Source organism: Diadema setosum, chromosome 10, assembly GCF_964275005.1.
Source record: "Diadema setosum chromosome 10, eeDiaSeto1, whole genome shotgun sequence".
Lineage (NCBI taxonomy): Eukaryota > Metazoa > Echinodermata > Echinoidea > Diadematoida > Diadematidae > Diadema > Diadema setosum.
In genome coordinates, this window is record NC_092694.1 from 18,666,758 (window position 1) to 18,810,936 (window position 144,179).

General features: G+C 38.0%; 5 protein-coding genes across 8 annotated transcripts in view; 3 read left to right on the forward strand and 2 right to left on the reverse strand.

Annotated features, from left to right (window-relative positions):
* The first annotated feature begins 11,475 nt into the window (after positions 1-11,475).
* On the forward strand, positions 11,476-49,604 carry LOC140233622 (uncharacterized). The gene is made up of 5 exons (XM_072313723.1): positions 11,476-11,683; positions 46,527-46,648; positions 47,720-47,854; positions 48,089-48,387; positions 49,262-49,604. Exons 1-5 carry the CDS (start codon positions 11,476-11,478, stop codon positions 49,602-49,604), a joined length of 1,107 nt encoding a protein of 368 aa, XP_072169824.1.
* A 3,116-nt stretch (positions 49,605-52,720) lies between these two features.
* LOC140234064 (cilia- and flagella-associated protein 95-like) lies at positions 52,721-58,770 on the reverse strand. Of its 2 annotated transcripts, XR_011901570.1 has the most exons (6): positions 58,216-58,770; positions 56,782-56,896; positions 55,350-55,474; positions 54,598-54,727; positions 54,078-54,349; positions 52,721-53,199 (listed from the first exon to the last, which is right to left on the reverse strand). XR_011901570.1 is itself a non-coding variant. In XM_072314143.1 (5 exons), exons 1-5 carry the CDS (start codon positions 58,317-58,319, stop codon positions 54,161-54,163), a joined length of 663 nt encoding a protein of 220 aa, XP_072170244.1. In that variant the 5' UTR covers positions 58,320-58,770; the 3' UTR covers positions 53,237-54,160. The 2 variants fall into 2 exon arrangements, 1 of the variants encoding a protein (XP_072170244.1); XM_072314143.1 differs by lacking the exon at positions 52,721-53,199 and having other exon boundaries at positions 53,237-54,349.
* Positions 58,771-58,914: 144 nt separating this feature from the next.
* On the forward strand, positions 58,915-83,946 carry LOC140234223 (syntaxin-12-like). Of its 2 annotated transcripts, none has more exons than XM_072314283.1 (11): positions 58,915-58,986; positions 63,073-63,168; positions 63,741-63,806; positions 64,494-64,563; positions 65,489-65,579; positions 68,554-68,628; positions 72,106-72,162; positions 73,518-73,688; positions 74,374-74,446; positions 75,813-75,895; positions 82,908-83,946. In XM_072314283.1, exons 2-11 carry the CDS (start codon positions 63,099-63,101, stop codon positions 82,998-83,000), a joined length of 849 nt encoding a protein of 282 aa, XP_072170384.1. In that variant the 5' UTR covers positions 58,915-58,986; positions 63,073-63,098; the 3' UTR covers positions 83,001-83,946. The 2 variants fall into 2 exon arrangements, with proteins under 2 accessions (XP_072170384.1, XP_072170385.1); XM_072314284.1 differs by lacking the exon at positions 82,908-83,946 and adding an exon at positions 80,158-80,314.
* A 5,420-nt stretch (positions 83,947-89,366) lies between these two features.
* Positions 89,367-107,403, reverse strand: LOC140233636 (guanine nucleotide-exchange factor SEC12-like). Of its 2 annotated transcripts, XM_072313738.1 has the most exons (10): positions 107,284-107,403; positions 103,786-103,895; positions 103,524-103,675; positions 102,502-102,722; positions 101,859-101,942; positions 100,009-100,130; positions 95,489-95,662; positions 95,002-95,074; positions 94,165-94,324; positions 89,367-92,835 (listed from the first exon to the last, which is right to left on the reverse strand). In XM_072313738.1, the coding sequence occupies exons 1-10, from the start codon at positions 107,401-107,403 to the stop codon at positions 92,744-92,746; spliced, it is 1,308 nt and encodes a 435-aa protein (XP_072169839.1). In that variant the 3' UTR covers positions 89,367-92,743. The 2 variants fall into 2 exon arrangements, with proteins under 2 accessions (XP_072169839.1, XP_072169840.1); XM_072313739.1 differs by lacking the exon at positions 103,786-103,895 and having other exon boundaries at positions 107,284-107,343.
* A 32,492-nt stretch (positions 107,404-139,895) lies between these two features.
* The window catches only part of LOC140233831 (uncharacterized), a 5,739-nt gene continuing 1,455 nt past the window's right edge, over positions 139,896-144,179 (forward strand). Inside the window, exons 1-2 of the mRNA XM_072313924.1 lie at positions 139,896-140,580; positions 141,349-142,411. Of these exons, the coding sequence (XP_072170025.1) occupies positions 139,896-140,580; positions 141,349-142,411 (1,748 nt within the window). The remainder of the gene's footprint in view (positions 140,581-141,348; positions 142,412-144,179) is intronic.

The following is a 144,179-nucleotide window of genomic DNA, read 5'->3' on the forward strand; positions in this document are numbered from 1 at the left end:
GTGGCACTCATCACTCACGAGAATATCGACCACTTACTGAGCACTGGCCAATTTTAGGACTCTGTGTACTCATTATACCACTCACTGGACCCCTTTCTACTTACTCAATAGGCTGCTGACTAATTAGGATACTGACCATCTACTTCGAGGTGACGAATAACAAAGCCAGACTAATCACTAAGTTATTAACCACGCCCTAAGCAAATGATTTCTTACTTATGCAATAAGTGGAAAAGCAGCAATATTATATTTGATGGTTTGTATAGGCCACATTGGTGCTTGGTTAATTCAAATCACATTTTTATCGCAGATTTAGCGTACCTCTTTGATGTTTAGACCTTCAAAATCCCCCAGATTCAAAATGCATGCCCGTAACTATAGGGTTTTTATGGGGGCCAAAACTGGAAATCGCTGACCGTGGCCTTCTTAGTGGAGTGAAGAGATCTAGAGGGATAGGGTCTGGGAGGGGCGTGGCCATGCTCAGGGACTTTTTGGAAAAGCGAGGGAGCCTAGCGACCAAGCAGCACCGGCCGACATCAGCCTAGAAGAGGAAGGGTTTAGGAGAGGACATTTCAATGTTTAGAATTGAAATTCAACGATCTGGTGCTCATCTTTAGTGAAAAAAAAAATAATAATGAATAAATAAAATACAAAAATAATAATAATGAATAAATAAAATAAAAAATTGGTAAATCTTTAATTAAAATAGTATAAGACGATACTTTTCGTACTTATGATATAATCATAAATTCAATTCACTTCAGTTCTATTCAGTTAGCATTTAGTAGCTAAGTAAGTGAACTAGTTAGTATTCAATGTCTTACATTGAAAAAAAAAACAAGAAAAATGAATTCTTATAGTTGTTGCATGATCAGATCTTTCTTCTTTTTTTTCATTCACTAAACACATTATTTAAAAATCTAACGTCTACAAGCATGAGAGGATGTGGGAGGGGATAAGTCTCCTCGGATACGATGAAGCTTTTGCATCTTTAGAACTGAAATGCAAACAGAAAAGAAGACGTACTATTTCAAATTGCCAAAAAAAAAAAAAATAGCTTATTTCATTTTGGCGTGATTAAAAGAAAGTGTATCAATTTTGTGTAAACCTGAATTTGCTCTCCAGGAGAGTTCACACCCCCACCCCTAGTTACGAGCCTGATTTGGTCTCATACAAATGTATGCCTAGAGTTCACTTTATTTTATCCCTCGTGCCTCATGTGGTACTTCATCTATGTGTGTACTTGTGTCATCTATTTCATCCCCCTCGGGTAAATGTGCGAAAAGAGGAAAGGTATCCATTACACCCCGATTGGCATACATGATTGCTTTTATTCTTGGAGTGAATGTGCAGCGCTTGTGGCGTGAGTTCTCGGGTTCGACGGTTCGAGGGTTCCAATCATAGAAGCATTGTAGATGCTACCATTGTAAAAAGCCTCTCACCATGAGGTGAAGCGTCTATAGGCACAGAAGGGGCGGCGCCCCCTCCCCTTCCTTATCGCCCTCGTAAACCATACTCTTTTCTTTTCATGTTTCATCATTTCTGTCATTTTCCTTATTTGCATTTTTAAAGAATATATAAGAAACTCAGAAAGTCCCAGTCACATGATCAATTCCCGGAGGACCTTGCTGGATGAGGGACCAAGGATTAGGGACCTCTGGTAGTAGGCCTACTAAGACTGGGCCATGTACGTCCGTCATTTCATATCTGTATTATATTTGTAGTATATACGCACATCCTTGCCGTTGTGGCACTCTCCTGGAAAGCCTCGAAATGTTGTAAAGCTTTCCTGCCGTCTTCTACAGTTTGACCCCTTCCATGAAAATTGCATTGACGCTGCCGTACCCCAATCCTTTGCTACCCTGGTGCTTCCATGAGATTGCCCGTGATATTTATACAGGACGTCAGTGAAAAAAAAAAAAGATTTGGACTTAAGTGGATGTACGAGAGAGAGAGTTATACGACAATCGTTACAATAAAACCCTCGTTAGACCGTGATATTATTCCTGGGTTTTTTTAACGGCAAAAGTTATTTCTGCTCAGATTGTGAGGGAAGCGTTGGGAATGCTAGATAGAAACAATCAGACAATAGAGCGCAAGTTGACTAGCCTGAAGCAGCTATATTATGGATCCATCTTATCTCCGTTGAAACAGTGATTGAGAGCTTATAATCAAGTACAGCTACTGTATACGGAAACCATCCAAACTGTGGTTTATTCACGTTTATTATGGAAAGAAGAGTATCGCTTATATTTTACGAATTTTGACAGAAAGTGAAAATGAGAGATCAATTTTATTTGTCACGCACGTTCAACGATCATCAGTTCAGTCAACGTTAGCTAGAATCAAATATTTTGCGACAAACATTATAAGGTCAGCAGTAAGTATGCTCAATTCTGAACTGACAAAGATGCTAATGATATATTGGCTACTTCATGATTACATTCTTCCCATAAATACGACGCTGTCAGAAAAACAAAAAGTGTAGGCCTACTTTGTAACATTCAAACCCGATGACTGCATACAGCTGCTATTGAATGCATGTTCGTCACCCGAGTTTTTACGTCGGCAGTATAACTTCTGTAATGCTTATATGTACGACATAAGACACCATGGTACGACCCTACACACTGTACATGGGGTAGTGTCGTAATAGTTCCGATTCTGGGAGACTTAACAATTAACGCAGGGCTGTTCAACGTTTTGATGTACTTGTGCCGGCGCTTCACGAAACCATGCCTTTATCATGTTTATCACGTTACTTTATAGTAACGTGACCAGAGTAGAGTTCACCATTGAGACTCGGGCATAGAAGGGCGTGGTTATGGATCCAGTAGGACTTACTGCTTGACTGTCCGGCCATCCGGAATTACTTAATAATCTATTTTCAATTTGGGTGTTATCGATAGTGACAATATATCAGATATAGGTAGATTTATGTAATTTACTGTAAACAATATACATATTACAATGTCATTCTCGCACAGAGCACAGCCGTCAAGTGAAATGTGCTTTCCTGTTATTCTGCAGTTTACATGATTACTTATCTATGCATTCTGTATTTATTGCAAATCAATTATTAATGCATTTCAAGTCTGCTATTTCGTATATCAACCGTCTTATATGCTCTAACGGAGCAAACTATTTTGTTTTTCATGTTCATTTCTTATTTGCTATCCAATGATCTAATGTGTGTGAAATGCGACATCTCGAATAGTGTATGTGTGTGCATCATGTTAACAAAGAGAATTTCCCAAACGTTTGCAATGTAACAAGAATCTGAATCCACTCTTATTACACACACAAAAAAAATCATAATAAAAAAAGACAAGTTTGAAAATTGAATTATTTGGAAAATTTCAAATAATAGATATCCAGATAGATTTTTTTTTAACGGGTACAAAAAAAGGTATAGTAAAAGTGGATCAGATAATTGAAACTGGATTATGGCTAGGTTTTGAAAAGATAAATGGTGTGATGTTGACGAATTGTTTGTGTAGTGTAGTTCAGTGTGTAAAGATAAAAATAGCTTTTCCAAGGTCTTGGTTTGATATGTTGAATAGCAATCGGTTGCAAAAAAGTGATAATCAAATAATACAACGTAATAGATTAATTCAGATAACAAATCGTGATTTTATTGATATAGCAATATCAAAAACAAAACAGTTTCATACTTATTTGGTTGACTATATCCCGTTCGACAGTGTTTTATATAATATCATATATATATATTTTTTTTTTTTTGAGATACGCGAAATCTTTCGGATGAAGTATATGACTGGAGTAGAGTGTTTGAATCTACATTTGGAAAATTATTTAACAATATGTTTTGTATGTAACATATAAGATTTCAAGTAAGTTTTTACTTATAGGATTTTTTTAAAGAAAAGTTAGTACGAAGGAAGATCGCACCAGATAGGGTTGGTAATCATTGTAAGGATGTTGAAGCAGCTGTTCATATTTTGTCGCGAACTCATTCTGGCGAAAATTAAGTCATTTCATTCTGTAATCATTTCAATGTAAACATCAAAAGTTGATGATGAATATTACAAATTTGCTATGATATCGAAAATGAAGATATGATTCTTCATATTATGACCCATACTTATTATTTGTGTCATACTTATGATTTACTGATGGCCTCCTATTGATCCATTTTTTTTTTTTTTTTTTTTTTTTGCGATTTGAGCGCCTAGGAGTTATCACCACTTCCTATCCAAAGAGCCCTTATCACCGAATTGATTGTTCATACCTGTACACCACAGATGAGTGTATGCAGACTGCCGGGGAGCAGTGTGTCTGTACATCACAAATCCCGGTCACAGTTCATGAGTGTTTACAAATCACAGACAGACAAAGGCTATGACTGTACTCCACAGATCATGAGTGTTTACAGACTACAAATAGGGGCAATACGTCTGTACGTCACAGCTCATAAGTAAGCCTATGTACAGATTACCAAGGGGCAACATATCCGAAGTGCACGTCACGAGCTCGACACCCTGAGTCATACAGCCCACGAGTCATGCTACCCATGAATTATATACTAACGTGAAAAAGGCCCAAGTGCTCGACACCAAGTAAAATAGGTCAATGAGCTATACGGTCCACGAGCTGGACACTAGGCAAATAAAGCCCACGAGTGTGTGAGTATACTCTCAGGGGGCTCTGCACAGTACAGGAAGAAAAAGAAGAAGAAGAGTTCGACACGAGGCAAAGAAAGGCTCTAGAGCTCGACATTACATCGCGGGACTTAATTTGCGTAATGTCGAACTCGTTGACTTTTTTGCCTTGTGTCGAGCTCGTGGGCCTAATTTGCCTAGTTCCTAGTTCATGGGCCTTATTTGTCTAGTGTCTAGCTCCTGGACCTGTCTTAATTAGTGTCTATGATTCGTGAGCCTGTTTTATTTTGTGTCTAGCTAGAGGGTTGTTTGACTAGTGGGTGTATGACTCATGGACCTTTTTTTAATTTTTTTTTTCAAAATGTAGCTCATGGGCTGTGTGACTCTTGGGTGTCTAGGTCTTGGGATGCCTCCATATATCTGTACACAACCAATCATGAGAATACATAGACTGTAACAGCGGGGCAATATTTGGTACACTACAGATCATGACGGCAGGAAGTATGAATACACCACAGATCATGAGTGTTTACAGACTACTGAGGGTAATACGTAATACGTCTGTACACCTCAGATCATGAGTGTTTACAGACTACTGAGGGTAATATGTCTGTACACCACAGATCATGAGTGTTTATAGACTACTGAGGGTAATATGTCTATACACCACAGATCATGAGTGTTTACAGACTACTGAGGGTAATATGTCTGTACACCACAGATCATGAGTGTTTACAGACTACTGAGGGTAATATGTCTGTACACCACAGATCATGAGTATTTACAGACTACTGAGGGTAATATGTCTGTACACCAGAGATCATGAGTGTTTATAGACTACTGAGGGTAATATGTCTGTACACCACAGATCATGAGTGTTTACAGACTACTGAGGGTAATATGTCTGTACACCACAGATCATGAGGATCATGAGTGTTTATAGACTACTGAGGGTAATATATCTGTACACCACAGATCATGAGTGATTACAGACTACTGAGGGTAATATGTCTGTACACCACAGATCATGAGTGTTTACAGACTACTGAGGGTAATATGTCTGTACACCACAGATTTTACAGACAGACAGTGTTTACAGACTCCTGAGGGTAATATGTCTGTACACCACAGATCATGAGTGTTTATAGACTACTGAGGGTAATATGTCTGTACACCACAGATCATGAGTGTTTACAGACTACTGAGGGTAATATGTCTGTACACCACAGATTTTACAGACAGACAGTATTTACAGACTACTGAGGGTAATATGTCTGTACACCAGAGATCATGAGTGTTTATAGACTACTGAGGGTAATATGTCTGTACACCACAGATCATGAGTGTTTACAGACTACTGAGGGTAATATGTCTGTACACCACAGATCATGAGTGTTTACAGACTACTGAGGGTAATATGTCTGTACACCACAGATCATGAGGATCATGAGTGTTTATAGACTACTGAGGGTAATATATCTGTACACCACAGATCATGAGTGATTACAGACTACTGAGGGTAATATGTCTGCACACCACAGATCATGAGTGTTTATAGACTCCTGAGGGTAATATGTCTGTACACCACAGATCATGAGTGTTTACAGACTACTGAGGTTAAATGTCTGTACACCACAAATCATAAGTGTTTACAGACTACTGAGGGTAATATGTCTGTACACCACAGATCACGAGTGTTTACAGACTCCTGAGGGTAATATGTCTGTACACCACAGATCATGAGTGTTTACAGACTACTGAGGTTAAATGTCTGTACACCACAAATCATAAGTGTTTACAGACTACTGAGGGTAATATGTCTGTACACCACAGATCATGAGTGTTTATAGACTCCTGAGGGTAATATGTCTGTACACCACAGATCATGATGAGTAAAACTGTATTACATGCAAATGACAGAGGAAAACGCAGCGGTTCTTGATTTTATTTTTTTTTTGGGGGGGGAAGTCTGGTTTATCATCATTGTGATAATTTACATCATAAATTTTATTTCTGAAAGTGTATATTCCACCTTCAATCATGACGTTGTTGCCTTTTGCTGTTGATTACCATCATTATGATTATTGTGACAAGATAATGGCAAAAAGTTATGGTCGCATTGTATTACCGTCAGCATTACCATTATCACCATTGCTTAGTAGCATGAATAAGCCAGTTAGGAGTTAGCTCTTGTGCACATGGGTACAAACGATCTTTCTTTCTTTCTCTCTCTCTCTCTCTCATTTGGCTGGGCACTTCACTTGTTTTCAAAGTGACAAAATGCATTAAGCTTGCCCGAGTAACAATTATAGAATACACCTGTCATGTTCAAACAACGGATGAACTTCCGTGGACCAGTCGATCAGAATGATCTGTCACATGGAGAAAGCATCCATTTTATAATTTGGCATTGAATGTATTAACTGTCTTTTTCTATTGATATTCAATTTTATTGCTAAATACAACTTTTCCTGCCTGGTGGATGTGCTGGTAAGCAGTTACTACTATTTCTAAGTATTCATTTAACAAGAAGTTAGCCTTCAGTTTTATAATACTGCGTCCATATAACTTTAGATAAAAAGCAAGAAAATAATTTTAAAAAAATTCTCCGTACCCTATGGAGGGAGCGCGATATTAGCCGAGTTGAACCGAGACTAGGCACAAATCAAAGAAATGTCAAACAAAGAATTTGTCTGCTTATATATTATAATAAAGGAATGAATGAAGCTTAAAATATTATTTTCTAGAATGCGATGCTTTGGATAAAATTAACCTTCATGTTAAGCCATGAACTCATCTGTAATCTGTTGAAGATATATTGACGTTTATATCCTCGTGTAAAATCAAGCTGACTAATTCGTTCCGGAGTTGAATACTCAGTAGTGTTTGTGTCTTTAGTGTATAGTGTAATGTAGGTCGACTCGTGCATCCTAGTGTAGCCTGGTGTAGGATTCTGTCGACCTATATGCATCCCACTGTTACTTTGTGTAGAATTATGTATAGATCCATTCATTCCAGTGTAGCCTTGTGTAGAATCATGTCGACCCATTGTGTCCTAGCGTAGATTAGTTTAGAAAATGTCGACGCAAGCATTCCAATGTGTCTCGGTTTATCACACTTTCCACTCATACCTCACGATGTAATATCGATTATTGTCATGTCGACCTATGCAGCTAGGTGTAATCCTGATGTAGAATTGTGTTGCCTGTGGATTCCATGGTAGATTGGTGCAGAAAAATGTGGGCGACAGAAATGTTTCATACAAGGATTTCTCCCTCGAGTGAAAATGGTGCACAACATAAGGCAAGTCAGGTAGACGGGAGTGAGTTGGTTTTGTTGTTGTTGACAGATGAAAGCGGCATCATCGTTATCACAGACAACATCAATTCCTTCCTTCCTCTTATCTTCATGGAATGTCAATACAAAGTGTTAGGACTCTGTATTTATGAGGGGTACCTAGCTTTCTTCTCTTGACTTTTCTTCATTTTTAATTATATTTTAATTGTGGTGGGATCAATCAACAGCAGTGTTTTAATGTAAAGTTACTCGATGTCATGAATCGTCCTGGTGTCTCAACCTTCTTGTCTTGCTTGTTTATACTCTCTTAGACATGACTTACTTGCTGTGTCATTATGCAAAAAATCAATTGACTTGAAATCATCAATTGAACGTGGGTTTTAAGACGAATTATCCCCACACAGATTTGTTTCACATTTTTTTAAAGTATAACTCCCTCAATTTCTAACAGACATATGCTAAGGGTAGTGTTATTTCTCCTGCCGTCTTAAAGAGGCAACAAAGATGCGTTTTCATTTATACCGGAAAAATCAGCCTGTGCGGAATCTTTTTCTATTTTCTTTTTTTCCATTTCTGTGACATCACGAACTGTAATGACCTTCTTTTCTAGTGATGACCGCACATAAATCAACCCATCCCCCCCCCCCCGAAAAAAAAAGGGAACGAATTTTACTTAACCCTCTAATGTGTTCTGCTATTGTGTGTGAACTTTTCCGAAAGCGTATATATTCAGGTAAATTCCAATTCATTTTGCTCATGGCTGATAGGGTGCCCATTTTTGACAATGTGATTCACCACAGGAAAACAAAAGTGATTGTGCACATTGCATGGGACATCAAAAAATATTACACAACAACCAAGTATTTAACTAATAGGTTGTTTTGATGGAATTGCGTCGTATCTATAAATGTTGTGCAATTCAAAGCATATCAATATTTGATAAATCACTGCAAAGAGAAAAGTTATTGTGATTGATACAACGGGGCATTAACCATATGTCTGTTAATGGATAAAATTCATGATTGTAACGGCAACGATACTATGATATGAATAAAACAGGACAAAACTGCGGTAAATAATTACGCAAACTTGCCCATTTTTGACAATGTGATTCACCACAGGAAAACAAAAGTGATTGTGCACATTGCATGGGACATCAAAAAATATTACACAACAACCAAGTATTTAACTAATAGGTTGTTTTGATGGAATTGCGTCGTATCTATAAATGTTGTGCAATTCAAAGCATATCAATATTTGATAAATCACTGCAAAAAAAGTTATTGTGATTGATACAACGGGGCATTAACCATATGTCTGTTAATGGATAAAATTCATGATTGTAAAGGCAACGATACTATGATATGAATAAAACAGGACAAAACTGCGGTAAATAATCACGCAAACTTGACAAATAATTTTCCCCTTCATTTGCCACTATCGTCATTCAAGGGTGTCCTAACAAAACGACAATAATCATTCAGTGGTGGGTTTATTTTCCACATTCGTGAACATCACTGGGTGATAAAAAGAAAAAAAAAGAGTTGGGTCAAAATAGGCGACGCTCCTAAATGACAAGATGTCGTCATCTATTGGAAATTGTTTTCGTCACATTTGGAGGCGCGTCGTGGCGCTACTGTCGATTGGAAGGTACCATCAATTATTCATGACTTTTAAGCTGATGAGAGTATGGTGTCCTTAATACGCCTAAAATGTTTCGCAGCACTAGATCGACATGCGGAGATTTCAATTGGGCCGGTCGTCTCGGGCAACCTCACAAGACCTCCGAATCACGAATAAATGAACTTGGCTGAAGTTTGCTATTCAGAAAGTATGAAAGAAAAGATATCGGCATCCTCTCATTGGGTTCTGTGAGAGTTTTACCACAGTATCATTGAAGTGATCGGGGAGCAACATACGCCGCGTTAACTCCCTCGGGGTCAAATTGTAGGAGCATAATTTGAAACAGTAATTCTGCTTAATTTGAGTTTTAATCCCTTAAATCGCATACGGCGAGTCATAAAAGAATAAAAGATGGATGCAATAATTTGCGGTTGTTTTATAGAGTGTGCTGGTGGCAGCTTGTTCCAATCACTGTGGAAAGGCGGGAATTGATGGGTAGGTACGAGCGGGCGATTGGTAGCGTGCCATTCTGCCTCTCGCTGCGTAAAGGGGAACATGTAACCGTATCAATTTAAGGCAGTTCAATTGATTAAACTGAGTACAAACTGGAAAATGACTGTTGAATGCTGGTAGATTGTATCGTATGTTTTCAAAATCAGTTTCACGCTACAAAGTGTGAAGAAGATTAAGCGCAACAACAAGGAGCGCATGCGTAATTACCACCTGTTTAGGTATCGCGAGAATCCCAGCGCGAAGTTCGTAGCATCGAGACGCGCCCGAGAGAGGCAGGGGTAACCAGTAGGAAGGCGTCGTATGGAGAGTGTTTTTTGACTGGTTCTCGACATATGGTGTGCAATCAGCCTACACTGGCCACGTGCCGCTTAATGTAATGAATTGGCGGCGTGAAACTGGAGATTTAACAAGCCTTTGAGAGGTCCCAGACTCGTCGGGACGGGTCGAGAGAGGAGCGAGCTGTCGCGCCGCTTGGCTACGATCGAGGTGGTGTCGAACGCCGCCACCAGCCAATCAGAGCACGGCCATACCAATCACACACCAGTCACTACCCTAGCTCAATTTACAAAAGCAATTTATCTCTCGATATCCCTCAAAAATAATTGATGGTTGAGAAAACTATTTCAATTTGTTGTTACCAACTTTTTTTCTTCCACATTTCGCATTCATGAGCTGCCCAGTTTTTTATAGCGTCAACTTCAAGTTGAGGAGCATCTCGAGAACCCGCCGTATATACACCACAGCTGTGCAGATTTTTACGAGTTCCATGACGCAGGAGACGGGGCAGCATACTGTATGGGTTTGTTAATCCAGCATCTGCCGTGATTCGTGAAAAACAGGTATATAAGTTGATGGACGTCTGAGCCGGCCACTCACAGAGCGCACAATGCATTAACCCGTTCACTTATGCCAGCATTACACCAGTTGCCGGTGTGTTGACGACAGGGTGCCGAAAAAAGGACGGCCTTCTTGACTCGCTCCGATCTTTCCCCCATCTCTACTCTCACTTAATTCTCGGTGATATATCACTTCCTCGCACCAAGCCAGGTGTCTGAAAACTAGAATTAAAAGCCGCCACTGCTTTTTTTTATAAGTCGGGGATGATTTGATCGGTGAAAACAAATCAATTACGAAATCTCTGTTCTCGGAGTCGGCCACACGCAACTTACGTTTCGTCACCCTGCTCGACTACTTCTAAAGACAAAAGACTCTGATCATTTTTAACTACCACCACATCCCCTCTTCCTCATACTTAAAGAAGACAAAAAGCTAGCATCCCATTCTCGCCTCCATATCTCCCTGGAAACGCTTCATGCGCCACCGCATCCTTCTCTTCCTCCTCGTTCTCATTCACTTTCTCTCGTCCCGCACTCGATAGAGCGAGTGCCGAAGATTTTCCTCCGGCGTCTTTCGAGCAGCCATGGCCTTAAAGCTCGGCAGCCTTTCCGACTCTCCTCATACATTGACAACCTGTAGCTCGTCCGTGCCGCCAGTTAGCATGAAGAGTCACATCGCAACTCCCACACCTGTATCGGCTAGAGCTTCCCAGAGACCGGCTTCGGCACCCATTATTCAATTCTTCCCCAACGCGGCCAAGACTCTTCCCATCTCTATGGTGAACCCGAGCGGTAAGTCAGACAAATCAAAATTACATTTCATAGCCATTCATTTTCCTTGACTAAATATCTTTGGAACGTTTTGCTTCTTTTTATCCTAAAATATTGATATTTTCCCAAATATCTGTTTCATCTACATTGTGTTTATGTTAAAAAAAAAAATCACTTCACATTACAGCAAGCATGAGAAATAGTCAAGAATTTCTAAAACGCGCAATGAATACGTTATGTACTATTTTCAATTCAAGGGGGGTTGCCGATTATTGAGTGTGTAATTTGGATTTACTTTCCATGCGTCGCTGATATGCATATATTGACAGAAAGCGTTACATATTAATTTGTTGCAATTGATGCGCTCAATGATTTCTTGGACTATGACAGCTTTTGATTTGTGTTTGTGATGAATTACAAAATTACAAAATGTAATTACTTTTTAAGCTTATACTGTTCTGTGAGCCTATGTTACTTGCGACCTGTTACTTTCGACAACCTATGGCAAAACATCCTCAAACAATGACTGAAAGGTCAGATATCGGGATACTTAATCTCTCGTCCGTTGTTTCATTCATACGTGTACACAGCACTTGTAAATTTCGTCGGCTACTTGAAAGTTATTGCGCAGAAGTCAATTGGTCGTTTCTGGACGCCATTGTTCTGCTCGCAAAAAGAGTGTCGGGGAAAATGCGATACACAGCACAACAATCGACAGACGTATTTCATAATAGGTCACACTTCTCCCCTTATCGAAATAGGGTAATATCCGCACTTCATGGGTGACTTTTGCCCTCTTTTCCCTGCGGCTTCAATGGCAAATGGACAGCGTAAAAAGGGACAATTTTAGGGACCCGGGTTATGGCGAGAGAGGGAAAAAGAACAGTCAACTTTGCAAATTGCTATAAGTTTGAGAAGTCAAATGGCAGCATTTGTGCTGTGATTCGGCGAGCCTTGAACTAAGCTGTTTGCCTTGCCTCCGTTCGCCGCGGTTCGAATATTGATACAGCGTTCCGATCAGTCGCAAAATCCAAACTGGGCCTCGTGCGATTTGTTTGCAAAAACTCTCTAAATAGCTTTCCTCATTTTAGTCAGCTCCCGATACCCTGTCAATCTCTCTCTCGCATCGAAGAGTAGCTGTCCGGGTCTCGTGCCTTCTATTTCTATTCCTAGTCGCGCAAAGTCCTTACAATGTATTCATCCATTTCCCATTACTCCTTGTTACTTTCTACTTTAATTTATAAAGTCTATATTCTTCAGTTGTTTTCAGAGACTCATGATATTGTTTCCAATAATGTATCCACCAAACAAAGTGCTTTCATGTAAGATGTACATAGTTTCACCATTGCTGATGATACACTTTATAGCAGTGCCCTTGGTAACATTACTCTAAACTGACAGCGGGAGATAAGGGTATAATTTCAAAGAAACCAATGCCTAGTTTCATTCTAAAGAGTCATTGAAATCATAATTAAAGACAGTGGCGTAGGGTCTTAATACACAAACTGTTTTCTTTCATACTGAATTAAGCAACTAGTTGATGAGATCCCGGTAAGAATCAATTCATCTGATAAACATGTTTTAAGTCTGTGAAGACAAGTGACATGTTAATTTTATTTTCGTCAAATTTCTTAGCTATCTTCTTACGATCCTCTCTTTCTCTCTCTCTCTCTCTCTCTCTCTGTCTGTCTGTCTTTTTTTTATTATTATCCACTGTAGAATCATTTTAGAGGACTTTTTCCTTTTTTGTTATTTTCTCCCTTAATACACTCTTTTCGCAATCGTGCTGTATTTCCATTTCATCAATCACAGCATTGTTAGAACACCATAAGTGTTGAATGTCGATCATTCATTTGATACTCTAGTAGGTATTGAAATGTTAAACTAATAGATGGTTGGTTAACGTGGAAACGATGGAATAGGTATAAATGACTGGTTTCCAATATTATAAACATTATAATCATATTCTCTTGATCCACTTTCTTTGGTGGCTATCTTTGCTCCCTGAAATGTCTTGACTTATTTCTAATTTTGGCAACAGTGGAAAATCTTCCGGCCGTCTTCATGACTCGCGATGAAACCATAAAGTCGATAAATTAGATTATTGGATTAACTATGACCAACAACTCTCACCTTTACTTTCCACATAGCAGCAAGTAGCGTTTGATATATGAAAGATGTGGGCCACCCGGCACAAATGTGGAACTGCACTGGACCCCACTGCACTGATCGTCATTTCCCCTTCTATGGTGATTTAAGAGCTGCCATCGTATAACTCTCTTTTATTCATGTCGAAAAGCAGAAACATCTTTGAATTCTTCCGCAGGCTGTTATATTGTTATACTGTGATGACAGACAAACTAATATTTCATTGTGAGTGTGGTGTGCATACTTTGTGCATAATGTGTCACCGAGCGGGTTTTCCATAGCTACACAATTTTATTGCTTTAGATGCATCACGAGCTACATGGCTCGTGTGCGTTTATGCCTTTTTCGTGCTCTTCGTGCCAAAAATTATCGAACATTTTAATAGCGAGTTAAACGGATGTATAAAACCGCACTTTACCGACTCGCTGTCTTGAGAGCCGCTGTTTGTCACTGTCACTCTGGATGATTCTCTCCATGTTTGAATTTGATTTGTGTCTGAAGCTGAACAGAAGACAACAGGTGGCAATGGGGTGCCGCTCCGGTCCCCACACCGTCGGCCACCCCGTATCCAACTCAATTTGAGCAGAGAGAGAACCTCATAATGTGCCTTTTATATTTCTTCTCGTTTTTTAGAACATGAGAAAACGAGTGGGTTAACAATTCTCAACCTTCTCCAGAGTTGCATTGTTAACATCAAGAAATCTAAAATTATCATTTATTTTCATATATGGATAAATAATTATTTTTTCACAGATATCGCTTTCTGTCCCACTGTCATCACAATTGATAAAACGATTTGAGAGGAAAGTTATCAAACCTACACTCTTTGTGGTCATCATAAGCACATTTTCGTAGTGAATAGGCATACATCATTCATGTCATGGAAAGCATTAAGAGTAAATTAAAGACATCGCCACCGACGAAATTAAAAAAAAAATGTAAACAACCAACTTCTCGGTAGATTGTTCACAGTGAATCTAAGGTTTGCTCCAGGTTTATATTGTTGTAGTAAAACACTATAATGCATTAGAATCCCAAGCGTTTATGGATGTGCTCTTTCAATTGTTCCAAACCCTTATCCAACAGCTATTGGTGGATTGTTATCAAAGTCTGAAATAATTGACAGGTACTTAGGTGATGATAGTTTAAAAGTCCCTTGCAATTTTTATATCTTAGTTATTTTCTATATGACAAAGATGACTTGTTTCATTCTCTCCTTATCAGTTTATTATGGCAGTTGGGAATCAGAATTGCACCGAAATAAAGTCAGAAGTAAAGAATAAAAAGTACGATATCGTTATTATTTACAAAGTAAGATATTCGTGTTGCGCATGGTGGCATTCCATGAAAGGCTTTGGAGTCTCAGTGCCACGTTCGACATCATCCAGTTAAAGCCTATAATATGGCTATAATATACTGTCAGAGTAAAATGCACATAGAACGGCTTCAAGGTTTAATAGAATGACGGTGGAGATGAGTTTCCATATTTCTGTCTGGAAACAAACTTCAAATGTTATATCATGTCAGTCACATGCGTCTATCAGCCGTTTTTGATGAAGTAATTGTTTAGTTCATACTCTACATGCTCTATGATACCAATTTATGATAAACTGATGTTTGGGAAACGACACTATACAATCATTCCCATTCAGCTACACGACTTGTTATGTCAACGTTTTCATGGTTGCCTGATATGATGGTCATTTGATGGTTCGTATTTTTTTTTCTGACTGACCGATTGCTTGTGGAGTTCATGGAGTCACATGTCAAACTGATGTCCGATATTATTATTCATTCATTGAAGGAAGGAATAAAGATGCGATAAAGACCAATAATAAACTCAAATATTTTCTCTGCAAAAGACTTCATAGGTTCCGTCAGCTTTTCAATCAGCTAATTTGAATGTTAATTAGTGCAACAGAAAATTGGACAGCAATACCTACTGAGGACAGAAGACTTTAAAGGGATGGTATAGTATTGGTGGAGTTGAGGATTGAGGATTGAGATACCAAGAAACCACTTATGAAATAGTACAGAGCATGCCATTTTAATAGGAATTCAAAGTTTATATGGTGAAAATCGGTTTTTGAATGGCTGAGACATCCAAAAAAAAAGTTAAACAAAGCCATCGTAATAAAAGGTGGATCCCACCGTTTAATATGATTGCTCTGCACATTTCATGAGAGGTTTCTCATTATCTCAACAAAAACCTGAAGTTAGGTCTCAGCCAAAACTATACATTCCCTTTAAATATCCAGTGAATATCTCAATGTCCTGATTATAATACCTTAGATTATCGCAATCTCTCATCTGATGACCAGTTAATGGGATTTTAGTAGAACTTTGACATTCATGAAGATTATTGTTTGTAATGCTGGTACTAATATCATATCCTGTAATGCTAACATGGTGTGATAACGAATGATGATTTTATCGTACTACTACTTCTACTACTATACTACAGCTACTACAGTTCATTGGTTATTGCTAGAGTGTGCAGTCATTAAATTGATACACACACATGTGCGTATTTATGTATATACAACGATAAGTAAGTTTCTCGCTATATCGTCACTTAGGCTGTGTGATTGCATGAAATTCGATCAAGTCCAGTGCGAAGATCACTGGGCCGTCCACAAGAAGTGTGTTGGATATGGTTCCATAATTGAAAGTAGTAAGCCTAATAAAGCACTTTCTCACTACTAAACCCACGCAGTGAATATTTGAGTTTAACTCTCACACTTAATTACCTTCCCAAAAGGGGGAAATTTTAATCTTTAGTCGGCTGTTGACACGTGTGCACTTGACGACTACATGTGATAGAAACGTAAGGAGTATTCAGATTTCATTACGTATCAATTCATATCCGTAAATTAAAGTTTAACTAAATCTTTGCTACATGAGGGTTGAGCAGAGAGCGATAGACGGTAAACACGGTGAGTGAGAAAGAGAGAGGGGGAGAGAGGGAAAGAGGGAGTGGATGAGGAGAAAAGGGAGCGAAGAGGGGATGAACGAGACGTCTGTGTGTAAGGTGTATGTGTGTTTGTTCGTGAGTGTACATGCATTTGTATGTGTGTCTGTCTGTGTATGTCAACGCAAAAGGGGTGCGGATCTCATGGTAGTGATATGGTCTTTGTCCATGGCCCTATAATGCCATTTCCAGACGTGATACAAGTTAAAATCTTCCTAAGAGCTTCTCGAAAATTCACTGAAAGTAAGTGAGAAAATTAATCTTCCACAGGTAACAATATAAGAAGACGAGATTAAGAATTAAACTGAAGAATTTACATACAATTGCAATCTGTGTTTTCAAAACTAATATGAACACGATCAGATTTTACCTTAAAAAAAGTGTTATTATGAGCTTTGGTTGATTACTCATCAATATGGAGAAGTGTTGCATTATCTTGTCTTCGAAACCACGTACACAAAGGACACTGACTATTTAAAGTTCCAATTTTAGAAAATTATTAAACATGTATGCTTCTGTCAAAAATGTTTAATATATACTAGTGAGACAAATAGCAAACAGACTCTGAACCTTGCCAAAGAAAACTGAGCTCATTATGGACAGATTCTAAAATAATTGCATGTCTGTTTGCAGAAATTAAACGCCTTTGAAAAATCAGTGCCATCTGTACTATGCATATGTATATAACTAAAAAAAATAAAATGTTTTCTTCTTTTTGTTACTCATTATCACATGTATTTGGTTGTTGATTTACGTTTTTGCAATTATACAAATAATTATACAAATATGTTCTGCTTATATATAGTATATGATTTTCTCTGTTTATTTAATGGAAATGAAAATAAATTTGAACTTTGAACTTTGAACTATTCTGACACGCAAGCCCTGTTGAGATACATTTCTGACAGTAGACTCAATCACTCCCCTGGGTGTGAAGATGGTGCACATTGGTGAGACCACGTAACTTTACCTTTGGTATGAAGATACTAATTTAGTCCGAAGAAATGTAAAAAAAAAAAAAAAGTAGTGCTGTTAAACAAACATAACTATACACAATAATTTTGAAAAGAGAGAGTATAGAAATGGCGGATGAAATTCGCATTTTATGACACCGAGAATTTTGACATCACTACTAAAATGAAAATGATGATAAAAATATGTATCTTAATAGTCTAATTTCCATTAGTAACGTGATAGATTAGGATATACCAAAAAAAAAAACACACACACACACGCACACCCCAAATCCTATCTAGATTGTGTATTTTTTAAAACATGCTCATTAAAGTGACCAATTAGCTCACGTATAATTCCACTGCAAAGGAATTGTCGGAGCAACTGTTAGCAACAGAATAAACTCATGTAAATTGTAACTGTATAATACCTTGATTTCAGGAGGGTATTTTTTGTTTTTATCACAAAGATTAACCTTTGCAAGTGGAAAAAAATCAGCCGTAATGAGTTTTGTCATTTCATTTTATGACTACTGTGTACAACACTCATTGCATGGACAAGGGGAATAAATGTACTACAATGAAGAGTTCTTGACTCATAACTATAATCAGAATCTCACTTGTCGCGGACAAATACTTATCCATATTTTGTTATAATACTCTGCAAGGTTAAGCGAGATTAACCACGTGGCGCACGACCGGGTCTGATTTCTTAGTCAAACACCGGGGGTGGTGAAGTCGTAACGCTCTTTGTTGAGCTACTTCCGAGGGCAAAGGTCACCGTCTGGAATGGTGGTGCCTTGTGTAATGACAGAGAAATCACTCGTTTGAAGCTGACATGACGGAGGCTAGGGAGATTGGGACACTCAAATGAGACCGTTCTGGTTTTCATCAACATCAGCCTATTGTAAACAATAAAGGTCATTCTCACTGCTATGGGCCATAACATAAAGTGGGCACATTTCACCGTTAGATTGTTTTGATAAAAATCAGGCAGTTTCAAGAAACAACAGTAATAATCGTGTTTATGTGTTGTGTGTTTGTGCATTTCTTCTAGTAATGCGTTTGTATCACTCAGTTTTCAAATTACAGATGTTTAATTTTAGCAACTACGCAGCCCGTAATTTGCTCACTATTAGATTCTGCCATTCTAATTGACGTTTGCATTGGTAATATAGTAACTATATCATTATTGTTGCTAGGCCATGGAGAGCCCACAAGAAGTATGAAACGACTGTTCTGTTTACCAATGAGATGAAGCCTATTACTACTGAGTTTTGAAGGACTTTCGTGGGATCTCGTATTGCAAAATCCCCAGTTCATGAACTTACCTCTGCAAGCAAGGGCATTCAGAGAGTACATCTGTGTAACCATGCACTTTGTGGAACAACCCGGACCAGTCTGCCTGTGACAGAAAGCAAACACCAAAATAGTCTCCATGATAGTCTCCTTGTTATTTAAGAGTTCCACATGATAGGCCAGCGAGTGTGAAACATAGAGAGGGTCTCAGACAGGACCAAAGACATAATATATCTAAAAGAGTTCGAGTCCACGATGTGGCCAGTACCAGTGAATGTTAGCCATCTTTGGAAGCCCACAATTTTTCTTCAAAGTTGCTTCCAACATTGATTTGGTAGATGGAAAGTAAATGTGTGGTACATCCTTTTTTCCCCTTCAAATCGTGGGGGTCACATAGAACCTGCGGTGACAACACTTAGGTGGTCTACCAGTGGTCTCACTCAAAAGATCCCTCCATGTGATATATACGTATATAATTATTATGCATGTATTATTGAAAAAAAAATGCAAGACAAGAAACCATCTAGTTTCATATGCCAAACAATAGACTCACCAATGCGTAATAAATTTCAATCCACACATTGGCAAAGGAGTAAATACTGTTAAGACTTATAATTTGTGTAATGGTATTCCCTCCTTCTTGGCAGCCAGCACGAACAATGCAGAAGTTTGAACAGGTGGAGAACAGGTTTTCGTGTGGAATAGGTATCCAACCGAATGAATGAGTAGATGTACATGACCGTCAAATGGACAGGTGCTTAACATATCTGATTACAATATTCTCATTCATCTCAATCTTATTCAGTTGTGGGTTTTATTTCTTTTCACTTCTGCTCTATTGTTTTCATAATCACCGTTACTCCTACCAAGGCTTAAGTCTTTCATTTATCATATTACAACCACTTTCTCAGAGTACCGATATAATTCATGAACGATTATCATATTCGTGTGATATCATACTATGTGGAGAATTCACTTAAAGCATAACATATGAGTAGCAAGTGGAACTAACTTACCCAGAAAGAACTTTTAGTATCCTACACGCTTTACTTTAGAGGCGCTACCGCTGGAGCGCGGGTAACTTTCGGCCTCCACTCGGGTCTTCTTTGAACTCGCAGGCTGAGAGCAGCACGAGCCGTGGCGAATCCTGCTCTCTAACAAGCGTGCGGGTCGCGTGCCTATGCCGCTCATTCGCGTGCCGCTGGTTCGGCGGGCATCTAACACTTTTCTACATTCGCGTGGTAATGCCCCAGCAACTCCACCTACCTGCACCTCGGCCTCTCTCTCTTTCTTTCGGTGCATTCTAACCAACCGGGGTTCGCTGAGGTCCTGGCGGGAAGATCCCGCTTAAAAGTGAACCAAGGTCTTCCCAAATTATGTGAATTCTGCTATCCGAAAGTGGCGTTGAGTGTTCAACCATTTACTTGGGAACTGTACACACTGCAAATAACAGTAACCGCGCCCGAATATTTACAAATTATGCTGCATTTATATTTGAAACTTATTTCATTTACTAAGATACTTGATCTCACTTTCCTTTTATCGTACTCCGAAAAGAATTATATTATCGGGTCTCCTGTACTGACGATTCATGATCAATGTGTAGGATCAATCAAAGTGTTCGACTGATTGAGATCAAACTATAAGACACTATAGTACAAGTCACGAGTCGACCCACATAAATGAGGGTTTATCTTTTTTTAAACTATCTTCCTACCGAACCAGAATTGGACTCAAGAGCTCAACACATTTCATTTCAGTGTCATGAGTTCACGTGTACATTGATGATCAGGTGAGAGGGAGGGACATGCCCCAGGGCGTGAATTCAAGATCCTGAATTTTACCCTTTACTGCTGGACTTTGCAAGAGACCTGCAAATAAACAATGAGTTAGATATAACTTTATTTTGACTTTCAGTCACCAAAAACAAAAATTACAGTCTCAACAAAAAAAGGAGAGAGAGAGAGAGAGCGAGATTGTCAAGGTCTCTTGATATACAGATGTAATTCATTGTAAGTCTAAAAAAGTGCACTATTTTTTTTTCAGCTGTCAACCGTATCATACACTCGCTAGACCTCTTGAAGTTTTGAGTGAGTTCATTTTGAAAAACACATCTATACACACTTTTTCGTGGTTGGGTGAAGAGCGAACTCTGGACGTCGTCAAATGATGTGCTGAGAAGTTCGACAGGGCGGTAGTTCAAAGGGGAACCAATCCTCACCCATCTTTCAGCTCACTGACAACAGCTAGGGTGAGAAAAGTGCTTGGCAGACTTCTACTAGTCTCTCAATTTGAAGCATACTTTAATTCTTTCTGACTGTGGGGGAGATGACATCGGCGCTTTTGACCTCTGGTCCTGACAGCCGTAATAGTGTTTATTTGAATTTTATAGCAACGTTTCAGCTGTTTGAAGTGAGACTCAGAGAAAAAAATACAGGGGAAAAGCAAAGACGGAGAGAGAGCAACAGAGGTACATAGATTGGTGGATAGATATGAAAAATAAAGATGGATGGACAGATCGACAATTTAATGGATAGCTAGATTGAAAGAGATGGAGAAATAGATAGTTTTTCACTGGGAAAGTGAGAGCTATTGACACATCTCCGATCTTAAAGTATGACATCTTATCGTTCATTAGCATTATTATTTTTACGTCGGAATAAAGATAAAAAGAGGGAGAGAGGGGTAATGAATAGCATGTATAAGAGTGTGTGTGAAGTTTTGTGTAAGTACATACAAATAAGCAAGCTAAACACGTAAATATACATGATATACCATTGATATTGAAACAAAAATCGTGTAAAGTTTGCACCTAAAAAACCCCAAACACGTTTGATTATTACAAAATCAGAAAAACAGGTTATCTCACAAACTCCTTCCTACGATGATTCGGGATTCTTCCAGTCATGATAATATAAAGAGACTTTTTGTTTGCCGACATATCACCGAATACCAACTGAGGATTCCCTGCGTAACCGGTCATTATTTCACATCTACCTTTGACTGGAAGAGTCATGATCATTTATATTCACATTTGATTGTTCTGGCTAAGATATAAGCTGCCAGCTCCTTTGTTTCATCATCAATACTATAATCAGAGTAATGTGAATAAGTTACCACTGCACATCGAAAATATGCAAATTACAATAAGATCATATAAGAAAATTAAGTGACATGCATCACTATTAGGGAAGCAGTGGTTTTCACCACATCAAAGACATTCCATGCCGAAGGGGAAAATTTTAAAAATGTAACAAGGGCATAGTCATCAAGGAAGTTGTATCCAAATTCTAAAAAAAAAAAAAAAAAAAAAAGTCTTGAAGGAGGTAAATGTGTTTGAATTCATTTGTGGTTTCTATTTTACTCACTTGAACGGATTTGTGAAGTTTTCCAGAGCAGTTGACGGACGAGTACAATAAAACTTTAATATCTCGTTAGGGACCACCAACCACAGTAAGTTCGACAGTTGTCGCAAGGATGTGTGCTGCTCTGAAGTCACCTAGCAATGCCTAGAGTTCGATCATCGTAAGGCTTTAGTGAGCAGAATAGCAGAGAGCCGAGATATAGCCGAGTCACGAAATATTTCTTTTATAATAGTTTATAAAGGACATGATAGTAACAACCTGTCTGAAATTAAAATGGATACGGGGAGATTGTTCATCATGTTCATTGCATGCAGTTGCCTCATCACTGGAACATTTTGATGCGTTTATAAGGCATTATCAACAAAGACTGCATACACTGAAAAAGAGTAAACACAAATGCAGGAAAAGTTTTCTTTCCGCCTAGTTCATCGCAAGTTTTGGTTAACATCTGAAATTATAATATAATATTAGGTCAGAGCTGATTCTAAACAGACTGTAGTGTTGGTACTTTGACTTCACATCCAGCGTTCTCCTCCTATCTGCACTTCTGACCAGATTTGTCCCTTACGCCTCCCTCAAGCCCTCCTGGTTTTTAATCAACGCATCCTGGGTCATTCGACACGGAAATAATCCAAATAAATATCAATGTGATCTGCCCGTCTATCCCCGGGTGTTGATTCTGCAAAAGGTCAGTTGTCATCAAATAACAGATATGTGATTTATTACCTTATCCTGAAGAACATTACTCCTCCTATTAGATGGAGAATCAACACGATAGAATACCCCACGTCAGCTGAAGAAGAAAATTTCTCCTGCTTGCCTCGGCTTTTCCCCCCGTCTCTCTCTCTCCTGCCTTAGGTCTTCTCTCCCTCCCTTCCCCCCCCCCCCCTCTCTCTCTCTCTCTCTCTCTCTCTCTCTCCATCTCTCTCACCTTTACTTCCTCTCTTTCCCTTCTCATGCATATTCGCCATGAAGGAACAGGGGCAAGTTTGAAAACTGAATGTGAAATTCTGGGTAAGGAGATTAACAATTTACATAAACTTAGAGGTAACAATGTTTGACGTTTTTTCTGACACAAAATTCTAAGGCAGTTTTAATGAAATTGTCTGTGTAGGATTGAATTTTATTTAGATGTAAGGAAGAAATAAGAAAAGTGCTTCATATGCCTAATTGTATAAGGATTTTGCGGATGATAGTTTTATAACGTACCAACAGCATAGAGATAATAGTAAAAAGCTACCATCTGACCGATTGCCGTGAGGTACTAATTTGGTTCACTGTCAGAACGGGCGTCTATGAGATTTTTATCTTGCATCCCGGCACTGGGCATTAGGCGGCATGAAGCGCCATCTTTCGGCCGAATAGCTCCATGTATATTAGTCTCGCACAACATATTCATTTTATCATTCGCTGCAAGTGTTAAAACCCAAGTAAAACCCATATCGCAAATACCCTACACTGCAGAACAAAGTGCACAGATGTCTCCTTTTACTACATAAAGATTCAAGGAAAATTTATTCTTTTGACAATAAAGTCTTAAAATTTTCAGGAACTTTTTTTTTGGTTATTCTTTCTTTTTTTTATATTGTTTTGTCTTTTTTTTTTTGGGGGGGGGAGGGGAACCTAAATTCCACATGTTGCATTATGTCCCGGGAAAAAGGAATATATTACCGAATATGTAACCAAGTATAATACCCTAGTTTGATTTGCCTTGGCAGACGACGGGATGAGCTCTGCAGGAATAGAAAATTTGTACAACACGAATAATGTCCTCAAAAGGACCTTCATGCACGCCCTGTCCACAGTCCGTGTTTTAGGCCTACGGGATAACATCACAGAATATAAGAGTTCTGTGGATAACATCCTGAACACTGGCCTCAGTCAGAACACTTTGAGGCTCAAACTAGAGAACCAATCATACGGGCTCAGTGAGAAAATTTGTGAACTGTCTGTAATCAAACTTTTTACATTAGTGTTAGTGCTATACGCTGCGTTCTGAAATAATTAACAGGACAAGGCGGGGAGATTATCTTGTGTGCAAAACGGCAACAAAACACTCTGAAGCACTTCTATCTCTGTGAGCATCTACTCGACTTAATTTACTACATAGTCCTTTCCTGCATTGCTATCTTAAAGTCATAAATAAAAGTCCTACATGCATGGTTTACGAGGGTCTGTCTATAGCGGTTTTGTTAGCACCTTTTTATCGGTAATCACTGTAGTCACTTAGCCGCCCTTCTTGTTTATGGAGCATAAGCAGCAAAACGTCGATGGGCGACTTGATTAGTTTTTAAAGATTTATTTCAAGGAGAGTTCGCCCCCTTTTACCCTCATTTGCCTCGGCATTCCCTTCTCTCCCTCCCCCCCCCCTCTCTCTCTCTCTCTCTGTCTTTTTCTTGATAGATTATATACCGTGTGCAGGAAGCTCACACTGAATTGGGAATCAAACTGAACTTTCTTTAGCATTTTTTTTTCTTTACGCGACTGGGCATCTGTCGCAAACGTGCAAAATTTTAAATTTTATTCATAACGGAAACATCACTCAGTCATTACGATATCAAGCAGGGTTAGCTGCCGTTGTTTCATGTTTATTGTTAGCCTTGATGTTGCTGCTATGATTATGATGATGATGTTATATCGAGATGAGTAGAAGCATGTCATCATTAGCGCACGAGCTAGGTGGTTAAACGTACCAATAAACTTGTTTACAATGTATGTCTGTAAGGTAGACTATTTTCATTATAATTTCATTATACAGTTGAGGGGGAGAAGGATTAATTTTGTTGAGAAGGCATCTGAAAACGTTTGCAAAAAAAAAAAAAAATCACGAAATCCTAGAACCATTTTTATTATAGTGCTAAAGGCCTCCTGCGAAGCAAACCTCTGAACAACAGTAAATTATTATAGCTAAAACTATGAAACTCATAAACAAATCAGAGAAAGTGTGACGTCATGACACTGTGAAAATCCTATAGTCCTGCAGTGACGTCACAAACTGTCATAGTCTTCTCATCCAGCGATGGCGGCACTAAAACCTTAAAAATGCATAACTTTTAAACGGATTGTCCGATTTTCCTCAAACTTTCACTGAAGTGTTCTACTCATTGCTACAGTCACTGAATCTATATACATAATATATTTGAGTGAACTTATTTTTTTTTTGAAAACGATTCCCTTAACAGACGAAATATCCCACTCACATTCTTTTTGTCTGCATATAAAATTACAACTGTGACAGCAAGCAATATGGATTTTTTTTGTGTGTGTGTGTGTGTTTGTTTGTTTTTCTTTTTTCGCTGTGTTTTGTTTTGTTTCTGTCAAGTGCCCACTGAACCCAATAATAGACGACTTTACATCTATGCGTTAAAACCTTATCTCACTATGTAGTAGAGCAGATAAGCCCTCAAAATCACGTGAATTGTGCAAAATTTGACTAAAGCATGAAACTTTCACCAGTGTTAGTACATACCATAAGATTTATTTTAAGATCGGGAGGTAAGTCTGATTTGACCTCTGATGACCTCCAGAGGTCAATGTACTTTAGATATCAGAAAATCGATGTTTTTAGACATTTGCAAATGATATATGTGGTTATGTTGCACTAAACATGCATTTATACCACAGAGAAATCATTTCCAGATTCAACAGAGCACTGACAGGTTTTTACCTTTGACCTCTGATGACCTCCAGAGGTCAATGAACTTTAAATATCAAAATATCGATGTTTTTAGACATTTGTGAATGATATATGTGGTTATGATTCACTAAACAGGCATCTATACTTCAAGGAAACCATTTTCTGATTCCACAGAGCATTGACAGGTTTTAACCTTTGACCTCTGATGACCTTTGGAGGTCAATGACCTCAAAATATTATACTGATCTGTGATGTCATTGGTTAATGGTAACCATTGTTAAGATGTACAAAACAAGCATATCTGTCTTACAATGAAATTGTCTTCATATTCTAAAGAGCAGACAGGTTTCTACCTTTGACCTCTGATGACCTTGAGAGGTCAATGACCTCAGAATATCAGAATATTGAAGTATGACATCATTGGTGAAAGGTCAAACATGGTAAAGATGTACAAAACAAGCATATCTGTGTACAGTGACATCGTCTTCATATTCCAAGGCACACAGACGAGTTTCTGCCTTTGACCTCTGATGATCTCGAGAGGTCAATGACCTCAAAGTATCAGAATAGTTTGGCATCATCAATGGTAAACATGATGATGTTTTAGAGAGCACTCGTAGGCCCTGTTTATTAACGAGCCATTACCGTTCACCTATGAAAATCACACAAGGTCAAATACCTCGAATGAAATGTGAGGATGTTAATATTGATATTGCGATAGTTAATAGTTAATAATTGTTTATAATGTAGGGCTTACAAACCATGCATTTCTGTTACCAAAAAAGTGGCTACTCATTCCGCAGAACTTTTCAGGTAATTATCTAAGTCGGGTATGTGCACAGAGCAAGGGGTATCGATCTGTTTTCACGTGGGGGGGGGGAACTTGGAAAATATGTAAAAGCATAAGTTCATGGTGCAAAGGAATGACGCGGAGGGGGAGGGGGAGGATGTGGGTGGGGGATTGGATTTTTGCAGGTTTAGACCTGAAATCAATGATTCAGTGTAGCTCTTGTTTAATGTGTGCGTCATCACTTATACGGAAGTTGATGGGGTGTGGGCGCATCTCACCTACCCTCCTCCCAAAGACGAAGTTTTTTTTTTTTTTTTTTTTTTAAGAATCTGATGCATACGTTTTGGGGAATATTTGGAAAATTATGGATCACCAAGGTGTACCAAGTCTATATGGATGGGAACCCAGCAAGCGCAGCGTTGGCGAGGGTAGGGTATTCCACTCCCATTCGACAGAGCTCTTGTATTTTGAGAAATGAGATTTAACGACCTGGCACACAGGCACTTTTGAAGGAATACCTCGAAATTGTATCAAAAAGGTGTAGTAAGTCAGCCATCTATGGAGGAAGACCAATCGACAGAAGGATGTGGGTGGAGGTATCCCCTCCTACATTATGGAGCTTTTGCATTCTTTTGTTTGCAATTCAATGATCTCGTGCCACTCTTGGTTGAACTACCATTTTGAAGAAAAAAAAAGTCCATACCCAAATGTGTAGCCATAATCAATGCATGGAGGAGAGGTTGATACAGCGAGAGGAGGGTATGAAAGGGGCTGTCCCCCAATCCTTCCCATGCGAGGGAGCCTTTGCAGTAAGAATAAAAATGTAAAAAAAAAAATCTAGTATACACATTTATGATGGAATATTTGGGAAATTATCAGTCAAAGGAGTGTACCAAATCTAAGGGTAGAAACCGAGGAGGGGTTGTTAATTGAAAGATACACTACCCCCTCCAACAAGAGGGATTTTCTTTAATAAGTCGGAACTGAAATTAAAGATCTAGTACATACTTTGTGATGATATAGAACAAAAAAATGGGACAAAAGCACTGAGCGTATATGGAAGGGGACATAACGAAAGATAGTGTGGGGGAGGGGGTATGCAAAGGAGATTCTGCCTTTTAATCTGGTGCATACTATAGCTGAAATGTTCAGTGACAATTCATTTTCTGTCAAAAAAGTGAAGAAAAAAAAATCTCAATCTCAGGAAATACTTGGAGGCAAAGTTTTATGTCCCCACCATTCCCCCTCCCATATTTTCTCGGGAGGCGGGGCAAATGCCTCTTGCCCTCCAAAATGAACAATCGTGCATATATAGGAAAGCCTTTTCATCTTTGGAATTCAAATAAAAATCTCTCTTAAAAACATTTTTCATAGAATAAGGGAAATTATCATTCTCCAAAGTATGTTATATCTGTGGAAGGAACCAAGCAGGGGGAAGGAGTCTATCGAAAGGAGATATCCCCTCTCACAGAAGGGAGATTTTGCATTTCAGAATTAAATTTTAACAATCCGATGCACACTTAAAGTGAAAAACTTGGGCAGTTTTCTGTCTAAAAAGCAAAAAGCAAAAAACAACAAAAACTAACAACAACAAAACATAGTCCACATCTCAGAATTTAATGGGATGGGGGTCAACTATCCCTGCCACCACCCCACCCCTCCTCCAAACTGATGCCCCGGTATGTGCATGTGTTTTATTCCACTTGTTGAAAAGAAGAGAGAGTTTTAAGAAACAATATTGTTCAGTGGTCGCTATCCCAGTCAAGTTAATTGTTTATCAATAAGGTGATTTCCTTCACCTGTATACCTTAAGATGATGTAGGCCTGGTATTTGCCTTGCACGTTATTACATCTATTTCTTTTTTAGTATTCTCATTTATATTTTGATGTGAAAGTTGTTTACTTTGCCACGATTTTGGGTACATAGAAAAAATAATCCAAGACTGAAAATGAAACTGATACAATATTTAATGATTGACATGATGCACATATTGTGTATTTCTATAGCAATAAAAGTGAGCAATTCAAAAGGCGTGTACTCATTTCACATGAACATTAGCGATGATCCTCTGACCCCTGGAGGATATTGAAAGATATGCATCAAAATGTAAGAATATTGATGTCTGGTCTCATTGGTTTGTAATGGCCAGCTGCTTATGAAATGATAATCATATTTTTAAAAAATGCATTTTGTGTGTGTGTGTGTGTGTGTGTGTGTGTCCAAAATTGTATGCAGAGTATTCCACACACAGTTCAATTTTGACTTCCATCTAGGACAATGAGCGGTTACTTTTTTCTCAACTACACTGTAATATCAAAATCTATTGAAAAAACACGGTGGCGGCTGGGTCTAACACATTATCATTCCTTTTCGTTAGAGATCCATGCGGGATGGTCAAAACAAACATAAAAAATAGATATCTCAGACCTAATTGTTATAACAAAGCATCATATCCTCATATACCCAACCCAACCCTCTATGCCCAGACAATGTAAACCACCCCATGGACTTACTTGGAGCTTTAGAATATCCTTTGTCAACAGAGAGAGACATCCAAACCTTTGCAGTGCCGACTAAGATCTGCCATGGAACTGATTGGTATTGGCTCTGCATCATTGACAGCAGATCTCGTTTCCTATTCTCCTTCTTCTTCTTCTTCTTCTTCTTCTTCTTTTTCTTCTTCTTCTTAATTATACTGTGTAATCTTGTAATATTCTGCCATGGAGCCTTTTCTTAATTGGTTAAAGAAGGTATCCAAAGAGCTATATGAAGCAAAAAACAACAAACAAATGCAAAAACAAAAAGAGAGACATATGTATCTTTAATAACAGAGCTGAATATTGAGTATCTCTCTCCTGAAGTGTTTCAAAGAAAAAACAAGAGACAGTGGCCGAGAGTAGCCGCCACCTTTTTTTGGGAGTAGGCCTACTTTGTGTTCTTGCAAATGATGCCTGACATTTTTGGTCATTTGCCCTTTTTGAAGAATGCAGCAATAGAGCCACAACTTCCTGCGGAGTGAATATTGTGGGGTTCTTGATGTAGAACATCATCGCTGAATTTGCCTGAGCTGTACTTTCTTACAGGGATTGCCATTGTAGTTTTGTTTTGTTTTGCTTTGTTTTGTTTTTCAAGTGTGGCTGTAACACTGCTTGTTTTGCATAATGATGGTCATTGCAGCTAAAGAGTGCATATCTTCTCTGGATCATTCCAAACTTCATGATGTTTCACCTGGGTGAATGGATCCCAGATGATGCATGCATATTCCAGGCCAGTCCTGAGCGGCATGGAGTAGCAAAACACCTGAACTTTATGATACTCGTATCTTCGTCTGGAGAGGGTCTTTGGTTGAAGTATAACCTTTTTAAGCTGCTGTGGCGATTTGATTCCAGCTGAGCCTCCTATTGGAACTCCAAAATATTTTGCACAATCCGCTTTCTCCATGGTTTGCCATGAATGCTTATCTATTCCCTGGGTAGGTCTCGGATGGCAATAGCTAATTGCAATACACAGGATTGCTTCATGTAGAATGCATGTTGGGCCTCACAGTATGTCGAAGTTTTCAAGATGGTCCATGATGTCGCAGCTGTGGACTGTATACTCCAGGACCATGAGTCATTCATCGCAGTCATACTGTAACAACCCACCAGCTTTACACTGGCCAATACAGGCCCACCAGCTGGAAACTATGCAAATATTGCCCATGAGCTTGACACTTAGGCAAACAAGTCCCATAATGAGTCCGACAAATGGGGGAAAAGATCTATGAGACTTACACTGAATAGATTAAACACTCTGTATATCAGTCTCGTGGGCCTTGTTTTCCTCGAGTGTCGAGATAATGGCCATATTTGCCTATATTTGCTAGTCTACATAACTAACCCAAACATAACAGTTGTATTTGAGGTCACTGCCATCACTCAAGAAACTTAAGCTTATTTCTGAAGTAATTGACTTCTCACATTTCAGAGACCTGTTACTATAAACCAATGCTCTGTGGAATATGCATACATACTTTGATCAAAACATCAGTGCATGATTTGTACATGATTAAGCATTTACGATTAAACCAATGAAGCCAAACATCAATACAGGTAAGCCTACACATGTGACCTCAGTGACCTCTCATTGTCCTGAGAGGTCAAAGTTGGATATAATGCACAGGCTAATGACCAATGTTCCATGGAATGACAAGATTCTTCTATTATAGCATAAATGATTGTACATCGGGTATTACAAAGTTGACCATTGACTATACATAGAATATCAATATTCTGATATTTTGAGGTCATTGACCTGTCACCTTCCTCAGAGGTCAAAGGTAGAGACACGTAATTTCTCTTGCTCTGTGGAATAGGAAAACAATTCAATTGTAATACAAATGAATATAACATCTAAATCATGTTTGTCATCAACCAATTGCACCAAATATCAATGTTCTGACATTTTGAGGTCATTGGCCTCATCATAGGTCATCTTAGGTCATCAGAGGTCAAAGGTAGAAATCTGACTCGAAAGGCTCAGTGGAACATTGAGGCAATTCCTCTTACAAAAATTAGTTTTTAGTACATAATTATCGTGTTTCAGTTATGAGTGATGCATTAAAATATCAATTTTCTGACATTTTGATGTCATTGACCTCTGAAGGTCATCAGAGGTCAAAGATAGAAACCTGTCAGGGCTCTGTGGAATATAAAGACAATTTCACTGTGACAAAAATTAAGTTTTAGTACATCATTACTGTGTTTTATCATTAACCAATGATGCAAAATATCAATTTTCTGACATTTTGAGGTCATTGACCTCTGGAGGTCATCAGAGGTCAAAGGTAGAAACCTGTCAGGGCTCTGTGGCACATAAAGACAATTTCACTGTGACAAATATTAAGTTTTAGTACATCATTACTGTGTTTATCATTAACCAATGACGCAAAATATCAATTTTCTTAGATTTTGAGGTCATTGACCTCTAGAGGTCATCAGAGGTCAATTCAGACTTACCTCCCGATCTTAAAATTAATCTTATAGCATGTACTAACAATGGTGAAAGTTTCATGCTTTAGTCAAATTTTGCACAATTCTTCGGCTTATCTGCTCTACTAATGTTCGGTTCAAACTGTCACTGATATTTTTCGTCCAGTTTGTATATCCCTCCTTTGTGTATTCTCAAAAAGGAAATTTTACCATGAGACCACGACATTCTATTCGGTGCCCACTTTCAGCCGCCATTGTGGTGCTGTCACTAAAAAGATTCTCTATTGGAGACAAAAATGCGAAACCTACTTTGTCTCAAAATCGCTTTATAAAGGGGATGGCTAGTAAATGATCAGTGGGAATCAGTGGGAATGCTGGGGGATGATTGTTCCAATCCTTGTGGGATACATTTAAGAGACATTGTGTATCTATTGTAAGTAATTGCAAGTAATGTGCAATTTAATCGCCCGGTCACTGTACAGACGTGCTAACCTGGAAACATTAAATTGCACATGACTTGAATATGAGACCATTCTGAAGCAAATAATTTTCACACAACAATAGATATATAATGTACTCTTAAATGAATCCCACAAGGATTGGAACAATCATCCCCCAACATTCCCACTGATTCCCACTGATCAGTTACTAGCCATCCCCATTAATTCAACTTCCTTGCTGTTGGACGACTACATCATAGATGAGAGTCATCATGAGGTGACAATGTGCTTCAACATCAGGATGTGGCAGTGATGGCAGTTGAAGGAGTAAAAAATGAGGTGTTCTGGACGATTTTATACGATTGTGACATAAATCCGTTGCAGCAAATTAGACGTTCCAAACATGGGATGTGTTAGTAGACTTGCGGAATTTCAGTTCATGATCACAACCTTTCACGTTTTAATTGTCTCAGGTTGTTACTCTTTGTTTTGGCCATATTTTCGTATCGATGCCTTTTTGATACGAAATTCTCTTTTGGAGACATATTTGTTTTTGTTCCTTTCAAAGTTGTTTACCCCAAATTAAGAGAATATTATGGATATCATCTTAGGCCGTTTACGTGATACCATATTCCCGGCGGCCACGGCAGCAGCGTTTGCCCGAAACGTAGTGAACCCTGCGTACAGGTGGGGATATTATTCCCTTTTCTCCTTTTGCAATGTTCGTTCCAGTCCCCGCTCCAGGGAACATGAAGCTATCAAACCTCGTTCTCATTGCATTTGGGCAGGCTGGACTCCCGGGCTAGACTACGAATATTTCCCGTCGCGTCACACTACAGACCGTGCTCAAGTTTTGTTACGGCCTATTACGTGATGCCACGTTTCGTTGCGTTCATCCCGTTTTATTGCGGCCTTCTGAGTTTGTCATCAGCACCGGACTGCCATGACAAATTTTTTTTTTTGACAGTTTAACAATCGAACACCCCATCCATGGCCCGTCACGTTTGCCCATCCCGTCCCACCGCGTTGTCTCACGTCCATCACGTTTGGTCCACGGTGGCCTGAAACGTGATTGCCGTGGCCGACATGACGTATACAAATAGCACTAACATTTTACCCCATATCCCTCTTTATCCCCTCCCCAACCCCACCCCCAACCATGTTCCTGCATTTCAAAATCATCATACCATGCTTGCTCACTAGGGCAAACGACGATGACACTTCGAACTAGAACGAATTCGGCCCCATTCTTTGTTTTTGTTCACTCTTTCACCTGTTCAACTCCTTCTCTCGATCACCCTCTCCCTCTTTCTTCGTCTTTCCCCCTCCCCCTCCCCCTCCCCCCCCCCTACCCTGCTCTCACTCTTCCCCACGCTCACAACAATAGTAGTAAAGCGAGGAAAGCGGAATGGGGTGTTTTTGCTGGAAAGGCGGTCATGATTTTTGTCTCCTTTGTCGAAAAGGAACACTAAAACTCACGTGCCTGACCCATTTTCTCAGGTCGACATAGTCCATTTACTGCTCTCCGACTAGCGTTTTATAATACACTCTGTCTCATTTTGCTAACAGTCTTGTTTAAAAGATATCATTTTATTTTGAATAAATGCATGATCACTTCATTTTTTTTTTTACTGCATTAATCAGAAGAGCCCCAGGAATCATAGTAATCTTGCATGCATGTTACTAGATGTGCCGTCAGGCAGGGCATTAACAAGACTGTCTTGCACCGTGCACTGATAAACATGATAAATATTCAATGGGTACTCTTAGAGCGACAATATCTTCACACGTGTTCAGACAAACAAAGAAATAAGAGAATTATAGAATGAAGAGAGTTGCAGAAATTTGACGATACTCATTTTATAGGACCTTCTAATGTCACAGTACCTAACGCAACACAAATGAAAACTTATTCTTTTAGGTTTTAAACTATAAAAATTATATGAAGTGATATTTGCAGGGTATATGATTTCTCAATTTCTAAATCCTACGATATGGGTCAAATATAAACCGATCAAATTAAACTTAACTGACTCAGTAGGCCTACTATAATGAACTCATGGCCAAACGACATTAACCTTTGGAGGTTTCTACTAAATGTCAGATGATAACACCTTGAAGTTATATTAAACCCTGTTGTCCTTTTCTTTTTTTCCAATCATAAAATTGTTCCTTACATTTTCCCAGTTCCTCCAGCTAGAACAAAGACTTTCAAGAAACAAAGAAAAACTGTAGTACAGTTTGCCTCTCCCATCTTTCAACAGCCATCTAGATTCACATGTATCAAATTAATGCGTCCAAATCGGGGGAATAATGTTATTTTTATCCGCGAGCTTAATTTGTTACAGGATCCCTCTTCAAGCAACATGCCGAAGTTGCCGCGACAAAGGATCATGGGAAATCGGAACAACCCGTACCAAATTGCCCGCCGAGTCAAACTCAATTTCAACAACCATAAGGGGCTGGATTTTACGACGGCTCCCACAAATTTTTATTATCCATTTGTTTCGGGTTTTTTTTTTTTTTTTCATTTCTCTAGCAACAGTAACTTGTCAAAATGAATAGGGATCTGAAATCTATCAAAAGCAAAAACGAAAACAAAAACTGAAAGAACAAAATGTCCCACTAAGTAGAGAAACACTTTCTTTCGAACAATGATATCGAGAACTGCGTATTTCACAAGAAACAAAAAGTGGTTCATTTTCATTTTATGTGCCACATTTGCCTCAAAGAGAATTTCAAAGAGATTGTTGTCATATCTGTTTAAGTAAATAAAAAATCTTTACTATAGACGTAAGGTACGGAGCTATGGTAATGATAGCATATCAGTTTCAAATACGTTTCACAATTATAGTAATCATGTTTCCAGGTAAACATTAGTCCTAAAGCTATTCAAAAAGTCAAAGGGAACGTCACTCGAAGACATACAAGTTTCCTTTCCTATCTTTTTCTATCACGCCATACAGCATTATTTATCTTATAGGTACATGTTAACACATTTCATCATTTTACTACTTTCGCATTGAAAGCATATGAATAAGTCAAATCTGTATTCATGGCAGAAATTACACGTTTTTTTTTTTTTTTTTGGTTTGGTTGTGTGTGTGTTTGTTTGTTTGTTTGTTTGTTTGTTTGTTTGTTTGTTTGTTTGTTTGTTTGTTTGTTTGTTTGTTTGTTTTAATCATCAGTGTCATGCGTTCCTATATAGACTCCTTAAAGTGAACTTCCAGCTTGAGCACCAGATGAAAACCAGTTGTTTCCATGGTATAGACACTTCACGTGTTGCTCCCTTGTTTGACTATAGAAAGAAAATACTTCAGTTAAGTAGTGAATGTAAATCTCACTTCTGCTGACCTCTGTATTATTGGTCATCGAATCTCTCATTGCTGAAACGTCTAGTATGAGTCATGTGTGCTTTGTTCTCTTTGAATCAAAAACACGTTTCATGATTGATCAAAGAATTAACAGTAATATACATACCCTGCATGGTCTTTATCTATAATATCCTTAACGTTTACTATAATGTACTTGAACGCCAAATAAAGACAACTGGCGCTCAGTGTCAGAAACGACACTAAACTGAGATAAAACTCAGCCTGTCATTTTGTAAACATGACGTAAACACGGGAAAAGCTGAAAACTCAAGGTAAATTCTTCGAAGTGAAATGTAGTTAGTCGACTTTTAGTTTGCGTCAACTATATGTCACTGTCTGAACAGTAAAGGGAAACATCAGTCACACTTCAATCAGGTACGTATCTGGTGAATCAATCATATTTATGGATAATGGACAAAAAATCTCTGATGAAAATTCTTCAGCTGGTAAGGAAATCATGCAATTGTGCACACAATGTAGGGATAAGTGGGGCACATTGGCCAATTCAATCAGTGCTTGTTTTACACCCAGATACATCTTCTGTAAGACTCGAACCGTCGGGAGTTCATTTTCTACAGTTAATCATTTGAAATTGGAGGCAAATTGTTTGTAATGCATTCAATGTTCTTACCAGATAAGATCAGTAAAAGAAGATAGTTAGGTTTACTGTACTTTCTTCTCTCTGTGTGTCTCTCTCGCTATCTTTCTCTTTAATCAGCAGCCAAATTTTTAAAGAGTAATAGGGAAGAAAGTATATAAGGTTCACTCGGGCCTCTCTGAAAGCAGTGCGTCGTATTCATGAAATCCCTTTTTATGTATGAAAACTGCTTTTTACCTATGGAAAATTGCGAATATTCTGCTTTATCATTGCAAATTCCTTCTCATCTATCAAGATTCATTTCTATTTGTGAAAATTCCCTCTTGATATATCTGAAAATATGTCACCTATGAAAAATCATTTCATCCAGTGAGAGATTGGAAACTTGCTGCAGTTTTGTTTGAATTCAGAGCATCATGAGGCAGAGAAAATAATTAAAAACTCAACAAAATTGAACCTGTGGTGAGACCACCTTGAATAATGATCATGCTTATCACGGTTTGATGCTGTTGTCGTCGTCGTTGTCGTCGTTTGTTTCTCTGTTTGTTTGTTCGTTCGTTCGTTTGTTTGTTTGTTTGTTTGTTTGTTTGTTTGTTTGTTTGTGTTGTTGTTTTTTCGTTCTGGCCAATGTTAACACTCTGTTATCCTTATCTTATCCTAATCAATGATTTTATTTTAGAACTCTTTAATAAGTTGTCACTAAAATTGTTCCTACTTTACTGTTGATCATTTCTCCTAATAATGTCAACATTGCATAGAATGCAATGCTTTGTTTCACTGGTTCGTGACTGATGATTGTATCTTTCTGGGCCTCGTTTTATCAAAAGATGTAATCGATTATGCATTTCCTTACCACACAGGCTGTCATAGACTTACACTAGAAATCAACCATATAATCAATTATATACTCTTCATAAAACGGCCCATGTCAAGCTTGGGGGTGGCATTGAGATAAACTGCTTTATATAATAAGATGTCGTTTCCCATTCTCCACGAAAGAGATCCTGCTCTGAGTCACTCGGATGATTTGGGCCAACATAAAGTTTACCAAGTTTACTAAAAACATCACGAATTGCCGTCTTATCTCTCTCTTGCTGTCCGTCCTACCGCAGATCATTTTGGCATCGTTCTTCAAACTTCATTGCCATATTGCTGTCACCTTGAGACGGTTGGTTGTATGGTGCTTTGCGCCAATTTACAGGCAGAATGGACTGATTGGAATTGATAAGTGTGGATTGACCTTGAATGGAGGTCAAGAAACTCATTTTCTTTCTTGTTGGAAATTGTTTTCATATATATATATATATATATATATATATTTTTTTTTTTTTTTTTTTTTGTAAAGAGGGAAAGGGAAACTTTACCGTGAAATGCGGTGTACTTTTCTGCTGCATGTTATTCTTGTGTACCACAAACCTTAAGGCCACAAACTTGACAAAGTAAGTCTCCAGAAAGAAAGCTTTATGTTGGAAATCACGACAGAGATCTTCAAACTGTTAGATCCGCGTTTTCAATGATGGTTAGACAGAAGAAAAGACTGTAATTTATTCAAATCGTCAATCAAATAAGAACAAGGAAAACTGCCTGGAGTAGATTTTTTTTTTTTTGAGGGGGAGGGTTGCTTTTTTTTTTAGACATTTTAAAGTCATCGTTTACTCTTTTATAAGACTAGGATGTGTCACTATTGCGTCTACGATATTTGGCTCATACATAGGCGATACCTCTTGAATATCATGAGTACGGCAAAGAGAAATAGGGTAATTCATCACGAGTCAGATTGGAATTTATCTCCCCCGATCTCTGAAACAACAGAATCGTCACTTTTTAATGATTTAGCCACCGGCTTCAATATTCTGAGAGCTTCTTTTAATTCCCACAAATCTTTTAAACACGGTGTCATTACCAACCAATGCGTAAACATCGTTCATCAGGGCTTGGGCGGTGCACTAACGATTACTCACTAATGACTGGCGTAACGAGCTAAGCGATTGGTTCAATCTCTCACCCAAGACGCTTTTTCTAAGGCTTTTTAACCAATTACAAGGGGCGTCGCATCAGAGCTCGCGCGATTAGCGCACGGTATGACACGCGCTAAGCGATTGGCAGAATCCGTAACGCTGAAACAGGCGCACTCTGCACACTGCCAGTGACCGTGGCCAATTGGGAAATGTGTCTTGCTTTCCGAACGTGTTTCTTTGGAGAAAATCCCCGACGAGAAACGAGATCAGGTGGCGATGACATCTCGGTGTGGATCATGAAATGTCATCAATTCCTTGAAAGCAGATCAGTTTTCTTTGCATCTGAGAGCAGCGTCCTGGGGATCTCTCTCCCCCTCTCTCTTGCTTCATTTTCCCCTCTCTTTTCAAGAACCATAATTCATCTCGATGATTACGTTGCATGGAAGAAAGTACTTTTCGGTTATGTCCATAAGAATTAAGATGAAATATTAGATCGCTGGAGTGATCTAAAGCTGGAATGATCTAAAGGAACCAGTCCGAGCATTTTTCTTTCTTGTCCCCCCCCCCCCTCCCCTATATGACGGAGTGTCGCGCGTGTGTGTGTGTGTGCGTGTTCACCCCCTTTCGAAAAAGAAAAAAGCAAAATAACTCAGACACTCTTGAATAGCAGCCATGGTCTCATCAATCCCTCCCTCCCTCTCTCCCTCTCTATCTTTCTCTTCCTTTCTCCTCCTATTGATGTCATATAATGACATAGATGTCTTTGCCTATACGTGATTATATACATAGAATATGACAAAGTATAATGTATGTATATTTCTCCCTGAAATGAATAGATGACATACATTTCAGTTTCTCTTCTATTCATTCATTCATCCATGCATACCTCCATTTCCAGCAGAAATATAATAATATTTTACAGAAATTGAATGCATAAACTACATCACAATGTATAAAAAAAAAATGTATAAGTTTGCAGAATATTGAAAGTATACAGAAATTCAATGAGATTTAGGAGACCATTAAAATAGCTCCACTCATACAATTTTGTTTTGGAACTACTAGTATATTAAGTAGACAGATGTCCACTTGGCAGTAAGTGCTTCGCCTAAAATACTAACCTAGTCTATTTCTTCTTAACTTTTCTTTCTTTATCTTTTCTCTGATTTACGTACAATAAAGGCAGTTTTAACTCAAATCTGCGTTAAAACAAGATAAAGGATTTCGACACGAAGGATGGCAATTTTAGAGTGTTTCATTGTATTGTGTAATCTTTATCACAATCCTTCCTTTAATGATCTCTTCTTTTCTTTTACTTTTTGACATAAATCGCAAGTTGAAATGAAATGTTTGGTTTATTTTATGGTACTATTTTTCTACTTCTCCGTGTTACCTCCTTTTAGCTCTGGTTGACTTGAAAATTTGTTGTTGTTGTTGTTGTTGTTGTTGTTGTTGTTGTTGTTGTTGTTGCTTTTGTTTTGTTTTGTTTTTTGTTTTTGTTTTTTGTTTTTGGTAGGTTTTTTTGGGGGGGTTGTTTTTTTGTTTTGTTTTTTTTTTTTGTTTTTGTTTTTTTGCTTACGCTCCAGAAGAGGTAGTTATGACGGGGAACTGAGAGTACACATTATACAAAACTGTAATACAATACTATAACACAATATACTCAATACATAAACTATTGTACGCTACATAATACAAAACTATAAAAAAAGAATATACCGGTACATAAACGTATTTTACAAAAGCTGCTCAACAACAATGTTAAAGCGACTAAAGATTTAACGTTGCACCCTGTGACTGATCAGAGTAAGATGTACATGTCCTCCTAAAGACACAAGCCTCAGTGGAACTTCTTCTCGCAGTTCGTATAGAGCTTTACCGAGACGAGTCTCCGCTTCTCCAGCAGTAATTCCCGCAAGTTCGACTCACTTTCAGCCGATGATTGAAAGCGGAAAGCTGAAATCACCGCATTACCCCTAATATCCTCGCTATCTTCATTTTCTTTTGCAAATGAGTATCCATATCCGTCCGTCATTACACACAAAATATGTATCTCTTTGTTTGTCTTTGCTCTTTATTCGAGAAGGTTTCGTATAATTCCCATTCATTGGCAAGGCTTTTGTTTCATTCATAAATTGCAAGTAGTCATTTCCTTCATCTGTTATTCATTTGCAACACGTTACGGTCTAAACAGGTGGTGAAATGAGGAAATAACAATAGCCAGATTTCTCTTTACGTTTGCTTGCTATTTGCTTGCATTTATTTGCTATCAGGGAACAATGATTCGTTAGATATTTGTGCATCTCGGTTTTATGCATTCTGAAAGTAGTGTTCAAGGTTCAAAAGCGATTTCTAACTTTTGAATTTTGGAATTTTTAGAAGCAGAAATCTCTCGAGTTATCAATTTGCATCCGATTACTGAAACAAACAACAGCTAGATAGAATTTCATTTTCATTTTCATTTAGATTAGTTATAAACTAACACGGTTGTATAGCTAAAGTATGTGCAAAAACGACGGTAAATAAGCCATAAAGAGGGGAAAGGTAATTCTATTTCAATCAGCTGATTTATGTTGGCAGAAGAGACAGCATGGAATAATTCTACTTGAAGTTATGTCTTCCGATGAGTGATGAGTCATAGCAGTGTCGATACTGCATTTTGTTTTGAGATTGCTCATCGAACTACAAGACAGGTTAACTTACTTACTAGCAAGAAAAGCAATATTGTGGGACATAAACAAACATGCACACACACATACACACAAACGCACACACATATATTACAATAATATCCTTGTGTTTGTATTATGATAACAATAAACGTGTTTTTTGTTTTCATAGTGTATAAATAGTTATATGAAAAGAAGTTGAGACATGGAAAAATAGATATAATGGTCAGCAATAAGAAGTAGCGTGTAAACCTGAACTGTCAATGGATCTCTGAAGGCGAAGTGTTGTTGAGCGTTGTAAGAAAGTCTGGCGAAGTGAGCGGGAGCAAGATCGCATTGGCATTTTCCTTCAAACTCCCCAAATTGGCTCGTGATCATGATAAAACAATAACTCTGCGAAGCAATCAGGATGATTATTTTCCCCCGATTGGTTTTCCCTGCCAAATAGGATATGCCCGTGGCCTGTTAATCTGGCGGAATGATTGTCAAACTGTTTATATTTGATTGATATTCTCCTGGCGTGACATAAACAGTGGCCACGAGAATTCCTGCCTTTTTTTAATATCCATAAAGGTGATGGCGTAGCACGCATGCGCTGATTATCACGCAATAGGAGAAAATTACAAGACTACCAACCTTCTAAAAGCAGAATAGGGGAACTACACAGCATGCGGATGGGCAAGCAACATAATGTGTTACGGAAGAAGGTATAAGGAATTTGACTTGAAATCAAATTCACAATGAATTGCATCATAAACATGAATCTCACTTTGAGGTGCAAGAAAAATTTGTCGTTATGTACAACAGTTTTGTAATAAGTCTGTATAAATCAGCCTGTCCAGCCTCAGAACACAATCTTGCCAGAGTTAGACGATCGTCATATTTAGGCGACATTTATTCCAAAAACTTACAAGAGCCTTCGGCAACCAACCGCCTAATTAATGGCTTCTATGGCTACCTAATTTTCACTTATGTATTTACGTTCTCACCATGTTGAATATTTTCCTTCCTCTTTCATTTCCGTCCTGGGGCATCGAAAACTCAGAGAACCCTATGAGAAAATGACCGGGACGGCAAGGATATAACAAAACAACAACAACAAAGAATCAGAAAACAAGGCAGTAGAATATCAAACCCTGTTTGTTCCTCCGTGTCTGCGATGTAAGCCCATCCAATCTTCTTGAAAAGAAATTTTCAATCTCTCTCTGTTTCTCTCTTTTCCTTTTCCTCATTCTCTCGCTCCCTCTCTCTCCTTCTCTCTGTGCAATCTGAAGATTCGAGAGAAGATGGAAAAGGGCAGGAAAACGGAGGATAAGTTTCAATTATTTTCCGACTTTATTACGAAATAGATAGAGACGGGTTGAGATGTGCTTCGAGCAACACTTTGGGCACCGACGGGAAATATGCAACAGACGAAATAGATGGACAGGGAAGAAGGACGGAGAGAGAGAGGGAGAGAAAGAGAGAGAGACGGAAGAAGTGGAAGAATGCCATCGACAACGAAGTTCAATTTGCCTAATAAGTCTCTCAGATAAAATATCAATTACTTTGGCGAAACTATATATATTTATACTCTTCGCGGGTTTTGCGTTTCATTCTCTGCTCGTTTGAGGAGCGATTTATTCCCCGGCCAGCCCCGCTGTCTGTTTAAACAATTCGAGATGATCTGACCAAATGAGCATAAATAACGGGGTTGATTAAAATACTAAAAACACACACTTGAATCTTCTCCTTCTCGCTCTTCTTTTCTCTCCCTCTCTCCCTCCTCTCGTTCTTTTCCAAAACGTAAATAGAGTAGGCTGATCACTTTTCTAATTGCACCTCATCCCATTTCTGTAATTTAGAGGGAAAGAGAAATATAACTTTTTTGTTGTTTTTCTCTTCCCTATTTTCTAACGGCCCCTTCTCATGTAACTCTGACTCCTCCAAATCCGTTGTAATGCGCTAGCCAACTGTTTTGATTAACAACGAAATAAATGGTAATTCATTCTCCGTGCATCAGTCCGGTATTTTACAATTCATTTTTCCCGCCAGTGTGGTATCGTTCTCCGGCGTTTCATCAGCGCTAATTGATTTCAAAGTAGCGTGTAGGAAGGGACACTTTTCCAGAGGGCCGGATGAATGAAGAGAAAAGGAAAAGCATGCAGGCACATACGTAGGCAGACAGACAGACAGTTAAACAGACAAACAGACAGGGAAAAGACAAAAAACAAGTCCGCATGTCAAGAATATCAGACATTAACAAGGGTGAAAAAGGTAATTCTTGCCTTTTCTATCATCTTTTCACTGTTTAAGATACTTAAAGTATTACTTTTGCCTCCCACTTTATCTAAGCCTTATAGATGAACCATTCTTGTTATCATCATTTATCATTATCAACAACTCTTCCTCATCTTCCTCCTTCCTCTTCTCATTCATCTTTGTTCTTCTTTCTATTTCTTTCTTCTTCCTATTCCCATTTCCCTTCGGTTTTTTCTTGCCTTTTCTCCTTTTTCATCCTTTTTGTCCGTTTTTTAATATAAAAAAGCTTCATTGTCACCAGATTTTTTTTTTTGGAAAGATTGTTCATTTCACTCACTCCCAACCATGAAAACTTTTGCTCCTTCGACAGCTGATGTCGAAGATAAGCACTTTTTGGTACTGAAATGCTAAATGGAGAATTAATCCAATGAATTTCGTCATTCGTGCTTTTTTATTTAAAGGTCACATTCAAGTTCGGTGTTCCATAAACCATTAACCATACCAACCCACCCCCCCCCCCCAAACAAAAAAAGGACAAACTGTTATTCTTAGGGGGTATTTTTTTTCTCTCTCTCTCTTTAGACAAGCTTCAAAAGACGGTATAAATGGAATAGAAATAATAACAAAGCTTCCAAGAGGAGGATCAAAATATCCGTTCTGTCACGATATCGATACGTTTCTTGCGTAAAGTCCACATTTTTTTCCCTCTCAAAAACAAATCAGTTTTTCACTTGTGACTGAAGATAAGCTTTTTTTGTTTGAGGACTGTTTAACCACAGCGCACCACGTATAAGGATCTAAACGGATACCTTCCATGGTGTTTGGGTGTAGCAGTTAGCTCTCGCTTTCTCCCGAACAAGGGATGATATTCGTCGCTGGTGTGCGTGTGTGTGTGTGTTTGTTATTTGGTGCGCGTTATTCCATGTCTTTGAATACTCTTTCCAAAACCTTCGCTGATCTTCATCTTACTGTCTCTATTTCATATTGTCGGTCTCGTTTATCAGGGTCTGCCCTGTTACACCATGAGTGATATTTCTTTCTAAGACATAATGATCCTTAGTGCTAGGGGCGACACTACCACTAACGACACGAAGACACCACGACGAGCCGAGGAGCATGCAAGCTCTCCATTTTGAATTAGATATCATTATCAAGGCGGGTAATGTTATATCCTCAGGATATTTAGTTGACAAATATAGCTACGTGACATCAAATTACGACAGCCCTTCTGAAAAAGAGAGGGATGATTAGTCCTGTATAAGGAACATTTCAGAACATTGGACATGACCAAAGGAAAAAAAATCAATAACAATAATGCTTGCCACTATCCGATTCTTAAAGAATAATTTGTTCACCCAATTTACCTTTCTATATTTTGTTGATGTCAATATTATTCATTGAAACTAGGTCGTGATTTACAGTGAAATGGTCTTCTAAAGACTATGACTCTAGAGATTATACTTCACCTTAACGAAATGTAAGTGAGAAGTTATTTTCAAAATATCTAAGGATTGTGCATGTATTAACTATCAAAGTAGAACAAATAGAAAAAAAAAAAACTTTATAGATAATGTGAGACTGACACGAAAGGTACCCGAACGACATTCATGATTGTCGAAATATTTATGTCTTCCATTCATGGCTATCATGACATACAGCGCAATCTGGAATGACTTCAAATTGTGGACACGATGACTCATTACTTCTCAGAAACTGAATCAAGCAAATTTGTATTAAGGTGTCCATCGATACGTTGCTACACTAGTGATGTTTATAAAATCTGTTTTCACTTTTCGCCTCCTTAAGTCTTCACTGAGCACACACATTCCAATCCGGCACCCGTTATTGACCGATACTCGTTTCCCAAGACGGAGATGTTGCTCTCTCCTCCATCTCCCTACTCAGACCAAGGAGGTACTAGGCGAGCTCGCCTAGTACCTCCTTGGTACCTCCTTGCTCAGACTGTCTTGCTGCCCATTCAGCCCTGCATGGACCTACTAGGCATAGTGTCAGTTTGCAAGCGCAGGACTCTTGAACAGTGGACCTCCGGACAAGGAATTATTAGGATGAGATTCCCGACCACAAGCTGCTTGTGTATTTCGTCTCGCTTCCCTGATCCACAGCTGTCCCACGTAATGAGTGATCTAAAGGGCTTTTCTCTCATCAGACAGTGCTCGAATTTTCCAGTACTGTATAGCGCAAAATTTCATATGCCAGTGCCAATCAAAGGCCACTCAGTTTTGTCAAGATGATCATAGTTTAACTTTTAAATAAGATTTGCTTGCCTTTGTTCCAGAATATAGTCGTTTTTGTTCATTCTTGACTTTCTTTCCGTACTCCGAGTTGACATGTTTTCCTCAACAGGCAGCACCCATGTGCGCTTTATAAGCAGCAAGAGACTTAGAAGCGCGTTAAAAGGAGAGAAAAACACGAATAAAACTCCAGTCGTCCTACCTGAACAAACATACGTGTAATCCTCGCCGACACAAGTGGCTATTTAGGCTCGTGAAGGCAAAAGGATCGAGTTAGGACGGAAAGAAAGAAAGAGAAAAGAAAAAAAGTCAAATGAAGGAGAGTGGGCAGAGGAGGAGAGAAAGGGGGAGAAAGAGAAAGGGAGTGGGATGGAGGAAGAGAATCCCATCCAAACCAAACAACGAAATAAGTTTAGAATTGGAGCCGAGATTTAGACGGTGTTAAAAGAAAACTAATTATTTCACAAAAGAAAATGCTCTAGGCCTCAACTTCATCATTTGCCAAACTGTCATCAGACTAGCAAAGGCGAGCAGCCGTTGGTTGGCCGGATAGTCCTCATTTGGTTGGTTTTGTTTTTCGTTTCTTCCATCTGCTTCTCTCCTCATTCATTTTGTGGTGTGTTCTCCTGATTTGCTTGCTTGACAAGTGAGTCACTCAGAATACAGGCCAGCATATCAAGAAATTACTAAAACGTTCTATTTTCTTGCCATAAAATTCAGCTGCCAGTTCCATAGTTTCTACATGATTTAGGTTATAACCTTTTAGAAACTATTGAACTGGACGGATTCGCAAGTCTGAAAATTTAGCATCTACCTGTGTAGGAAACTGACCCATTTGGGGGAAAAAAAAATCTGTTTAATGACGCTGCATTCTCTTCCGTAACATGCTAATCCCTCATAGTCCAGTAATGAATATCTTCAGGGTTTTAGATCAGTCGTATTTAGTTTTACGGGTTGGTTAGTAGATTTTCAACAGCATTCCGCGCAACTTTGTTTGTTTGTTTGTTTTTTTTTTAGTAGTAGTCAAATTCGTTTTTAAATTGCCAAAGTTCTACTGTCCACTATAACTTCTAACGCATTTTTCAAGAAAGCTATATGAGCTATTACATTTAGCTCCCAATGTAAGGTAAATGTCCGTTATCAGTCATTTTGTTTCATTCACTTTTTCTTGTATATATCTGTGATATTTCCATATTTCCAGTCTCTGGAGCCATTGGTCACCCGTTGGTTGCACCAGCATGTCCGCAGCCTAGTCTCTCGTCAAGTCTCAGCGAGGAGTTGTTTATGGACGAGCTTGCTTACAACCGCAGACGCCAGGTTTGTGTAAGCACCAAAATTTTCATGTCATATTTTCGGGGAATTGTTCAGACAGCACCATTATTATGATTGATATGATATTATTTCGCTATTACACATTACTTCGCAGATCTCTCTCGTCCCTCCTGTTATAATCGTTCACCCTTCCTGCGTTCTGTGACTTCATAACACATATTAACGTATCAGGGGCCGCGGAAGGTTGTTCATGGGGGGGGGGGGGGTGGGGTTAGAGGTCGACAAAGTAAATGGTACCCCCTCCCCCCCCCCCCCCCCCCCCCCGCTTAAAATAATCTAAGGATGGAACCTTCGGAAAGTCAAGGGTGTTTTGTGGGGGTCCATTTTTTTTTCTTTTTTCTCATTTTTTTTTTCAGACCAAAAAACATTGGGAGAGGAGGGTTCTGCAGTTCCTAAACCCTATGGTTCCGTGGCCCCTGCAGTATTAGAACTATGCTGTAGATCATTCATAATGTGGACAGAATCAAAGCCCATCACACAAACCACAAAAAGGGACATTTGGTACATCCAAATTGACGATACTCATAAATTATCAAGCACAAGCCCATAGTTTTCATAAAACCAAGATCTGACACTATGCACCAACTCTGACAATGAGCACAATAATTTGTGTGTGTGTGTGTGTGTGTGTGTGTGTGTGTTCTACACTTAAGAAAAGATGTTCAACTTCGCACCTTTACCAGTCAAGCAATGGGAGCACCCTTACGGGTGCAACCTTGTACCGTTCAGACCAGAAAGGTTGCAAAGTTGCAAATTTAAAGGTGCTCTTATTGTGACACTGGTCTGAACATGTTGCTGAAAGATGTAAAGTTACACTCGTAACGGTGCTCCCAGTGTGACACACGATTAAGGTGTAAAGTTGAACTTATTCTTAGGTTCTAATGATGTTAAAAACATGAATGTTCAGCTTTGATGTAGTTAATTTGCTGTATACCACAAAGTCTACTGAGTCTTGAGATCAAAGAGGAATGGAGTCAGAATGTACCATAATATATATCATCGTTTCCTTTTTATGTTTTGTTTTTTTTTTGTTTTTTTGTTTTGTTTTTTGCCTACTGACAGCGTCGGAATCGGACTACATTTACTCCACAGCAGCTGAGTGAGCTTGAGACACTCTTCGCCAAAACACATTACCCTGATGTATTCCTTCGCGAGGATCTCGCAATGCGCATAAATCTCACTGAAGCCAGAGTTCAGGTAAAACATTCATATATCAAGATTTCTTTTTCTTTGTCGTATCACATCAAAATTCCATGTCGACACTGAAAATCAAATGTCATAAATGTCAAGCAATAATGATGTGAAGTGTATCACATTATTGCGTTTTTGTTTAATATTATTAGGCCCTAATGTTTAATCCCTTTCTTCATCATTCTTGCCAAAACAAAAAGACCAACATTGCCCAACCATCTAATTTCTTTTCATCTCAAGGTCTGGTTCCAAAATCGCCGAGCCAAGTGGCGGAAAATGGCCCGACAGCGACTGGGTGTCGATCCGTGGCGTACTCGGCAGATAAACGCATACCCGAATCACATTGGTTTTCACGGCAATGCCTGGCTGTCGGCCGCAGCAGCAGGAAACTTCGCCGCTGCGACCAGGGGAGTTCGCTCCAGCTCGGCGGCTGCGGCGGCAGCGGCTGCAACAGCGCTGGCTACTCCGAACAGTCTGGCGCCAGGCCTGCTGTATAATGAGGCTGTGGCGAGATTAGCTCAGCGGTCCCTGGCGGGAAGGTGGGTGCTCCATATCACATTTCATTCCGAGCTTCATTTTCTGATCATGAAAATACACTGCGGGCTTGACTAAAAAGTGATATGAGACGATTCCCGTCATTTTCTTCATGTTTTGCAATTGGAAGCTACGATCAGGTCTTTGGTCAAGATTATAGTCTGATATTTCCGTAGGGCTTACCTCTGATAATAGTTATGGTGGTATCAACCATGTAAGAATTGTGATTCCAGCAAATAGAGAGTTAATGTGGATCGGAAAAAAAGAAGAATGTGAGGACGAGAAAGGGGAAGGGAGGTGAAGGAAGGAAAACGAAAGGGCGAAGATAGACAAGCAGAGTAAAACAAAGAAAAGGAAAAGAATACAGAGAAAACATAATAGTTCACATTCTGTGGACAGATTTTAATTCCTTATTCTAAGCGATGAAACACACACACACACACACACATACGGCTGAAGCAAACCTTCGGTACATTTTGTTTATGTCATCATCAAAACGAGATTTGTTTGCAATCCGTTGTACGCTAGACATTATAGCCGCCGAAGATAGTACAATCTACATCTTGTACAGAGTTGGCTTGTTCTCCACCTACTTAGTTCCTATGAACTTCACTGGGGATTCGACAAGGGGTGCCTCGGGATCAATGGTGAACAAATGAAGGTCCATAAGCCCGACTATCAATTTTTAACTAAATAAAATTTTAAGTTGGCAATGATTGTGTCAACTCACCTCACTCTATACATGCCCGAGACATAATTGTTCAATTTCCATCAACTTGCAGTGCATAATCCAAAACAGAATACTTCGATCATACAAAAATCAAACCGAGGACTCTGATTTTAAACGATTTTGTTTTCTTTTAACGGGTCTTGGTTTAGCGTCATCAGCGGCTCCAGCCTCGGGGATCACTTGCATTTCCCCCAGCCAGCAAGTACGGCAGGTTGTGGCTGCATCTCACACTCCGCCGCCACCACAACCACGTGCAACAGCATGAAGCTTTCTAAGCACCACGTGCACACCCCCGACTCGCCGAGAAGTCCCCCGGACTCCCCGAAGCCCGGATCGCCTGCCTCTCACTGTCTGGACGAGGAGGAGAAACGATGCGGTTTTGGTGTGGCTTCTCTGCGCATGCGTGTTGCAGACCATGTCTCCGACTTGGCAGTGTCTGAGAGGTCTGCCGACTCCCCACCAAGTCAAGATGAATTCGTCAGCGTCAATTAGAGAAGTCGACAGGTTGCATTTTATCTAGGGATGTTTGCAATGATTCTCGCATCAGCAAGACGAGCCTTTACAGATCACAGGAGCACAATGTTCCACCTGACAACCAGAGCGAAGCCATCACTAATTCTAGCTGTGTTCATACCAGTAGACCCCTACTGTTTGTCACGTATGACGTAACAACTCACAACGAATCAAAGGAGCATATTTACAGACTGATTACGCTTTCCAGCGACACAATCTCATCTGTTCAGTTTAATTATCCCTATACAGTCGCTATTTGAGACTGAAGAAAAAATTATGAGAAATTGAAGTACAAATACCACGAGACTAAGATATTGTGGTGACATGATCCCAATTGAGGGCGAGAAATATCTGTAGCCTGTTTAATTCTCTTTCATCGTTTCATCTTCTTGGTCCACAATACTTCAAGAGGTTTAACAAAATCTGAAATTTGTCTGTTGATGCAGGATGACCTAAATAAATGGCTTTAACCACGAAAAAGAAAAAAGTTGCGAAATTCTTTAAGTTATATGTTTGCACGCACAGTAATGATTGATGTATAAGACACTGTTCTGCTTTTGTCATTAATCGCCGTCACTCCATGTCTTCTGTATATAAAACATTGTACAAAAATGTCAATTTTTAGCTATCTATATCATCTTGTTTCTAATGTGTTTGTGATCAATTCGACGCCTTGAGATATGAATGTAAATAACCAAATACACTTGTGTGCAATATAGATATCTATAATCCCTATAACCGTCACAGCCGACGGCCATGCTATTTAGATTGCTTGCTTTGAACTGCAGGACATAATTAATATTGTGTATCTCGGTTATCGTACATGAATACTGAAATACGCTGGTGAGCCTCGGTAAAGTTTTTCAATTATTTTATGGTTCTTTACCATATTGTCTCCTTGTATTTGTATTGTGGGAGCTAAGCGCCTTTCAATGTTTCTACATTAATTGATGGCGCCATGTAAATGCCGTTTCATCATCTTCATCATCATCATCAGCAGCATCATCAGCATTATCATCATCCTTTATACCAATTTGCAATCAGAGAAAACTAACCCGTGCAATAAATGCCGTTTTGGGATTGTGTGATGTCGGTAAGATTCCATGCCAATATACTGTACGACCGATAATGTCTACATACGTCAAAATAACGTTCAGTAGAGTTTGAAACAAGTATCAGTCTGTTCAGCTTTTTGTAGTGTGGAATCAGTCAGTGAAGGAGAAAGACACTGGCGGCAATAGGGGGTTACAAAGTATCGTCATTTTTTTTTTCACCATGTTTTTCGTAATAGTTTCCAGTCGTTCGATTTTATTCCGTTCCTCCAATTTCTAATAACTGAAATACAACAACACTGAAATAATGTCAAGGTTATATTTTAATGTTTTATGCATAAACATTCTGTTCTTAAGAAATTTACGGGTTTAGCAGGGAAAAAAATAGAAAATTCCTGGGATTTCCAGCAAATACTTGAGCCGTTTTAACGCACAACACACACACGCGCATGAAATGTAAATGTAAGTTAATGCTAAGTAACAATATTATTGGTCAAGTACCACAGTCTCATTTCACACATCAGTAAGTGACCAATACCACTAGTCAATTTCAGTTACATACTAGCCTCGCTGATTTTTGCACATAAGTTTCGTTTGCGTTAATAGTAGTGGAAATACTATTTGCCAAGTACGGCGTTCCACTTTTTGTTGAAGTGGCGAACAAAACCCATATATCCAAAAAAGAGAAAATGCGTTATACGTAGCAAGCTGTTATCATTGAGGTGTGACATTCCTGACCTACCGAGTTTCAAACATTCCTTATATCACTGTAGTACACATCCTACCTTTAAGGAGATGATTTTGTGTCATTTCATAGTTGTCATGAGATATACCTATAACCTGAATTGAATGCTTAGAATGTCTGAAAATAGCCATTGTTCATCTATTCTTGACTGTGTATTCGATATGAGTGCAATGATCATTAAAAAATGCATTTCAAATGTGAGAAACAATGTTAATCTCAATTCTTTCTTCTTCTTTTTTTCAAATCTAAGTTTCCATTCGTGTTTTCTGCATTGCATGTATAACAGAAATTGCATTTGCAATTACAAAAACATTACAGGTTGTTCTTTTTGCTGTTACTCTCCGTGAATGAGATCGTGATAACTAAGCTCGATCTGAATCATAATGAACATCATGTAAAAAAGAAGGAACATTTGCTGTTGTTATTCATGATAATACAGATCGAGCATTGGATCTTATTCATGGAAAGTAAAAAGAAAAACACAGACTCTGTAAATAAAATCTATCGGAAAAACAAATTCCCTTCTTTCGAACAGAATTTATGTACAATTTCCCGTGTGCATATCATGTCAAAAATATGTAAAAGAAAGTGATAAACAACCAGTTTGCACAGGTCGTATGAACTCAACGTGGTTTCATAGAATGTACATTATACAATGTATTTAGAATCTTGACAAAGGCTTGAACGGAATATTTACAAGATTGAATATTGCCGGAAGCAAATCAGTTGCATGAAGAGTTGATTCCTGCTTCTTTCAAAACGTACCCAAGCTTTGTCAAATGAAGACACGCTGTATATGTTGTATATGTACAGGCAATTCTATTAATAACAGTGGCCAGTGCTCATCATACGGGTTAGCTCTGCAGCACGATATCTATTTAAAAGTGAAATTCGTCAGAAGCAAAACTCGTAATGGAAACTTAACATAAATTCAATCTTGTATATCAATTTATGATTTTATAAACTGACAAATATTAGTCAAAAGAACAGTAATTTCTATTTTGATTTTGAACATGACAGTTTTGATAAGGAAAATAATGCATTTTTCATTCAAAAAGACATTTCAGCTTACATATACGTGATACATATTATAATACATTCATAGATACATACAATTTGCTTGCGTGCCTACGCACACAAACACATATATGTATGTATATATGTATGCATGTATATATGCATATACATATGCATATAGGTATCCTCTATAAATGTATATATATATATATATATATATATATATATATATATATATACATATATATGAACATCAATATTAAGTAATTCATAGTCCATGTGTTGGTCAAATAATATCAATTGCGGGAGAACAGAACTCCAGAAACTTATCATGCAATTTATTCATCATGAAGCTTGGAATAAGTTTATTTATAAATTCATTCATAAATTTTTGTATTAATTTCAAATAGACGTAAATTTACTTACTTCTCATGCAATGCATTTGTCAAGTGATAAATTCATCTTTTATCACCAAATTTATCCGTTATCACTTGACAAATGGCAGAGTGGCCAAAGATCTGTGTGCTTTGTAAATAAGCAGTATTGACAGCATGATAAATTTCTGGAGTTCTGTTCTCCTACTATTGATGATATTATATCAACATATATACAGTGGAAACTAGATACAAAGAGATTTCAACTAACAAAATACCTGATAAATATACCTAATTTCTCCGGTCCTAATGAATTTATTTTATTTGATTTCTATCTTTTTATTACTGATGTAACAAAATATCTGATATAAAGAACTATATTTCTTGGTCCCAAGGACCTTGTTATACTTAGTTTCCACTGCACATACAAAATATGATTCAAAGCTATCACTAGGCAATTGAATATTTGAATATATTTGGTTCCATACAAGACATTGGACAGAGAATTTGATACACATCCTAACTGTGCTTTCTGAATGTTAAACCTTCAATCATTTTATTGTATAATTATCACTTTCATTCAATGAACAAATCATGCATAAACTACTATAAACTGAAGAACACTGTACAAAGTCTCCTCATTTCTTATGCACTTTCATTTTACAATTCTTGCACAAGGTTATTTACACATAATGTATCTGTGTGTGTATATATGCATATATATATAATGATATACATCAATATATTTACATACATATATACATTCTGATGTTCTTCACTAAATGTTAAATGTGATGCAAACATCTGAAATATTGCCACATAGAGCACAAAAAAAAAGATCACTAGGAACCCTACAGTGTCAATTTTAAGAGCTTTCATTCACATCTTTGCTGTGTTCAACATACAGTTCTGTGCTCAGGACAATGTTGACAACATTGTCCATATAACAAGGAGCGAGCAGAACAAGGCAGCCAAGCAAGGATTACCAGCAAAGGTTGGCACTGTTCACCCATACATCTCTATACAAACACTAAAATCTTCCTTCGGTGTCATAAAACATATGACGCTCTCCAACAATGTTCTTTTTTTTTTTTGGGGGGGGGGGGTAGGGAGGGTAAGGTAAAGTCCTGTCTCTATAAATACAAACATGAATACAAAAATATACTGGTGTGAAAGCTCTGAGAGAAACTGTGACAATGTTTTCTCCACTGGAACCATCTTCTTAGTGGTCTCAATTCTTTTGACACAGACATGCTATGGCTAATTGAGTGTACAAGTTCATCTCTGGATATCAAGATGACCAGTAATAGATATCGTCTACAATAGTCCATCAACTTCTAGGTCATGTTATTCTAAAACTTTGGGTATTGTGTTGGTTTGAAGATAGGTGTCTCTCTTCAGCTGTGTGTTGGCGTAAATTCCGCTTTCATCCTGGAAGGTGTTTCGACCAAAGCGCCGGTAGTCTGCTGTGTCAGTGAACTGGCTGTGACATTTTCTGTAGGCGTTCGAGTTGTCTGGGAAGTCAGGTGGCTGTTCCTAGGAATGAACAACAATGCAAGATTGTAATGTGACGGTTTAAATTGTTGTTGGTCTTCAGATGACATAATCCTCTGAATTATTCATACTACAGTTATTCCCAACTAATGTTGTACACAAGAAAAGTAAACTTAAAATGTTTTTTATTCTAGAGGGTAATAAGGCATCACAAATACATGTAATGGATGAAAACACTGTCCTGGTTTTAATCCTAAGTTAAAGAGTAAACAATAAAGTCTTTGACTTACTGGCACAGGGGTATACGGATATGGAGGTTTGTAGTCTGCACGGTTTGTTGTCTCTAGATGGCGCTTGTCATGTTCTGGGTTATGTCTCGGGAGCACAGATCCAAATCCAGTCTTGGGTTTGCCAGTATCCCTTAGATAACAAAAAAAAAAAAAAAAAAAAAAAAAAAAAAAAAAATTAAAAAAAGAAATAGCAACCTTTGCCAATCAAGTACACAGTATGTTGACCACTGAGTTCTATACAATAGCTACTGTCAGAGCCCATGGGGCAACCTGTACAAATCATATCTTGAGGTCATGCCACAATACAGGAATGAGTATCAAAACATTTACATGATCCAACAACATGTACAGTGTGATGCATAGAGAAGTACAAAGTGAGAAAACCAACAAAAAAGCAAATTACCAAAACTGCACCAACTTATAATGCACATTATTCTACGCAGAAATTAAGTGCAATTAATTAAGTGACAAGTATTGATGCAGTCACAGTTTTCCATATTTTGATAACACTAAAATGAATGTATCATTAAGATATTCTCTATATCTATTTGAAAAACAAAAACAAAAACTTCTCTGCAGTTATATCGGCCACCATATTTATCCATGGAACAGTATTACTGCCACAATCAAAAATATAATGCAATGAAATTCAAGTTGTAAGATATGGAATTAAAGGGTTGCCGCATGTTAATCCTCCAGAAAGTAGACAAAATTAAATACAATGGCACTACACAAATATTAAGTATGATTACCTTTCAAGATTGATATGTGAGATTGTTGCTACATCAACCATGGGTTTCCTGGGCTCCTGCTCCTCAAAGTCTTTCTTCAGATTTGCTTGCTCCAGGTGATATTGGGTGGTTGTCTGGGGAAAGGACTACACATGTGGTAGGGGAAAATAAAAAACAAACATTACACAGTTTGTGTTTTCACCATATTGGTCTAATATTTAGAGCAGGATTTTGAGCTCAATACATTCTTATGACAAAGTAACAAAGAAAGGCATGTTTTAAACCCATGTTTCTCAACCCTTTTAACCCAAGGCCCACTTTGGCTCCTACAGTTTTTTTTTTTTAGGACCATTTAGATCAACTTTTTTTTTTCTTTTCATTTTGGGAAGACATCACAGCCCACCTGTGAGAGCTTCATGCCCCACTGGTTGAAAAGCACAATTTTAGACCTACTATATGTGTTTTAGACACTGAACCAACAATCTCACTTTGTTTGGGATACCTATTGTATATTGAAGGAACAAATTTATAAATCCAATGAAATTACAATGGCTTGGCGAAATATGTAATATGTATGTTTACAAGTGCAATTCCACACCATCTTTAAGTTAAATGATAAATAGAGTAAAATAAAACAAAATGGTTTACAAATCATTGATAATAGGTATTGAATTGAAATGAGAAATTATGGAAGACAGATGAAACAGTAATAATAGTAGTAACTGGACATGAATTAAATGAGGAAACAATGCTACACTGTATGGCCTCATGTCTCTTGGTGACCTACAATGTACAATGTACATTTTCATGAAAACTATCATTCTTTTTTGACATGAAATCAACCAGAGTAACCTGCATCTGTACCTTTTGCATGAAATCTTTGCTGTCTGCAACAACTACATAGCAACATCAGTTTTTAGGAGAATAGGGATGCAGCTGCTAAGTGATCAACCAAAAATGTGATTTTTATGATAATTTGTGTCTAAACCTATGGGAGATACGTGAGTTGATAACACAATTACTCAAGCTTATTTGCAGGGGGTTACAACTAGTATTCCATTTTGGGGGAAAAAGTGATAATCTATTATTCCATGAGTATACTCAAGTCAAATCTTTATGACATTTATGACAAAATTCACAAATCTCCTTAAAATCATCCTGTGTAATTGTTTAAATAAGAAAGTGGAAAACTGCTAACTTTTCTCTGGAAGGGGGACAATACATTTTGTACATTTGTACTTCTTTCCTATTCCATCAATAGGGTTCTCAATCACAGCAACCAACCACTCATGAAATTACCCAACACGCCCCAATTCGCGAAATGTACAGCATAATATACAGTATTTGCATCACTTTCGTGATTAAGATTAAGTAGTCACTGATCAAAATGAGAAAAAAAGTACAATAGACTGAACTTTGGTTAACAAAAGATTTACAAGTACACTGTACTTACCCCATCTGTGACATTTCCTATCCTTTTGTATGTTGTGTGATGAAGCTTCCTGTCCAAAGGTGAATCAAACTTATTGATGTCATAGTCCTTGGGCTCAGCTTCTCTGGCTTGATGCCTTTAATATTGAAAAAGAAAACAATTTTACAACTTCTGGGTTAATATTCTACAGAAATAGTATGATAAACACACAAATTGTGACTTTGTATCACAGAACCCACAATAGCAATGTTGATTTTCCAACTGAGTTTTGTGATGAGGGTGAAAATGATACTGCATTTTTGTTTAAGTGTGTTTAAAGTTTCGAATACCAAGTCATTCATGATGAAATGTTTTGAGGCTAGAAACTATTTTTGTTGCTTGTTGGTTCAATTTTTTCCTACTTTTAGTCAAAACTTTGTTCTTGTGACCTCGAGTTCAATGTATAGGCTATTTCCTCTTAATCAGAGAGCTGTGTGGTGCAACAAAATCCGTCAAGAAAAAAAAAATGTTTCATCGCAGACAATCCAGCACTCAGAAAGGTTTCTACATGTACAGTACTGTACAGTGTATTCTACACTCTAGAGACCTAGAACTAGGGGGTTCTATGTCTACTAGTGTAGACTAGGACTTAGTAGTATGGCAGCTCTACCGTTGAGGATGTGTGGGAAAGCGCGAAAATTCACTGTTCATTAATGGTCTTAATCAAGGACAAAATATCAAATGAATATTTAAACCAAATTGTAATGTAATGTTAATGCATTTTCTAAAAAGCTTCGTACAACACCGTGTTCAATACAACTCGGTTTGTGTGCATTGTCAATGCAAAAACAGCGGTCGATCTAAAAAAGGAGCGGCACCGCGGGATCACTGAAAAGAGGCCACTCAATACTCAAGTTCAACGGCGATATTTTTGCACTGAAACTTCGAATTGAATAGGGAACAGCATTTGATAGTGCTGGATTTTCTCAATCACGTAGGTCAAGTTTTTACGTGAATTTCAGTCTTAAATATTCTTATCAATCAAATAAAAATTAGGCAGTCGATGAGAAGTAGGTCCAACCATACTACTCACTACGTACTAACGCTAGGCTTCTCTAGACAAGACCTAGTAGTAGTCCATCACATCGGGGGGGGGGGGGGAGGGGGTAGAACGTTCATGAAGCGTTTTGGTTGCTTATTTTTCTGACAAACTGTTACAAGTTTACACGTCTACAATCCTTGTAACAAGTTAGACGTCTATCTGATTGGCTGATTGGCTAAAGATCAGTTTGTATCTTGTCATAGGGCAAGGGGATATGTTCCAGGCATGGAGAAGGAATCCATGGATAGGACCTCTCGAGCCATCAAAAGTTTGTTTGTTTGTTTTTAATTATTAAAAAAAAAAACTCTTCCGGACAAACAAATTGTTCTGTCTAGTACACGTTTGTAGGCAACTGTCTAGGGTAGTCCACTCACCAGTTCGAATTCAACGTAGGTCGGCTGTAATTCATATGATCTGACCGCAAGAAAAGTGATCCCTTCCTCTCAACATAATCAGGCGAGTTTAGTACGCTACTCATCTTGTATCTTGGCACGATAATGTAACACAAACAGCAAGGACTTCTATGACTCGAGTGTGGTAAATTGAAAGTAGTTCAAGTGTCACCCCAGTAGAGTGGTCTAACGTTAGAAGTCTAACGTTAGTTGTCTTGGTTGGTTGAGCTCCGTATCACCGATGTCCCATGCAATGAAGTGTTGACAATGCAATGCAGTGGCAGTGCTCGTTTACAAATGTTAGCCTCCAGCTCGCGGACTCAACTCACACAACAATGCACATCACAACACAGTTCACACGGTTCGACAGATCTAAGTGTACCATCTACCACGTTTCGCAATTAGACGTAAATATTTCACTCGGTGGCAAGAATGCTCTATCATTCCTGGTGTCAATTTCTTCAAAGAAAAAGCGAGGAATTACAGCGAGAATAAAATAAAAAACATCGACATCGTCGCACCTGCACCGGTGGCGTTCAGAGAGGTATCTCCGTTGTCATAGAGATGACATAGAAAGGTCATCTGTGCGAAAGTCACATGACGGGGAGTGTGTGAGTCATGTGATTATACGGGAGTGATTCCGAAAATAGAAGTGAAGCTATAGAAGCAGGCCTGATTATCAGTGTGGCCTAACTACGTACTTAATTTAATTTCATGTACCACACAGACAAGCAGTACATCATCATTTAAAAGGTGAGTATATGTTGAAGTTTGTTTTCTGATATAACGATGGTGATTTAGTGAGAAATTTAACGATAGATCGATCGTAGACGTGTGCATGGGTTCAATTCAACATGTCGTACTATGGCGTATGCAGTACCGGTAAACTTTACGTGTAGTTACTCGTCCACTTACTGCGACCAGCAGCCCCGCGCCACATCATACGCATAGCGTATGGGGCTGCTGGTCGCAGTTACTCGTCCACTAACTCCGGCGTACGGGTTGGGGTCGCTGGTGCGGTTACTCGTCCACCACCACTAGAGTCCCGGGCACGGCCGGGTAGCGATTTCATGATGGCATCCACACATGAACAAATTTACACAAAATCAAATCGACAAATGGGTGGAACTTCATGTTACTTCCAGTTCTCTTCCCACTCTCCAAGCAGCAAGGTCGATTCTACATTATACATGTATGATGTAGGCCTCCCGTAAATTTATTTCTGGTCGTGCTAAGTGGATGTGGCCTTTGCCCTTGAATATAACCTTGATCAATGCTGTAGGTCACTACCTTTTGGTATTCTGTTTGAATTTACCTACTGTAGGCCATGCATTGACTTGACATTGGCAAACAGGCATGTCCTGGCTGATGGAGTTTAAATTGTTTGGCATACCAATGGCAATGTATATCGTTGATATAGCAATAGGACAGGCCTGAGAATTAACCGCAGTGGGATCACTTGCACTGATGAAGGATGGTCTTGTTCTCATTCACTGCCACTGCTTGGCATCACTCATGGAGGAAACTAGAGAGTAGAGTAGAGAGTTGACCGAAAGATCGGTCTGTAGGTCGTCGGGGATATGTTCTGCGGAGACTGCGTCTGGCTTCACGGATCCCCTCTGGAGGAGAGCGATAACGTCAGAAAAATAAAAGACTCCTCCGGACAGACGGATCTTTCTGTCTAAGTAGAGAGCTATCCATGGTAGGGTTGGGGGTACCACGTATCGTCACCCTAAGGATCTGTAGCTTGTTTATTCTAAAAATATAATACAAATCCGCCTAATTCTTACCTCAAATATGTCATAAATACTGCAGTTTTGAATGTCGTGACCGTCTCGTTGATTATGAATCTCCGTTTTAAAATAGCGCAATTTTAGTGCGTGCGTTCCGTTTTCTTCGCGCAGCTAAAAAGGGAACCTTGCGATCGGCACCCCCTCTCCTCCATAGGTATACACGTGAATTTCACAGCATAGGTAATACACGTGAATTTCACAGGCCATAGGTATACACGTGAATTTCACAGCCATGCGTCGTTACTGATCGGATGTGTAATTTTTAGCTTGGTTTGTTTGAGTTTGATTTTCGTTTCTTCGTTTTTATTGTTTTTATAGCTAATGACACTTAATCCCGCGCGTACTTTTTCGTTCTATACGCAAACAGCCATGATACGCAGGGTGTCGATGGGAAGGTGCCCTGTCGATAGGTGGTGCCCCAACCATACAAAGTACTAGAATGGAACTTCTGATACTGTAGCAGTGGAACTAGTTTAGATATGGATCAGCAAGCTACAATGTATGTTTTACCCAATCAAAGGCCTTGGCAAAGTCCATGATTATGATGTCTGTCTGTTTGTCTTATTTCAAGCAATGAATCATTTCTTTTGTAAATTCATGCAGTTGTGTGTCACAGGACCACTGTTTTCAGAAGCCATGTATTGTCAGTTATCTGTAGATTAACTCTTTTGATTGAATGAAATGTGCCTAATATTACTACAATGATGACAATGTAGGCCTACTTCGTGATCTTGATAATTACAACTTGTACTGTGCATGAGAGGAATTAGAGGCCTTGCTTCTTGTACCATTGACAAATGATGTGCACACCTCTGTTTTCTTGAATCTGAACCGTTTTTATGGCAGATACCCATGCTGCAACCCAACTATTAAACCTGTGTCAAAGTTCACTGAAATTGTTCAACCTGTCAGTACTCATACTGTTAGTGATATTTCAGTCATGCCCCCCAAAATTGTATTGATCCCCGCAAATACATTTCATTTCTCACACTTGTATTTCTCACATTCTGATAGGCAAATTACTGAAGTTGAAATATGATAATAGAAATAAAGAAATAAGTATGAAAATGAATTTGCATGGCACACTTAATAGTATGCTTGTACAATCTCATCTGACCTTGTTTCATACAACTAGATTTTCTGTGCGTCGACATTACATTACATGTACCATTGATTTTTCTGTGAATATTACTGCATGCTAAATTCATGTATTTACACAAGAAGTTAATTCTTTCAACAATCTTGACACACACTGACACAGGTTTCAGTATTCTATCCACACACACACACACACACACACAAATCCAATAATCTACCAGCCAGTATCATAATGCTGGTCTTGCATGCAATGTATTCATTTTCAAGCAGAATTTACAGTCTGTACTGTAACATCAGTCTGTGTAGTTGTGTGCAGTACAGATTAGACACTACTTGTACACAAGTACACTGTACATGCTGTACATGTATATAACCCTGCATCTCAAAACCAGCACAAAGTCACCTCATTTTTTTTTTTTTTTTTTTTTAAATAGTGAAGGGCAGATTCTGAGTATGACATAACTTGATACAGATGGACTTTCCTAACCCATTTAAATATAGTAAAGACACCCTCAGGAAAAGTGTTAAATCAATACTGAGAAAAGAGGCTCTGAACTGTAGAGTCTATTCAACTTTCAAGGGCTTAATCTCACCATGGTCTCATCCAGCAGTGTTCTGTACACTGGATGGGACAAAGAACAGGATATAAAACTCAATATCAGTCACTATAAAGGGATTATCAAATAAAGCCAAAATTTTGCACACACATTGAGTACATTCTATTCAATTCTGTGCAGTACGGTTAGCAACATCCTTTCAAGTGTTATATTATAAGAGTTAAAGGGACTGTACAGTACTGGTTGAGGTGGGATTCATGTTTTGAACATTCCCAAGTGAGACAATGAGAAACCTCTTATGAAATATGAAAGAGCATGTAATTTCAAGAATGATTCAATGTTTATTTGATGAAAATTGGTTTTCAAATGGCTGAGATATCCAAAAAAGTGATAATGATAAAAGGCGACAGGCCACGCCTTTTCCCTTAGGATCTCTTTGTTTCACCTTGTTTTTGGATTTTATCTCAGCCATTTCAAAACCGATTTCCATCAAATAAACTTTTGATACCCCTTAGAATTGCATGCTCTTTGACATCTCATAGTGGTTTCTGAATATCTGGCAAAACATTAAAAGCTAAATCCTCACCTCAACCAGAACTGTACACACCCTTTAAAGTGGGAGTGTATCCAATATTAAAAGGTTTCTTGTGCTTTTAGCTGTAAAATGAAACTGAGGAAGCTTACATCAAAACAAAAACAGGAAAGAAAGAGAAAAAGGTGTTGTAGAAATACAATTTTCCATTTGTTTTATGATCCAAAACTTAAGATTTACTGTATTTAGAAGAAGAATTGCTCTTTCAGAAAATGTACCAAACTAAAAGTTGACTGGTTCATGCAGGTTTATCCATTTCACCTATTTTGAGTCCTCTCAAAATTGGGTTGTGCTACTTTTTGTTGGTTTTGTGATACATGGTTATGTACTGTGACAGTCACTGCAAAGTCTGATAGATCTGTGATATTCTTGCAGGAAAACTGCATTTATAAGAATTGATGTACTGCACTTTGCATGTGCTGTCAGTTCCAGTACAATATCATGATTACGGGTATTGGTCTACATGTAGCTATCGTCTGTCATATTGGCTGGTAGTGGACTCTGCTCGTGCTAAATATTAAAACCGCAACCCATATTTTTCTGGATCAAATTGGGGCATGGAATTAAGTTCCACCATGATACCACAATAGTAGAGCATGGAAAATGCTGGAAAATTAATTTTGCTTGGTATCATTGGTTTCCTGTGCATGACTCCAGTGTAAACTCCAGCTTGTAGGGATAATTGTCATGATTATACTTAAATGCATTTTATTGAAAATCTTCATGATTTCTTAATATGTGAGAATAAAATCCTACTAAATTTCTCTTTGTCACTCTTCTTAAATCTGTTGGCATCTAGATTACGCAGCTCTGCTAAAATTGAGAATGCAGGGGAAAGGTGATTTTGGTTATGGCGCCATCGGTAGCGCCAATGATACAGGAGGGCAGATGTCAGGTGAGTTGGGAAGTGATTTTTTTTGTCTGACATGCTGTCATTATTTTGAAGCCTTGATTTTCTGACCTTGATTTGGGTCAGTGAAACTGCTTCAGTGAGATGTGTTTCCTGAGTCTTCATTGAATAGTGCAGTTATATAAAACAAGAGAGATTGAATTAGTGTCCTAGTACCATATGTTTTGCCATCGCATGTACCAATTTCAGATTGAGACCAATAAATTCTCACATTTCATGTTACGGTGTCATCCTTATTATTCTTGATATTATGGAATTGTTTCTTCTTCTTTTCTTTTGTACTTTCTCACTGAAATTTAGAATGTGTATAAGACCTGTTCTCAAATACTTAATGGCATAACACCCTTGCATACTCCATATTTATTTTAATGTATAATTCATTTCATTTTTTTTTTGTCTTTTGTAAAGGAAAAACAGAAATGTAGAAGGGAGGTACATAATTATTTGGATAGACGTTTTTGCAATTTCTAAATGGTGTTATTCAAAGATCTTTGCTGTAACTTATCCATTTAAACTAAAGGAGTTATTGCATGCATGATTTTCTTATTTCCATACAGGTCAAAATGATTTCACAACAATGCTCAAACAGTGCAGTTCAAGTATTTTCAGGATCAACAACAGTAGTGAGTAACTGCTCATACTTGAAGACCTTTTACTTCCTTGTACATTATTTTTCTTTGTATGAGGAAAAACTATATATATATTAGCGTCATATCAATTATCACAACAACTTTCAATAGTGAATTTACTATTACGCTCCGCTATTCACTCTAGAAATTCATTTGGTACGTAGGGATCTACGGCCATTTTAGCTTGTAAGATTGACACTAGAAAATATGCCTCGTTGTGCTGAACAGAAGGCATCACACCAGGCTGAGAATATGTATGTACAAACAGGTTTCTTCTTCTGCAGGATGCTGTTTATTTGGGATTTTCACAATCAGTTCTTTGCTATCCTGAGGGAAGAGAATGGATAAACATAAAATGGAAAGCATATTTGTGGCAAAAACGTATTTATTAACTTTGTATATTTTTTGAAATTATAGAAAATCTTTGTGCCTGACTTTATCTTTTCTTTCTTTTTTTAAACTCTGATTCAATGTTTTCCTTGATTTGGGCAATCTATATGTACTGTAACTATGCAAAATCTTCAAACAAAATCAGACAATGGCTTTTCAGATTGACCTGCAAATCATAATCAACAATGTTTGTTCCATCATAACGTCTGATAAAAGCAGGATTAATAGAAAAAAAAAGTCAGATACAGCATGTTGACATACAGTGATGTGTTATTGTGATTCCTCTTTCAGTTGCTGCATTGGAAAAGGCCATTCGACAAATAGGAACTACAAATGATAGTAATATATTGAGAAGTAAAATGTGAGTTACTATGCTCTTTTCATTGTCTATATTCCATTTCAATACTCGCTTTTAATTCTTTTACTTAGAACTGTTTATTTACTTTAATAGCCATAAAACTTTGCCCCATCTTATCTTTAATGTAATTAAAATCATGATATCATGACTGTAATATATCTTTATGTATGCAATACAAATTGTATTGTGATTCTACAATGTCACATGCTCTCAGCAAGAAGAAAAACACATCTTGTATCTAACTTGTGAGTGCAGTTACTGTTCTCCAGAGTGAATTAAATGAGGGTTGGATGATATTGGAAATGAGCACCATGAAAGAAAGGCAGATTTTTTTTAAAAGTGATTTATTCCTAATGTGATAAAAGATATTCTGTCGTGAGAGCAGTAGTATCATCTAAAGTCCTCTGATGGTTTCTACATTTTTTTTTTTTTAAATGAGCTTCTGATATCAGAATGTAATGTCAAAGTTTAACTTTAAAGTGACAAGAGAATTAAAATAATGACAAATTTTTGTTAATGTGAGATGTACCTGTCACTTCAAAAAGTAAAACAAACAACACAAAACAAACTGATTTAAAATGTCAAAGTACAGTGAAGCTACATGATATATATTACCTTTAGAGTGAGTCATTATTTTTTGCAATTAAAGCATCCTGTAGCAAGGCAGAGATAATTTATTAAAAAGAAAAAAAAAAACGTTCCCCGCCCATGTACAGTGTATTTTCTCCTCTGGTAATGTTTTAACAAGAATATATCTACATTATTTGTTGATGTAATGTTAATTTTTAGTCAATTAGTTAAAATTCATTTGCATGATTTAGTTTGTCTTGTTTATATTAAACTTGTTGCTAATTATTTGTTATGTATTGTAAGTGGGGTTTTTTTATGTTGGAATAAAGTATTTGTGTATTATGTCTTATTATTTCAGACAACAAATGCTACAACAGAGTAACACTTCAATCAAAGACACCAAACTGTGTATGGAAGTTTTAGGTCAGAAAGCTAGATTATTAGATAAGGTAAGTGTACACTGTAGGTATAGAAAACTGAGCTTATTCTCTAATCACATTTGTGACCGCGTAGCTCAAATCCTACAAAAAGTGACAGATGAGAATTCTTTGTAAACGATCAAAATATGTCATTTGGGTTGACGGACTCAAATTTTTAAAGTCTGTCTTACCTGGGAGAGTAATCTTTTCTCTACCTACTGTGCACTGTCAAAATCGGATGGTTTAAAACAAAACCAAAATCGAGATACAAATTTGTATTAGCAGTTTTTCTGGACCATATTTTTTTGTAGTCAAGCACTGCTTTCACTGGGAAAAAGAACATGTTTTCATTGATACAGTTTATTTCTGCCCAGCATGCCTGAGTGACCCTAATCTTTTAATTCTATTTTCTCCCTTTTCCCTATGGCGATGTGCCTCCTACAAGCTCTCTCTTATTTCAATAACTTTTTTGAATGGATTTGGATGATTCAGTTTTAACAAATTATATATATAGTTTTAAAAGCTTACAGCTTACTCTTTAAAACTATGAAGAAAACTGGAAGTTCATTTTGGCCTACGGTTTGTGATTTTCTGAGCTGGGTGGTCACATTTTATAATACTTGATGAGTCCATTTGTTTGTTAGTACACTTCATGTATGTAATCCACATGATATATCAGGCTTCCCCCTTGACACACACGCACTGCTATGATGTGCAATAAAACTTTCATTTCATAGATTTCTGTAAACAACTGAGAGTAGTACACAACTGTATACACATCGTAATGTAATCTCAAATTTATCCATATGCCAATAACCTACGATGTGGTCCATGCAATTGAAAAGAATTATTTGAAATATTTGCTGGTACTCTAGGTTTTACTTTTGGTTACATGACCTTTGCTCAGTGCGAGGCTCAGAACGCTGCTGATTGTAAGTGCGTTTTTAGAATACATTGCAGAGGCACATTTGCAGTTTGCTTGCATGCTATGCTGCAGTGTACAGGTATAGTGAGCCTATGACAAATGTGAGCTTCTGGACTTTAGATTTGTGTGTATGTGTGCGTGTGTGTTTTCCCAGAGAAATAAATCACAATCTCTATCTGCAGAACAGCAGAAAAAGTACCCCTTAACTCTACACTATTAAAGTATGGCAAATAATTGATTGGAATGAAAAATAGTGCACAAGCAAAAATCAATCATTCAGGGTTATTCCTAGCAAAAATATGATGCATTTTCTGAAACATGGTGAATCGCTGCAGCGATGGACAAAAAATATGTCAGTTGTCATCCTCATAATGTACAGTACGTGTTTTGAATGTGTGTGTGTATGTGTGCATGTGTGTGTGTGTGTGCGTGTTTGTGCTCTGTAGTCTATTGGAAGACACTGATTCCAGAAGTCTTTTCTTCAAGACTAAACTTGAAGTGTAGAACACACATTACAACATCAATACCCCTACTGTAGTTCAAAAGAAGGACTATGAAACCAACAATTTTGCATGCATAAAACTCTTGCAAGGAGGCAAGATTTCTGAAATTGAAATGTTTGTGAAAATTCTTGTTTACACAATGAAATGAATGCCAGTGGTGATTTGCAAAAGTTCATTCAGCAAAAAAAGACATTGGCTCAATTAATACAAAAGTTTCTTTTCAGCATTGGTAGTTGACATAGGTTCCGAACTGGTTTCAAATTGTTGGCTTCATCACAACAAGTGGGAAGTACAATGGTCTTTATACACAATAGCCTTTTATCAAAATGCTTCCTAATGCACTAAAGTGTATGATGTCTTCACATGCCCACCCACTAGAGGACTTGTAAAGAGAGCACTCCTGCTATGAGTCATCCTGCCTCCTACTGAATGTAAATAGGGTCTTTGTGGCTAGTTGAGTCTCCTACAGTAGGATGTATCAGCTTTGCAAACACTGATCATTGCCTAGGAAGTGATTGCAAGCACAACTACAGTGTGTATTTGTATCAGAGGTTTTTGTTGTCACTAGTTAATAGTGCTGTTTCTTTTTTTTTCTCAGGAATATGCTTTAGGAAAATGAATCAAACATGGAAGAAAATATACCAATGTGTCACTGTAGATAACATTTGTGAAGAGAATTTGGGTTGCTTCCCTTCTTCAATGCTTCGTGGAAACTCTCTTCATTAAAATCAAGGGGATTGAGACTCTCTGAATCTTTGATGACCATCCATTGATGTGAAAGTTAGGAAGTTCACACTCTTTGTCACCTTGGTTTCTATGTCAGAGAAGTGAAGGCAAACAGTCCTGTGTGAAGGACTTTAGATTGTATAGGAGAATGGAAAAAGAAAACTGTGAGAGTACAACCTCTTGTTTAATACCAGAATTTTCTGTCAAGGAGGAAGTACATACACTGTGGTATAGGAAGTAGAGAAGTACAGTTTACAGTGTACCCAATCTCCAGTCATTAAGATTTGAAGGAATTCATATCACAGAACTTTCAACTGTTATTTTGTTTTCCTATTTTCATTATTTTTAGCTATTTTTTGCCCAAAGTATTTCTGGTGTCAAGGAAATTACTGTTTGTTTGTTTGTTTTTTCCAAAAAAAAAGTAGTTTCCCCAAAAAATTGTATTACAACACATGTCTACTGCAGGAAAGGTCAAAATGCTTGGTTGTTTTTATTTCTTCTTGTTGTTGCTGCTGCTGTTGTTTTTCCCCCTATATCTACCTCTTGAAAATTGAAAATTGGACTCTTTGTGTGTAGATGCAAGTCAAATACATACAGTAATAGTGTATTTAACCAAATTAATGTCTTTTCTTCTCCATTGGCTTTGAATTGTCACCATTTTGTTTTCCTAATGTTTGTGTGTTTGTATGTGTATGTATGTGTGTATTTTCCAGTAGTTATGGATGGATGTATTTTATTCAGATGATAAATAACATCAAAGGAAAATATCCCTTCTTAGGCATTCAATTTCCATTCTGATATGAAGAGTTGTAATTGTTTACAATGCGTTTCCCCGTTTTAAATATCACAGGCAAAGAAAATTCAGTTTGAGAGACTAGCGAATGACTTCCAAGACACAGTACAGAGATATGGCAGTGTACAGAAGGTATGTTTTCTTGTGATCATTTGATACAACTACTGTCTAGTATCTCTTATTCATACATTTCCCTATTCAACTTGCATTCAAATGTGGGGATGATTTCCCATTGTATGTTGGACCTTGTGATCAAGCAAACTCATTGTTGCTTCTTATTGTGACACTACAGATGTGCAGCCTTTTGTCTGGCCATACAGATACTAGTTGGGGATAGTACGATCAGAGTTTGCTATGGCAGCATTGTAATTGCTGGAATGTAAACTATGTAGTATTAAAGGGCAGGGCAGTTCCATCCCACATAATTGTCTGCTGTGTTTTCAGGGTCAGATAGTATACAAATAGTGAATGGTCACGAGTGTGATGGGAAAAGATTACACATGAGGTGAAAGATAGAAGCGCTCTATTCAACAAGGCGAAGCCGAGTTGAATAGTGCACCTCATCTTTCACCGAGTGCGAAATCTGGTTCCATTGCATGAGTAAAGACCATACACTATTTGTTTTATACAGCACCTTGAATGTCAACAGATATGGTCCACACAGATTCTTGAATTTAGCACAGAAATGGCAACCATTTTCGGTGAAAGATGAATGAGTAGCCGCACAGTCACATGAAGTACATGAAGCCGATCGGTTGGTTGAAGTTGTTTACAGAAATGAGTGACAAAAGTATGCACTTAAGGGTGCTTGTAATTGTTGAGTGTGCATGGCAAATGTTTGTTTATTGTGACATGAGAGCCGTGCGATGGAACAAAAACTTATAGAAGTAAAAAGTCAAGTGTTCATGTCAATGAAATATTCTGAAATGTTGTACAGGTGTCTAATGCTTAAAGGTTCTGTTTACCTTTGGGGAACAGTGCTTTAAAATTTTTTCAAGATATGACATTTAATGCATATGTGTAGGACTGTTGTGCCACAAAACATCCTATCATATACAATTTTCACGATAACGCCTGAAATATAAGAAGATTTCTGTATTTTTCTCAATAAACCGTAACTGTAGACGGTTTAGTCTGGAAACATTTTTATCATAACTATTGTTCACATTTTGTATATTTAACAATGCTTAACATCGATTTTACCAATTCAAATTTTTACAGTGGTTGTTTCTATCCCTAACTCACATTTTAGAACTATTTTGAAGCACTAATGCTGAGTTTTTGTTTCACCTGCAAATAGTAAATTATGCCTTTAAGAAGATAAACTGAAATTCAAGTCATTCTGGTAAAAGCATATAGGCCTAATGTGAACCCTTCATCACAAAACCACCAAAAAGTTGCCAGACATGGGTTTTCAGTTAGAGTAGATTTGAAAGAGCAGGCTCTGAGCTAAATGACATACATGTATAACTCAACACAAAATGTTGTTTTTTATAATGTATCTTAATATTGGAATGAATACAGCCTCTGGAAAAGTGTTTACTGAGGAAGGAGACTTTGAGGTTCAGGAGTCTATTCATGTGCTGAATCTCACCGAGTGGTGCTCTGTGCAATGAATGGGACACACACACACACACACAAAAAAAAAAAAACAGGATATAAAAACTCTGTAGCTACAACAGTGTAGGGATTATCAGGTTGAGCTGAAATTTCCTACTGTGGGTGTTCTTTACAAAGCGCATTCTATTCGTGACTAATACCAACTTTAAATGCAGTTTAGCATTATCCTTTCAAAAGATATTAGAGTGAAATGTATAAAGAGTTTTTGAGAAATGAAAAGGGGCCTTTATACATACCTAATTGCACTACCAATGTTCGAGAAAAAAGTGTTCCAGAAAAATACCAAATCCCACAATTTCCCTATCATTTTATGATCCCAATCTTATTAAATAGGAGAATTGCTCTTTCAGAAAATACAAAAACTAAAATCTTACTAGGTTTCACCATTTTGAGTCCTCACACAAAATTGGATTGTGCTACTTTACGTGAACGTTGGTTTTGTGATGCATGGCTGCTTGATAACAAGGAAGTAACTGCAACAAATGATCTACTAGTACCTACTTTTGGTATTGATTTTTTTCTTAACACTTATAATTAGATTTAAAGTCTGCAGTCATGGTAAACTGAAATAATACTTAAAAGAAATTTCAAATAGAACGTGATACGTCCTTAATCACAGCTGATCATGATTATTTATATATGTTTCATAATGTAATGTGATGTAGTCAGAACATTGCAGGTTTTTACTGGTAATCCCTCTACACATTATTATGTGTCTCATGTTTTCCTGCGTGAAGGTATTTCATTTCATTTCATTCATTTGTTTAAGCACAGCAACATTTTTCAGTCCGGAGACTGTTCTTCTGCAGGTCCGTGCAGATAAAATACAACATAAATATACATGTATCAGAAATGAAAAACAAAATATACATATATGCTTTCAAATTATCTTCATAATACTGTGTACTCATTGTATGTACAACTATTTGAAATTAGGTGGAATCTTGTGAGTAGTGATGGTCAAGGTCATAGGTCATTCTTTTATGTCGGCCAGAAATGAGACTGTCATTGAGTATAATGCAATCAAACCAAAGCCATGCTAAGGTGATCACTGCTTGTTTGTTTGTTTGTTTTTTTTCCCTATTTTGTCTTTCTTTCTATTTTCGTAGATTTGGCTATAGTCAAGAATGACAAAATCTTCAAATTAGCACTTTGTTTTGGTGCAACATTTTGAGTTGACATAGATTAAAGAATAATGTTTTTGTGATGATGTAATTTATACAGGTGTATGTCAATGTAAGGAGAGATCTTTTCAAACTGAAACTTGATTGCCAATTATATCAAAAGTGTGTTAAGTCACTAAACATTGATTTCATGAATTTGGTATTTGATGAGTTGTCCAATTTCACCCTATCAAAGTAACAGCGTGAATGCTAGCCACCAAATAAATCCAGCTTTAGGCTTTAAAGTTCAGATGCAGTTGCACGTACAGGACATTAGCCATTCATGCAGTTTTAACTACAATAGGTCAACTCGAAACACCATAGCAACATATTTGGAACACATTGAAGGAAAAACTTAGTAACTGGTTTGTATGTCATATTTTCAAACTTTGAAATTTGATGAGGAGATGGTTGAGATACCAAATTGTCAGTGTAGTAAACACCAACTGTAGTGTTCACAATTCAAGGCCATTTTTTTAAAGAATGCTATCTCTGGTTCTTACTCTTGTATTGATGTCCGTGGTATAAATAGGCATTGAATTCATGGACCCTGCCTTTCTGTACCTAGAGATATACGTAGGTACAGTGTAGATTACCATTAGGTGTCACAAGCATCAGGAACAATGATTTATTTTTTGCCCGTTGGTAGGGGAATAATTTTCAGAGAGTAGGGATGGTATGCAAATGTCCAGGGCACCATAGATTACTTTCTTGCAATCAAAAGGTCAAGATTTACATTTTATCATTTAATATAGGAGACTAACATGCCTCTGACAGGTGATTATTAACTATGAATTATTTTAAAAACTTTTCTTTTCCAATCCAGCGTGTGGCCAACAAGATGAGGTCCAGCCCCAGTGTCGGTCCCAGGCAAGGAGGAGGAGTGAGTAGAGATTCAGGGCACACTGGTGCTGGGCTACATGGGCCTTACAAGAAGGTCCAAGGGGTAGGGAAGGACAGGTGTAGGGAGGCAGTTTGGGCTCTGGTCTCAGAAATATTGGCTAATTATACTGTAAAAATGGGGAAAAAACTCTAAAATTGAGTAATTTTTTGCACACAGCCCAGTAACATGAATTTCACATGTTTTAATTCAATTTCATTAAAATCAAAATATAAACCAGTATTACATATAGAAAGCAAAAATGTTTGTGTGCTTTTAATTTCCATGCCACATAGTTGCATGTTGCATGAAATGCTCAAAAATTTCCACACCACAAAAATGTTCACTTAACAGTAGTGTAGTCAGCCTTTCACAGAGAAACTAATTATTACTCCTTTGAGTCAAATGATAGAAACAAAATATCAGTTGCACCTTCCAGGGGCCAAAGTGCAATTAAGTTTCTTTTCTGCCAGTTTTATATCATCTAGAGTACTGCTCATGAATACTAATGATAAAGCACTTTAAATTTGGATTTTAATGTGCCCTTAAACTTTAGTAAGTTGAATTTCTGATAAATGGGTCTGAACCTTTAATAAGAATTACATTGCGAGCATTACCAATTAAGCTCTCAATATCAGGATACCCACCCACAGTATAGACTGTTGTAGGCCTACAGTTTAGATCAACAGTGCTATTCCCATCCTAAATGTTTGCTTTCCCTGTTAAGTGGGGGGGGGGGGGGGGTATGCAATTACCAGGAAGACTTGCAGTTAAGTGGGTAATCCAAGGATTGAACCTTTTACACAGTGTTGCCACCATTAATCTGTGTTGTAGAAATACATAGGGAACATGATAGTTATGCCAGTTTCATATTCATTTGACAGAGTTTGGAATGTTGGATTAAAGAGGTAAAAATCTCACAGTAAAGGTTAATCTTCAAAACGAGGACAAAATCTCAAGTATCTAAGACTTGTTAACACATGTAAAATCACTTTTAATCTGCTTTCAGAAGTGCATCCTCTCCATATAAGTGAATGTTAGTACTTGTGTATAGTAGAAGTATCAGTTTACATTCACTGTCTCTTGACAGTGCAGTGTTACATTGTGTAGCTGTTGCCTTACACTTTCTCTTATTAGTCAAGTAATTCAAATTGTTATAAATTGTAGGTATGCATTTTTAACATCTTTTCACTTTGCTGTATACATGATAAAAGACAGTAGTGTTCACACTTTCAGTTAACAAAACCGATGAGATAATGTACTGAAACTATGGATCAAGTCTTTCTAAATGTACGTACAAGCATGTTTTCTTGAAAATGTTCATTATACCAAAAATGGCCATAACACCTCCCATCCAGTCGATGGGGTTTGGAGAGGAGCCAAGTTATGACCAGAAGACACCTCTGATGAGAGAAGAGGAGCAGGAGAGACAGAGAGAGATGCAGAGACAGATGCAGCAGCAGGAGGCAGCCATTGACTATGACCTCACCTTAATACAGGAGAGAGAAGAGCAGATCAGGCAGATAGAGGTATACTGAAAATGAGGGATGGAGGGATGGTGGGATGAATGGAAGGAAGGGTGGGATAAAACGGGAGGGAGGAATGAATTGATGAATACATGGATGGAATGATAAGTGGGTGGAAGGGTGAATGGATTGATTGCATGGTTGATGGATAGAAAGATGGATTATTAGCTGGATGCATGATGGAAAGATGAATATCAAATATATATAATAGATAAATGACTAGAAAGAAATATGAAAGAAAGAATTGTAAGTATAATAGAGAAATGGATTTATTGTCTGAAGAGGCCATCAGAGAAAAGGTCAGTGTCGGGCCCTGTATATCATATATAATGGTTTTGTAATGTACAGATGACATAAAGACCCTGCAAGTGACTAATTATTGAAATACAGGAGAGAAAGAAACAAGGTGCTATAAGTTCTGTGATTTACAAATGACAGCAATACTGCTACTGCAGTCATCTTTTTCATTTATTTTTATTTCATGTGACAAGCTTTCATTGTTTCTATTTTGCACAATTGTTTGTCTGCATCAGCAATTTTTGTCAAAATGCTGAAATACTCTTCTTATCCACAACAATATAATAATGACATTTGGAAAAGCTTATGTAGAGTAATGAAAAAAGACTGATTTTTGTAAAAGCTTGTGACATGTCTGCTCAGGAATGGTTTACCATGTGTTTTTGTCTAGGCCTCTATGCTGGATGTCAATGAGATCTTTAGAGATCTAAGTATGATGGTGTCAGAACAAGGAGAGATGATTGGTGAGTCAAGTCTGTTTTATGGCATCTTTCTTTTTGTGAGTTCAAAGTTCTTACCAGCTAGATGTAACTATTTACATTGGCTTTCATTCTGGGGTACTGTATCGAAATGAGAATATGAACCCAGTATCAGTGATTGTAAATTGGTGAATTTAAAATTAGCAAAGTATGTGGATTGAATTTAAAAGGTTTTTAGCATTTTGGCAAATTTACTGATGAATGTCATTTTGATAAATGAGAAATAAGGAGAAATATAAAAAAATCATGTATACTGGCAATTAATGTAGGACATTATACCATTGAATGAAACATACCAATGGATGTGTTTGTTAGCCCAGTCTTGGGGAAATCTTGTTGTTGAAATGATCAAGTTGTCCTCATTAAATTGACTCTGAACTCTGAATTTTACTGCATGGCCAGCATTGTTGAAAGATTAGCTGGAATTTGTTATTTTCAATTTAAAGAACAAACAAACAAAATCAATATCAATCTTGTAGTATAAGTATTGTCAATCTAAGGATCACTAATGAATTTTACCATTTAGAGGTTTTAGATAATTCTTCAATCAATATGGAACAGCGTATGACCAAACGAGCACTCATATGAAATAGATAAATGAATAACTATATATTTTGTTAATTCTACCTCATGAAATACCAACAATTAATGATAAACCATTTTAGAATGCCATACAGCACCATCCCACATAAATTTTGTTCATAGAAAAAATTGTGGTGTGAGACTCATTTGGTGCACAATTAAACAGGTAGAGTTTTGGTGGAATACAGTCACAATAACTAATAATTGTACATATTCTGTGATTTACATTTTTTTTTTATTTCATTCCTGAATGATATTTCATGTACAGCCCAGATCTCTGAGAATTAACTTTAATAGAGTAGTGATTTGTCCTTCAACAGATAAAGAGCAGCTCTTTACATTAATGAGAAGTACATGAGAAGATGCTGCATGGTGGTGAATATTGACCACTGGATACAGAATGTACAGATGTGTGTAAATTAAAGGAATTACAATAATTATAGTATTAGTTAGACAAACTTAGAATAAGAAGAGCTCAGTGAGCAAAAGCCTTTAGTCCCACAATAGTATCTGCTATTTTTAACATTAGTTATAAGACATGTGCAAGAAATACAGTGATACTTGTAGATAATCTCTTGTAACTTGTCATACAACTTGACATACAAGTACTTCATCTGCTGTTTCTCAGTTTTTATATTATCGTTCATATGAATGTTTGATAAACGTGCAGATATTGAAGCTAATATAGACAGGATGGACAACAGTGAAAAGAAATACATTGCAGTACATAAATGTGAGTTTTGTGTTGTCAATCTTGTCCATCTGATAGATTCAATTGAAGCTAATGTAGACAGAGCTGGTGACAATGTAGAGGAAGGTGCCAAGCAGCTTGCAACAGCCAGTAGATACCAGGTACGTGTGTTTGTTCTTCTCATGTGGACTGTATCCAGCGTTTATGGCTTTTCATGGCAACCATTCATGGCTGGATGTTTGCATCATTTGTGTATCACCAAGAGTTTTCTCAGAGGGTGATGTTTGGCAAGCATCATCTGAACGTTTGGTCAAATTCATCACATATTCATAGCCAAATATTTGTCAGACATCAGAAGTCCATATTTATCACGATAAAGAGTCTGTGAGACAACATGTGACAAGGAAGACAAGTTGTCATCCTTCTTCATTTCTCAGTGGAGGAAAACATGGGTTCATGGGAAGTTTGTCTTGTGTGTAGAGTTTTTCTAGTGATAATCAGACATCAGAAGTCCATATTTATCACGATAAAGAGTCTGTGAGACAACATGTGACAAGGAAGACAAGTTGTCATCCTTCATTTCTCAGTGGAGGAAAACATGGGATCATGGGAAGTTTGTCTTGTGTGTAGAGTTTTTCTAGTGATAATTGAGATTGATATATCTTTCTTAAAGAAAAGAATTCCACTGACTTGGAGTAACAGTGCTCATATGATGACTGTCTAACTGGGTTTCATGTTTGTGTAGTCACTGCTTCATTTGTTGAGAGGAAAATGATATTACTCGGCAGCTACTCAAATATGTTGCCATCGATCACAAAGCTTTTGAATGAATTGGAGTAAATGTTCATAGTGACCCTTGAGCAGTGGCGTATCTAGGGAAAACGGCGCCCGGGGCAAGTACGAAAATTGCGCCCCTAATTTTTGAAAAAGTGTCGAACCCCAACCCCATCCCGGTAGGGACTTTAAAAAAAATCCACATGATGCTTTTTCAAGCACTTAAAAGGGATCTTTTGAGGGTGATTTAAATGTAATGAATTGTGATAGATTTTGGCGAGCGAGCGAGCCGAAAATTTTTATATTTCAGCTTACAAAACATGGAATCCTTGTCATTTTTGCTTACCAAATCTTACAATTCTAATCAAGATATAGTGACAGCTTTATAGATATCGATTTACACCAAAAAACTGAGGACTTTAAAAAATACTCTAAATTAGTACTCGCGAGTGAGCTGAAATTTGTAAATGACCTCGTCATCATCACGTATTGTTCTTATCTTTTTTTATATAAATTTTGGCAAGCGAGCGCAGCGAGCGAGCCGAAAATTTTTGTATTTCAGCATACAAAACATGGAATTCTTGTCATTTTTTGCTTATTAAATCTCACAATTATAGTGACGACCTTATAGATAACGATTTATACCAACAAACTGAGGACTTGAAAAAATACTCTAAATTAGTACGAGTGAGTGAGCCAAAATTTGTACATTTCTGCGTCATCATTACGTTTTTTTCTTATCTTTTTTGATTTTTTTTTGCGCCCCCCTCCCCCGTATGTTCGAAACCGTTGGCGTCCTCTTTTGATCCAATTGGCGATCGCTTCAGAACGAATGAAATTGCAGCCGCTGCTCCGTGAAACATTTTGCCTGCTAAACATGTGTAAACACAATAGACACTGTCATTTTGTCATCATCACGTTTTGTTCTTACCTTCTTTTTTATATAAATGTTGGCGAGCGAGCGCAGCGAGCGAACCGAAAATTGTTGTATTTCAGCTCACAGAACATGGAATTTTTGTGTGAACACAATAAACATTGTCATTTTGTCCGCATCATCATCATTTTTTGTTTTTATCTTGTTTGATTTGGTTTTCTGCCTCCCCCCCCCCCCCCCACCACCATTCTCCCTCTCCCTTCCGGGCGAGTTTTTTTTTTTTCTTCTTCTTCTTCTTCTTCTTCTTCTTCTTTTCTTTTTTTTTTTTTTCTTCTTCTTCTTCTTCGTTTTTTTCCTTTCTTTTTCTTCTTTTTCTTCTTCGTTTTTTTTTTTTTTCGTTTTTTGGCGCCCCCAAGGAGTGGCGCCCGGGGCACGTGCCCCCCTTGCCCCCCTCTAGATACGCCACTGCCCTTGAGTAACCCTTTCGCAAACAGAGGCTGTATTCTACCTCACATCTCTCTCCAGAAAAGTACTGTCAAAATATATTTTACCATGAATTTATTTGCACTTTAGAGAATCACTTTTACCCAGTTTAAGAGAGAGAGATTGTCTTCTTTGAAAGAGAATAAGGGGGAGGGAGTTATTAAGTGGTACCTGTATGAAATGTGGTTGAAAACCATTGGATTGTAAAATATGTTTTGATTTTCTTTGCTTAATAATAATAATAGTGGCCTCTTATAAAGCACTGAAGTCCATCAATAATGATGCTCATGGCGCTCTTACATAATCAGCATGAACAGTTATATAATACAACCCTACAATATTCAAATACGATAACTAGAGCAAATGAAATACAAACAGAAACAAAATGCTTACCATACATAACGAAATAAATCTCAGAACATAAGAAAAACTTGTCATGTACAAATTATACAGTAACATATACAAAATGACTCAAATTAAAACAATCATGTTTCATTCACGATTGAGAATTAAACAGATGTGTTTTAAGGAGTTGCTTCAAGGAATTGGTTGAGGAAGCCTGACGAAGAAAAAGTAGAAGACTGTTCCATAGAGAAGGACCGGCATGGGAAAAGCTATGGTCTCCCCAAGAGTGAGAGGATAGAGGAACCTGGAGAAGTGAAGTACCAGCTGAACGGAGTCTACGAGGGGGTTGATATAAATGTATGGAGTTCTGGAGGTAGAGTGGTGAGGATCCATGGACAGTGTGGTAGACCAGTAAGAGAACTTTGAAGATGATATGCTTTTCAACTTGTAACCAGTGAAGTGACTGAAGAACGGGAGTTATGTGACAGGATTTCTTAGTGAGGGTGACAAGTCGAGCTGCAGAGTTTTGGAGGCGTTGAAGTTTGGAGAGCTGTATTTGGGAAAGGCCGAGGAGGAGAGAGTTACAAAAGTCAAGGCGAGAAGAGATGAGGGCGTGGACGAGCTGTTCTGTTGCACTCTTGGTCACATAACTACGAATGAAGCGAAGGTTGCGGAGTTAGTGTCTTATGGATCTTGATATGTGAGAAACATGGGCATTGAAAGACATATTGGCATCGAAGATAACGCCTAAATTGAGAGTCTGGGGGATAGGTAGACGACGTTATCACCAACGTGGATGCCAAAGTCCTTCATGTCAACTTTGCCGAGCATTTGCTTTGAGCCCAGAACAATAACCTCTGTCTTCTGCTGATTCAGTTTTAGACCAAATGCACACATCCATTCTTGGATGTCTTTGATGCAAGCTTCAAGGCGTCTTATAGCTAATGACATCGAGGTGAAGGTTGGAGGAAATGACACATAGAGCTGTATGTCATCGGCGTAGCAGTGGTAGCTGATGCCATGACTCTTGATGATGGGACCAATAGGCTGCAGATACAGGGAGAATAGGAGGGGGCCTCCTACAGAACCTTGGGGAACACCATAAATCAGACTACTTTCTTGGGACAAGGCATCACCAATGATCACACTTTGACGACGATTTGTCAGATATGAGGTAAACCAACGCAAGGCTGTCCCACTGACTCCCAAAGAAAAAAGTTGGTCTAGGAGAATGTCGTGGTCAACAGTGTCAAATTCCGGCGACATGTCAAGGAGAATTAGAGCTGTAATGTTTCCCCTATCCATCTGCTGTAGTACATCATCTGCTAGGTTGGTCAGGAGTGTTTCCACACTGTGGTTAGGCCGATATGCAGACTGTTGGCTGTCTAGTAGCATGTTGTCATGCAGATACATGTATTCTGAAAGTTGAGAGAAAGCGACACGCTCCAAGACTTTGGAGAGATATGACAAGTTGGAGATTGGGCGGAAACTCTGAAAAGATTCAGTGTCCATTCCTGGTTTCTTTAGTGTCGGACGAACAATAACTCTCTTCAGATCCGCAGGAACTACTCCAGTGGCGAGGCTGGTGTTGATGATGTTTGTCATGGCAGGAACAGTGGCAGAAAAACATTTCTTCAGAAGAGACGTTGGGATAGGATCTAATTTGCAAGATTTCGCTGGTGACCCTGACAAGATCTCTCGAACTTCATCTTCATTGGTAGCTTGTTGTCTGACTGTGTTTGTTTGTTTGTTTGTCTTTGGAGGATACATAAAACCCAAAGAAAGTAGCACAGTGTCCAAACAGTGGCACATGTAGCACAGTGTTCATTCTCTTCTCATTGTGACCTCTGCTTCTCGTTGTTTTTATTGTTATTGTCCTACTCATTCGACATCCTCCATTTGTTGCTTATGTTTTTGTTATATATATCGTGTTTGTTTTTTCCTCAGAAAAAAGCAAGGAAGAAGATGTGTTGCATATTCATCATTCTTGCTGTGGTGGCCGTCGTCCTCACCCTCATTCTCTACTTCACTCTCAAGTGACAATGTGTCTCATGTTTTTATAGACATTATTGCAACCCACTCAGTGTGGGTCATGCATGGTATCAGGAATTATGTTGGAAAGTCTTCATATGCAGCAGCAGCCTCAACAGCCTGAAGTCATCAAATCTGCCTAGGATGCTGTCTAACCGACTCGGTGAAAGGGAGCAAGTGACAAGAAGAATGTGCTTCCGTTAAAGTCACATCTCTAGACAAACATTGGCTTTGCTGCTGAGTGAAATAAGCATTTACCTAATGATATGTATGTTTGTGGCATTGTGTTATGGAGTGCTTGTAGGAATGATATGAAATGCATTCAAGCAATAGTTCATAACACAGTTGCCAGCAATTCTAAGAAATCGCTTTTACCTCTAGCGGTATTTCCAAGTTGTACTTGAGATGGAGATCTTATTTTGCAGGTAAAAAAAGAATAGACCATATACTGCAAGTTTTGTCTAATTTTCTAAAAAAAAAACAACAAACAAACAAACAAACTCTGAATGAAAACTGGTGTGAAGAGGCACCGAAAAAAAAATATATAAACAAAAACAAAACAATGCCCATTTATTTATTGGACTTATGCTAGACGTTCCATGTTTGAATGTATCACACATTGATGCAGCAGGTAGATGAGAAGTACACTGTAAATGGTATTATGATTGTAATATTATGTACTGTAGACTGGAGAGGGCTGGAGAATAATGTAATAATAATAATAATAATATAATGTTCTTATATAGCGCAATTCAACACAAAATAGGTTCTCAAAGCGCTTTACATACATATATAATGAAACAAAGTCACAACTGAAAAGTGGCAAACCACATATCATAACAGTATAATTCTAATACTACTGGAAAGTTACTGAACATTGTATGCTGAACGAAATAAGTGAGTTTTCAATTGTTTTTTGAACAGTTCAGAGTTTTCTTGGGATCGGAGTAGCTGAGGAAGGGAGTTCCAGAGGACTGGACCTGCATGGGCAAAAGTCCTTTCACCGTATCTCTTGGTCCTTCTTGTGTTAACTTGAAGCAGGTGCTTTGTGGGTCACATTGTGGGTCACTTCTCTGCTATTACTCTTGTTAAATTATTCCAACTTGATATACTTTGTCTGATGGCAAACATTAGAGACAGGATTTGTACAAGATGCTTACAAGAGATGAACAAAATGAAATCATGTTGGACAAAAAAACATATGTAAAAGGCTGATGTAGTCAAACAAGTTATGCTAAGGGATGTAAAACCGATGGACATGCATGCTTACTATTCTTGATAGCCAATCACTCATACACAAAATAAATGTAAGGAGTTGAGAAAGAGGGCAAGATGGTGCCATGTTCATTCAAAATGTTTCAACCTGTACCGACCTTGAAGTTATGCTTCCTGGAAAAGGAAGACTTTGCAGCCATAATCTGACTTGAAAATACTAGACTCTAACATTGTTCTTCCAGACAGACAAGGAAAAAAAAATCAAAGCACATGTGATTACAACAATGTCATTATAATTAGAATTTAACTGTTTTGAAGTCAGTGGTGATTATCTATCCATGGGTACCACCATGCACAATATTTTATTGCACCATATTTTTCACAAAGTGGCTCCTGTCTGTGATAGTGCTGAATGTTGTTAAGCATATTCTGCCCTACTTCCCAAATGAAGTAAAAACAAACACCTTATTATCATACTCCATTTCAAAGGCAGCCTCAGATCAATTCATTGTTTTCCTGTAGTATTTTACTCAGTTGTACAGTGTATGTATGTGCCATTGTAATTGTTTATGTAACCATGTTTCATTCATGATCAAATGACTTTTTTTTTCATGTTTATGGTGATAATGAATCCATCCACTGGGAAGAAATTAAATCAGCAAAGATACTGCTCCAGTAGGAAAAAAGTCACATGGATAATCATTAAGAATGATTTTTTTGTTCAGTGATTTGTGTAACCTGCATCTGTGTGTAACCATGCCATTTTCTTGAGATGTTTACTAGGAGGGGATGGCATACTGGCACTCAAAGAAAATATCCTGGCTTTTCCTCACTGTCCTCTCTTCTTTGTTGTTGTTGTTTCTTTGCCATATTGTGTATTCACCTTTCTTAACGTTATGTGAGGCAAACTCACTGTTAGAAACCAACACCATGTAATTATCACCCTTCAGGACATCCGTTGTTGTCATTATGAGGGCCATGATAATGTGACAAAGATCAGGAAACCCCTTTGCTCCAAACATTAAAGCAAGTATTATTTTGTAGATTAAAGGATTTCAAAAGTGATATTTTGCAAATAATTGAAAAGCCTCACCAAAGAGAAAACTTTTAATGCAACTGAAGTGCTGTTTGTAGAAATAGTGTCATATCTCTGTCATGTATTCATGAAAGAATCAATCATTTCTTGTCAATCAAAATGATGAAAATGAAAATGACCCTGACAGGTGCCCCCCCCCCCAAAAAAAAAGGGGGGGGGGGGTATGGAGAGCTTGTAAATCTGAAAAGACAGGATATTAGAGTCTCCAATCATGTCTGGTAGAAAAATAGTGTGTTTAGTAAATTACTCTTGAACAAGAAAAGATCAAATGTTTGCATCTTATGAGTTATTTTTTATAAAATTATTTATATAAAGTATAGGAGCAAACTTATTGACTTTCTCTGTTTCGTTGCAGAAAAAAGCTCGCAAGAAGATGTTCTGTATCTTCTGTATTCTCGCCGTCGTTGCCATAGTGATAGTGATTGCACTGGTCGTACTTTTGAAGTGACATCCACCCCTCAAGGTTAATTTGGTTTATATCGCAATCAGCATCTGTCAGTACTGCATCTTTACTGCATCTCTGCTCATTATTACACTGGACAGCAAAAGAAAGTACCCACTTGAAGGCCGCACACAAAAATTCACCCCCTAGAAATATACAATTTTTGTACACAGGTGTGCTACAATGCCCCTTACTTATCACATGCACATAAGCAAGTGAATGTCTTCATAACAAAGAAGAACTTGACATGCACAACATCTTGGTCAATGAATCAAAAGACCCACACAACAGCACTTTCCACCATGCAAAAATGACCACTGAATGGATAACATTTTCAAACAACCAATATGTCAAAGTGAACACCTGTTTAGTCAAAATGATGTTAATGAGTGTATTCTGTATTTAGGGATGCTATCCTTCCTGATTATGCTAATTCTCAGAATAAAATCAGTTAGCTCTTTAGACTGGACATTACTTTACTCTGCTCTAAGCAAGCTTCCATCAGGAAAATTATGCCACATCTTGTAAGGCTTGTATTAAGGCTCATTCTGTTACATTTTGTGACTTTTGATTCAGTGACCAAGATGCTGTGCATGTCATTTTTTTCTTTGTAATAAAGATAATCACTTGCTATTGGGTATGTGATTACTAATGGATATTGCATCATACCTGTGTACAAAAATTGTTTATTTCTAGGTGGTGAATTTTTGTGTTCAGCCTTTGACAGAAGTGGGTACTTTCTTTTGCTGTCCAGTGTATGTAGTGTGTTAGATAATATCTGTAGCAAGTGAGAGAAATGTGTAAAATTTACACACAAACAAGATTCCACTAAGTCGATGATGAGCAGCTAGGAAGTCTTGTGGTTTCAGTGTCTGTCAGCAATTATTCATGTCAACAGAGTGTTATGTAAATATGACAGCCATCTTGTTTAGCTGTGTCCTTTGTTCAGGAAGCCTGCTTTTTTCCCTTTTTTTGATTTATTTTATTTTATTATTATTATTTTTTTTTTTTTTGCGAGTCACTGCCCTCTGAGGATTGTTGGATTTCATGTTTCTGCTAGAAGCAGCATCAAGAAATTGCATTGTCAAGTGAGTGCCATGTCCTGAAGAGTGAACGGACTAAAAATGTTGCTGTAGCAACCGCAAGGAGTTAAATTGATCATTTGAACATTTATACTTAGATTTTATAATAGTGAAGGAATTTTTTAAAGGGTGTGTACAGTTCTGGTTGAGGTGAGGATTTAGCATTTAACATTTTGCAAGATATATAGAAACCACTCTATGAGATGTCAAAGAGCATGCAATTCTAAGGGGTATGAAAAGTTTATTTGATGAAAATCAGTTTTGAAATGGCTGAGATATCCAAAAACAAGGTGAAACAAAGAGATCCTAATAAAAGGCTTGGCCTGTCGCCTTTTATCATTATCACTTTTTTTAATATCTCAGCCATTTGAGAACCAATTTTCATGAAATAAACATTGAATCCTTCTTAAAATTACATGCTCTTTCATATTTCATAAGAGGTTTACTTAGGAGTGTTTAAAACATGAATCCCCACATCAACCAGTACTGTACAGTCTCTTTAATGTGGTGCAGACACAACTATTAAACACGATTGAAAGTTTCCCGCTTCTCTATTGCAATAGTACAATAACAAATTCCGTTGTAAAGTAAGCTACACAGGGATGTCAACCTTTTAAACAGCATAGCTGTATTCTGAAGGGGAAAAACAGTATTTTACCTTTCTTGGAATGTAAATGTGTAGTACTATGATTAGGGAAAACTGTATTTTCAATGAAACCAGCAGTATTTTTGGCCAAGAATGGTACAAAACACTGCAAAGACAAAAAGAACAGTTGGCATTTCTGCCTGCACTGTGTTAAAATTCTACACTGTATTGTAAAGAAACAACCATGTGGAAAGTTGTGGTGGTTGTTGTAGGAATGCCTTATGTAAATATTTGTTTCATGTATTTCTATTTTTATGAATTTTCTTTGTGATGTGTCCATTTACATTCAAAACAGGTAGTAGTCACAAGAAGAAGCAGAAAGCAAAGAATGTGTAGCATTTCCAGTAAAGTTATTACTATGAGAGTGGATGCAGACAGGTGATCCACAAACATTTACACTCCTCATTTCATTTTTATAAAAGTAGATTTTAGTCTATACTGGTCTTTTATATACAAAGTGCACTCCCATTATAACAAATTCCTGAGGACTGGTGGTGTTCTTTCATTATACTGAAATTTCGTTATAGCCAAACAGTAAGGTACATAATGAAATACTGATGATAATTGTGGAATTTTAATCTAAGTTTACTTTATTATATCTAAATTTCGTTTAACCATGTTCGTTATAACAGGAGTGCACTGTACATGTTTATTTGTTTGTTTGTTTGTTTGTTTTTTTACGTGTAGCAAACTGATATTGTTTAAGTGTGATGGAGTCCAAGTATGTGCTTTCTTTTTATTAGGATATTAAGTGTAATTTTATAAGTCCTTGATGCAGTACATCAAGCACATTATATGCCAAATTGCAAAGGATGTTTCCAGCCATAATTGTATATTTTGTCTCCTTGGGTCTGACTACTATGCCATTTATCTAACAGGAGCAGCTCAGATTTTGACATTGCTGGTATATTTTACATAAATTTGAAGGAAATCAAGTACATGTACTGCTTAGATGTACTGTTGTGTGAATACCTTTACTGTTATTATTTAAATGTCAATAATATACACAGGTTGTACTATTATCAGACTGTGATGCATTTCCTGTGTTTGTTTCACTGCACACTGCCTAGGTAATAAGTTTCTTCACACAAGGAAATATTTTCCAGAACTTAAAAAGCAATATTTTTGGTTTGATGTAGTGGTGTGCAGGAAAGACTCGTTTTCAGATAAGATTCGGGATGAATTCTGTTATAGCATATTGCAGAATTTGCTGTTTTTAATGTATCATTAGACCACCTATTGCTACTCAATGTTTCATGTTGAAAGCACTGAAGATGTACATTTGTTCTTATACAAGCAGTGGCAGAGAGAGGATGTGTATCAGTAGCTAACACATAAGGCAGCTTTATTAGGTATCTTGTTCTTAAAGAGACTTTAATACACAATTTAGCCATACAGTTTACTGTGCATTATATCAGAGGAAGAGTAACCACTCACTAGTGGCAAAGTCAATGCTCCAAGCAAAACTTTTCAACTTTTTTAAAACAAAAGCAAGAGGTTTAGATATCAAATACCTGTAAACAAATATAATTTTAGTTTTCTTTTTTTATGTAATGAACACATATGCACATACAAGAAGCCACAACAGCTAGGATGTGGTAAGTTAAGAAAAAAAGATCTAAATGGAATTTTTGTTAAGTTTTTTGAAAGACTTTCACAAAGTACAGCAAGCTGGAAACAAACATTTAAAAGGCCAGGAATGAATGAGACATGAGGAAAAGTTAGTGTGACTGTATATAATGCCAAAACATTTATGTCATGCAAGCCTTTTAGTTGTCGTACCAGAAGTCAAGATAGAGACAAAATGTTGTGCCACTTGATGGTAGTTTCTTTTTCCACTGTCTTGTACGTACATGTTATGTGTTGTGTAATCTCTCATTTTGTAAAGTGGACCAAATTCAAAGCACACTACAGCCATCAAATCTAAATAGATTTGTTGTATGAACCTAAGACTGTGCAATAGAAGTATGTGTGATTTAACACAAACTTCAAGAATCAATTCACTTTGTCATTGCAACATGTTCCTAGTTTAAGTGATTAATTTGGCAAAATATAAACATGGTTTGTTCTTATCAAAATAGTTTGAGTGCATGTATTGTCCAATCCATGATGGTGTTCCATTGAAGTGGTACAGTATATCTAACCCGCTACAACAAAAGGATCCCAAAGTCGGTGGAGGACAGTTTTCTGAATATGACATGACATTATTCCCTTTCTCTTCCACTTTAATTTCATATATAACACGACTTGTAAAAGTACTTGGTTGTGGAGATACGTACCAATGATTTTATTAGCGCATGTGGGGTGAATTAGAAAATCAGCGCTTTGAGAAAAATGCCTTCAAAGTTTTCCTTCCGACGTTATCATGATCAAGAGGAGGCAAGACAGTTTTCACGGCTTGACAATAGAAGGTATGCTCCCAGCAACCTCCGTAATGTTCAGTCAAACTTAGCGCCAGTGGTCTACGCACGACCAATCAGTAACAAGGATGCCACGCACTGACCAATAAGATCACTGCCTTGTTGCTAGGGGCATAGTCTAGCTGCAGCGCTAAATCAAAATCTTCTGTTCTATGAAAGTCGGAAAATCATGGCCCTGAAAAACACTAATTTCTTGCCTCTTTTGATCATTTAGCTTCGAAATTTCGGCAGAAGATAGATGATACATTAAACTACAAAATTATACCAAAAACAGAAATTTGGTGGTTTTGACCGATTTTGATGATCTGAACTCAAACTGAATTTTCTCGGCTCAGCGGTCAGCGACTTTAGGATCCTTTCGTTGTAGCGGGTCACATATTGCCTGCAAAACATTGAAATTTAGGCAACAGCACGATTTAAACAAATACCAATAGATTAAACAGAATTGTAGAAGACACGGTTGATGATGATGGTCTAGATATTTGAAAATTGTTTCTTTTCCTCATTAGTGCTACCATAAATGGCACTGAACAATGAAAATCATGGGTCATATTTCACACCATTACCATATGCATTCCATAATACTTCTGATTTTACTTCCCGTATTAATCCAGTCCTGATCTTTTAGTCTGGTATGTAACAGAACATGTCATCCAACTGGTCCCAACTTGCTGAGCTATTAACTGGCCCTATGTTAAATCCTCAATAAATCAAGTTGTAATCTACATTCAACAAATCCACTTACATCAGTATACATTATGTTTTAACAGTGCAAAGGCCTCAGTGCGACCTCATAACAGATTATGGCAAGGAAGTATTATGTTTTTTACTCATTTTTGACAAAACATGTCAGTATCTCAGTACTTGAAAAAAATAATGGAGTGCATCATGCAAGGACTCAATCTTTATGAACCATTTCTATACCTGAACTTGATCTCATACTGCAATCCAGGAAATATCCTACACCTGTATGTACACATACAGTACTGAAGTTTTTCAATATGATTTGTATGCTGGTCAATTTTAGGGCAGTTTTTTTTTTTTTTTTTTTTTTAGTACAATGTACTCCCATGTAATAATGTATAAATTCATGTATTATACATGTATTACAGTGGACTCCCGCTATATCAAAGTCCTCGGGACTGTCGGTTTTCTTTCATACATAATTATTATTAATCAAAATTTCGTTATAACTGAACAATAAAAAGCATACAGTGAATAATGTTGCGGCCTGAATTTTTACTTTGTTGTGACTGGCATGTCCTTATAACCATGTTCATTATAACGGGAGTGCACTGTATGTAGAAGCTACACTGATTTACATTGAATATGTATAAATAGATGTATAATAGAAGTTATGATGGTTTATGCAAACAAAAGAGAAGAATAAAAGACCAAGCAAATACACTTAATTTCTTGTATTTTATTAGAGACATATAAATTTGCCAGTATTTAAACAGTATCTACAAGAGAACAAGTACTGAATTGATCTGACACATAAACATGTATGCCCAACACTTGTTTTCAGTAATTAAAGGGAAGATAAACCCCAAAAACAATGTGGATTGAGTGAAAGCAGCAACATTAGTAGAACACATCAGTGAAAGTTTGAAGAAAATCGGACAATCGATGCAAAAGTTATGAATTTTTAAAGTTTTGGTGTTGGAACCGCTGGATGAGGAGACTACTAGAGGTTATGACGTATGAGTGGACTACACTATCAAGAAAATATAAAGAAAATACTACAAAAATCCATTTTTCATGAAAATTACAAATTCCATCAACTTGATATTGACATATGTTAAGGGTAGCAATTATTCCCCCTGCTTTCTGAAAGCGGTTGGTCCACTGCTCTTTCATAATTCTAGAAAAGTGAATTTTTGTTGAATATCCTTTATATTTTCTTTGTATTGTTGTCCACTCATACGTCATATCCTCTAGTAGTCTCCTCATCCAGCGGTTCCAACACCAAAACTTTAAAAATTCATAACTTTTGCATCGATTGTCCGATTTTTCTCAAACTTTCACTGATGTGTTCTACTAATGTTGCTGCTTTCACTCAATCCACATTGCTCTTTGGGTTTACCTTCCCTTTAATTCTTGACTGTACATGTATTTTTATGTACATACATTCTAGTCTAGACATGGAAATATTTTGAGCTTTTAACAGTTCACATGACAAATTGTGAATCTGAAGATTTTTTTTTTTTTTTTTTTTGGGGGGGGGGGGGGGAGGGAATGTGCTGTAAACCAAAGAAACTTTACTGATTTTATAGTGATAACACTATATCAAAAGAAAATCTCCCTGCACAATCTGTCATAAATCTTAATCAAACATCAGTCTGTTCTGAGCTAACTAGACAAAAATCCAGCGTGTAAATTAAAAAATAAAACAAGCACCAACACCAATAGTCACACTGCCATGAGATTATTGTGCCAACAATTCATTCAGGAAAACAAACCAAATGAAAATTGAAACAAACCTACTGTAGATTGGATTCATGCACATGGAAATACAAGTATTCAAAAATAATTACGAAAACTGCCTGTTCTACTGTGATGTAAAACCATTCGTTAGAGCATCCAAGTTCAGTCACCAATCCCCTACAGGATGTTCATCTGCAAATCAGCACTGGTCATATTAAGTGATGTACATTATGTAGGCAAGTTTTGCAACACTTCTCTAAAGACTTCACGCAACTCAAGTTTAACCAATTCTACATTTTATCTGAACATGAAAAAGGATAGTATATATGGTTGAGGGGTCTAGATATCGCGCACGAAATTTTGAAATGCTCTTATAATAGAAGTTATTCCATAATCGTACCTGAATTTCTCAATGAATATCACGAAAATGCAGAAAAATCACCTCCCAGAATCTCCTGATGATACGATGACGGAGTAGTGCACTGTCGCCATTTGTATGTCGGACTTTTTTTTATGCGTTCACCTTCTCGGGGTATGTAAAGATCGCGCAGCTGCCCTATGTAGTTTCATGCGTGAAAGTGTCTGCCCCTCTCTGCGGCTGTAGCGTGCTTCGGCTTTCGTAGAACGATCGATCGAACAAATAACGAATTCTATCGGCTACGATCATACGAACGAGACAAGCGAGACGACACTTCTACGCTACAATATCCTTAAAAAAAGATTTTAAGCTAAGGTAGGTAAATTATAAGGTAAAAAATCAGAAATTTAGTGAAAAATTAGTTCCAAAAAATTGGAAATTTAGTGAAAAATTTGTTTGAAATCAAAATTTCTTACCTGCTTTCTTCTCATGTTTAGCGGTTGTCAGGTATGTTTATTCCATGGGCGTATCGGCAAATTTTGCGCTTAGTCCTACGCGTAATATTGCTTGCTATACGCAGTTACGCTATGCGCGATCATTAAGTCCCTGCGCGATACCTAGTACCCTTACTATACAACTCCAAGAGTTTAAGAACCTAGTGTTGAATTGTATTTCAGTGAAAAGCGGACAACCTACACATGAGGTAGACACTTTGACAAATTAAGAATTGTGGTGTGACAGTTAAAGAGTGAAAGAAAAGAGAAGGAAAGAGGTAGAGATTCATAACCTAACAGAGACAGCAGCAATTAGACAATTTACACTCAGATTGGTATTGGATCACTTGTATCTCCACTCTACATGGTGGAGTGGTGTCAGAACCCTCCATAGATGTCCCACAGAATTGAGTGGTACATTATGTGTGAACGGGGTATATCTACGCAAGTATACTGTAAAACGAAGAATGTTTTGCATGCATTTACATTTCGAGAAAAATCGCGAGCAGCAACATTCGCGAAATTAAAATGCATGCGAAAGTTCTTGCCTACACAATATGCATTGGATGCCCGTGGCAAGGCGCGAAAATTTCATGCTGCGAGAAAGACCGTCAGCTCCAATTCGTGAAGTTTTCATGCCGCGAAAATATCATGTTTTCCAGTACCACAAATCTATTTATATAGGCAACCTCATGAAGACCTGAACTAAAATGAAGGTATGAATGGGGTCCTACTTGTTAAGCTTTTTCTCACCTTGAAGAGGGTTAATTCAGTATACACGTATAGTAATACAGGCACATGTTGAGATAGAGATAGAGGACAGTGTGACAGTAGACATGCTTCATTTTACACTACTCTTACCTATTAAAAGACATCATGAATCAGATAGAATTACCACTGTTGCTGCTTAGCACAGAGATGAGCCATTAGCCGCATATTCACATTAGCAGCTATGATAAGTGCACATGATACATGTAAACCACTTCATGTTAAAAAAAAAAAGTGAAAACATCACTCTTAATAAGTTACATCGAGAAAGTTACAGTGGACTCCCATTATAACTATTCAAAGTCCTCGGGACCGGCTGTTTTCTTTCGTTAAATCGAAATTTTGTTATAACCGAACAAATAAACAATAAAAATACATAGAGTGGATAATCCTGCGGCCTGGATTTCTACTTCGTTATAACCGTGTTCATTATAACGGGAGTGCACTGTATGACAATCTGAGAGAGAAAAACTCTTATGTGACCTCCAATCAATTATCAGAGACTGCAATCACATAACACTTTTGAAGAAGAAGATGCTAATGCCTCAAGATGGAGGAGCTTGTAAGACAAATAATAAAAGACACCAACAACTGATGAATGGGGATGCAGCAGCCACTACATTGTCACAGTTGGCCACTCAACATTGTGCAACTCAGTTTGTTCTCTTATAATTAAGGGTCTACTGTAAAGTAAACAATTTTCTCATCAGCATGTACCTTGAGCTGGTTGAGTAAAAATATCTCAGAAAGAGTGATGCACTTTATCCAATGCCTCAGTACTGTCTATTTTCTTGTTTTACATGAATAACTATTAGACATTTGCATTAACATAACTTAAAAAGAAAAAAAAATCACACTCTCTATACCACAGTCCATGTGATATCATCCAACAAATTAAAGTGAATTGTTGGCATACGTTTCATAATCTAAACCAAACTATGTCATCTAGTCATGGACACTACAAGTGACAGACCAGAAAGATCATTCTCCAGAACTTCACACAGACCAGATGTGTGAGAGAAGTCTAAATACCAAAGTTTGATTTTCTATATTCCATTCCCTATGAAAACCATTTATGGCGCAGTTTATCTTTATAGTGTCTACTGAACAGAGACCATGTAATGAATGGCAGCGATAACAATCAATTTTTTATCTTGGTGACTGTCTGTGCCAAGACTTCTGATAAAGCTGTATTAACGTTTCACATCATAAATGTTTAGGAATATCACCCAAGATGACATTGATTGACTTCACTTCATGCCAATGTCCACATCAGCTGGATGCATGACACAAATCGCCTTTTGTAACTTGGATCATCAGATCAACCATTATTCACGCCAGTTTGCTTGTCAAACTTGGAAACAACGATAATTGGCAAAATCATTACAAAACATCATTGCCACTGTCCAGAGTTGTTTGCAAAAAGTATTTGACCAGCTTTCCGTATGATGTTGATAAGCTGCACAGTAATAAAAGGAGCTAACAATGATCTGCAGACAGATCATTCTTGATGAGAGCGCCCTCTCAGGCAAGGTGACACACAGTGAGGCAAGTTCAGAAGTCAGCTCCCAAGGATGCCAGGAGAGTGAAAATGAGAATGATGATGATGAAAGCTCCAAGAAACATAAGCATCACTGGGTATTCCCCTGAAACGAGTACAAATAGTGATGTTATCAACCAACTTTACAATGGCTACACTGTATTTACATGTACACACACTATAGAATGGAAATAATTTGTTTTACTGTACTATCCTATAAGGTCCATGATTATTATTTCCAAATAAATATGATCAGGAGCATTTGTGACAAATGATCACATCAGGGCAATTACCCCCGAGGGCAATCACCCCTAAAGGACAATTACCCCCCCCCCCCCCCCCCCAGCTAAATACTGGTTAGTGATAAGGTCAGAGTAAAGATATGGTTTAGGGTTAGGTTTAGGTTTAGGTTCAGGATTTAGGATTAGGGTTAGGGTTGGGGAAGGGTCTGGGGTAATTGCCCGGGGGATAATTGCTCTAGAACCCAAATCATATCATCACATTAACCTCATTTTTTTTAAAGTAATGCTAGGCAACAAAACATTGAACTATGCATGATTCAACTATGATTCAACTAGAATGCATGAACGTTATCAAAGCTCTTGTAGCATTTGAAGTATCAGAGGAAATGATTTTGCATAATAGTATTAGTGAAAATGCAAAATGATAAATGTACAACTCTACATGTTACAATCCAGAAGTACGATACAATAATCATTATCATTTATCTGCCATTGTTTGCCAGACAAAACAAGTGAATGATAAAACAACAAACAAACTAACAATACAACAGTACAAGAAGTCAGGCTTTCTCTGAAGTGCTTCCCTACGTTGCTTTGGCTTACACAAAAATTGATTCAAATAACTTGAGCATGTAAACCAAGTTAATTATTGTACATACAAACTAGAAATATCACTATGGTGACTTGTGTTCCTTTGCCATCTCGTATTATTTCCTAACAAATCTACAAAACATCTCGCCAATGCGGGGCAGCCAAATTCACATGATGAACAATTAACAAATAATCACTATCTGTTACAATCTGTAGTTTGTTAACCCGTTAAGGACGAGTCCCGAGTATACTCGGGCAGGTGTTTATGGGAAATGCCTGTTGTAGCAAAGTCAGTCCGTCCTCAACGGGTTAAAGAAACAGTTTGTAAAAGGATCAATAAATATCAACTCCACAAAGGTCTGACATTATGAGACCTTTGTGGAGTAATGTTTTCTTGGTTCATTATGTCAGCATGCCATCATGGACTGTGGTACTACGCCTTTTAAAAGTCCTCGGAAATTGAGGGAGTAATCAGAGGTATGCGTTTGCCAATATTTAATCTCATACATTAAATATTTTTTAATCTCATACATGTAGATGATTCTCACATTTAATACCAAAATGAAAACCTGACCCTGTGGAAACTTGATGAAAAGACTAACCTGGTCTGGACACTGAAACAAGACTCATCTTTTTGTCTGCTGCAATGCTAAGGACGGCCGCATCCTTGTCCCCGACAACACTCCTGGATTTACTGGTCATCGGGATAAAGGTGAGTCCCGTTATGAAGATTCCATGGGCATTATTGACCCACTTTAACTTCTGCTCGTGACAAAAAGACAGAGGGACAGACCTGAATATACTTGACCATCATTAATATTCAGATGTCCATTTAAATTTTGCAAATAAACAAGCAAAAGTCCATTTGATGTTTGAACAGGCATATATAAGGCAAGCCTAATTCATATTCACAGTAAGTAGGCATGAGAAATTGACAAACCATGACATACGTGCCGCAATTTTCAGTGAATTTTGTCAATTGCCTGCAATATCGTCACTGTCCATGACTTGCAGACATTTTGTACAAACTGACTTCATGACTTCGGTAAGTCCTACTACTCAAGCTTATAACAACATTTGAAAAGAACTGCTGGCAATGTAAAAATTTGTGTACATCATAATGTAATCATGATGAGGACTTGGAAGATTTTCTGCAGGCAATATCACATGATTGTTCAGGATTCACCAAGAGAATGCTTGCATAAAATACTAGAAATACAAACAATTATGCACAACATTCAGATACACACATACACACAAATGCAAATACAAATGTACATTCATTTGTCCATGCATACAATTGAATTCATCGACGTTGGAATATTGTATATTAGACATTACGACACAAGTCTGTACAGTTACACATGTACGTTGGTGATTTCAAAAGATATTCCCTCCTAGAAAGATCAAAGAAACGATGAAGAAGGCACAACACCCACCTGTAAACTGAACGTAATGTAGATTCCTACTGCTCCTGACATGGTTCCCACACCAACGTAGTAGCCACTATGACTGTTTAGATAACACAAACACTGGTTATGTCTCTTGTAGCCATGATACTGGGTTCTGACATTCTTCAGGTTCTGATATTCTGAAGCACTTCAAAGCTTTTAAAACACCGTTTGAGAATGAGTAAGCTTTGAGAATAAAATGTACACACTGAGAGACTGAGTGAAGACTTACACTGCTTAGCTGTCTCTGGGATATAAATCTAATCAAATGAGTGCAGGATCCCTATGGTCTTAAAGTGCAGTTCCATACTATAATCAAGTTGGCTCTAATACATGTAATATGATTAAACAAAGACACTGTAGAGGTTTCATCAAAATTGGACATACAATAAGAAAGCTATGGATTTCTAAATTCAAAATGTCATTGCAAAACAGTGATAAAGTAATCATGAAACATGAAATACATCACACTCACCTTACTGCCAATGCAGACAAGATATGGTCCCCAGTGCACACTGTCTTATCAATAGTAAACTTCATACTGTTCCACTTGGTGAGGTAAGAAGGCTGCTTGCCTTTCTTCTGTATGTGAGGGACATTTGTGGTGAACATGGTTGAGTTGCTGACATCACCATCCAGAAAGGCAAACCTGTAGCAAACAAGAAATCATCAGTCAAGGAAGACAATCACAAACACACAACTGCAGCACATCTCCCCTACTCCTTCCTATTAGTAAGCACAGTTATCAATTCAGTTTACTGCCTGTGGTCATGATTTCAATACTTGTACTCGAATCAACCCTTGGTCATGCTCATCACTGCACATTCTCAGTGACCTCTGTTAGAAAGAGTCACATTCAAAATGTAAGGCTGACTGCCAGAACATTGCTTTTAGTTTCATTGATGTGTGTCATCAGTTAACAACATTACCTCCAGCAAAACTATTTGTGACCCGCTACAACAAAAGGATCCGAAAGTCAGGGGAGCTCGATTTTCTGAAAATGATATAACATTACTACCTTAGTCTTCCGCCATAATTTCAGATATAACATGACCCATAAAAAACTCTGTTGTGGAAATAGTCATGATTTTATGAGAGTATGTCGAGTGGTCTATTAAAGAAATCAGCGTTTCAAGAAAACCACCTTCAAAGATTTCCTTCCGACGCAATCGTGATCAAGGGGAGGCAAGACAGTTTTCACCTCTCGACAATAAAAGGTATGCTCCTAGCAACCTCTGTGATGTTCATTCAAGCTTAGCGCCTGCGGTCTATGCTCGACCAATCAGTAACCAGGATGCCACGCACTGACCAATAAGATCGCTCCCTCGTTGCTACAGGTGGAGTCTATCAGCGGCATTAAATCAAAATTTTCGGACACATTTCTGATCCGTTGAAAGTCGGAAAATTGTGGCCCAGAAAAATCCTAATTTCTTGCCTTTCCTTTGCTCATTTAGCTTCAAAATTTCGGCAGATGATAGACAAAACATTAGACTACAAGATCATGCCAAAAGCAGAATTCTGATGGTTTTGACCAATTTTGATGATCTGACTCCAAACTCGATTTCCTTGGCTCAGCCTTCAGTGACTTTCAGACCCTTTTGTTGTGGCAGGACACATTTTTCAAGACCCCTTGATCTTGTGAAGGAAGGATATGAGACTCAAAATTCCCCTTTTAACGATGAAATTGAGAATATCCTGACCATACCGCCACTGTACAAGATGAAATGAGACCAAGCGAATATCTTATTTTTCTTTTTTTCACAGATACACACAAGTGCTGAAACTGACAGACAACTGCTTGTGTTACAGCGTTTCACTTAATGAGAGCTTTACAACTGGTAACTAGGTGATTCCAATCTCCTATTGCAGGTTGCTGCAATTGAAAACCATTTAGTGTTCAACAGTATTCTGGTCAGTACATTGATGACAACAGTATACCAGCCCATCCAACCATAGAAAGAATATTGGTCCTACTTGCCTAAGCTCTCAAGAAATCTAATTCTGATATCAAACATTTCTAGACAATGATCTGAAATAACTTACCATGAAAAGCAATGTATAGAATGTGACTTAAAAATGTATGCCTAGTATTCCATTTGTGACCGTGCATCACAAAACCAACAAAAAGTCGCACACACTGATTTTGTGTGAGGACTGAAAATAGGCGAAATGGGTCAAAGTAGCCGATCTTTACTTTTTCATATTTTCTGAAAGAGCAAGTCTTCTTCTACATTATGCTAAAATTTGGGATCATAAAACGGGCAGGAAAGTGTGTTTTTTAGCAGTTTATCTCGAACATCATTTGGTAGAATAGTGTGATTAGGTGTGTCTTTAGAGTCCCCTTTTCATTTCTTAAAAATCTTGTACAATGTACATGCTCTTCACTTTCAACTCTAATAACTTTTGAAAGGATGGTGCTACTGCTTTGGAAGTTGGCATTAATAATGGACAGAATGCGTTAGTAAGGCATGCTCCATTTCAGTTTAATCTCAAAATGCCTTCATTGTTGTTACTCCCGTGGTTTACACGTACATCCTGTTTTTTGTCCCATTCATCGCACAGCCAGCATGGCTTGGTAAAGATTAAGCGCTTGAATAGACACTGAACTTCAGAGCCTCTTTTCTCTCAGTTTACACTTTTCCCGAGTGTGTGCTTTCATTTCAATATTTAGATAGGTTAGGAGAGTCCATTTTAATTTGAGTTATACTTCATTTTAAAGCTTAAAGTTTGCTCTTTCAGAATTTGTTCTTCACTAAAAGTTAATGTCTGGCGACTTTCTGTTTGTTTTGTGGTGCAGGGTCACATTTGATGTGTTTACAAGTATTTCAATCTGTTTTCATGAAGTGTTTTGTATCATACCTTCATAAGACTACTGAACTATTTATCTTTTGGCGAGGACATCTCTTTCAGCATTTATTCTTCATACAAAGATACATACATGGACAAAGGAAGGATCTGTTAATTTTGGTTGTTAACCTGTTGAGGACGGTTTGATTTTGCTACAACATGCATTCCCCAAAGACATCAGCCCGAGTATCTTGTATACTCGGGACTTGTCTTCAAAAGGTTGAAGTTACTGTTTACCATTGGGAGCAGTGATTTAAAAAATGTTCTAGATACCACATTTGATGTATATGTGTAGGCCAGTTGTATCACAACACATCCTTCCATTTTAAAAAAAAAAAACTAGAAATGTCGCTTTGGCGACTGGTATGCCTCTGCCATAATGCATGATTTTCCCAATAGGTCTAGATAGTACATGTGGACACTGGGTGATTACATTTCCACAAAATTGGCAAAATATTGGAATGACAAGTTTGTCACAAATGTGTTGAATGTTCACCTTCCTTGACGTAGGTTTAATTGGATGAATAAGAGAGCATGTATCTAGGGATTTAAGGACTTTAACTTGACTTTGACCCATTCATACATTTAGGCATTGAGTAATTTTCAAGGTACAGGTGTGGAGAAAAAGTGCAATTTCTGAATTGAATAGTAAATTGTTACCATTTTCATCTGGCCCTTGACCCTAAAATTCATAAGATAATTACTTTCAGGTAGAACATGCATAATATGTACTAAGTTTCAAGGTAACTTGAGCCACTTCCGAGATATGGAGGAAAAAGTTAGTTCAGCACTTTCACTTGATCTTTGACCTTTTGACCTTTGAGGCAAAAAGAGAAAAAAAAAAAAAACTTTCCAGAGAATTTCTATTAGGTTACACACGCATACACCAAGTGTAAAAAAATAACCCTGCTGGCATTGCATAAATATGAGGGTAATAGTAAAATTTTGAAGTCTTGCACTTGACCTTTGACCCCTGACCTTTGACCCCATGAACCCTACATTCTCTAGATAATCACTTCCAGTCAGTACATGTATATACTATGTTCCATGAAGATACCTTGAACAATTTTCCAAGGTACGGAGAAAAAAAAGAAGTTTTAATATTTTTACTTGACCGTTTGACCTTTTGAACTTTGGCCTTTGACCTCATGACCCAAACTTTCACCAGAGAATCTTAATTGGGTAATACATGTATACACTAAGTTTCAAGAAAATATCTTCAGGCATTCAATAGATATGGTGGAAATAGTGAAATTTTATGTATTTGACCCTGACCTTTCGACCTTTGACCTTTGACCTCATGACCCAAACTTTCACCAGAGAATCTTAATTGGGTAATACATGTATACACTAAGTTTCAAAAAAATCTCTTCAGGCATTCAATAGATATGGTGGAAATAGTGAAATTTTATGTATTTGACCCTGACCTTTTGACCTTTGACCTTTGACCTCATGACCCAAACTTTCACCAGAGAATCTTAATTGGGTAATACATGTATACACTAAGTTTAGCATTCAATAGATATGTTGGAAATAGTGAAATTTTATGTATTTGACCTTGACCTTTTGACCTTTGACCTTGAGCATGTGCACCCAAAAGTTGATAGGCACAACTTCACCCCCTAATACACATACATGCCAAGTTTCATTAGGATACCTCAACAGGTTTCGATAGTTACCTTGTCCACAAAATTCATTACGGACGGACGGAAGGACGGACGGACGGACGGACGGACGGACAACCCGAAAACATAATGCCTCCGGCACCACTTCGTGGCGGAGGCATAAAAATGCAATAGAACCTAAAATATAAGGAGATATTTTTTTTCTCAATAAGCCATAACTGTAGACAGTTTAGTCTGGAACATTTTTCTTATAACTATTGTTCAAATTTTGTATATTTAACAGCACTTAACATTGATTATACTGATTCCAATTTTTACATTGGTTATTTCTATCCCTGACTCACATTTTAGAAATCTTTTGAAACTCTAAAGCTGGGTTTTTGTTTCATCTGCAAATGGTAAATAATACCAATAACTATTTAATCTTTTAAAGCCAGGAAGTTTTACTTAACTATTCAACAACAACAAAAATCCACTTTGATGTCATGGATTCTCCTTTCCTTTCTTTTCTTGCAGTGCTTACCTGCAACAGCCAAATCTGTAAGACTTGAAATCAGCACACTTCTCCCACTCCAGTGCACACATCTTGCTCCCATCCTTTGTGTTCCATACATAAGCTTTCTGGTCTCTGGATATTGTGATTAGCTGCAAAGTTAAGAGAACAGCATGTAAAGAGTAGTCTTTTTTCTCACTGAACGCTGGTGAGTACTGTAAAATCAGAAATATTTGCAGCATGGAATTTTCGCAAAATGGAGCCGACAGCCTATTGCGCGGCATGAAATATTCACAAAGTGCCACTGGCATTTACTGCAAGATTCAGAAAAAAACTTCCACATGCATTTTGATTGTGCAAATCTTGGCTCCTTGCGAAATTCATGAACATTTCATGCAAGCCAAAATTTCTGGTTTTACATTACTAAATTCTTCTTGTCGATCTTCATACCCCTTGCAGAAAAGAGGTTTCTCTACATTGCATTGCAGAATTCCATTACTGAGCAGCTATCTGTAAAGAAGGCAGCAGTCCTCATTCTCATGTTCCATAAGTGAAACAAAGAAAAAACAAACAAACAAATCAATAGCAACTTATTGTACTTTTATCAGTCATGGGAGGGATATATTCATCATATGAGATCCTCATACAATCCAATTAAAATGGCACATAAATTATGTCATTCATGCACTGTTAATTCTACATCAAAGTCTGTTTTTCTTCTCAAAATACAGTCTCTGTAAACATTTCAGTTTATCACTATATTTGCTCAAACTATCATAAAATATCAGTGCCCAACATTTACATGAAATACGACTTTACATATGCTTTGCTTTGTTCTCTAACTGGCATGCTTCATTCACTTCATTTGTACCAATGACCTGAACTTCCCTAGCTGTCAATAAAAAGAAATTACAGTAGATAACCCTGTCTATCAATATTTGTATTATAATGAATTCAATGTTGCAGTTTCAAGCATTGTTTGATTTGAATTGATACCTAAACATACACTTAGCTTTTACACACATTTTGCAGCAATAAGGCAGAAAACAATGCAAAATTAAAGATAAAAGGTTGAAGCATATTGCAGTCAATACAGCCTTTGCACCGACAAGAACATTTGTATGCCCAAATACACTATACACACACACATTTTACTTGTTTGTCATGGACTTTTAACTTGGACTGGGGCATGAATTTTTTACCATCAAAGTTTACACTAAAGTGTTGGAATATAATTAAAGCATCATGATCATGGGGGGGGGGGCCTTTTTGCCCCCCCCCCCCCCCAGATCTCGGTCGTGGATTGCGTGATCCTCGCGAAAATTTGCACTAAGGTAGAGGTCAATGTAATCTACAAGACTGTATAGTTAAATTTTCCAAATTTTAATTTATGTATTTCATCTTAATTAATTTATGCTAATTTATGCAAAAATAAATTTTTTTGCCTATAAATAAAAAAATTAAAAAAAGCTCCAAGACTTCTAATTTTTATCCTCAACAATAATATTGAAGCAAAAATCCGGCTTCATAATTATTTGTTATGTATTTCATTGTTTATTGAATTTCTTATGTATTTCTGTGTTTTTTTACTTTTTGTTTTTGTTGGGGGTTTTTTGTCAAAATTTGTTGCAGAAACTTTTTAAAGCATACGGCCTAATCAGGCTAAAATATATCATTATCAGCCATTGAAAGAAAAATATTCATTTTTATATGAATTAATTGCAAAAACACAATTTACATTGGATTTGTACACAAAATCATGTTTTTGAGCAATTTTTGGGTCGACGAAGTTTTTTCAAAGGGGTGTGGCTTCAAAACAGTATGCCCGGGAGCGACAAATTTATCTACTGCTACCTTGCCCTAGTGCATCTGCCTCTTACCTTGTTGCCTAGGGGACTAATGATGACATCTTCAATCTCCTTTGAATGTGCTTCAACATCATATACCTTCTCCATGGAGGGATACTGAAGGGGAGCAGAAAATATTTCATAATCTGTAATTGTCCTGACTGGATTATGGATACAGTGGGCATGGTGTATGCATGGAGACATTTCTCATCCACACAATCACAACACTTGAAATACAGTCAAACCTACCTTAGTGGCCACCTGTCTATAGCAGCCACTGCAAAATTTCCTCTCCAGAGAGGAAAGCCATGTTACAGACCCCATCTATAGCGGCCACCTCCTATTACTGTCTATAGCAGTCACTTTCTTCATCTCCCTTGGTTGGGCTGTTATAGACAGGTTTGACTGCAGACATTGTTTATACACATACTGTACATGTAGGTTATGCCAGTCAAACAAGTTTCTAAGGTAACAGGATAACATGTACACAATATAAAACAGTCTGAGGCAAAGGTAATGACTATATTATGTCACACTTGAGTTGCAACATACTTTGTGAATATGGAATGCTCTATTATCATTTTGGTACCATCAGATACAAGGCAATGGTCCAACAATCACACAAGATGATATAATGAGACACACAGCTTTAATGGTAGCATGGACCGAGACTTACCGACCACATCCGTAAATGGCCATCTGCTCCTCCCGAGACAAAGTACATGCCATTGGGTGAGAAGCATACAGCATTCTGACTTGCTTCTGTCTCATGGAAATCAGTCTGTACACCTTTCAGCCTCTGGACATCAAACTTTACAATCTCTCTCGTTGGTCTCTGCCCCGGCTTCTTCTTTCCATTTGACTCTGAGGATTTCTTCTTTCGTTTCCTCACAGTCCCTATCAGAACACGATCAACAAAAGTAACACAGATGAAGATGAGACATAACACATTGGGATACTTTCTCGGGTTTATTAAATTCTGCCACAAGGAAACCTTCAAACAATACAACATAAGATCATGACTGACTGCTCTGAGCCAGCAAATCAGTAATGACCACTGGAGAGCTAAACTGATTGTTGTTACAAGCAATTAATAGTCTGCAAGGGTTAACGGCATGCTACATACACATCATGCCACAACTTACCCTCAGGGTCCATACTCCCCCACCCTAAATCAATAGAGTCTTTTTGTCTTTTTTCCAATGAGTCTTTACATGAATAGCAATAGCTTTAAAATACAAGAAGAAGCTTCACAAGCAAAAAAACAACAACACAATATGTTTCACTGTCACTCGGATAACACCATCTGAGTCAAGGAACCTGCAGCCCGTATCATGAGTCTTATGAGAGACTCTAAGCTCATAAGACATACTACTGTACTTATGAGAGACTTCATGAAATGGATTTTACTTTTTTACATAGCTACATAACAGCGACTGGCCAGTCTGAGATTTATGTAACTTTAGACTTTTATGTGACGACTTCATGAAACGGACTCCATGCTGCTTAAATCTTCACAATACAAACACATTGCAGGGACTCCCAGTTGTCTCATCCACTGTACAATCTGAACACAAAGGCAGATTTCTTATCCCATCTTGGATACACCTAAATCATTACACTTGCATTACTGAAGACAATCAATGATAACCTTCTGGTGGAATTGCAGGAAGGACACAACGGAAAGAACAAATGTACCTTCCTTGTCTTTGCTCTCTCTCTTCTCCTCTTCCTCCTCATCAGAATTTCCCACCATCTGGGCAAGGAGGGAGCTCACTGTTTTGCTGATTTCATACATCTGACATCTTTCATCTTTGCCAGCTGCCATTAAGTAGACTTTCCCATCATATCTTTAGGACAGGAAAATACAAGAGGGAGACAAACATAAAAATATCACAAAAAGTCATGTTGAAACCAGTGCATTATATATTTATGCAGAAAAAAAAATGCAAAAATTTACCTTAAAGCTGCATTCATGATGGCGCTGCGATCCTCCTCATTATCTGTATCAAAGCGACATTTGGACTGGATAGCTATTCCACTACTTCCCATGACAATTTCAAAGATTTCCTGGGGAAAGATACAAATGCAAATGTATCAGTAAAATGAATGAAAAAAAAGGTGGACTGCTGACCTAGAACAGCTTGTACCGAGACGACAGTACAGTAATCCCATCTGCTAGTTCTGCTCAATCAATAAAGCACATCCAACATTAAAAGAGCATTATTTAGTTTTCTACCTACGTACTTTTATCAACAAGCTCATGATAAAATGCAAACTCCTATATTCAATCATGATAAATAGATGCAGCTCACTTTCAGTCATGTAGGTTATCTATTACAACTCCTTTGGTTTTAAATGGATTTGAGGATAAAATGATAGACTGACCTACCCTCCTCCCTCGTGTCCAGTCTTTGGAATCAATCATGATTGCTTTGATACCACTCTTTGACTCAACATGTTACATCAATTACATGAAGAATATTCCCTCAGTGAGAACTACCACTGACAGTTGCAAACTGTGGTCAGCTTGTGTTGCTTGGCTGCTTGTCTTTTCATTTCTTTGTTGTTGTTTTTTTATGTGCCTCCCAATAAATAAGAGTGAATCGTAGGAAGTCAAAATAAGTGAGGGGGGGGGGGAGGCATAATGAAGTCTTTCTAAGTGTTGTACCACTGACAGTTTTACAACTCAAGCATGGAATTTTATCAATAAGAAAATGATGTTTGAGTCAAGTATTAAACTTATCTAGAGTAGACTCAAGACTCAAGTCAAGTTTCATGCATGATCACATTGTAACACCATGGTATGGTAAGGGTACTACGTATTGGCAGGGTACCTTGACGTCGGCACCCTGCCTATCATGGCTGTTTGCATATATAGAACAAAAATGTACGAGTGGGATTAAGCATCATAAGCTATGAAAATAATAATAACAAAGCTCAACGAAAAACAAACTCATTTATAAACAAACTAACCAACTTGACTAAACATAGTTCAATTATACACATCCACCGGCCGCCTAGTGAAGTAGTATATATTGCGAACACAAATCACAACTGTGAAATCCAGGTGTATTACACATAGAGGGAGGGGGTGCCGATTTTGAGGTACCATTCTAAGCAGCGCAAAGAAAATGCATCGCACACATTTATTTCACTACGGTCACACAGAGATTCACAATGATTCAGAATCAACAAGACAGTCACGAGATTCGAAACTGCAGTATGTACAGCATATTTGAGGCAAAATATAGGCAAATTTGTTTTATTCTTTTGGAATAAACTAGCTACAGATCCGTAGGGTGGCGATAGGTGGTACCCTCATACTCAATCATACTGTTTTTCAAGTTCTTATGAATTACAGAAAAACCTAATAAAAAGAGGGAAAACATCCAGAGACCTAACAAGAGGCCTTATTTGCAGTCTACAATGGAACTAATTTTAAAATCTTAAATGGTAGCAACTATCCGCCAAGACAGCCAACAGCAATATAATTATAAAGTATACAGAGGGGTCTGCATATACCACAATACATCAAGCGTTTCATAGCCAGATGATCAAGACCCTTGGCTGGCAATCCCTGGAACACTGCAGAAAGATCTCACATCTCGGCTCTTTAGGATCAACAATGACCTTGCCCACTGCCCAATAATCAAATCAAAACTTCTTCCACTACCCCTTCGCCAACGGCGCTCTCACAGCAAACAATTCCAGCTTGTCACCTGCAGAACACAATACAGGGAGTCATCTTTCCTACCAGAAAGGCAGGACTGGAACAGCCTTCCAGAGGAAGAAGTGGCGGCAAAATCGTGAAATTGGCCCCACCACAGTGCGCGTGCACCCGTGCATTTATAGCAAGCAAGTTTAGGTTAGGGTTAGGGTTAGGTTTAGGTTAGGGTTGTTTTTATGTTTAAATTGGCCGTTGAATTAGTCGAGGAACATTAAGAAGTCCTTCCATGAATAAAATGTTTAAGAACAATGGAAAAAACGGGAGAAAGGGAGGAGGAAAGATGCTATGCTGCATCAATCTCGCGTAAACGCCGTTTGGTGGGGCCGCATTCACGAGTACAATACTGCGGAAGAAAGCCCCACCGGCTACCGCCGTACTAATTTACCGATGAACACCAAACGGCCCGGTGGGGCTGAATTCACGAGTATAATCAGGTGAGCCGCCGTAGATCTAGTATTAGTACGGACACACAGTGGTGGGGCCTATTTAATGAGTATGCCGTAGTGGCTGCTCCAACCCTTAACACATTAATGTCAAGGGTCAGTAAGTAACAATGAACCATCATCAGATCATTGGGCTTTCTTCTTCTTGTTGTTTTAAAGAGAAACAAGAAAAATATATTGTAGACTAACTGCGACCAGCAGCCCCATACCGTAGCATAGGCATAGTGTAATGGGGCTGCGGACTGTAGCATTCAGGATCATGACAGGGTAGTATCGCGGACAAATATCAACTTAAAATCGAAAAATTTCTTACATTTGAAAACTTACTAGTGAAGTTGAAGTATTGACAACAGAGTTTGTGCAACATTTGGTTCTGCCAATAGTCCCTTTCTGTTCGAATTGATGACTTAATGTGACTCGGTCGAGAGGAACCTGGGAGAGCTACACTGAATTGACGGCCAGCTTCTTCTTCTTCTTCTTCTTTTCCTCCCTCTGTTTATGTCAGAGATTGACAAGCGTAGATCGCAGATACACATGTGCACACAGACATCTTATCCAGTCAATGGATTTGACATTTGTGCGCATGTGATGTGTGCGCATGCACTGGCCGTCGATTCAGTGTAGCCTAGCTCTCCCAGGTTCCTCTCGACTGGGCCGAATCACATTAAGTTAAGCATCAATTCGAACAGAAAAACCAAAGGGACTGTTGACAGAACCAAACGTTGCACGAACCCTGTTGTCAATACTTCAACTTCACTGGTACATGTAAGTCTTCAAATTGAAGAAATTTTTCGATTTTAAGTTGATATTTGTCCGCGATACTACCCTGTCATGACCCTGAATGCTACAGTCCACAGCCCCATTACGCTATGCGTATGGCCACTATGGGGCTGGTCGCAATAAATTGTAGACTCTAGACCTAGATTAATCTACACATACAGTAGGAACCTACAGTTACAGTGTAAATAGCAGTTTCGAAGGTCAACACAGGACAGGTCAGGCTTGGTCTGCATGCCTAGTGCCATGATAATCAACCTATTGATTGCCAATATGGGCATCTTCGGCAAGACAAGACAAGACATGTAATTCTGTAAACGTACTTTGGGTCTTTAGGTGGTGGTGGTCGACGCCTACCCGCCTTGCTTTGATATCTTACGACTATGCTCCGACACGTAAAGACATAGTATGGGACTGAGGTAAATGAAAAATGAGAGAAAACAACAATAAATATCTTGTCCCGCACTGCAGAACAAACTGACACATCAGATTCCACCAACTGACCTACCATAGCATTCGGTACACCAGTTCTGGCTTCTCCTCCACCACCCGCGACGAGAAAATGAGTATCGTCCATACATTTTATCACGTATGGAGGGAAATCGGTGTCTCCAATACAGGTTGCCATGTTGTACACGAGTACGGGTTAAAATCAGCGATATCTGACACGTCGACAGCGCAGCAGTATAAAAGAGTAAAGCGAGAGGACTCGTTGACTGGCTAGTATATTGTACTACAGCTGGCTAAATCTACAATGTATAATACTAAAATAATGTCATTTCTTATTGATAAAACGTGTAAAGTAAAAAGGGTTCGGTTTGGATATGTTTCCCCGGTGACTCGATATTTGTTCCTGCGATATTCTCCAAGGACTTTAATAGGATTAGGGTTGTGATTGGGTTTGAGGTTTTGATGTGAGGATTAGGATTTAGGGTTTGATACTTGATAGGGATATGTTCCTGGGTAGAAATCATGTTTGGCTTAATTAGCGTGTGCAGAATGTCATATGGAACCGTTTCATACCCATTCATTTTTAATTTTTGCTTCAGACTTTTGTGTGCGTAGACTTTACAACATCGCCCTCGTACACTTCCATTTTTTTATGGTATAGAAATCATATTAATTTAGGCCTACAATATGCATGCGCATATAAAATGCGAAGCGCGCAGCGCGTATATAATATTCCTTTCGTGCTTCTTTTTGATCTAAGCATAATTATATGATATCAAAGAGAATTCAACTTATCAATATATATATATATATATATATATATATATATATATATATATATATATATATATATATATATATATATATATTATATATATGTCCGGAGTGTTAAGTAATTCGTGAACCACGTGGTGGTTAAAAAATGAGGTATCATTATAAAGTAAGAAGTCCAGAAATTTACGGTTCCAACACCAACACTTCAATGCTCTGTAAATTTTACTGTACGTGTTTGACAGTACGTATCATAGGCATCAACTTCTGGACTTCTGCTCTCCTACTACTGATAATATGATCAAATACATACGTGCGTGCACACACACACACACAAACACACACACACACACACGCACACACACACATATATATATATATATATATATATATAGAGAGAGAGAGAGAGAGAGAGGGAGAGAGGGGGGAGAGAGAGAGAGGGAGAGAAAATGAAGAAATAAACTGGTAACGCATTTTTTTTTTTTGCCAATAAAGAATGAGTTTATTCGACTCAAATTTTCAGCGGCCTCGGCCTTCTTCAGGAGTCTTGAGTCGAATAAACTCATTCTTTATTGGCAAAAAAGAAAATTGCATTACTAGTTTATATATATATATATATATATTATATATATATATATATATATATATATATGTTGATTAGGTAATCCACGTGTTGGCAAAATAAAAAGATAAGTAACAAAACTGGAACAAAGTTCATGCTGTATCACCAACGGTTTATTTCTGCACACAAATTTTCGAGCGTCTCGCCGTCCTTTCTCAAGTGTTGATACTGAGAGAACAATAACAAAATTAAGCCATAACAAGAGGAAGGAAGGAAGGAAGGATCCTCGAAAATTCGGATTATTCATTAAAATCAAGATTGGCATTTAATGCATTTCTCTGTTGTGACATTATTATTGCTAGATAGATAGATATACATATGTGTCATTATTATGATATATCCCAATACGTGTAATTACACATGATTCTTAAGATTTTTGTCTCAATTCATGATTCAACTAATATACATGTACACGTAAATGAAATCAGTTTGTTATTATTGTTTAAACCCACACATAACTCACGCAGATCTGGACGGACACATGCACATACTTTTTAATAATTTCTTTATTGTCTTCGTGCCAACAATCAGTTTAAGCATAAAACTTTTTTTAAAGTATTCTCGATGTATAATATGCACACATATTGATAGATAAACAAAATGATATATGCATTGTCATGTATGCCCTTTCACATAACATAGGCTAAATTATTGAAGATCTTTACAATCAGAATGAGATATAAGGATATAATCACAAAACTAAAAGTTAAAATATTACATTCTGATTTGAACATTAGTTAGAAATTAAATCAAGTTTGGGTCTTGGGCCTACATACTATTCTTTTCACCACTTTACCAGGATAATGAAGAAAGAGAAACTCTTGAGCGTGATATACATAGCTATAAGATTGTATCTCATAAGATTCTTTTTTTTGGGGGGGGGGGGTAAATGTGCAATTGGAAGTTTTGACTTTACATGTGCATATCATGGAGCGGGGCATCTAGATCTCAAAATCTTGGAGCACGGTTAATTTGAACCGCTTTGATATCATTCATTTGCATAAATGTTTTACTTATTTCTTCATTCCTTGCACCTTATCTGATCTTCTTGATTCTGAACACACCGTGGCCAGGCGCGCCGGAAGCAGTTTTGGATTGGGGGGGCAAATATTGGAGGGGGCTCACTATAGACCATACATATGTTACACAATATACACATATACACACACACACACACATCTATATATATATATATATATATATATATATATATATATATATATATATATAGATGTGTGTGTGTGTGTGTGTGTGTGTATGCATATAAAGTGGCGTACGATGGGTCGAAACATTGGGGGTGGGCACCTTGTGGAAAAGTAATTTTGACGGTGTGTATGCTTGTGCGTGTGTGCGTGCGCAATAATGGGACTACAATACATTACGGAATGTGATACATTCAACAACGCAGTCATTGAGGAACATTGTAAGTTTTCCTTACATGGATTATGGAATGACGGTGTGAAACCACAACTTATATACTGTCAGTAACATCAGGAGAATTGCATAACAATAAAATGCGAGCGAGCGGAGCGAGAGAGCTTCAAAATTTTGACATTTTACAGTCCAAAAACTGCCGTTTGTTGCTATATCTTTCGCTTAGGAAATTAAGGGGGGTATCGGGCGCAACTGCTGGCAATTACTGGCGGCAACATTAGGAGAATGGCATAGCCATTCAATGCGAGCGAGCGAAGCGAGCGAGCTTGAAAATTTTGACATTCTACAGCCCCCAAACTGGCGTTTGTAGCTATAACTTTCACTTTAGAAATTAATGGGGGCGCATCGGGCGCAACTGCTGGCAATTACTGGCAGCAACATTAGGAGAATGGCATAACCATTCAATGCGAGCGAGCGAAGCGAGCGAGCTTGAAAATTTTGACATTCTACAGTCCCAAAACTGGCGTTTGTAGCTATATCTTTCGCTTTGGAAATTAATGGGGGGCGCGTCGGGCGCAACTGCCGGCAATTACTGGCAGCAACATTAGGAGAATGGCATAATGATTCAATGCGAGCAAGCGAAGCGAGCGAGCTTGAAAATTTTGACATTCTACAGTCCAAAAACTGCCGTTGTAGCTATGTTTTTCGCTTTGGAAATTAAGGGGGAGGCGCACCGGCCTCAACTGCTGGCAATTACTGGCTGCAACGTTAGGAAAATGGCATAACGAATAAATTTGACGATTAATTTTGACATTTTACAGTCCCCGAACTGCCGTTTGTAGCTATATTTGTTTTTTCGCTTTGGAAATTAAGGGGGGGGGGGGCGGCCCAGGCGCAACTGCTGGCAATTACTGGCAGCAACATCAGGAGAATGGCATAGCGATTGAATGCGAGCGAGCGGAGCGAGCGAGCTTGGAAATTTTGACATTTTACAGTCCAAAAACTGCCGTTTGTAGCGATGTTTTTTCGCGTTTATTCATTTACATACATATCTTTCTTATTTTATCTATTTTTATTTATTTGTTTATTTATTCTTTTTTTTTTGGAGGGGGGCTTTTTGGGGGGGCAAAAATGCGTTTTGCCCCCCCACTTTTTGGATTGGGGGGGCGGCCGCCCCCCCTGCCCCCCCCCCCCACTTCCGGCGCCTATGACCGTGGCAACTATGTTACCTATCATGGTTGCAAAAATAAAGAAAACACAGGGAATATATTACTCTAGGTCTCTGCAGCACGCATGGCAACTCCTGTAGATCTCATATTAACTGCGCCAATGATATCCAAAATGACCGATTTCGATGTACAAAAAGTGTGCTAACCTCTTTTTCTGCCTCCTGAATACTTAAAATCATGGGTTGAAATCAATATCAATTTGTCATCTGTTGATGATTAATGAGAACAAATTTCAGAGTTGTTAAAAACATGATCATTTGTCAGCATACCAAAAATAATGCATTCTGTTTATATATTGCGTGCGAGGCAACTCTGCCCAAAGTCTCTGATCACTTTTCTGTTCCACAAAGGGGACTCCGCTGACACTGTCGACCTCCCAACACCAGTGTGGTTATCTCTCTGTATGAAAGACAAAATGATGATAAAGTTTTGTTTCGTTTGACTGTTACATATCCATGTTCTTTCATTCATTTATTGCACATACACACGATGTATTATGAATAGCTGACGCGTGCATCGTTTGAAAACATTATGATCTCTATTATGATCTCTACAGATAATTAGATCTACTGCGTAACAATTCGACTGCACTTTGATTTTGTAACTTACCTTGGTCAAGTACCAAGCATTTTTTTTGAGGGGGTGGTTTTTCTTCAATCCCGATATCGATGTTGGAGTACGTGTAGATAACCGGAAAGCAGTATCATAAAGGCCTTCATAATTAATTCTAGATATCAACAAGATAAGCATGATACAAAATGAAAATAGGTACGTAGAATTTCGTAGGACTTTTGCTTTAAATGAATTGTAAAGACAAGGAAATTCAGAACCACAAAAAAAAGATATGTTACGATAAAGAAATACCTGCGACAGCTCATGAATGCACTCACACCAGCCAATCTCGTTGTGGTACTACACGCTGCGTTGTTCGAGAATAGGATCCTTGTCTTCATCTTTGTCACTGGGTGAGAAAGAAAGAGAGCATACTTATGTGAAAGTAAAAAACGACGAGCATCAAATACAGGTTCATAGCTGACATTAGTCTGCCGTCTCTCATTAAGATCATCGGTTTTGATATGTTTCCGTGTAGGTTATCAATACTGGGCGCCGAAGTAACTGGATATATCCATAAGGCATCCAGGGGAATCATAATTATGGACACTTATAGAATGATTTATGGTCTTTGATACGACCTGCGGGTATCAAAAGACAATTTATTGGACGTTGCATAGAGATTTCAAGAATTTAAAAGTGAGGCAACTGTAACCTGTAAGGTACATTAAAATTGTGACCCTTCAGGTAATTCAAACTGCTTCAACGTATAGTCTTATATGCTAAAAGCATACCAAACTTTTTTGGCATGTTGTTTTGTTATGATACAAATTTGCTCCCAGTTTAGACCGCATTCATGGTAGAAGCTCCACTTAGTTTCCCCGAGTGTTGCCCAGTCCATCTATCAAAATTAGAGCTATGAAATGCAGGTAGCTTTGTCCTCTTATATCAAAACAGCGATACATCAGATACAGGATTGTCCTCTGACCACAGAACTCTGGTGACCCTTAAAGCAGGCCATACACGACTGTTTCAACCTTCAGCCGCAGTTGTGGCCTGTGGGGACTGTAAAGCAAGATGGCGCTCGAAGGTGCCTTCTTCACAGCCAGCTTTGTTTAGATGGCACTGCCCTTCCATAGATAACTATCAGGGGCGGATCCAGGAATTCCGTAAAGAGGGGGAGCGTTTACAAAATTAAAGGGGGGCGCACGCACCCCTCCCCCCATTTTTTTCCTTTTTATTTCTTTTGTTTCAACAAAAAATAACGGGGGGGGGGCGTGCGCCGGTTGCGGTCCTCCCTGGATCCGCCCCTGACTATGATGGGGTGTCTCCCCAGTCAGCTAACCACTTAGTCAATATGACATGCATTCAGACATATCAAATCCAATCAATGAGTGGAGTTTTACGAAAAAAAAAAAAAAAAAAAAGGTTTCCAAATGCTTTGCACATGACAGATTTTTTTTTTTTTTTTTTTTTTGATACTAGAAGTATTTCTCGGCCAAAGAAGTTAGCAAGATTTACCTGCCTTATGATGTTGTAATTTTCTCAAAATTCTGACACGAAAAAACACATAATTGTTCAAGCGCCATATATAGATGGTGCAAATAAAGTTGGAGCTACACGTTCTCGTAGTGGTAGGGTAGTGAAACAACCAGCTTTGTTTAGCTTGTAAAAGACTATGATATGCATGTACATTGTCTATGTATAGATCCTACAGCTGTAGTTGGTTACAAGTTGATGTTTTTATTATAACATGCCTTATTCTATCTTATTTCATCTTTTGATTGTTTTCTCTTTTCATTTTACTCATGTTTGTACTCTCATACACTATCTTTGGGCATTATTTACCAAAAAAAAAAATGTATTCACAAGTCTGTTATACTGTCATCTACAAGGGCGTACCGAGGGGGGGGGGGGTGTTTTGGGTGTTCAAACACCCCCTTTGCCAAAAGGGGGGTGTTTGAGGTGTTCAAACACCTCCCTTGGGCAAAAGGGAGGTGTTTGAGCTGTTCAACACCCCTCTTCAGCAATGTTTAGATGTTGACATATGAAACAAAAGCTGTCTTTACCGCTTTTATTTCCGTTTTGAATTCCGAATTTGCTTTGTTTTGCGTTCATTTTCTCTCTCTCTCTCTCTCTCTCTTCCTTGTTTTATCTTAATGTTTGTGTGGACGATGACACATTATGGAGTTACATAATATACGCACTAAAGAACTCGTGTACAGTACGTGTTAATACTACGTTACCGCACCGCGCGCGAAGCTGACGCGCAAACAGTAGACATTCCCGATCCCTGCTTTGCTTTCTGACCGAATCGCGGAGATACACGTACATTGCGCATGATGTTCAGCGTTTACCGGTATTATACCGTACGCGGTACCGTAAATTGTATGATGCATAATATTATGTGTGTACGATGCATGCTGCGCTGCAGCCTATTATAGGCACATTGCATGCTAAGTTAGTAGTATCAACTACCAACAGTGGCCATGGCGGCGTATCTAGGGGGGGGGGGGGCAAGGGGGTCACGTGGAAAAAAAAAACGAGAAAAAGAAGAAGAAGAAAAAAAAACGACGAAAAAAAAAAAAAGAAGAAGAAGGAGAAGAAAAAAAACAAACTCGCCCGGACGCGTGTTTTTTCTAGACGGCGCAGATTGGGAACCCTAAAAATCTATTGGGGACCCTATCCCTAAACCTAACCCTAATCCTAATCCTAACCCTTACCATCAAACCCTAACCCTAACCCTAACCCTAACCCCAACCCTAACCCTAACCCTAACCAAAAACCCTAACCCAACGTTTTTCCCATAGGTTTAACACGCGCCATGCCCCAATCTGTGCCGTCTTTAAAAAAAAACGCCGCCCGGACGGGGGGAAGGAGAATAGGGAGGGGGGGGGGGGCAGAAAACCAAATCAAACAAGATGAAAACAAAACATTAATTCCATGTTTTGTAACTCTGAAATATAAAAATTTTCGGCTCGCTCGCTGCGCCCGCTCGCCAAAATTTATCAAAAAAAAAAAAAAAATAAGAAGAAGAACAAAACGTAATGATGACGTGGAAATATAAAAATTTCGGCTCACTCACTCGTAGTAATTTAGAGAATTTTTCCAAGTCCTTAGTTTGTTGGCATAAATCGTTATCTATGAAGCCGTCACTATATCTTGATTAGAATTGTAAGATTTAATAACCAGAAAATGATAAAAATTCCATGTTTTGCAAGGTGAAATACAAAAATTGTCGGCTCGCTCGCTGCGCTCGGTCGCCAAAATTTATCAAAATTTATCAGATTTTATATCACCCTAAAAAAAAAACCCCTTTTAAGTGCTCGAAAAGCATATCAAGTGGACTTTTTTAAAGTCCCTACCGGGATGGGATTGGGGTTGAACACTGCTGGTATAAATCGTTATCTATAAGACCGTCACTATATCTTGATTAGAATTGTCATTCGAAGATTTAATAACCAAAAATGACAAGAATTCCATGTTTTGTAAGCTGAAATACAAAAATTTTCGGCTCGCTCGCTGCACTCGCTCGCCAAAATTCTTCAATATCTATTACATTTAAATCATCCTCAAAAGACCCCTTCTAAGTGCTTGAAAAAGCATATCATGTGGACTTTTGTTAAGTCCCTACCGGGATGGGGTTGGACACTGTTGGTATAAATCGTTAGGCCGTCACTATAGTTAGAATTGTAATTCGAAGATTTAATAACCAAAAATGACAAGAATTTCATGTTATATGTATAAAGCTGAAATATAAAAATTTTCGGCTAGCTTGCTGCGCTCGCTCGCGAAAATATATCAAAATTTAGGGTTGCCTATTACATTTAAATCACCCTCAAAAGACCCCTCTAAAGTGCTTAAAAGAGCCATGAGGACTTTTTTTTAAAGTCCCTACCGGGATGGGGTGGGGTTGAACACTTTTTCAGAAATTAGGGGCGCAATTTTCGCGCTCGCCCCGGGCGCCGTTTTCCCTAGATACGCCACTGACTACCAAGTACAGTCAGTATAGTAGCCTACTGGAAGCAGCAAGCTCTGGAAGCTCTGGGAGTAGCAAGTTACTTGCTACTCAATGTAATTAGTAATAGCACATGGACTTGGTAATCTTTAGTAATAGTAGATATGAATTTTTTCAATGACTGAAAGTTGAAACTGAAAGATAAGTGAGTGTGAGTCTACAAATTGTGGTTGGATGACTTTATGCGCCTAAAATTCACTAGATATCTAGGTCTATAGGAACAGTGGCGTAACTACGGGGGGCATGGGGGGCACGTGGCCCCCTCCCCCAATCCGCTGGTAAAAAAAAAAAATAAGAAAAAATAAGAAAAAAAGAAAAAACAAGGGGAAAAAAAACCTACGAAAATGGTAATTCAAGGGTTAGTAAACTGCTTTTGAAATCGACATGAAAGAATGATCAAGAAAAAAAGATATTTTTCTAAGATTTCTTTTAACCATAATAAAGAGGCATAACATTGTTCAAAAAGCCCGGAGTCGACAAAAGATTGTGATTCAGCGTGATTCCTGGTTGGCATTTTGAATACAAGCAGGATGTGCGCAGTGACTCAGAATATCGGAATGGCAAAAAGAGTCGCTGCAATGTTGCGCAATGTGATGTTTGATAGGTTGTACACATTTGCTATCAAAGCTTGATCATTGATTATGCAATGTTGCTATACATACTAGTCTATATTAAAATGCCTTGCATTGCCAATAATAAGACTTGACCTTGGCTATTTCCTAACTTTTCCATCTATATGAAACACACACTCACAAACACAAACAAATTAGGGGATGCTCTATATAAAGTACAAATTTTGGACATCCTTCTCCCGCTTGGTCACTTCGACGCCCCCTCGCTGGTCATATCTCCCCCAATCATGAACATAAAACCGACACCCTTGACTACCAGTGGCGGATCCAGGGGGCGCACCGGGCGCCCCCTCCCTCCAATGCGAAAAAAAAATATACATGTAGCTACAAACGACAGTTTTTGGACGGTAAAATGTCAAAAATTTTAAGCTCGCTCGCCTCGCTCGCTCGCATTTAACCGTTATATGCCATTCTCCTGATGTTACTGCCAGTAATTGCCAGCAGTTGCGCCCGCACCCCCCCCCCCCCCCGAATTTCAAAAGCAAAAAAATATAGCTACAAACGGCAGTTTGGGGACTGTAAAATGTCAAAAATTTCAAGCTCGCTCGCTTCGCTCGCTCGCATTTAATCGTTATGCAATTCTCTTGATGTTGCTGTCAATAATTGCCAGCAGTTGCGCCCGGTGCGCCCCCTCCCCTTAATATCCAAAGCGAAAAAATATAGCTACAAACGGCAGTTCGGGACTGTAAAATGTCAAAATTTTTCAAGCTCGCTCGCTTCGCTCGCTCGCATTCAATCGTTATGCAATTCTCCATTTCTCCTGATGTTGCTGTCAGTAATTGCCAGCAGTTGCGCCCGGTGCGCCCCCTCCCCTTAATTTCCAAAGCGAAAAAATATAGCTACAAACGGCAGTTTGGGGACTGTAAAATGTCAAAATTATCAAGCTCGCTCGCTTCGCTCGCTCGCATTTAATCGTTATGCAATTCTCCTGATGTTACTGCCAGCAACTGCCAGCAGCTGCACCCGGTGCAACCCCTTAATTTCCAAAGCAAATATACATATATATATATATATATATATATATATATATATATATTATTATATATAGCTATAAACGGCAGTTTGGGGACTGTAAAATGTCAAAATTTTCAAGCTCGCTCGCTCCGCTCGCTCGCATTTAATTGTATAGTTATGCAATTCTGATGTTGCTTCCATGAGGTGCCCCCCCCCCCCCCAATGTTTTGACCCACGGTACGCCACTGAACACCCCCCTTTAAAAAATCCTGGGTACGCCTATGGTCATCTATATTGCATGTTTGTTCTGTCATGCCCCGAAAGGGTGTCGAAAGAGTCAATAATTAGTTTACAAATTCTACGCAAACAAGCTAGTTCACTGTAGTTTCTTATCAATTCAATGTGTAACCTGGGATGTAACCTCTGTCAGGTATCTCGTCATAAGCCTATCAGTAAACTTTTAACAACACCGCTTAAGCCGTATGTGGCAGCAATTTTTCTACTCACTTGTTGTTGTTGCAGACACAAAGCCAAGCCATGACCATGATGAAACACAAGCTGATGAGAACCGCCCCAGTGACTGCTATTACATCTGAGTCGAGATATTGAATAAGCAATAAAAGTTGTATTGGGTTGATAAATGAAATTGTCTAATTTGCAAATTAAAGAAATCAAATTGAATAACTAGGGAAATCTCCACCCCTATGAGTTCCAACGCCACCGACGAGGAAATATTTTACCCTTTCTTTGGTTAAAGAGAGAAAGGGGGAGAAAATTATAAGAATACTCGTCATGACAAAAAAACAAAACAAAAAAAAAAAAACATCGATTTCAGAAGGGAAGGGAAATTACAAACAAATTTCATTACTAAGGATATCTCCTCTGAATAAAGTGCTGCAGGCATTATAATAATTACAGTATCAATCAGCAGCTTGAAATTCAGCCTGTCTTAGACGTAAAATATGAGTTTCTTGCAGAGAAACTACCTATTCTATCACCCGCACTTTCTTCGAAGATATGAAACACTGGAAAAGTTGCTACAGCTAGTGCCCTTTTACTCTAACGTTGCTGCGTAACCCCGGACAAATGTCAGACCTTCTTTAATATCTAAGTTCAGTTAATTTACTTTCATCGAACAAAACGCGATACATAATACATGATACCAAGTATACAAGCATAAAGTAAGGAAATACAGGCTAGTAAAGTATAAAAGTGTAATACGAAATGTAGATATGCGAATAACAGTATGAGACAAACAATGCATACTTTTGCAGAAACAACATGGGCGTCTTGACAGCAAATGCGATGATATTACATGATAGATCTAAGGTTGATCAACTTTTTCTATCTCCTATTTTGCTTTCTGTTTATAAATGTTTCCATTTCTGTAATTTTGTAAGCGCTCTGAGCTGCATGGGTGCGTATTCAGTTGTAATATTGTTGTTGAATTGTATTGTATTGTATTGTATTGTATTGTATTGTATTGTATTGTATTGTATTGTATTGTGTTGTATTGTACTGTATTGTATTTTAGATTTAGATTTCTAATACCAACCTGGACACAGCCCGAAATGGTCTGCCATCTGCCAACTTCCATTGTCATTGCATGTCATAATGTACACTTCCCCTTCCGGGTCAAATCGACATATGAATGTGACATTGTACCCGGCTGTGTAGCTGTCATCATGCGTGCCAGCATCAGTGAACTGGGAGTACGGAGGACTCACCGGTCGAGAGCATGTCACGGAATCATCTACAGTAATTCAAAGCAAATTATGTACACAATAAAGGACCTAACATATTTCAGTGAATATATTCCCAAATGCATTATCTAGGATTACATTTTGTATGATTCATTTTTTTTTATAATGTATCAAAACCTGTTTGTAAATGTTTCCTGCTTGATTGAAAACATTTAGAAACAAATTCAAACCATTCAAATCAAATAATTATTTGTTTATTTTGAAATTAACTTGGCATGGCGGTTCAAAAAAAAAACTGATTATAGGTTGCAGATTCATCGGTATAATGTCTTTTATTTTCTTTCACATCAATCTATAAAATCACAATCAGGATCTTTTTTAACTCATGCCTTTGAAAATCACCTCCAACCTGATACACACGGACACATTCGGCTAAAACAAATCAGATAAACGGTTTCAAAAAGAAATAATTATTATACAGTATGGAAATGAAACAAACACCTACATGCTCACTAGAACTAAATAACTTTTCTTGGGTCATCCCTCAAGACCGACGCCCATGAGTCATACAGCCGATGAGTTTGACTTTGAGGAAAGGTCCATGAGTTATACAGCCCATGAGTTTGACACTAGGCAAGTTTAAGGCTCATGAGTTTGACTCTAGGTGAAAACAACCAACGAGTTAGACATTACAGTACGGGGCTTAATGTGTCGGTCTCGTGGGCCTTGTTTGCTTTATAGTGTTGAACTTATGGGCTGTATGACCCGTGGGCTGTATAGCTCGTGGGCTGAATAATTCGTGGGTGTCGAACTCCGTGACGTGCACCCGACTTTCTGACGGTTCTACACCAGACTAAATCTCCTCCCGGGGGAAGGGGCCAGCGTTGCCCCTTAAGCAATACACTTTTAAATATTCTGACTCTGGCGAAAATCTTGACCGTCTCAAGATAAAATTGTCTTTTTCTTTTTCAATAAACAACCTTATATTTTTCATCAAGGATTTCAAGACGAACAGTCTTACTACTATTATTGTTGTTTTTTCTCCAATCTGTCCGTTTGCTGGACCATGTATAAGGTCGTATAGCAAGCTTGGATGTCTGGAAGAGCTTAAAAATGACAGTAAATACTTTGAGTGCAAAGAAAGCTGCCTTTCTGACCAATTATTGATTATGACGTACTGAGATTCTCACGGAATGAAAATTCAATAATCGGTCCGTAACGCGTAAGAGCAACCTGTAGAAGAATGTGTCATAATTATTATCGCTATACAATACTGGGATGCTATTTACCTGCTGTGCACACGTGTGACCAGTTGAGCAGACATAATAATGTCGGCATCGAAAAGACAATCGTCCATCTGTGTGTCACCATTGTCGATATCCCGTATCAGTTAAGTCTGTCTACACGGCGACAAGTGTTAAATTGGCGGCAAAAGCTGATGTATATATATATATATCATGATAAAACAAAACTGAAACCAAGTTCATGCTGTATTCTAGCAAATACAGCACGCCAACACGCCAACACGTGGACAACTTACTCAATTATATATATATATATAATTATATATATATATATATATATATATATATATATATATATATATATGTTAGCGCCTTCCCTATCAAAATCAAAAGAATATTTCTATTATGGGGGACTTTAATTTGAATTTGCTTCATTACAACGCAATGTCCACAGCCAAGAATTTTTAGATCTGATGTTATCCAAATACCTTATACCGTTAATCAGAAAGCCTACCCTTGTGACTGATACATCATCCATGTTGATAGACAATATTTTTTCTAACAACATTTCCTCTGTATCATCTGGTGTCATGGTATCCGATATATCTGATCATTTCCTGGTATACGCCAAGGTTCCTCTCGTGAAAAGCTGTTGTCTTAAGACTCAAAGATTTACTTTTCATGATTTTTTTCTGAACGCAACATCAATAGACTCAGGGAGAGATTGTTGACTGCTAACTGGGAAGAAGTTTTTGGTATTGATAATGATGTAGAAACTGCATCTAATAATTTTTGGAAAGATTTTCTATGCTTTATTATGAAATTATTCCTTTACGACAATCCACCCGTTCTACCTATAAAAAAGCACCAAGAATGCCTTCGGTCACCAAATCCCTCTTTAAGTCTATCAATCACAAGAATAATCTATTTCGTAAATACAAGAGCAATCCGAATGAAAATACGAAAGGTGAATATGCTTGTTATCGTAATATTCTTACAATTACTTTTAGACTTGCTAAGAGGAGTTATTTCAGGAGGCAGTTTGACCTTTACAAAAACGATACCAAGGGTACGTGGAAGGTGACTAATGAAGTTCTCATAAATCAGAACAAGTGAAGGAAATATCTCAGCATGGTATTTTGATAAAAAAAAATCCGGTACATGTTGCTGATGCGTTAAATGATTTTTGTTGATTTAGGCCCTAGTCTTGCTAGTGATATCCCAGTAGCAGATAAATTTCATCATATTCTAACTGATCCAAATCCTCAATCTGTGTTTTTTTTACTCCCATCCAAGAATACGAGATAAGGGACGTAGTTCACAAGATAAAAGCAAAAAAGAGTGCTGGACATGATGACATTACGATTTTTTTTTATTGAAAAATAATATGTCCGCAATATTGTCTCCTTTATTTGTCCCTTGTCACTGGCGTAGTGCCTAGTCAAATGAAAATGGCTAAAGTTGTTCCGGCTTATAAAAAAAAAATAATGATAAAGAAGACGTAAGTAATTATCGTCCAATTTCTCTTTTGACCGCGATTTCCAAGATTCTCGAACAATTGATATATCCTCGTGTAATTAAGTTCTTAAACGAAAGCAATATTTTTTGTGAGTCTCAATTTGGATTTAGAAAAAAAAACCACTATACGACTCACGCTGTGCTTGCTTTTATCGATAAAGCAGCCCACGCTATTGGCGACTCATCACATACATGCAGTTGGTATATTCCTGGACCTGTCCAAGGCCTTCGACACTTATCGATCTCGGTATTTTGTTATATAAACTCTCGCACTATTGGATACGTGGAAAGGTCTTGGACTGGTTTAGGAGCTATCTAACTAACAGGAAACAGTTTGTCAATATCAACGGCTTTAGTTCCAGTTTAAAAACGCTATCTTGCGGAGTCCCTCAAGGATCCCTCCTAGGTCCACTTTTGTTTACTCTTTATATGAATGATTTCAAAAATTCACCTAATGTTTTATCTTTTCTTCTTTTTGCCGATGATTCTAATATCTTCTTTTCATATCGAAACCCAACAACCCTTTTAAATGTAGTGAACAGAGAAACCGTTTATATGTTATTTAGTAACTCTGTTACCCATTTGCCTGGCGATATAAAAATGAATAATGATTGTTTGATTCGAGTTGAATCGTCTAAATTTTTAGGTTTTTATATTGACCATGAATTAACATGGAAATATCACATAGATTATCTTTTAAGATGCTCTCAAGAAATACTGGGATTTTAAATAAGCTAAAACATTTTTTTTCCTAAGTATATTTTGAAAAATTTATATTAAATGCTTATTTTACCCTATCTCAGTTACGGTATACTTGCCTGGGTAAATTGTGCCAAATTACACATTGATATAATTTTCAAATTACAAAAACGGGCTATTCGTTCAGTTAATCTAGCCGATTTTTATTGCCTCACAAATTATTTCTTCTTTGAAAACAGACTCCTTAAGGTTGCTGATTTGTTTTTATACAACTTAGGCTCATTTATGTTTCAGTTATCGGCCACTGGCTTGCCTGACGTATTTACCCACATGTTTCAGAAAAAAAAAAAATATGCAGTTCATGCCTACCCCACAAGACAAAGAGATTCATTTCACCTTCACGTACTCGCACACTCCTTTCTCAAAAAACAATTGTTTTTACCGGACCCAAATTCTGGAATGATCTTCCCGCTGATATGTTCTAATATGTTTACATTTAAACAAAAATCAAAATCAATGTTACTTTATGCATATAACCTGCCTGATTAGAATTTTTTAATACGTTATCTGCAGTATCCTCATTCAATGTATGGCGGATCAACCTGCAGTGTATGATCGATTTACCTCTGGTTTATGCTCCCATTAAATAATCACTACATCAGTATCTGTATTTACATTTTGAACTCGTTATGAACTTGAATCTAGATAATATGTGCTCGCATACTTGTGTATCTATATGCTAATTTTTCACTCAGTTCTTATTCTTTGGGTTCTTGTTTTTTCTTTTTCTTTTTCTTCTCTTCTATTTCTTCTTCCCTTTATACCTTGATATTTTGGCTTTCACATAGTTTCGTAATTATTACTTTGTGTCCTATCTCCATTGATTATATAGCAAATTCACATTGGTATTTTTCCTGGAACCTGCGTTTGCAAGCTTTGCTTTTGCGGCTTCATCATTTCACAAGTTATAGAGAATTGTCTTATGTGCATTATGTATGCTGACGCACTTTCTATTCATGACCCGATTTATATCATATTTTGTATCTTGCTTGGTTTGTATATTTTTTTAATGTATCTCGATGTCAAGTGAAATATGAAAATAAACGTGCTGGAACCACTGTTCACTGTGTCTCGAGTGTAAGACCAGTGCAGTTTCAGTAATTCAATTTAATATTATATGCATATGTTATCATTATACCATATACGTGTACTTAAACATGATTCTTATGATTTTTGTCTCAAATTATGATTCAACTACACGTAAATGAAATCAGCTTGGTTTTGTTTTTGTTTTTGTTTTTTTGTTTTTTAGGGGGTTGTTTTAACCCACACAAAAACTCACACAGACGGACCCATGTACACAATTTTCAATCATTTCTTTATTGTCTTCCTACCATCAATCAGTTTAAGTATAGAATATATATAAAAGTATTCTCGATGTATACACACATAGATACATATAATGACATATGGATAGATACATAATGACATACATTGTCATGTAGGCCCAATCACATATTGAACAAATAGGCTAATCTATTAAAGGTCTTTACAATCAGATATAGGGTATATGAAAGAACTAAAAATTATCATTTTACATTCTGATTTGTGCATTAGTTAGAAATTCAATCAAATATGGGTCTTATTCTAAGTTCGACCCATACAATATTCTATTCACCACTTTACCAGGATAGCGAAGAAAGAGAAACTCTTATAAACTCTTGACATACATGGGTATGAGATTGGATCTCATCAGATTCTTTTTCTTTGGGGGGGGGGGGAATAAATGTGCAATTGGAAGTTTTGACTTTACATGTAGGCCTAGATTACGCAGATATCATGGAGCGTGGCCTCTATAAGGTCTCAAATTCTTGGAGCATGGTTGATTTTAACCGCATAAATACCATTCATTGCATATAAGACTAGTACATTAAGTATACTATTCCTATGTTAGGCCTATATTGCATAAAGGACTAATTCATTTTTTGCTTGCATACTTTGTACTCCGATCGCTTTTTTATGATGATGATGATGATGATGCTGGAAATGAATAAAGAAAGAACTGAATCAAACTGAAAAAAAAAATGCATATGTTTTAGCCATTTCTTTTTAATTCCTGTGTGACCTTATCTGATCTTGAAGTTGATTCTGAACACACCGTGGCCACTTTGTTCCCTATGGTTGCAGAAATAATGAAAACACAGGGAATAATAATAATGATAATGCACGAATGGCAACTCCTGTTTTGCATATTTCGCCAATGATATTCAAAATGAAAAATATTGTTTAATTTATAGTGTTCTTTTTTGTTCTTGAATACTTAAAATTATGGGGTGAAGTCAATATCAATTTGTTATGTCTCTTGATAATTAATAAGAACTATACTGGAACTCAAGAGTTCAAAATATGTGATTTGTCAGCCATTTTGTTTATGCAAATTAGATTGCGTGTATGTTTGTGTGTGTGTGCGTGCCTATGCACGTGTGGTGCGTGCATGGGTGTGTCAATGAAATTATATTTGGCTTTACTATAGACTTGTCTGTCTCCATATGCATACCAAAAATACTGTACAGTAATGCTTTATACATTGCGCTTGGCAAGTCTGCTCAAAGTCTCTGATCACTTTTCTGCTCCACAAAGGTGACAACGCTGACACTGTTGGCCTCCCAACACCAGTGTAGTTATCCCTCTGTATGAAAGACAAAATGTAATAAAGTTTTGCTTCGTTTGACATTTACACACCCACGTTGTTGTTGTTTTTTATTCAACTATATTGCACATAATAGCTGACGCTTGCATCGTTTGAAAACATTAGGATCTCTATTATGATCTCTTTTATACAAACAATTAGATCTATAATGGTTCGACTGCACTTACATCTCGTAACATACCTTGGCCAACTGGCCAAATACCAAGCAAATGCATTAGGTGGGTTTTCTTCAATCTCAATAATGATGATGGAGTATGTATAGATAACCGTAAAACAGTATCATAAACGACTTCGTAATTAATTATAGACATTAGCAAGATAAGCGAAATATACGGAATTGATTAAAGGTACGTAGAGTGTAGTAGGATTTTTGCTCTATATGAAATGCAAAGACAAGAAAATTCAGCATACAAATATTGTGATAGGTTACGAAAGAGAAACACCTCCGACAGCTCATGAATGCACTAACTCCAGTCAGTCTCGTGAGGCTACTACACGCTGCGTTGTTCGAGAATAGGATCCTTGTCTTCATCTTTGTCACTGGGTGAGAAAGAAAGAGAGCATACTTGTGTGAAAGTAATAAACGACGAGCATCAAATACAGGTTCATAGCTGACATCAGTCTGCCGTCTCTCATTAAGATCATCGGTTTTGATATGTTTCCGTGTAGGTTATCAATAATGGGCCCCGAAGTAATTAGCTATATAGGCCCAGAGCCTTAGAAGGATCTGGATCTGGATAGGCCTACACCCATAAGGCAGATGCAGGAGAATCAGAATTATGGACATTAGAGTAATTTGTCGACTTATATACGATCTGCGGGTGAAGACAATTTTTCGGACGTCCCATTGAGATTTCGAGAAAAAGTGCAGCAACTGTATCGTATCAGGGCCATTACCCCCCCCCCCCCCCCCCTAGTCGGGTGCTGTTCGTTATTCCGAAGGTTCGCTATTCTGAAGGTTCGTTATTCCGAAGGTTCGTTTATCCAAAACACGCAAATTCCCTATACCTAGAGGTTCGTTAATCCGAAAATGAAAAAGGGTTCGTTAATATGAACATTTGTGGTGTTATTCCGAAGGTTCGTTATTCCGGAGATTCGTTAATCCGAAAATGAAATTCGGAATAACGAATCTTTGGAATAACGAATCTTCGGACTAAAGAGTCTTCGGAATAATGAACCTTCGGAATAACGAACCTTCAGATAACGAGCTGTAAGCCCCGTAATCACCCCGGCTAAATACTGGTTAGTGGTAAGGTTAAAGTAAAGACTAGGATTATGGTCAGGTTTAGGGTATAGAGTTTGGTTTAGGGTTAGGTTCAGGATTAGGGTTAAGGTCAGGGGAAGGGTCCGGGGTAATTACCCAGGGCCGGGGTAATTGCCCTAGACCCAACTGTATCCTGTAAGGTACACTTAAATTGCGACCCTTCATGTACTTCACTGCTTCTAACATAGACTTATGCATTTAAACTTTTTCTGGCAAGTTGTTTTGATATAACTTTGCTCCTAATATGGGCCGTATTCATAGTAGAGGGCTCCACTAAGAGATTCCTGAGTGTTGCCTATCTATCGAAACTAGAGCTATGAAATGCAGGCAACTTTGTCCTCTTATATCAAAACAGCGATACATCCGATACAGGATTGTCCTCTGACCACAGGACTCTGGTTACATGTTTCAACCTTCAGCCACGGTTGCGGCGTGCAGGCAGTTGGTAGGTACTGTAAAGCGAGATGGCGCTCGAAGGTGCCCTTCCTCACAGCCAGTCAATACATGGGCTTGTTTTCCCAGTGTATAATAGTTCATGAGTTCACTCCGCTGATATGTTCAGAGCTATTCCCCATATTCAACATATTCAACTATTGCTCATGTATTTGATTTAAAGTGTATTATTGACTTTTACTAACGGAAAAGGAAATGCTTGTTTTGTGCTTTTATTAATTACAAAAAGAATATGATATGAATTGATAGGAAGTTTTGTGGTTTAAATTGTTAAAAGTAGATGTGAATTACAACATCCTAAATGTTGTTAAAATTTGCTTAAAAGTGCGAAGTTTTGTATGATGCCAATGGTGCAATGTCCGACTTTTTCACTTGTCTTGTAGGAATCAGCCAAGGTGAAAACCTCTCACCTCTGCTGCTTGTAGTTTTAAACTTATTAAAATGACTTTGAAGAACATATTGCAAGATTTTACTCCGGTTTGAAATTGGTAACTTAACTTATGTAATATCTTACAGAGTGTGGACTTGGAGCTTTTTTATTCAAAGTTAGTATGTTTGTTGTATATTAAGCTGATGACACAATAATCTTGGCAGAAAGCCCTAACGAACTGCAAATAGCTCTGAATGCAGCACAAGGATATTGTTACGAACGACACCTAACAGTCAGTGCAAGTAAAACTAAGATAACTACTTTTTTACAGAGACAAAATTAGGAACATTCCAAATTTTACATAGATGTCCAAGGAAGAATAGATGTGGTTTTTGACTTTGTTTGTCTCGGCGTACAGCCTGATCATAATGGTTCTTTCAAAAAGGCAATCTCGAGGCCAAGCGCGCCGGAACACTTCTGTTTTTGTTTTGTTTTGTTTTGTTTTTTTCGTGTTTTTGTTTTTGTTTTTGTTTTGTTTTTGTTTTTTGTTGTTGTTTTTTTTTTTTGGGGGGGGGAGAGGGGCAAAATCTCGACGGGGACATTTATGTGACGATGTGAGATCCTCGGCGACCGAGCGAAGCGACCGGCCGGGAAGGGGGGGGGGGGGGAGTGGAAGGGTGGATTCCCCCCCCCCCCCCGCGCGCCACGATAGGGACCTTTTGTAAAACAGAGAACAGAGAAGTCGCGTTTTTAGAGCATTTAAAAGCAAATTTCTATGAGGAATTAAACATAGTGGGGGAAAATCAATACGAAGGACTAAGATTATTACATACGGGGGTATATTGATGTGACGGTGTGAAATACTCGGCGAGGGAGCGAAGCGACCGTGCGGGGGAGGGTGTGTGGGGGGGGGGGGGTAGCCCCCTCCCCCGGTAGGGACTTTTTTGTAAAAACAGAGTACAAAAGTCGCGTTTATAGAGCATTTAAAAGCAGATTTCTAGGGAATTAACATTTTAAACAAATCAGTTGGAAGGACTATGATCATAACATACGGGGGGGGGGGGGACATTATGTGACGGTGTGAGATCTTCGGCGAGGGAGGTAAGGACTTTTTGTAAAAACAGATTATAAAAGTCGCGTTTATAGAGCATTTAAAAGCAAATTTCTAAGGAATTAAACGTAGGGGAAAAATTCAATGCAAAGGACTATGATTGTTACATATATACGGGCATACATTATGTGACCGTGTGAGATCCTCTGCGAGTGAAAGTGTGGGAGGGGGATCCCCCCCCCCCCCCACGGTAGGGACTTTTTGTAAAAACAGAGTATAAAAGTCGCGTTTACAGAGCATTTTGAATTATTTTTTTAGGAAATTAAACATGATAAAAAAATCACTGCGATGGACTATGATCATAACTTATGAAAACTATTCATTTTACTATAAGTACGGGCAGAGCGAGCAAGCCACTTTCACTTTGCCATTCGTCTGAAATGTATTCATTAAAAGTTTTAACGTGATCGCGTTGTTCGAGCAATAAAAAATATTCTTAGACTGCTAGAAAGTAGAGAAGAAAAATAAAAATGTAAGGTTTACTAAAGGTATGTTTCAGCGGGCACACTCGAGGACGCAAGGCTACCATGTATACACTAAATGTACTCATAAGTTAACATTAGTGTATGGATAATGTATATTGTTAGTGTATTATAATTTTCGCCCCGTCAGGGGCGAAAATTTCGCATTTTCAGTTATGAAATTGACAACTCTAGACAAGAAAAATGCCTTTATTGTTCACTTTGGTCTTTAAATAATTGATTAATTATTTGTTACAGGGGCAATTGGGGGAGGGGGCAAAAACTCGTTTTGCCCCTGGCAACTGCCCCCCCCCCCCCCTCCGCCCCCCCCCCCCCCGCTTCCGGCGCCCTTGCTAGTCCTTCAGACCAGAAAAGCTCTGTAAAGTATGAAAAATGTTGAAGATACGTTATATCATTCTGCATTTGTTGAAGATACGTTTGTTGAAGATGTTGAAGAAGATGTTGAAGATACGTTATAGCATTCTGCATTCTGGTTCTGCATTTATGGTACACATATTGTACACTGCATTTCTTCTTTCTACTTCATCCCTCTCCTTAAAGCGCATAGAGACACCACGGTAGTGATATGCGCTATATAAGCACTGTGTTATATATATATATATATATATATATATATATATATATATATATATATATATATATATATATATCAAACTGGTCTATCCAACACAGGGCTAGGCAAAAATGAAAATACTGCATTGTTCTTAGTGTTCATTCCTTTCTAACGTTGAGACTGAATGTTATTTCTTGTCTGGAATGGGGAGTCGCATTTTAGTGAAATCATATTTGCATAAATAGTAGAATATCTAGAAGCTGCTATGAATTTGAAAACCATACTTCTTAAAAACTGTAAATAAATTTGATTATTTTACTTTCCTCAAGTTTCGGTGTAGATCACATAAATTACCTGGAAACAAAATGCGAACATACCACATTGTGATAAGGAGTGCACACTTTGCTCGTCTTCTCACATACAGTAGGTGACAAATATCATTTTATTTCTGTTTGTCTTTTTTTTCCAAAGGGAGAGACATATTTTGTATCTGCCTAAAGAGTTATGTTTTTTTTTAAGTTTCCAAGTGCTTTGTATATGACAGATTTTTTTTTATACTATAGGCATTTATCGGTCGAAGAATTTATATTACTTTTATTTTAAGATTTATTCGCCTTATCATGTTGCAATTTCCTCAAAATTGTTCAAGCGTCATAGATGGTACGGAGAGTTGGACCTACACGTACTCATAGCGGTATATAGGATAGTGAAACAGCATGCTTTCTTCAGCTTGTAAAGACTACATTGTCTATATAGACCCTATAGTTATTTGCCAGTTGTTGTTTCATTATTACAGGTATGATTTTTTTTAATCTTTTTTTTTCATGTTACTCATGTTTGTATTCTCATACACACATATCATATTCTATTCAATAGAACATTTATTTCCAGATCAATTCGTGTGACAACAGTAACAATTCAGTAATGACAAACTGGAGGTGACAACTTAGTAAGCACAGCTTGAAGTGAGTGCACCTTTAACATTTGACAACGTAGTTGAATCTGATTGAAACAGAGCTATATCTTTGAGTCATTATGCATAATCTACAAGAGTTGAAGTCGCAAGTCTGCTATACTATTATTTATGTTTTGTGTTTGTTTGTACTCTTATATTCCGAGAGCGGATCGAGAGAGTCAATAAAATTCTTTATACAAATTCTACAAACTTTATATAATATACAAGCTATAGTTTCTTATCAATTCGATGTGCAACCTGGGATCGTCACAAGCTTTTGACAAAATGCTGAAGCCGTATGTGGCAGCAATTTTTCTACTCACTTGTTGTTGCCGGAGACACAAAGCCAAGCCATGAGCATAACGAAACACACGCTGATAAGAACCGCTCCAGTGACTGCCATTACATCTGCCGAGAGTCGAGATATTGATTAATCAGTAAAAGTTGCATAGGGTTGATGAATGAAATTGTCTAATTTGCAAATTTAAAGAAATCAAATTAGATAGCTAGGGAAATCTCAACCCCATATTATGAGTTCCAACGCCACCAACGAGGAAGGTATTTTACCCTTTCTTTGGTTAAAGAGAAAAAGGGGGAAAATTATAAGAACACTCGTCATGAGAAAAACAAAACCGTCGATTTCAGAAGCGTAGAAGCGAAATCACAAACAAAATGCATTTATATATAGTGAGAATATCTCCCGTGCATACGTGCTGCAGGCGTAATCAGCAACTTGTAATCCAGCCTGTCTTCGACGTAAAGTATGAGTTTCTTGAAAAGTAACTACATTGATTCTATCCCCCGCACTTTAATTCTTCGAGGATATGAAAACACTAGAAAAGGTGCTTTATACACTCTAAAAAAAATCCGGGTCAGAACTGACCCGGAACCGTGTCGGTTGTGGGTCACACCCCGTTCCGAGTCAAAAATGACTTGGAATTTGGTCATGAAGACCCGGAATTGGGTCACCCTAACCCAATTCATGACTCTGAATGGGGTCATATCTGACCCCATTCCTTGTCATTTCTGACCCGGAACAGGGTGTGACCCCAACGGACCCTTTCCGGGTCAGTTCTGACCCGGATGTTTTAAGAGTGAAGACTCGCAATGACCTTTTACTCTAACGTGCTGCGTAACCCCTAGCCTTTTGCAAGGGCAGCTCGCTGTAATTCAGCACGCGCACACAGAGGGCAATGGACTCCCCAGCACGCCACCGGCGAGCTGCGAGAGTACCTCGCTCCCATCCGATCGCTGTACGTGCGCGCAAATCCATCGCCCGCCGGCGCCTTTCGCCCGCCGTATGCGAGTCCATTGCGAGCCGCCTTTGCAAAAGGCTACGTAACCCCTTACAAAGGTTAGACCTTCTTTTATATTTCACTTCAGTTGCTTTACTTCCATTGAAAAGAAGATGATACATGATACATGATACAAAATATACACGCAGAAAGTAAAGAGATACAAGCTATAAAGTATAATGAATTATAGTACAAAAATGTACGTGCGAATAGTATCAACAAATATTTCTGCAGAAATGACACGAGCGTCTTGACAGCAAATGGAATGATATTACATGATCGATTTAAGGTTAATCAATTTTAATTATCATTTTTTACTTTCTGTTTATAAATGTTTCAATTCTGTAATTTTGTAAGCGCTCTGAGCCGCATGGGAGTGTATTCAATTGTAATATTGTACTGTTATTGAATTGTGTTTTATTATTGTATTGTATTGTATCTTAAATTTAGATTTCTAATACCAACCTGGACACAGCCCGAAATCGTCTGCCGTCTGCCAACTTCCACTGTCACTGCAAGTCATAATGTGAACTTTCCCTTCCGGGTCAAATCGACATTTGAAAGTGACATTGTGCCCGGCTCTGTAGTTGTCATCATGCGTGACAGCAATGAACTGGGAATACGAAGGACTCACCGGTCGAGAGCAAGTCACGGAATCATCTACAGTAATTCAAAGCAAATTATGTACACAATAAAGGACACAACATATTGCGATTAATACATTCCAAAATGCATTATCTAGGATTATGTTTCATATGAATTCATTTTATTGATATGTATCAAAACCCGTTTGTAATGTTTCATATTTGCTTGAAAACATTTAGAAACAAATTCAAAAACATTCAAATCAAGCTATGGTTTCTTTATTTTAAAATTCGGCTTGGTATGGCTGTTCCATAAAGCTACCTTAGATTGCAGATTCATCAGTATAACATATTTTATCTTCAAGATTCAATATTCAAATTTATTTTCATTTCCATAAAATAAACAGAGAAATTATATACAATGTATAAGCAGAACTACACTGTATTTGTAATAATTGCAAAAACATAAATTGACAAAATGCAAGTGAAATCTTCTTTCACATCAATCTATAAAATCATAATCAAGGATCTTTTTTTTAACTTAGGCCTTTGAAAATCAACTCCCATCCCACACACAAGCACACACTCGGCTAAAACAACGGTTTCAAAAAGAAATACACAAAGTATAGAAATTAAACACCTACATGCTCGCTAGAACTATATTTTCTTGGGTCATCCCTCGAGACCGACTCCCACGAGTCATACAGCCTACGAGTTTGACTTGATTTAATTTGATTTGATTTATTCACAAAATGCATATACATACATTATTCACAAATATGCACATAGTTTGTACATGAAACATGTTATTATACATTTTGTGTGGATCGTCATAAGCTATGAAAAGCTTGACTTGGACGTCCAGTATGGATAACGTACACATAATCATGTACATAAACATCATACAAAAAAAAAATGTATTATGCGCGTTCAATTTGTTCATAGATAGGGAAATGAGAGAAGGAGAGAGAGAGAGAAAAAAAGAGAGAGGAAGAAATAAGGAGAGGGATACTCTACATCATGGTGGTTAAATGTGTACAAGATTGACAATTCTGGTAACAACTAACATAGAAAGACTCGCTGCTATTGTGTATGTGATGTACGTATGACAAAATAAACCTGTGAACCTGGGGCGAGAGAGCAGGCAAGAACCATGCAAATGGTATTGCTTAAACATAAAGAAGGGTATTCTTCACTAGTCTTCTAAAAGTATGCTTTGATTGGCACCGTCGTACTTCATGAGAAAGAGAATTCCAGATGTCAGGACCGGCATGTCGTATGGATCGATGGGCAAGGGCAGTTTTGGGATTTTCTAGGTGTACGTTTGTCGAGGTTCTGGTTGAATAACTATGAATAGCCGAATTAAAACGAAACATGTTTAAAGGGATCGTACAGTTTTGGTTGAGACCTAATTTCAGGTTTCTAACATTTTTTTTTTGTGTGTGAAATAATGAGAAACCTCCTATGAAATATGAAAGAGCACGTAATTCTATGAGGAATTCAACGTTCATTTGATGAAAATTGGTTTTGAAACGGCTGAGATATCCAAAAGAGAGCGATTCTAATAAAGTGTGGGACCCACACTTTATTACGTTCGCTTTGTTTTACTTTGTTTTTGATGTTTCAGTCATTCCAAACCCGATTTTCATCAAATAAACTTTGAATTCCTCTTAAAATGGTATGCTCTGTACTATATCATAAGTGTTTTCTTGGTATCTCGCAAAAAGTTAAAAGCCCAATTCTTATCTCCACTAATACTGTACCATCCCTTTAGCAGGTTGGTGGGGAGTTCTTGGGAATGGAGTCTATACATAAAGACACACACACAAAATTACCCGAGTCAGTTGACTCATTTTAGGTCAAATCTTCTGAGTTATTGCTGTTGTGACACATCTTTTAAGTTCTTCTAAGTAAAAAGACTCGTTTTATCGAATCTAACGAGTAAAATGACTCACGAGGAATTACAATAATGAGTCACGAAATCGATGACTCATATTGCATCACTATTTGACTCAGTAACTGTTATAAATGAGTCAACCGACTCATTTTATGTGACATGCGAGTCCAATGAGTCGATTATAATCGATCATGTAATAACTTCAAGCAAAGGAATTAACTATTTTCTCAGAAAATATTTTCTGAAATGTATTTCTGATTTTGTCGCGGATGGTAAATTGTATTTAATTGTATTTGATTTTTAGATATTTATAATTTCATATACAATTTATGAAATATTCAGCTCTGTTATCAGAAGTTTTGAATAAATGAATAGATAATCTATTTCAAAACAGTAACCACATACATAAATACAATTTTACGACATGGGTATATATTAGAAGCATTGTCTCGTGATATGTAGTTAGGTATTAGGAATAAGTTAGGAATAGGTTAGGAATAGGATTGTAGGCTACCGCAAGATATAGGATCTGCTTCCCTATACTCCGTCTACCGTCGTGCTGCATGCGTAGGTCAGTGACTGGATCAGCATGCTGAACAAGAGACGTTTCAATCATTTTGCGTTTCGATTCTCACACAGTGAGTCACTTGACTCAGCATACTGAGTCACTTGACTCATTTAATGACTTTACTGAGTAAAAAGACTCAATATTCGGCAAAAGTGTGTCACCACACGGACAAACTGAAGACTCACGCAAATGAGTCACTTGACTCAGCTGTGTGACTCGGCTGTTTCTTTACTGAGTCAAGTGACTCAGTAAGCGTGAGTGAAAAGACTCAATAATTGGAAAAGTGTGTCGCCTCACGGACAAACTGAAAACTCACGCAAATGAGTCATTTGACTCAGATTTTTTTGTGTGTGCAGCACTTTGGAGGTAATTAATGTCGTAAATGGAGAGTGTACGCAATTGAAAAAACAATGGGTTTGCATGAGACCTGTAATCTGAGTTCGTGCAAATACGGACAGTTTTTTTCTGAAGGAGAAGCAGTGAGTTGAGTTAAGTCTTCTGACAAGCCCAAACGATATTGCAGTAAGAATGGTGAACAACGTAGAGCTTGATATGTATGGTCTGAGTTTGTACAATATTCCACCTTTTCAACATTGGCAATATGCAGATTCCAGTTCAACTTGTCATCTATATAGTAACGCCTAAAAACTTCGTACTTTCTTTCTGTTCATTTTTCATGTCATCTATAATAATATCAAAATGAATGCTACTGTTTATTGATCGTTGAGTTTTGAACTGTATAAAATTTGTCTTTTCTACATTTAATGATAACTTATTGCTTCTGAACCATTCGGAGACTTTGGGAATTCTGTATTCATAGTGTCGTGGACTGAATTATTCGTTTGACATTGAAAAAAAAAAGTCCATGAGTTATACAGACCACGAGTTCGACACTATAGGCAAATAAGGCCCATGAGTTTGACTCTAGGTGAGAACAGCCCACGAGTTCGACATTATAATACGGGGCTTAATGTGTCGGTCTCGTGGACCTTGTTTGCTTAATAGTGTTGAACTCATGGTCTGCAAGACCTGTAGGCTGTATAGCTCATGGACTGAATTATTCGTGGGTGTCGAACTCGTGACGTGCACCCGACTTTCTGATGGTTCTACACCACATTAAATCTCTTCCCGGGGGAAGGGGCCTGCGTTGCCCCTGAAGCAATACACTTGTAATGATTCTGACTCTGCTGAAAATCTTGTCTGTCTGAAGACAAAGTTGCCTTTTTATATTTCAATAAACAAGCTTACATTTTTCATCAAGGATTTCTAGACGAACAGTCGCACTCCTGCCGTTGTTTTTTTCTCCAATCTATCCATTTGCTGAACCACATAATAAGGTCGTATAGCAAGCTTGGCTGTCTGGAAGAGCTTAGAAATTACAGCAAATACTTTGAGTGAAAAAAAAAAGCGCTGAATTTCTGACCAATTATTGATTATGATGTACTGAGATTCTCACGGAATGAAAATTCAATAGTCAGTCCGTAACGCGTAATAGCAACCTGTAGAAAAATGTGTCGTAATTATCGCTATACAATACTGGGATTTTATTTACCTGCTGTGCACACGTGTGACCAGTTGAGCAGACATAATAATGTCGGCATCGAAAAGACAACCGTCCATCTCTGTGTCACCATTGTCGATATCCCGTATCAGTTAGGTCCGTCTACACGGCGACAAGTGTCAAGTTGGCAGCAAAACCTAAATTTCACTGACTTGGATACAATGTACAGAACCATAGGCAATATGGTTGTAAGATCAGGAATTCAGTCAATTTCAATGCACTCACTCAGGCAGGGCAAAATAAACCGCAAAGCTCAATGAACCATGTCTGTTTGTGATGTGTATGGTGCATTTCGTTCGAATTTACGTTGATGACAAAAAAAAAAAACGAGAAAACTGTACCATTATTCTTTTTTTTTTTTTTTTTGGCTGAAATTGAGCGAACGACTCTGATTCATGTTGAAGTGGAGTCAAACATTGCATGGACTTTTTGTATGGATATGTGGCAATGGCACCGTGTAGACTGTGTATAGAAAAGATTGGCTGTAGGAGTGACATGTTTCGACGTTAGAGTACTATAATATTATAAATTGCAGTTCTACCTGTTAAGAAGTTTCCATGATGCTGCGTAAAAACTACAAAGAACAGTTATCACATATAGAGGGGATGCATACGACTACAGTGACAGTTCGAAGATGCCTATAGCTGGACGACAAATGCTACACAATTATTTAACCATTATTAATTCTGTATCGTAGTTTACGGCCCAATATGTGTTTGCAGTGCAGCTGGTATGAGCATTTTCTTTTCTTTTGTCCTTTTCTCTTTCTTTGACATATCTGCAATATTTTTCTGTACTGCTTGAAGTGTGCGGAACAAGAATAAATGTTGATACGCCACAGTACAAAAATGTAACAATAAACACACACACACACACACACACACACAAAGAAAAATGTGTTTCGAAGAAAAAGTAAAGTCATGGCATTTTACGGGGACAGAAAGTGATAAGCCTTTTTCATGATACAATGGAGACATTACCTGTTATTACGAAGCAGTCTGGCAGTTGTTGGTTTCTGAAACACTCGGTAAATACGATTGCAGGCACTATCACTATCCTTTCGGTTATTGTGTAAAGAAAAATCCGCACCCATCACACGCATATATAGCAACACTTCAAGAAGAGCTTCAGACTCAAATAAAAAGAGTACGCGAAGGACATACACAGAAACAGGGAAGGGATAATAGTGATAATTTGCAGAAAATATAAAATCACTTTTATTTCATATTTCTTTTGGGGGTGACAATAACTGTTTATTACTGCCCAGCAAGTCCTTATCTACAGCAGCCTACCTATCATCGTTTGTACACTATTTTTGTAAATCTATATAACTCCGTTATTTAGCTCCGTTGATAAACTTACGGGAACACGTAAAGAGATGACGAAACAAACAGAGTTGTCACTGCAGCAGTGTGCAGTGAGAATCTGGTATATTTTTGTCCTACAAGATGGGTCTAGGATTGAAAACTAGTAAGTGTTAAACAGGTCTAAATTTGCAGACTACATGTGTTCAATGAAAGATAAGACCCCTACCCCAGGAGGCTAGTGTAAACATTGAACAATTACCCCCTTGTTTTAGAGAAAGTATTAAGAATCCACCATTCACTTCGTACAGCAATAGGGCTTTGTGTGTTGTACATGTATCCAGTATTATGGGTGGACGTGGCAAGCTGTTTAGTGACAGTATCCACAGTTCCAGTGAAAGCTTGCGAAGTTGCAGCAGTCTAACAAGTTTGTTCAAGTTTTGTGGGAAAACAACAGGCCCGAATTTGGTAAGAACTTATCTTCTTTACAATGTTTTATAGCTTATGATGATGTGTGTAATCATGTTAGTGAATGAGAAGATTGTAAGGAATATTTACAGAGCAGGATTTGATCTGCCAAATCTTTGTAGACAAATGGGAGTAGACAAAGAAGAAGCCAGTGATGCCCCATGCACACTGGTCTCTCTCTCCCCTCTTTCTCTCCTCTCTCTCTCCTCTTTCTCTCCTCTCTCTCTCCTCACACACACTCTCTCTCTTTCTCTCTCATTCTGTGAGCATTATGTGTTTGTGCCTGAGGTTGGATGTATAGCGGAATGGTAGGGATGTATTATACCTTTTTGCTGTTGCTGTAGGTAGCTGTGGTTAATGAGTTATATTCTCACAAGTGTTGTTAGAGAAGTACAGGGGGGCATTTCATGAAGGAGCTTGTCGGATAGAGTGTCTGACAGGTCAGTTATATCCGACAAGTTTTGAGAAAGTCTTTAGTCTGATTGGCTGATTTCTCTGAACTTGTCGGATATAATTGACTTGTCGGACGTTTTATCCGACAAGTTCCTTCATGAAATGCCCCCCAGAAGTACCGTGTACTGATACCGACAGGCATTATTATGTAACATGATTTCTGTGATATAAGTAGTGGATGTTTTGTAGAAACAAATTTACACACATTCATAATGATTGGAGATTACAATTTAATGTAATCAACTTAGTTTTGACATTAGTTGATTAATTGTTAGCTGGCGTATATGTTTTGTAGCTTAGGCTTTTATATGACAGTTTTATGAAGTTATAATAGATGTTTTAAGATAATAATTAGTTGTAGTTAATAATTTTGAGTTAATAGAATAAGTTTATTTTGTATACTCTGTTATGGTCAGTGATACATAAGGAAAAGTTTGAGAATTTATATTTCCGAGTCGATTTATGCAACAATAATTTTAATAACAAGTTAAAATATGGTTGAAGTTATGAAGGATTAAAAGTGAATAAGTTTTGGATAATATTGGAAGTGAATGTTAATAAAGTATATGAATAATATAAACAGTTGAGGTTTTAGTTCATTATATAACAGTTAATTCAGAAAATCATAAAATACGGATAAGTTTGGTTTATGATTGGTGAGTAAAGTGAACGAAAATATGTATTATAAGTTAGTGATATATAACAAAGATTATTGGTAGATTATGTTATTAGACTTTAAATGAGGTAAAATGGTGTTAAATTATGTAATGTTTCATGAAGCTATTCATGTACATTTAAACGTAATTGTAAAACTTTGTTTTTGTGTATTATATTTCAGATTGTTATCTGAAGGTCGGTATGAACTGAAGGTCCGTTATGAACTGAAGGTGCATATGAACCGAAGGTCATTATCTAAAGTGAAGCTCAGTAACTGGAAGTCTGTAACTGAAGAATTGACTGGAATTTCATATTGGAAACATCAGTGTGTTAGCGTAATAAACAAGTATTTGTCACGGTAACCGGATGTCACCTTGTTTCATATTTGACCTTGTGAATAACAACTAAGGAGGGTTGTTTGAATTAACAGTGGAAACTCCTCCGTGGTACGAGTTGTCCCGGAGGCAGTCACAATAACAATCAAAGTGGACTGTCATCCAGCAAATAGAGCAGACTGTAATCCAACGAGCGATGAGCATCGCGTCACTGTCATCAATTGGAGCAGTTTCCAATAGTGATGGGATTTGGAAAGTTCTGAATTCCTCTGAATTGTATAATTTGTAGTTTCAACAGAACAAGTATTGGAGTACTAATACAGTGAATAACATTATGGCTGCCGCGAATGTTTCCAGTACACTTGATCAGGCCATAGTGGTCAGTAAGGCTGAGAGTTCAGCTGGTCACGATCACTCATCCATGAAGGGTGAAATCTTGTCTAAATCACTGCCGGAAATGAAGATTGGAGATGAGAAAAAGTTAACTTCAGGGAGGAGTGTATCAAGCAAAGGAAAATCAGTAAAGAGTGAAAAACTAATGAAAGCATTTCAAGCAGAACTCGATGTAATGGACAAAGAGGATCAGATCGAGATTCTACAGAGGGAACATGAACATGCCGTAAAGATGCAAAAGGCCAAGATGGAATTGAAGCGATTGAAGATAAAGAAACAGCTGGAGCAGAAATTATCTGAGTTAGACGAGTCAGATGAGGATGACAATCTTACAGAAACGTCTAGATCCAGCAACATCTTGTTACCACGGGAGAGCAGGGAAGAATCAGTGCAGAGATTCTTTAATTCACAGCCAGTAGATGATGTGGAAGACAAGAGCGTAAATCCCGTAGTTCCTGAAGTTGGTCAAGCAAAACCTGTGACACAGGATACAGCCACCTCATCTGGGATGGAAAAGGTGGCAGAATCCCTTGCTCGTGTGGCAAACATGATCATACAACAAAACATGACCTCGCAGAGTATCGCTGTTTCAAGTCAGCTTCCGAAGTTGGAAGTACCAGTATTCAGTGGTGACCCCTTGCGCTATCTGCTATGGAACAATGCTTTTTCAAGTTTGGTTGACTCCAAGCCACTAGACGCTGCTATGAAACTCAACTACCTGAACAGCTACGTCACAGGAGAGCCCAGGAAGATGGTAGAGCATTATCTTCTTTTAGGCACAGATGAGGCCTATCATCGTGCAAGAGAGTCGCTGGCAAGGAGATACGGCAGTGGAAGTGTTTTAAGTTCGGCATTTTCAAGGAAGCTGAAAGCTTGGCCACGCATATCTGACAGGGATCCTGCAGGACTTCGCACATTTGCTGACTTCTTAGAGCAGGTGGTGGTGGCAAAGGCAACCGTGGGCTCCTTGGGGATTTTGGACTACCCCCAAGAGAACATAAAAATGTTGGAGAAGCTGCCCTTCTACATGGAACGGCAATGGCGGGATGAAGTTGACAGATGGCAGACCCGCGGGTATGGTGACTACCCCCCGTTCGCAACGTTTGCAGAGTTTGTAAAACGAGCGTCTGACAAGGCAAACCTACCGGAATTAACAGGTATTCAAAGAGGTGAGCCCAAGACACAGCTGTCACGATACCATGGCAAGGGAACCAATCAGCACTTGCAAGGAGGAAGAACTCTTGCAACAAATGCATCTCCTAAGTCACATGGAGTGTATTCATTGTGTCCATGCTGTCGTGGTCCTCATCACTTAGACGACTGTAGTGAATTCAAGAAGAGATCTCATCATGCAAAGAAAGCCTTCTTCTTTCAGAAAAGACTGTGCATGGGATGCGGTGTAGCCGACAACCACAGGGTGAAAGAGTGCACACAGAGGCGGAGCTGCAAAGAGTGTAAGGGCAGTCATCTGACATGTCTTCATCTGTCTACAAAGACTGAGAGCCCTCAGACATCCAATCCGCAGCCATCTGAAGAAGTTTCTTCAAAGTGCACCAATGTTTGCTCATTACCAGACCAGGACGGCCGCGAACACTGCATGATAGTACCAGTTTGGGTTAGGCACAGTGATAACCCTTCCCGAGAGTATCTACAGTACGCCATCCTCGATGATCAGTCTAATGTGGGATTCGTATCGGAAGGATTGTGTGCTAAGTTGCAGCTGCAAGGCCAGGAGACAGAGCTTCAGTTAACTACCATGCACCAGAGTGCACGTGTGAAGAGCAAGAAGGTGACGGGTCTACAGGTGATGGATTTCAACAGGGAGCAAGTAATCGATTTACCTGCGTGTTTCTCTAGGAAAGAAGTGCCTGCAAGTAGACATCAAATACCAAAGGCAGAGGTTCTGCGGAAGTGGCCTCATCTGGAGCCAGTAGCCAGTCAGCTGATGCCATACAACAAGTCCATCGAGGTGTCACTGCTCATCGGAAATAACTGCACGAGAGCCATCCGACCAAGAGAAGTCTTAGCTGGCGGAGATGATGACCCCTATGCAATGAGGACCATTCTTGGATGGGGAGTGGTCGGCAGAGTATGCCAAACACCAATCCAGGATGATCATGGCGCCACATGCCACAAGATGCAAGTGAGTGAGAGTTATCCAAACTTCACCTACGACACTAGAGCAAAAGAGGTCTTCTCGCCAGACCAAGTCCTTAGGATACTGGAGCAGGATTTCCAGGCGACAAATTCGAAGGGGGCACCTCTATCTGTTGAAGAAACAAAGTTCCTGACCATCTTAGAAAATGGTATCCGGAAGAGAGATGACGGTCATCTAGAGATGCCTCTACCGCTGAAGTCGGACCAGGCCAGTTTCCCAGACAATAAGATTCTCGCCTTGAAACGATGGAAACAGTTGGCAGCGAGATTGCACAGGAACCCAAAGTTTCTCAAGGACTACAAGGCATTCATGGCCGATGTCACTCACAACTACGCGGAAAGAGTTCCAGCTAATCGTCTCGCAATCCAAGATGGAAGAGTGAACTATGTGCCCCACACAGGTGTTTACCACCCCAGACAACCGGATAAGATCAGAGTCGTGTTTGACTGTTCCGCAACATACCAAGGTGTGTCTTTGAACAGTCACCTGCTTCAAGGACCTGATCTGATGAATGGACTGCTAGGAGTCCTGTGCCGGTTCCGGAAAGAAGAAGTCGCATTCATGACAGACATAAAGAGTATGTTCCATCAATTCGTTGTCAGAGAAGAGGATAGAGATCTTCTTCGCTTCTTCTGGTATGAAGATGGTGACGAGACAAAGAAGCCGGTCGAGTACAGGATGAAGGTCCACCTCTTTGGAGCAGCAAGTTCTCCAGGGTGTTGTAACTTTGGACTGAAGCGAGCAGCAGACGATGGAGAAGAGGAATTTGGTTCAGCAGCAGCCACTTTCATTCGCAACGACTTTTATGTAGATGATGGACTGAGTTCTACACCTACGGCAGAAGCTGCTATCAAGTTACTGAAGGACAGCCAATCTATCTGTGATCAGGTTGGTCTAAAACTACACAAGATTGTGTCAAATAGCCGAGATGTGCTGAAGAGTTTCCCAGCAGAACAGAGAGCTAAGAGCATTCAGGAACTTGACCTAGATGCAGATGAGCTGGCACTTGAGAGAGCTCTTGGGGTTTCATGGAATACTGAAAATGATACGTTCAAGTTCAACATCGAGGTGAAGGATAAGCCGTTCACTCGAAGGGGCGTGCTATCCACTGTCAGTTCCATCTACGATCCAAGTGGCTTCCTGAGTCCAGTGGTGCTGAAAGGAAAGAAGATCCTTCAACAGATGTGCAGACTCAATCTGGACTGGGACACTCTGATGCCCGAAGGTCTGTAGGTTGAATGGAGGAAATGGCTCGAGGAGATACAGGAAGTACAGAAGCTCGAAATACCACGTTGTTTCAAGCCCAAGTCTTTCGGGGAGATCAAGGAGGTTGAGGTGCACCACTTTTCAGATGCAAGTCAGAGTGGCTATGGACAGTGTTCCTATCTGCGATTAATCAACCAGAGTGGCAAAGCTCATGTCTCTTTCATAGCTGGAAAGGCCAGGGTCGCACCTCTCAAGCAAGTCAGTATCCCTCGACTAGAACTCACAGCAGCAACAGTTTCTGCTAAGATGAGTGCATTTCTACGAAAGGAGCTCAAATACAGCAACGTGAAGGAATTCTTCTGGACGGATAGCCAGGTCGTGCTAGGCTACATCCACAATGAGGCCAGACGGTTCCACGTGTTTGTAGCCAACCGAGTGCAGATGATCAGAGATCATGCAGACCCAAATCGTTGGTTCTACGTCGAGACCAAAGACAACCCAGCTGATGACGCTTCTAGAGGGTTAAAAGCCAAACATCTCACCAATGACAGCCGGTGGTTAAAGGGTCCAGAGTTCCTTTGGACGGATGGTGCCTTCCAACCCAAACAGGCAGATGTCCGTGAGATTTGTGAGGATGATCCAGAAGTGAAGAGGGCGTCTGTGCTACAGACAGAAGGACAAAAGGAGTTCCCCGATCATCTCGAATCAAGTAGATTCGACAGTTTCTCCGATTGGCATCATGTGAAGAAAGCCGTAGCGCATGGTTTGCAATACATGAAGAGACTGAGACGCAAAGACGTTGAACGCAGTATTCCTTCAAACAAGGAAAGAGGACACACAAGTGCAGTCAAATTACCTGCA

Coding starts and splice junctions, on each gene's coding strand:
- LOC140233622 (XM_072313723.1), top strand. CDS start 11,476: ATGGCCTTAAAGCTCGGCAGCCTTTCCGACTCTCCTCATACATTGACA. Junction 46,649..47,719: donor ACCGCAGACGCCAGGTTTGT/GTAAGCACCAAA, acceptor GCCTACTGACAG/CGTCGGAATCGGACTACATT. Junction 47,855..48,088: donor TCACTGAAGCCAGAGTTCAG/GTAAAACATTCA, acceptor TTTCATCTCAAG/GTCTGGTTCCAAAATCGCCG.
- LOC140234064 (XM_072314143.1), bottom strand. CDS start 58,319: ATGAGTAGCGTACTAAACTCGCCTGATTATGTTGAGAGGAAGGGATCA. Junction 56,897..58,215: donor CCTACGTTGAATTCGAACTG/GTGAGTGGACTA, acceptor TCAATATTAAAG/GCATCAAGCCAGAGAAGCTG. Junction 54,350..54,597: donor ATCCGTATACCCCTGTGCCA/GTAAGTCAAAGA, acceptor GTTCATTCCTAG/GAACAGCCACCTGACTTCCC.
- LOC140234223 (XM_072314283.1), top strand. CDS start 63,099: ATGCAGGGGAAAGGTGATTTTGGTTATGGCGCCATCGGTAGCGCCAAT. Junction 68,629..72,105: donor GATATGGCAGTGTACAGAAG/GTATGTTTTCTT, acceptor TTTCCAATCCAG/CGTGTGGCCAACAAGATGAG. Junction 74,447..75,812: donor AGAACAAGGAGAGATGATTG/GTGAGTCAAGTC, acceptor TCCATCTGATAG/ATTCAATTGAAGCTAATGTA.
- LOC140233636 (XM_072313738.1), bottom strand. CDS start 107,403: ATGGCAACCTGTATTGGAGACACCGATTTCCCTCCATACGTGATAAAA. Junction 101,943..102,501: donor GCCATTTACGGATGTGGTCG/GTAAGTCTCGGT, acceptor GCTCCCCTTCAG/TATCCCTCCATGGAGAAGGT. Junction 92,836..94,164: donor TGTTTCAGTGTCCAGACCAG/GTTAGTCTTTTC, acceptor TACTCGTTTCAG/GGGAATACCCAGTGATGCTT.